General features: G+C 39.9%; 1 protein-coding gene across 2 annotated transcripts; it reads right to left on the minus strand.

Annotated features, from left to right (window-relative positions):
* Positions 1-24671: 24671 nt before the first annotated feature.
* Positions 24672-107029, minus strand: LOC149147202 (Ribosomal protein S5 domain 2-like superfamily protein). 2 transcript variants are annotated; one of them, XM_089440501.1, is made up of 10 exons: positions 106744-107029; positions 106479-106592; positions 30437-30518; positions 28217-28317; positions 26419-26439; positions 26149-26221; positions 25978-26045; positions 25468-25600; positions 25250-25338; positions 24672-25110 (listed from the first exon to the last, which is right to left on the minus strand). In XM_089440501.1, exons 2-10 carry the CDS (start codon positions 106536-106538, stop codon positions 25081-25083), a joined length of 657 nt encoding a protein of 218 aa, XP_089296627.1. In that variant the 5' UTR covers positions 106539-106592; positions 106744-107029; the 3' UTR covers positions 24672-25080. The 2 variants fall into 2 exon arrangements, with proteins under 2 accessions (XP_089296627.1, XP_089296626.1); XM_089440500.1 differs by lacking the exon at positions 30437-30518 and having other exon boundaries at positions 106744-107026.
* Positions 107030-144179: the final 37150 nt, after the last annotated feature.

The raw sequence follows: 144179 nt of genomic DNA on the forward strand, positions 1-144179 counted from the left end.
CAGGTGTGAAGCGAGAAGCCTAGATATGGGATGAATCAGATGGCTCTGATATAGCTTGACCATGTGAGTGAGTGATAGAGATGCCCTGCACAATGCACATTCAACCAAATCAATGAATTCTTGCAAACAAACTAAGTCCTAGCTAACTTAATCTAACTATCAATGAAATGAATAAACAGCAGCCTCGTTTGGAAAGAGAACCATGTACATCACGTGAGCAAGAGCATTCCGAAAGATCTAAATGCATGACAAACTCCTACCAATCGATTCCCAAACATAAAAAGCTACTTTAACCAACAAAAACAACCAAAATAACAACGCAAGATCTAAAGAGCAGATTTTATTTTAAGAACGCAGCAAACACACATAAAGATAAACAGGGGAGGTACTGGGCGCTTGAGATGGGCCCAACCCCAAGAGCTACAGCCTCCCAAGAGAGATTTAGAGCTGGTGCAAAGCTGGATTCATCTTTATTAATCAAGAATGAAGAGTTACATCAAAACTGTCCACAAGGAGAGCTTGAGAATGAGCTGAAAGCAAAGCTAATCTATTGCATACAAATCGAATTACAAAATGACTACAACAAGGCTATGAAATGACTAACTACTAGCTACTATCTACTGGCTAACTAGCTAACATCCACTGGCTAACAAAATGACTAACTGGCTAACCCAAAATGAGGCCCTAAGCCTTCTTATTTATACAAATTGAGGACCCAACAGTCCTCCTAAACTTTAGGGACTCGGCTGCCCAAAACTTGGAGTTAACAGCAGTCCTACTTGACTTGCTTGGCTACCCTTGTGCTGATTGATTCGGTGGCCCTTGAACTCCGAGCTGATGGTGGAGAATTCGAGGTAAGGACCCATAAATGAAGGGGACACCTTCCTACAAATCCTCTCCCTTGTCTTCCCACGAATTTGGCTGCCAAGTGCTCATTAAGACCTTCAATTTTGTCTCCAAATTGACCAAAAAGGCTACACAAAGCACCCATTAGACTTGTTGGCATAATGACTAACCAAATTCACTCTATTAACATAAATATAATCAAAAACATGCAATAAAATAATGAGAATGGTGGATTAAGTCAAATTAGGAGGTTGAATGAGCCCAAATAATTGTCCATTTTTGGGGCTCATCATCACCCCCCTACTGAAAGTGTTGCTCATCCTCTGAGCAACCAATCTCTCTCCTCATCTTTGATGGCCCTGGTGGCCTTCTTAGCTACAATCTCGGCCAATTTCTCCTTCTGCTACCCTTTCTCCAAACTTCCTGTAGAAACAGTTCTCTGTCTTCCTGTAGAAACAGTCATGTAGCTGAGTTCTGGCTTCCTGTAGAAACAGATAGCACCACTATATCCTGCTCGGCTATGGGTGATTTTCCTTTCAGATTGGTTGTGGCTATCCTAGACTCAAGCCTGTAATATCCCATCCCGGGGTAAAGCACAAACCATTTCGGGATAGAGCACATAGCCACAATCAAAACTACTCAAGAATCTGTTAAGTGGGGAACGATAAAACCTCATCTTGCTGCAATCAGCCCATACTGTAATTCCTTGGCCCTATTTGCAAGACTTGTCAGCTTCAGTGTTTTACTCTCTGTAGATATGTGAGGAACTGCTGTCATTAGCCATCCTTATTGCATCTGGAAGCAGTAGGTTCTGGTTATTGTATATCCTCCCCTCATCCATTCTATCAACGGCTTTGAGTCCTCAAAGAATCGCATATCGTCCACCTGCCTCTCCTTTGCGACTGCCAAAAGAACAAAGACGGCCCTAACCTCTTTCCAGTTATTCGTGTCAATTAGATGATGAACAAAGTTCAAATCCTTGCTTAAAACTTGAGCAATGGCAACAGTCCCTATTGTTGCTTCCACCTCAGAAATGACTCTCCACCAATTTTTGAGCCAACCCTTATAAGCATTCTCATTGTAGCTCCTATTTTCCTTTACCCTGGCACCAAAACTTGATGCTTGGGCTGAATAGCATGACTACAGACAACCGTATTAACTCTCAATCAGTAAGGCAGCTCTCTGATAATGTCCCCTTAGAATATGATAGACCAAGCCATCTGCCACCAAAGACAGGTACCAATCTTCATAACTTTTCGACTGACAGCTACACCTTGTTTGAGTCCATCTGTTCATTTTTCACTGCAACGCACAGGACCTTGCAATCATTTTCAACTGAGAAAAGATCTTACAGGCTCAGATATAAAATTGGCAGTCAATTGTTTCATTTATGGCTCTGCATGTGTTTCAAGGAAAATAAGAACTATAGACACTGCTGAATTCATTTCTGTTATCACCATTCTACTGCTCTGTTTTGAATTCATGATCATATTGCAGAGATGGCATCTTTCCTCAACAATTAATTCTCCCCATGTTCCATATTGGTCTAGGATAGATTCAAATTATTTTGAAGAAAATCTCATACAACTCCTAAGAGATGAAAGAACCTACCAAAGGTATTCTTACTCTTTGATTTCCATATCGTTCAATGAAGCAGGGGCTTTCTCCAAGAAGGATAAACTTTCATCAATATTCTTCAATGCAAGCCTATCTATAACTAATAACTTCACTGGTCATTTTTCCCTCTACTGTTTTGGATAACTTTGAATGGTATGTATCAACTGAATCACTTCAAAATATACAGCTCTGTCCCATAATCAATTCCCTGGTGAAGACTCACCAACGAAGAAGCAGAACATTTCAAGTCAGAAAATAATGTTCTATCTGCAAAAACTTCGTAATCTCGAGCTCTTTTCCTTGCTTTCATTCAAGTGCTTCTTGTGCTCAAGACTTCACGCTCTATCCCTGTTTAGTCTGTCCAAACTCTGCCGCGGAGAAGCAATCCATTTGTTCCTGGGCTGTAGTTGTTTTGCAACAACCTTGACTTCAACTAAACAAGAGGCTTTCTTCAAGCTTCAAACTGGATGAGCGGGAGAATTTTGACCAGGCCAAAAGAATCAGCGAAGGATGATAGGTTAACTGATTGTGGGAGAAGAGGATGCATCTTCAGTTGAACAGGTTGCAAGTGCAAGTTGAATAACAGTCCATGAATTTCAGCTGAGCGCTCATTAATTTCTGCGTGATTTTTGGTGGAGTGAGGCGGCAAAGACGTGTGTTGGCCCATGAACTGCAGTGGTATCATGAACTGCATGTTCTACTTATTAACTGTATGCTTTCTTCTTGATCCGCTGCACTGGAGTTCAAGCAGCTGACACTAACTGTTTTTTTTTTAATTTTCACGTGAGTCACCTGTCCACATGTACTGCGTGACTGTCGGCTGAGTTCTAGAGAAGACAATCAGCTTAACCTTGATAATTCGGGGCTTAATCCCACCATTCCATTAACTCATGCAGTTTTTAAATTAAATTTATGTAATAGAAGAATGAGTTTCAGTCACATACCTCGAAGTTGAATGGCTGCCGTGAGCTGCTGTGGCCTATCATTGCTGCATGCATTGGTTTTTCTGATTGCATGTGGCTTGGCTGCTAATCTTTGATTGTTTTCTCCTTGTGCAGGTGTCCTCTGGTCGGATCTAAGCTGCATGCATCTATTTCCACGTTCAGATCTGCACGTTCAAGTTGTTGCTGCTGCAATGTCACAGAACCAGAACTTGTTTTCACCATTTCTCCCAAACGGTAAAGCGGATCGATCTGAAACTTGCTAAGCATGTTTCTATCATCATGATGCATCTCCCATAGCAAAATCGTGATCAATGGATGCACGGATTTCGAGAAAAATGGAAAATGGCTGAAGATTTCAGAGATCGATTTCTCGGAAACCGTGCATCGGAATCAGCTGAAACTGCTTGGGTAGGTTACCATCACTCATATGCATATCCCCATGAAACAGGTTTTGAAACGGATGCACGGTTATGGAGAAAATGCAAAAATGGCTGATGGTGATGGAGGCTGATTTCTTGGAAACCGTGCACCGGAATTGGCTGAAACTGCTCAAGCATGTTGCCATCACCCTTGTACAATTCCCCATAAAACGGTTTGTCAAATGGATGCATGGTTTTCAAGTTATGGCAAAAACAAATTTTGTTCCATGTGTTTTTTCTTCAAGGCATTTTGCAAGTGTTTGCATGGAAGGGAAAACTGAGCTTGGGCTGTGATGCAGGTATGGAGATGATGGAGGAGGAGTTGGAAGATTGCATGAGGGCTTCTAAACCCTTGAGGAAGCTACCATGTTCACCAAACCATTTTTTGAAATCCATGTCTAGTTTCCCACAATTTCTACAGGAAGTGCCTGTAGAAGCACAATGAGAAGCATAATGAGGTGGAAAAAATGATGGAGAAAGGCAAGGGATGGACACACAAGTGCTTGTAGGCCTAATCAATAGATTCCCACCATCAGATTCCATTTTAGACTTGAATTTGGTTCGTCCAAAGGTTCTACAGGATGTTTCCTGTAGAAATACAGAGCTTCTTGTAGGAGGCACAAGAAAAATTCCTTTGACCTTGATTTGAGTGCTCCTCCTGTCATGAAACGTCCTTCTTGCAACCTTCAATTAGCCAATGGAATTAGTTTTACTTTTCTTTTTCTTTTTCTCTTCTTTTTTTTGAAAAACAACTAGGGCGCCTCATGGAGGTTTTCACCCTAATTGCCTGCCTTGGGCACCTCCAAGGGAGGTTTTCACCCAAAGATCTTATTCTCTTTTCTATTTTTTTTCAACCCATTGACCACCTCATGGAGGTTTTCAATCAATGAGCCAATCTAAGGCGCCTCCGAGGAGGTTTTCACCTTAGATTTTTATTTTTTCTTTTTTCATTTTTTCTTTTTCTTTTTTTTTCTCTTTTTTCTTTTTTTTTCTTTTTATTTTCTACCCTACCCTACTTGAAAAACAAACTCATTTTCAAGTATAAGAATACTTCCAATGGAGCCATGTGCACATCGAGATTAGAGAAAAAATGATGTGAAGGCTCGAAATGCATGCTTGGACAACTATCCGGACTTTAGAGACCAAATGATCTGACTTTGAAGGGATCAAACATAGCTGAGGAAGAGAGTACCGCTGCAACTTAGTGACCTTCTGAAACCATATCTCAATATAGCTTTGATATCCTTGGTCCTCTAGCTGATTTGGATCATTCTTCATGTCACCTTCTATCATGACCTTCTGATCTTCCTCTTTTTGTTGATCTTTCTCTTGAGTACACGGAAGATTTGATGGTAACCATGAGGGAGCTTTCTCGATCTCTGATTCTGATCTCTTCTCTTCATCAAGTGTAGCCAATGGTTCTTTGATCTCCTCTTTGGAACCTTGTTTTTCCTTTGGTCCTTCAATGTTGTCAATAGATTCTCTCTTTTGCAACACTCTTCCTGAGCTTTGGTGAACATCATTGAGCTCAAAAGGAGTCATTTGCATATGTTGTGCCTCAGATTTGCAATGGGGTTGAGCTGCTCCATTGTATGGCTTTGGAAATGGTACGGGTAGTTGAGTGGAGGTGTGAAATTGAGATGGAGATGGATGGCATTGTGGTTGGGTAGGCATTTGGGGTTGCCTTGGTGGAGGAGGAGGCGAGGGTTGTGGATGAGCAGGTGGTGGAGGAAAATGAGCGGGATGAGAGTTGTACTGGGGCCTCCACTCCTGATAAGGTGCATTCCACTGAGGTTGTGGCTGAGCATAAGAGTGAAATGAATGAGCAACTGGTTGGGCATAATATGGATCTGTGAAGGAACAAGGAGGAGGTGTGAACCAGGAAGGATGAGCAGGGGGACCCCAAGAAGGCATGAAAATGGCTTGATATGGGTCATAATAGGTCTCGGGTGTCCCTTGCAGTTCCTGCTGGTAAGATCTAGGTCCATGCGGCCAACTTTGGTTCATGTAATAGAGTGATTCAGTGGCTCCTTTGGCTCTCTGATATGCAGCTTTGAATCTGGGTAAGGAAGGGCACTGATCTGTAGGATGGTATGCTTCACAGACAAAACAAACTTCTATGGAGTACAATGGACATTCGTTCCTAGGATGCTTTCTAGTGCACCTAGGACAAAAAATGACCAAAGCCCTCTTGGCTTCCTCTTGCTTCTGTTGGATCCGCAAGGTATCCAGTTGCATGGCAAGAAACTACCTCATATCACTCTTGAAATCTTTGATCTGATTTTCAAATTCATCTTTGGACAAGATGTTGCTCCCAACATTTCTACTTGTAGCCATTTGCTCCAGAGGAATGTTTTCTTCTTCTTCTCCCCTAGAGGTTCTTTAAATATGCCTTGATGTCCACCCAGGGGTTCTTTAATCACAACCATCGAAGAAGAGAGAACGTTGGTTGTGTGAAGCAGTGGGGGTGTTGTGCAATCATTTTTCTAACTTATCTCTACTCCTACAAGACATGAAATGAAATCTTTTTGGTTGATTTTTTCTTTTTTCTACTTCTACATGCAAAACTGGAATAGATTGAACTGCAACTAACTATCTTGCTAAAATGAAAATGCGGAATTGAAATGAAAGCAGGAAATGACTAATCTATTTTTCTCAAATGAAATTGCAGGAATGAAATGCTAGGCTACGCTTGCAGAATTGAAATTGCGGAATTGAAATGCTAATCTATGAAAGCGGGAAATGCTAATCTACTTTTGCATAAACGAAATTGCATAATGGAAACGAAATAAACTACTTAGAAGAAGATTGTAGTGGAAAATAGAAGAAAAGAGACAATCACCAATACTCTGACGCTTCCCCGGCAACGGCGCCAAAAAGATGGTGGGCCCCAGTATTGTAGCAATAATGCTACAACTCCTGGAACTCCCTTCTTTAATTTTATCAACCCGGTAGTTCGTAACAAACTTGGAAGCGACGGCGCTGTATGCACAAGTACTAGCTCTTGCCGCAGCTGTCACTTGGTCAGCTGGCACAAGTCCGCTAGGGGCTCAAGCCAACTTCTATGAGCTCTTAGAAGAAGCTTTTTAACTGATGGACGAAAGCTAACTCAAAGGAAGCTAATCTACTTGCGGAAAGAAACTGAAAGCCAAAAAGAAACGCAAACCCTAGAAAACCCTAATTCTACCAACTAGTCCTACTGATGCAAAGGAAAGAATGCAAACTACGAAAAGAGATGCCATTACTTCTAGGAAGGTAAAATGCATGTGTCTAAGTTATCACTATCTGAAGAAAACATCTTTTTGTATTTTTTCTTAAGTTGTTGAAATTATCATGCATGTGCTTCTAACTAGTTTTCCACTGTGCAGGGGTGGATCAAGGGATGAAATGCTTTGGGAAAGGTTGGGATGGTACAGAGAGGGTCTAAGGGATCCCTAACATTCTTTCTAAGAGTTTCACAAAGTCTGGATGCCATGCAACCGTGTTTATGAACTTCTACAGGAAGTCTGCAGGGGTTTCTACAGGAAGTTCTGTAATTCTTCTACAGGATGTTTCGAAATGGGATTTTTGAGGATGGGTGATTGATGGAAGATGCATGGATGGTTATGGAGGTAGGATGGGGGTCTGAAGTGACCCAGGAACTGATGGATGGAGTGGTGAGATGATATGTGGAAGGCTGATTTGGCTTTAAGGTAGTTGAGACAACAATGGAGAAGAAGGTAGGGTTACGTGGGCAAGAGGATGGGTGTGAAGCGAGAAGCCTAGATATGGGATGAATCAGATGGCTCTGATGAAGCTTGACCATGTGAGTGAGTGATAGAGATGCCCTGCACAATGCACATTCAACCGAATCAATGAATTCTTGCAAACAAACTAAGTCCTAGCTAACTTAATCTAACTATCAATGAAATGAATAAACAGCAGCCTCGTTTGGAAAGAGAACCATGTACATCACGTGAGCAAGAACATTCCGAAAGATCTAAATGCATGACAAACTCCTACCAATCGATTCCCAAACATAAAAAGCTACTTTAACCAACAAAAACAACCAAAATAACAACGCAAGATCTAAAGAGCAGATTTTATTTTAAGAACGCAGCAAACACACATAAAGATAAACAGGGGAGGTACTGGGCGCTTGAGATGGGCCCAACCCCAAGAGCTACAGCCTCCCAAGAGAGATTTAGAGCTAGTGCAAAGCTGGATTCATCTTTATTAATCAAGAATGAAGAGTTACATCAAAACTGTCCACAAGGAGAGCTTGAGAATGAGCTGAAAGCAAAGTTAATCTATTGCATACAAATCGAATTACAAAATGACTACAACAAGGCTATGAAATGACTAACTACTAGCTACTATCTACTGGCTAACTAGCTAACATCCACTGGCTAACAAAATGACTAACTGGCTAACCCAAAATGAGGCCCTAAGCCTTCTTATTTATACAAATTGAGGACCCAACAGTCCTCCTAAACTTTAGGGACTCGGCTGCCCAAAACTTGGAGTTAACAGCAGTCCTACTTGACTTGCTTGACTGCCCTTGTGCTGATTGATTCGGTGGCCCCTGAACTCCGAGCTGATGGTGGAGAATTTGAGGTAAGGGCCCATAAATGAAGGGGACACCTTCCTACAAATCCTCTCCCTTGTCTTCCCACGAATTTGGCTGCCAAGTGCTCATTAAGACCTTCAATTTTGTCTCCAAATTGACCAAAAAGGCTACACAAAGCACCCATTAGACTTGTTGGCATAATGACTAACCAAATTCACTCTATTAACATAAATATAATCAAAAACATGCAATAAAATAATGAGAATGGTGGATTAAGTCAAATTAGGAGGTTGAATGAGCCCAAATAATTGTCCATTTTTGGGGCTCATCAACTACATTTTGGAAAGGGGTCTTCACCCTTTGTTCTTCATTGGCATCTTTGCTTCTTTGCAGAATCTGCAACTGCTCATTAGCTCTTCTATATGGATTTGGATTTCTAGGAGCAAAGGTATTAGGAACTCTTCCTTTCCCAGGGTGTTGATCAACCTTTAATTTGGAGATTTCAGAGGCTAATGACTCTATCATCTTGGTCATTTTATCTATCTTGGGATCTGAAGATGATGAATATTCGCCCCTCTGTCTCCTTCTATCAACATTCCCCTTGAGCTTCTTTGCAGCCATGATGTTTGATTCTACTTCCAAGGTTGCATCCTGCATATCAGCCAAGGTAGCACATTGTCTTTCCGTGAACAGTAAACAGAAGTCAAAATCAAAGGCACTGGCATAGGTGAGTTTAGCAGAGGTAGTGGTGGGTTTTACTTCAGCTGGTATCTTGTTGTACATGCGGTTAAACCTCTTATTGAAATCAGACAACAACTCACCATTTTCTCTCTTTAAGTTCCCAAACTCGGTGTGGTAGTAGAGTAAATACTTCTTATCCCCCCAATGCTTTAGGAATGCATTGTCTAAAGCTTCAATATCTGCTATAGACCTTCGAGTCAATATCTGCTATAGACCTTCGGGTCAGTTTTCTAAACCATTTTCTAGCCTCTCCATCTAGACTTTGGACAAAGACGCTCATCCATACATCATCTTCACTAATGTCCAGGTTATCAGCATAGTTATAGAATGATTCAAGATGTTCCTCAGTTATAACACCTTCAGTCCCAGTGAACTTAGGCATATAATTTTGATATTCTCCAGTAGGCATGGCATTCAAAGGAGTGGGCAGTACTAGAGATCCATACCTAGCAGGTATGCTTCTTTCCATTTTGGTAGGTGCTGCCATAGCTGTGGTGGCTATAAGCGTACTGGAAGTCTGAATGACAAAGTGTTGAGGAGTGACTGATATGACTAAAGGAGTATGATGGATAGGAGGAGAGGCTTCCTTTGGGCTTACAACGAAAGGAGAACCTAAAGAATAAGGAGCTCTATGAATCTTTGAGATTTTTTCTTCACTGCTAGTATTAGATGTTATACTCTCAACATGTATTTGTTCTATTAGAGGATTTTCTTGAAGAGATATAAAATATTGTTTAGAGCTACCTGAACCTGATTCTCCTTTCTGCAACGCCTTTCTTTCTTTGATGATTTTTTTCAGGGTCAGGTACTGGGTCAGCTCGTGGCTTCTAAGGATTTCTCCGAGTATGCCTCACAAACTGAGCCAAAACTATAGAGTGGAGTCGCCAAGAGGTTCGTCCTCCAGTAGAGTCACCAGATAGATGACTACAACCCAAATAGTGTCCAGACTTTGTATATCATCAAAGATGGATCTGTGTCTTCCCCCAGGGAAGCTGAGCTTCAGTCTCCTCTCCCCGGCAGCGGCGCCAATTATGTTAGCACTCCAGGAAACTCTTCTAGGTTGTAGCTCAAAGATGCCTAGTAACATATAAATCTTCAATATCGTTCTCTGAACTATTGGAATGGATTGGGGTTTGGTTCAAGTCAGGTGACTTAACTCTGTTTTCACTCAAGACATACATGAACACCCTCAGCTTGACAAGGCTTTCAACCACTAATGCTCAATAGTTTATAGATTCAATGAATAGATGGAGAATCCTTACTGTACCAGTAGATACATACATAAACACATATGAATGGCTAGCTACAGAAAGTAAATGAAGCTTGCAAATCTAATTTATCAACACAGAGATAAGATGATAGTTATCTGGCATTAGACAGAAGAAAACATGAATAACTTATTCAAGTGCAAGCTTAGAACAGAGGAGAAGATGGCGATTGAACATGTAACAGCAAAAGAAGCTTGTATTACTGGAATGAAGATGAGACGCTGGAAGGAACAGAGTATCCATAGTCTCCAAAAGTTGAACCCGTCTTACTTCGAACTTTCAGCCATTTATAGGCTTTTTACAATACTCTCAAACTCTCTGAGGCTCGAGATGTCTTAATCTATCCCCTCTGTCTTCTAACTACTTGATGTCGTAACTAGACAAACATGAGCTCAGAGAGCTAAGCAAATTCTAGTAATTTCGTTGTGCTGTCAGGTGGTTCACTCGCACCAGCGATGTTCCATGATCATTTCTGTTGGTTTGGTTGCATCATGCTGTTGTTTTTTCCCTTTTCGGCCATGCATTCTGTTATTTCAGTTCACTGTCCGACTGTCAAAAACACTAACAAGGCCAACGAATTTCCTCCCCAAGTGACTGGTGGGAAGTGGGGTACGGGGGCCGTTGGATGGTGTGGATCAACAGTCGGGATATTGTTCAGGCGGCGAAGATCGATCTAATCGGAGATCGGAGAATGGAGAGCGTAGCGGAAAGGAAATGAACCGAGAGTGGACCCGCCGATATTTATGAGCGCAGGTGTATAATTTTTTAAGTCCGGTTTATGGTTCGGCTGCGGGTTTTCCTGTGTTTTCCTTTGTATTGTGATAATTGTATGGTCCCAAGTTTTTAAAGGCTTATGGCCAAAGCAGAGCAAGAGACGTGGACCATCAGAGCTAAAACAGGGGACATTTCCATTAAAATAGCAACACTGCACCTCGGGGCTAACATGAAGCATATGATTTTATTAAGACATTGAATTCACTAATAAGCAGCAAGAACAAAGGCATCATAAAGTTGTGAGATCAAGTCATCTTCTTCTTGAGAAAGTGACATCAATCAGGTGCACCATTCAAAATTTTTGTCTTTAATGCAAGGTATTATAGAAAAATGTACACATGTATATATCTTGTGTATAAGCATGTAAACAAATAAATAGACAAAGCACTTTGACATCATTAGAATTTTTTCAAAAATCCTTCATTCTCTAATTGTTTATATGGAATACATTGTTGTGCATTATGATGATCCATGTATAAACTACAATTGATCTATGAAAACATGAGATCTATTAAAACATATATATACATACAACTAGAAGAAAAGAGACCACTATGGAAGTAAAGTGGCTCTCATATCCAAAGGAATTCAAGTAATTAAGGTGCAATAGTACATTCAAAGTTTGAGATATCTTCAAACATGTATGGTACCATCAATCCAAGAGAAGCAGATTGATTCTAGTTATCTTTGTGGCAAGTTTCCAAGAAGCCTTCATCATGTAGAAGAACCACACCATTTGCAATTTGCACATGAATAGATCTAGCTCGATAAAAGATCAAGAGTAAACTAGTGCAAAGAATTATTTCATGCATAGATACTTGTTATGGTTGCAAAGGATTGTTGCTAAATAAATAATGAACATGTTTCTACAACTAGAAAGGCAACATGTGACTAAACTACATTTCAACATCTTAGTACATTATTAGGATCCCTTTAAATTCTTCAGTGTTGCATAACCACAAATATTTGAATGATGTGAATCCTTTAAAAAGTAAAATGAATTTATCAACAAAAGACGAAATTTTTGAAGTACTTCAACAAAGCAATTGAGCAAAGTACAATCTTTTGTTCCAGTAAAAATCCACAATCTCATAGGAATCTGAGTACGGAATCAACTCATCAGGAACTCATCATTGTTCTAAAAAAATCTCATGTGCAAAATAAATTGCAGCCTGCCGAGAGATCATTCTCCATTACAAAAGAAAGAAATTAAAAAAAAAAAAGAGGGAAAATATTTTTTCTCATCAATGGCATCTCAAACAAACTATAGAATTTTGAAGAAAGTGACCCTTTACAATATCAAATACCCTAGGAGAAAATTCTTTCAAATAAACATATTGAAGAATTCAATGCAGAAATCCGCATTCAAATCTATTTTGTTGCAAAATAAAGTGAAAATTGTGAAAATGTCTCTACAATTTGAAGGTCATGGGTGACTGAAACATCATGCCTCACTCAATTGCAACACTTTAACTTTATTATTATGGCTATAAAGATTTACATTATCAAAGTGAAACTATGGAGGAAATTCTGCAAAGCATCATCATCTGAGTTGAGGAAGAACTAATTCCTACCTCTGAAAGAGTAAATAAATAGTCAGTAGCCCTACAAAAGAAGAAATGGAATTATATAAAGAAAGCATTCTCTATATCTATACAAGATTCAGGAAATAGACCTCATACATCTCAAAGAAAACAAATGAAGAGACATTTAAATCCATTGCACTGTCAAACTTATTCTCTACAGTGATTGAGATGCAATTTTTGGGCATTCAATTCTAAAAAAAGCCATAGAACAATAAATTGTTGAAAAAGAGGTTACCAGTGCATGCCATTGAAAAGGACATCACTAAGCATTGATCATTTTACTGCACTAAAATCTTCAAAGGAAAAAGGAGAAAAATACATAAAAGCTCAAAAAATCAGAGAAAGTATGCATAAAAGGAAAAAATAGCATCCATCAAAGAGAACCAAGGGTTCAAAATGATTTCTATATATCATGATAAGATATTAATAGAGACAAAGAAAGTAACACAAGGACAAAGAAGAGTAATGTTTAATTGCAATTATGAAGGTCAAAATTTGACTAGAGTGAAGATGTTAGGACAGAAAGACAGGACCATACATAGTGGATTGGAGCAATGTTAAAATTCTCTTAGATATCATGAAATCTCCTGAGGCAAAGGAATAATTGTGTGTAGAAGAATAACAATGTATAAAGGAATAATTTTATTAGAAGTTTTATTTGATTCCTTCAGCATTAATTGCCTTGGAGTAATATTAGTGGTTATTGTAGCATTAGTATCATTATCAAGAGGTATTCAATGTTGGAGATATATTGTTGCTTCATCATTATTATTTCTAAACAATAATATTATTGTTACATTCATTATTGAAGTATTATTGGAGATATATATCTATGCTTAATCATTATTATCACTGAACAATAATGTTATTGTTTCCTTCATTATTGAAGTATTAGTGGAGATATGGCTTCTTAATCGTTATTACATGAAAGAGTCGAATTAGGTTTTTGAGCCCTAGCCACTGAGTGTTCTTACAATGGCCTACATTTCAAATATGTTGTATAAAGGCGACTGCCTACAGCATTATCGACTGCATTATCTCCAGCATTTACTTTAAAGCATTATCAACTGCTCAACGCATTACCTCCAGCATTTACCTCAACGCATAACCTCAACGGATTACCTTGCAGCTCAACGAATACCCAAGCTCAATGCATTACCTTGCAGCTCAACGCATTACGCAGCTCAGCATTTCCATTACCACAACTCAAGGGTTCGATTATTATTAATTTTTCTTTACATGCCTAAAAAGGCAGCTTCAAGATGGCGTATGACAACTAGGTTATTGTTGTGGATATGAATCAGTGCATATGAATATAGCGAGAAGAACGTGCGTACGATGGTAATCCAGTGAGTAGTGAAACAGTGCATTCCTAATAGAGTGAGTTGAGTCAGTTCGTGCATAGATATATAATGAGCAGAATGAGCATGGATATGTAGAAAATCGAGCAATGGTGTGTGTATGGTGTGCAGAACAAGTATAGACAGTGAAATGATGAAACAATGAAACAATATAATGATGAAAAAATGTAACTCTGAGTCAATCACTGGCAATGAAATATGAATCTCTGGCTTCGATAAGGAGAAATGGATGCAACACATAAATTGACGTAGTGGATTGGTGTGTTTAGGTATGCGTGTAAACTTTCTAGTAAGATAGTTATGCATAGATTTAATTGTAAGAGGAGATCTGGTTGATAATGAACCCTAATTCATGTATTATTACACTTTGCATGAACGAGAGAATTGTGAAACGATGTTAATCTTTTAACATCAACATGGAATTATCCAAAGGCTTCGATTAAACACACTGAATGTAGAGGCTGCATTGACATGTGCAAAAATTTGAGTTGAAGGAATGAGTGATATTTGAGACAGAGTGTGTTATGAACCTAACTAGTCGTCATGGTGCAGGAGTATGTAATGTTACAATATTTGTCAATGATTCATTCCGAGACTTACCTCCGAAAGCAAGGAGTCGTTCTCAACCCTTTTTAAAATACTATAAGAAATATAATGTTAATTCATTGGGCATTGTCTTGAAGCCGCGTGGATAAATTGTGGACAACCATATGATATAACCTTTCTCTCCTACATTACTACTTCAAACACTACTATACATTGAAAATTGATGCATTGGCAGTGTTTTTAATACATTCTCAGGCATAGTTTTATGAATTAGGATTTTGTGTCCTAACATGCTTATTCCCTAAGAGTTCAATATAGAACACCATTCATCATGGAGACATAGTCATCTTGGATATTTGTAACAAGGATGTGTCCATCATGAGATGCAAATTATTGCCCTATTCTTATATTTTTTGCGCTTTAGCACGAGTACATTTCTTAATATAATAGAATTCTCATACATACCATGCTCTCCTTAGAAAGTGTTTCTCTCAACATTATTCTTGAAACTTTTTATAGTGTTCTCACAACAATATTTTGCAGTGTTCTTTCACAATGAGTTGAAAACCATATTTTTTTCGATACCTTAATAATAGAAAATGAATAAATGTGGCTACAAGGCATTTATAACCCCTTGCCATTGATGTTAAAGGGGGACATAAGAAGAGGTTATGGGAAGCAATGAGAAATATCTTTGAGGACAGAAGGGAGAGGAAGAATGAGTTGCCATCAATGCCAAAGGGGGAGATTGTTCGCATTGTTATCATTGATGGCAAAGGAGCAGCTATGTGAATCAGAATGTTGAGCTTGGGATGTTGAATCAAAATGTTGGCTTATGTTGTTGTATGCATATGATGAGCGAGAATGTTGCTCAAAGGTTGATTTATGTTGAATGCTAGATGGCTTGAACTAAAGAAGGTTGAAAGTGATGTGAAGTGCAAAGACTATGATTATCAATGTGAAGTTGAACATTGTCAAATGGAACACAAAATATTGATTCAAACACAAGCTGGAAAAATATGTTTTTATTAATAGAAAAATGTATGATACAAATTTGATTTGTCTCTTGTAATCATTATGAATTGTTTTATTTCAGCTCTATTTTATATTACAAAATTTCATTCAAAATTGAAAATGAAGATAATTGTATAAGCAGTTTTGGAAATCCAAGAGACAATGCTTCATTTCATATTCCTACAAAGAATACAAACAACCCATATGGATTTCTTATAAAACATACAATGTGGAATGGACAGCAGAACTTTTTGAAAAAAAACAATCTATATAAGAAAGTGGATGATCAGCAAGGAAAGAGATGCAAAATGAAAAGGAGAAGCAGTGCAGCAGTAGACTTGACAGCGTAAATGTAAATGAGGTAACCAACATTTATAACATGATGTTGTGATTGAGATATTTTTGTCCCCTTCTATGTTGTAGCTTGAAAAAGAACAGGTTGTAGTCTATTGAGGTAGGAGTCTCCTGTAGGTTGTAGCCTGTAGAAAACTTGTGGGAGTTGGAGCTTCCTTCGAGGTAGGACCCTTTTGTAATTTAAAGCCTACAAAAATCTGATGTAATAAGAAGTAGCAGCTTGCCTTCACATCATTTTCAACCTAAAATTCGTGGTTTTCACCTTTCTGTGTTGCCACTTATATCTGGTGTCTTCATGTGTTTATTCTTGTGTGTTGTGTGAATGTTTTGAATTCTTGATAAATAAATCTACAAACTTCTCTCCTTGAAAGCTGCAAAAGGAATTCAATAATAATTGAGCACAAACATGAATCATTAACTGCATAAGAAGAAGATTAAGTTGAGCAAAAATAAAGAATTTTGAATTACTAATTCACCCCCCTCTTAATAATTCCCAATCATAAATATCATTCATCTCGACCTCTTTTCATCTAAGAACTTATGACTAACAAACGTAGAGTTCTAGGACCTAGGGAAGTGACTTGAGTTGTTATGATTCAAATTGATTTGGCCATTAGGGTAACTTTGAGGTCTAAAACGGGCCTCCTAAGAAAAATGTACAACCAAAATAAACTTTATAAGAAACAATAGGATTGAAGATGATGATGTCAACCATGGGGGTTGATTCACCATTTTTTGAATAAAAAAACAAAAAGATTGAAAAAATAAGAAAGTTGTTTTTTCAACTCGTATTTTCAACTTATCTCTCTATGGTTTTACTCAAATTTCGAGCAGGAACACTTGTTGGATGCAAAATTTAATTCCTCATCCAAGGAGTACCCATGTTGCATACTCTTGATGGACCTACTACACGAAAAATGAGAAATACATGAAAAAACATTATTGCAATCACGTTTTTCATGTACTTCTCATTTTTATTGTAATAGGGTCCATCGAAAGTATGCAACATGGGTACTCCTTGGATGAGAAATCAAATTCTACATCCAACGAGTGTTGTTACTCGAAATTTGAGTAAACCCATAGGGAGATAAATTGAAAATACGAGTTGAAAAAATATTTTTTTTCTTTTTTCCCTCTAAAATTTGACGATGTAATCTAATCCTATTTTATTTTATCATTTCCACTATTATTTTATAATTTCCTTAGGAGGCCCACTTTAGACCTCAAAATTCCCTTAATGATTGTTTAGTTCTTTTAATACATGTCTTTTCTTGATCTTGTATTTCTAGAACAATCTAGAGATAAAACTCATAAATTCTCATGAATTTTTTAAGAACTGTAATAGGTATGTGACAATCCATCCATTGAGAGCTTGAATGTGTTCCTTATGTTTATCTTTGTGCTCTTCAACTCCTTGTGTACATATGGAAAGTTAGGAAGCTTTTTCCATGCTTTTGGGATAAGGCATATTATAAGCTTTTTCATTTAAGAAAAAAGATGATAAATAAAATATGCATATCTGAACATCCAAGGTGACCAAGAAACATTATGTCATGTGACAAGGTGGACGCTGAATGGGCGGATTAATATAAAAACTTTGTTGAGAATCCAATAGGGCAATGAATATGTTAATTCTCTTTAACTAGATCACTGTATATGTTAAAATTTTCCTTATTAGGTTTGTTCCTTATTATTATAATGTGAGATACATCAAACAACTACCAAAACAATAAGAACAGTGACATAGTATATAGGTTGCAAGCCAGGGCCAAAACCCCTCCTCTTGAGGGGAAAACCCTTAAATCTCTTCTCTTCTTATAGATCCTGTAATTGATGAATACCAAGACCTAGTGACTTAGACAAATACCCGCCAAGATCAAGATCAACCACTAACTCGGCCTCGTGCTTCAAGAACTTCAACCTCCTACTGCAAATCTGAAATCTTGTCTCCCTGGCAACTGCTGCAACTATTGCTGCCACACCAGAAAAGCTTCGATCTTCTTCTTGTAGCCTTCCACTTCCCTTCACTTGCCTTTCCTTGAGACTTAGGGCTCGTGAGATGTCCTAAATAACCTTCGCTTGACTTCTTTCCTCTCCTTCCAAGATTGAACCAGAGATGACCCTTACATAGAAACCCTAGCTTCGAATTGCACATGGGAGAGAGAATTAGCCCAAAACACTTCAATTTCCTTCGTCCTCTTCTTCGCATAGAGTGAGAAATGAGTGAGTGATCTTTTGGAAGAGGTTTCCTCTCTGTATATAGGCCTCTTCAAGGGGTAGATGTGGCTCTTTACTTAGGACGACTTAATAGTGCCTAGGCCAACTTGATCTTGGAGGGCATTTTGACACTTTAAAGACAAAACTAATTTTCCTCTACAAGATACAATGTGCCCATTGGGGTTTTTATTATATGACAATGACTCTTAGACCTAGGACAAACCCTTGAAGCACTCAATGGGTGCTTGACCTATAAAATAAAAGAACTTGAGTATGAAACCTATGCTCCAATAATAATAATTTCTTTGCATTTTATAATTTACAATAATACATTTCATACTTATGAAGACCGAACCTAATTACACATTTTTCAACACTCCCTCTTAACTAGGGAGGTATTCATGAGAGGTACATGGTTATTTTCATTCTGAAGAGATCTCATAAAAAGAGTCGGATTGGTAACCCATCTGTTTAGCACCATATTAACCAACATTGTCACATAGCAAGGCCTTAACTAATAGCTCTATCTCTCCACAAGATCAAAACACAATGCTGACGAGACCAATGATTTATAGACATCATCAGCATTGTCTCTCAAAGTACATTCTCCACCCGGGGTTTCACCGAGTATGACCTTCTTTGGACTATTCTTATCTTGGATAGCTAGTCCTCAAAGAATATCGATCCACGACTACTCTTGTCTTGAATTCCCTACCACATTCTCAAAGAGTATCGAATGCCAGATGGTAACCAATCCTCCATTCTTTCTTCCCGAGTGAAGACAAGAATGTAGTGTTTATCTCTCCCTCTCAATTAGGGAGGATACATCAACCAAACCAAGCTTGTGTACTTAAGAGATAAGCTTCTTGTTTGGAGGAGACTTTGTCAATATGTCAACTACCTTCTCATCAGTGGAGATATACTATAGTTGCAGCACACCATTTTGTACTAGCTCCTCAATATAGTGATACTTGTTGTTTATATGCTTTGTCTTTCCATCAAACACTGGATCTTCAGACAAACGTATACAACTGGTGTTATCACAAAGTATCACTATAGGGTTCATCAGTCCTTCAAACAGGTCGGATAGCAGCTTCCTCAGTCATACTACTTCTCTGCTTACTTCACAAGCTGCAACATATTTAGCCTCAGCATTACTCAAAGAAACTGTGTCTTGCTTTCTGCTCATTCATGAGACCATGGAAGATCCCAAACTAAAACATCCTCCTATAGTGCTTGTTCCATCTTGCTCATTGTCTTCCTAGTCAAAATCGGTACATCCAGTCAGTTGGACATCATTCCTTCTATCATACTTCAGAAAGTAGTGGATGGTTCCTCGCAAACTTCTTAGAATGTGTTTTGCTTCTATCCAATGATCATGCTTCAGCTCTACTTGGAACTTGCTGAGAACATTTACTGTAAAGCATATGTCTGATCAAGTATTCACCAAGTACATCAGTGAGCCAATAAGTTGTCTATACTTGGAAGGATCCACAGTGTTTGATTCAAAACTCCTCAGTCTCTTCAAGTCTGTGATCGTCGGAGTGGACATAGGTTTGCAGTCCATCATGCCAAACTTCTCCAGCATCTTGATCACATACTTTCCTTGACCCAAATAAATTTCAGCAGGTCCTTGCCAGACTTCTAGTCCCAAATAATAATGCATCAACCCAAGATCCTTCATGTCGAATTCTGCTACTAGTTAATTCTTACATTCTTCAATTCGACCTTCTACACCTGTCAAGAGAAGATCATCTACATACAAAATAATGATTACAGGTTCTCCATCTACAACCTTGATATAAAGGTTCGGATCAACAGAACTTCTTATGAAGCATATCCTTTGCAGGTATGCATCCATTTTAGCATACCATGCCCTTGGTGCTTGCTTGAGGCCATATAATGTTTTTTTCAATCTGCAAACATATTCCTTCTTATTTTTAACTTTGAATCCCAAGGGTTTCTCTATATAAACTTCTTCATTTATCGTGCCATTCAGGAAAGCAGTCTTGACATCCATTTGGTGGATGTTCCATTCCATCGATGTAGTCAGAGAGACTAATGATCGAATCATTGTATATCTTGTTGTTGGAGCAAATGTCTCTTTGTAGCCAATGCCTTCAAGTTAAGAGAAGCCCCTAGCCACAAATATTGCCTTATACTTATCTATACTTCCATCTGCTGCATGTTTGATCTTGTAGATCCACTTGGAAGTTACAACATATTTGTCTTCGGCCCTAGGTACGATCTCCTAGACTCCATTCTTCATTGTAAATTGATACTCTTCATTCATGGCATCTTTCCATTCCTAATGATTTATAGCCTCTTCAAAAGTGGATGGTCCTGCCTCTATTAGTTTTGTCATCTATGCAACATACCCAGAATATCTCTTGGGTTTCTTGCTTTCTCTAAATGATCCTTTTGCTACCCCATGACCTTCTGCATCAAGTAGTGTAGATTTCAACCAATTAGGTATTTTCCTTATTTGAGGGATAACCACAGGGTGAACAGGCTCGCTAGGACCTTCTTCTTCATGGTGTGATTCTTCTTCTCCCTTGTCAACTACTTCTTCAAATATTGAATGTTCTTCATCATCAGAGTCTATGGAAAGTTCCTTTGATTTCTTGAATGCTATGCTTTCATCAAATATGACATCACGACTTACTTCTATGTGATGTCCTTCTTTTATGTAGATCCTATAGGCTTTCGATGAGTTATTGTACCCAACAAATGTTCCCTTCATGCCTAATGGATCCAACTTCTTTATTTTGTCCTTTGGTATATGGATATATACAAGACACCCAAAGATCTGAAGATGATCTACATATGGCTTCTTTTTAGTGAACACTTCCTTCGAAGTTTTGTTGTCTAGGGATCTGTGGGTACATCGATTCTGAATGTAAACAGTTGTCTTCATGGCTTCTCCCCTCGGAAACTTAAGTAAATCCTAATCATGTAACATTGTTTTTACACTTTCTTCAATGGATCTATTCTTTTGTTCTGCAACTCCATTTTGCTCTATATGGGACTATCAGCTCCCTCTTAATCCCATACTCCTTACAGAATGCTATAATCTCTTTGGATGTATATTCTCCTCCATTATCAAATCTTAGTATCTTGATTCTTCTTTCTGTAAGGTTCTCTACTTCAGTGTTGAATTCTTGAAATTTTATAAATATTTTTTCCTTGGTTTCCATTAAGTAAATCCAAGTCTTTCTTGAATGATCATCTATAAATGTGGCATAATATAAATGACCTCCAAGTGATTTAGGAGTCATAGGACCACATACATCAAAGTGAATGAGATCAAAGATTTCTTTTGACCGTGAAGCACTGCGTCCAAATGGTCTCTTGGTATTCTTACCCAATGCACATCCCTTACATACTCCTTGATCTTCTTTCAGTTCAGGTATTCCATCTACTATGGAACTTAGAGTTGGAAGGATCTTGAAATGTAGATGACCAAATCTTCTATGCCAGAGTTCACATGGGCTAATCTCAATGTGGACGAGGGCTTGGGCCACAAGAGATTATTTTGTAGAGTCTTCCTTCTCGAATGCCAATGAATTTAGTTGGTTCTATACTGGAGACTTTACCCCATACAACAAACTTTCCATCAATGAAAGCTACTCTATCACCCTTATCTTCTAAGCTTGAAATGGAAAGTAAGTTCTTATGCAAACCTGGAACAAATAGAATGTTGTTGAGGTGGATGTTGCTTCCATTCTCCAGCTTTATAGATGTTGATCCAATACCCTTTACGGGATAGCTCTTGTTATCTCCAAGTTCCACTGAATACATGGATTTTCCTTTTGATAAGGTCTTCAATTGTTTGGAATGGCTAGTCATGTTTCTTGATGCACCACCATCAATTACCCAAACATCTTCATCTTGGAATGTGCTAGAAAAAGCCGAGAAGAGACCTTCATCCTTTTCCTTAATTGATACCTTCTTTGAAGAAAATAAGAGACTCCATGCTTTCTTGATACCTTCCTTGAGATGGCTTACTATCTTGAAACACTTCTTGATGAACTTCTTCAATGTAGAGGAGATCTTCATGGTGCCCTTTGTCAACCTTAGTTCTGATACCATATTGAGAATGCAATAGGGCAATGAATATGTTAATTCTCTTTAACTTGATAACTGCATGTGTTACCTTTATCCTTATTAGCTTTTGTTCTTTATTATTATAATGTGTGATACATCAAATAGCTACCAAAACAATAAAAACAGTGACACAGTATATAAGCTGCAAGCTAAGGCCAAAACCCCTCCTCTTGACGGGAAACCCTTAAATCTCCTCTTCTTATAGATCCTTCAAGTGATGAATACCAAAACCTAGTGACTCAAACAAATACCCTCCAAGATCAAGATCAACCACTAACTCGGCCTCCTCCTGTAAGAACTTCAACCTCCTATTGTAGATCTGAAATCTTGTCTCCCCAACAACTGTTGCTACCACACTATAAAAGCTTTGACCTTCTTTTAAGCCTTCCTCTTCCATTCGCTTTCCTTTCCTTGATACTTAGGGCTAGAGAGATACCCTAAGTAATCTTCGCTTGACTTCCTTCCTCTCCTGCTTCCAAGATCGAACCAAAGATGACCCTTGTGCAGAAACCCTAGCTTTGACTTGCACGTGGGAGAGAGAATTAGCCCAAACACTCTGATTTCCTTCGTCCTCTCCTTCAACCTCTTCTTCGTCCTCTTCTTCGCATAGAGTGAGAGATCCATGAGTGATCTTTTGGAGGAAAAGTTACTCTCTATATATAGGCCTCTTCAAGGGGTTGACGTGGCTCTTCACTTAGGCCGACTTGACAGCTCCTGGGCCGACTTGATCTTGGAGGACATTTTGACACTTTAAAAACAAAAATAATTTTCCCTTACAAGATACAATGTGCCCATTGGGGTCTTTATTATATGACAATGACTCTTAGACCTAGGACAAACCCTGGAAGCACTCAATGGGTGCTTGACCTATAAAATAAAATTACTTGCATGAAACTTGTGCTCCAATAATAATAATTTATTTTCATTTTATAATTTACAAAAATATATTTCATACTTATGAAGACCGAACCTAGTTACACATATTTCAACAAACATGACATCTAGAATTCGGCTATTTTCTCTAAAGGTGATCTGGATCTAGATTTCTTCTAGAGTCCAAACATAACTATACAAAATCAAACATAAACATGGATATTACATGAGAAAACCATTGCAAGCAACTTATCAATAATCAAACAAGGAATAAGGTAAGCCAAAATAAAACAAAAAATTAATAGGATCCCCATTTATTTTAGAAACCAATGGGGGATTGTTACATACACCACAAGAAGTACCCGACATAGGCCACACGTGAGGATGCTTTAATAAATACATGCAAACTATGGACTTACACTAACACGTGAAATTTCTAGTTTTATGATAGTTCATTTGGTTGGCATCAAAACACTTACCTCATGATACATTTCACATTGTGAAGATTTTAAAAAAATCATAAAAAATAACTAGATTATAACTTTATTTTAAATTATTTTATTATTATTAATTATTTTTAAAAAATGAGTAAACATATATACATTAAAAATAAATAAATAAAACATGTAAGAAAATTCTTAACCATAGAATTTCACACCCATTTTACCATGGGAATTCTTAACTTGTAAATATGCTTTGTTACAATACCATATGTGATACCATATACAAAAAAAAACTATAACTCATTTCATAACACTTTTTTAATTAATCAATTTAATTAAAAGAGCATAATTACTTTTGAGATTTTGTGAAGGTTAAATTCTTATGATTCGCCTCATAATTATTGATAATTAAATTAAAATTAAACACACCTATTAACATAACAATAATTTCGAAAGGTAGGAATATACCTCTTAACCTTTTCAAACAAACCTACAAACCTGCACCACTTTGGTGTAAATAAAGTCTCTAACTTTGCCAAAAAGTGCCATGAAATAACTTTGCCAAAATGTGCCATGAAAGAACCTCCAGTAACATAGCTAGTAATGACTTCAAAATGACCCATCCATTCATCTCTCCATGGTACAACTTAAAGATATTAATGGTGAAATACAGCGCCAACAGTCCATTTGGAGAATGCAACAATGCAGTTTTCTTTTTCACGATACCAAGAAAATAACAATTTAAACCCTCCATCAATATGAAACAAATGACTACCTTTTCCCTTACATTGAGGCAATGTGACTACATGCAATTACTAGGCTTGTTGGACAAGTTAAATACAAAATAAATGATGGGACGGACCTGCTAAATCATTCCTCCCAACAGACAAGAATCGCAAAATAAAGGCAAGGAATTGTGAATAATAGTAATTTCGTTTTGTATTTGCTCCAATATTTTATAATGTTCATTAATAGTACACTTTTACAATTCAATCTGCAACACCCTAAAGCCTAATCAAAAAGATTTGCAATTTTTTAGTGATCTGGAAATATAACATTTGTCTCTGCTCCAGCTTGTATTTCACTTGCTTTAACACATCCGAGGAGGAGTATTGTGTACAACGCAATACACATTCACCTAATTTGTCTCAACCAGGGACTTCAAACAACCCCCGAGTCCCGAGGATCCAACAAAAAATAAACATAAATACTCTTTCTTTCTGGACGATCATTTTTCCATCATTCCCAGTTTTTCTCGACTCGATGTCAAAATTCCATAAGAAAATATGATTGCTTGACCTCTTATTATTCCATCCTTTTGAATGGTATAATAGTATCAAACTTGCTATTATTTACAGCTTTATCACCCGAATATTTTGGACTTCTTCAGTGAGCAAACTACATGCTACAAATTGATACCTTTACGATGAACTTACTAAATCAATAGCTCGCTGCCAAAATATAATTGATGCCAATTAGTTAGCCGACTATATAAAACAGAGTCAAATTTAATGTACCACAGTTCTAAAATGTGGCTTGCCCAACAAAGCCATCAAATGTAGCTGTGATGAAGAAGGAATAGTAACTAACCTGGCCCTGTTCAATAGTTGATCTTACAAACTCTGAAATTTTTGAACAAGCAGCACGGCCACGCTCCAAACAATCAAGGTAATTATCAACTGCAAAACATGTTGAGTAAATATGAATTTTGGAGCCACCCAAACTCATCAGAGAACCCAGCATGAACCATAAGCAAATAACATTCAAGTTATCCAGGAAAATAATAGCCTAGAAATCTCTCAAAATACCCGACATTGCCCCACAAGTGATGGATGAGATTATTCCATGTTCCAGAGGCTCATTGTCAACAGTGGGAGGTCCCTCGGGAAGCACAGTAAGAGGACGGCTAGGAAAAACCAGATTTACGTGTGCCAGAACTTTCTGATATCAAAGCAAAGTGAAGATCAACCAACCTCTTGAAAAAAATTGAAAAAAAAAAAAAAAACTACATTCTAATGTTTGGGCATTGAAATATTTGAAATGTTAAAGTTATATGCTTGAGTATCATATCTAATCCTTCTCTCCTCAAAAGATACTAACAATAACCGAACTCATGTACCATTTATAAACCATCACCATTACTCTGGATCCTTGTCAGGTGTTACCACTACAAACAGTCACACAATGCAAAGCAGAAGAATGATACAAACCGAGTTCAATGGAACATAGTCATTCGATCAGATAAGCACGTAGTTAAAAGTTAAAACACCAAAAATTCCATTGATCTATAATCTTGAATAAAAGATATCAATTCTTACCTGCTCCTCCCCCTTTGTCGGATCAAGAATAACTTCTCCATTGTCTCTCACACCGCAACAAATTGCAGCTAATTAAAAACAACATAATTTTTCTAAGAGCATGGACATCAGAGGCAAAACAACAGCTTTAACCATAACTAAACTTAAGGTTTAGAAAATAATGAACAGTACCAATAATGTTTCTCAAAGGAATTCCAGCATCCACCAAAGCAGTGCATGCTGCATTGATAGCACATGCTAGCAGCTGAATTCACTTTGTCAAGGAATTCTTATTTTTCAAATATTTAGTTTGATTTGTGACTCAATGAAGAAATTAATCCCTGATGCAAATATAACACAGCCATAACTAAACTAAAAGCAATAACCTTCATCTTGCTGCATCAAATCATAATTGAAAAAACTTATAAAAAATGATAATGAAATAGTAGCAAATAAAGATACAGCTCCATCATCATTGACAACCTGCAAAATATAGAATCAAAAAGTGCATATTTGAGAATCAAGAGCAAGTGGTGAAATATAAATGTACTTGAGAGCAAAAGCACTAGCTGTATTACTCCATGCTTAGGCAGACAAAAAAGGCAAACAACAAAACAACTAGTAACAATTGCTTACAAAAAGCCTAAGCTTAGGTCACAGATCAATATTCTAGGCACAAAGTTGCAACTTGAAAATCCAATGCATGGCAGGTGATAGTGGTGACCACAAAGGAATGAACTCAAAATTCTAGTAATGTGTTTATGTCTTTGAATAGACATGTTGCATAGAGAATGTTAATGAATGCTGAAATAATAGGAAGACGACCCAGGGACGGCAGGTGTGGGAGGGGTTTTCTATAGCCATGGAGGAATTCTAGAATGCAGTTATGCATGGAACCTTGGAAGCAAGACTAACAATCAGGCAGAGGCTTATGCCTGTTTTCAAGGTCTGTCACTGGAAAAATCTCCAAATTAAATGTTAGTGGAGACTCCAGTTTAATAATCAAGCTTATGCACAAAGGGAACTCTCCAAAAGATAACAGGTTCAATGTCATCCTGGCTAAAATTAAATCCCTTGCAAAAAATTGAGTCCATTCGATGGATACATGTTCTTAGACAAAACAATGAACACGCTGATCACTTTGCAAATCAAGCTACATTGAAAATTTTTGGGATTTGGTGATTAATGACATTAAAATTTCAATCCATCCCATAGTCACGGATCAAGGAAGGCGTCAATAAGCAAACTTATAGTCTCCTTTTAGTGCTCGAGTACCAATCTGGATATGAAATTTGTATCTGTTTTTTTTAAAGGAATTATATGGGTTCTATGTCTACTCAGCCACTCTGTTTCAAGAACACTGGTGCAACCTATGGGTGACTTTTTGTATTATCTTCTGGACGCTTTAGCCTCATCCTTTTTATAAATAAAATTTACCACTTTTGTTTGAAAAAAAAAATTATATATATATATATATATAGGAATATGACAAAGGTTCATAATAGGCTAATAGCTTCTATCTCTCAAGACTGAGCAATGCACATTTTGAGAAGAAGCAAACACTGGTAACTTCTAGTTTACAGGAATGGAGCTAATACAGGGGTTAGCTTACTCCACTGATCAAAGACATCAAAACATTTGCAGAGGACACAAAGATGGGCCTCAGGCTTAATAAAGCAGTTAGCTTAGTTGAGGTAAGATGCCAACCTCTTGTTATGCACAATTTAGAGCTAGCTCTTAACTTGTTGCCTAGACGAGATATTAGCAGCAAGAAGGCTGCTCAATGTTCAGCGTGAGCAATAACTTTCTTTGACTATATAATGTAAAGAAAGTGACCAACTAACTTCCAAAAGGGTGAACAGGTCCCACAGCAAATCAGCATTTCCATGCTATTGTGCCAGAGGCCACTCTAAATGTAAAAGGAAAATATAATTTGCACATTCAGCATGAACTTGTAGTAAAAAACAAGCTTTGCACAAACCCGACCTTTTGAGATGAATGTAATTGGAAAAGGAACAACCAAGGATATGACAGAACACTTGTTTGTGCATGACAAGAATGTTGAGCATGAGCATAACACTTTGGTTGATTAGTTTAAAAACAAGTGGATGTTGGGTGACTGTTGATGCTTATTTCATAACTTGACTGTAAGATCAGCAACGGATATAACTTGTATAATGAAATTTCAGTAAAGTTTTTCTGTCAAATGGACAAACAAGAAACGGCTACCTTACAACCATTTTTCTCAACAATGGATTACCTGCAAAATAATAGATGTTGTAGTATTTGGATGAACTGCAGAGAGAAAAATATAATCCAAAGTTCTCTTCAAAATTAGCTCACATTCCTTCTCCTTCTTACCTGGAAAATAGCACAAAAAGCCCCAATAATCAACTGCTCCACAACTTCAATGATACGAACAAAGTTCATTATCACACAAAATATTCAAAATGTCTAGAATATAAAGAAATCCATGTGTATAATATATAAATAGTATATAAGTAATTGATAGTAGAAAACTGATGATGAGAGTACAATTGGGATCCCATAGATATACCTAAGCCATGTTGATTTTGAAGGCATCCTCTAGAGATAATTACTTCTTATGATTTCAGTAAGGTTAATTTTTTCTTGTATTCATTTTACATCATAAAGCAATTACACAGAGGAACTCAACATTAAAACAATATGCCAGTAGGATCATAAAAAGACAGCCACACAAGAACACGAGCATTTACCCTTGGAAAATCCACATGGGGGAAAACCCAGCAACCTTTTCTTTAGAGAAATTCTTCTTTTCAACAAGAGACACACCTAGACGTCCTAGTCACTTACAAGGTCAAACTGACCATGAAAGAAACTTGGTCAACCCTGGTCCTACTCCATCCTAGTCAAGTCATAAAGCTGCCCAACATAACTCAGCCTGGTCTACGTAGAGTTAGGCCCTCTGCCTGCCTTAGAACTCATCTTCTGTCTGCCTGTGCGGTCTTCTTGCTGCCTTTTACAGAGTATAGATTTAGTCCTTCCACAGAAATTCCTTCCTCATAATTTTGGCCTTTTCCACAGAGTGCTCACATAGATTCGCCCTTCAATTACAGAGTTTCGTCCTTCAATCACAGATAGATTTGACCTTATTTCTTGCCTTCATCTTCTGCCCTACATACTCCCTCAGATGATCCTAACTTCCTTCTTGGAGAGATCTTAATTGTGTGCAAAATGTGGGAGGACAAGTGTTCTTATATAATCATCTTTTATGCCTAATGCACGCCATCAATTTTGGGGCTGACTTCACTATGAGGAGGCCGACTCGGCTTCTTTGGAGCCAATAAATTCAAATTTAAAAATTCAATTTCTCTTCTTTTGACAAGGACATGAAGAACCTGCCTCTATCATTTTTCTTTTGACAAATAGCATTAAAAACATGCTCATAAAATATATCAAGACCAAAAATATAAATTATGAGGACCAACCATAGTTACAAAAATTCAACACTCCCTCTTAACTAGGGAGGTATTCATAATGACTATCTAGATGTTCTCATGCTGACAAATTTCTCTAAAAAAATGTTATAACAATTCCAATTAACATAATCTGGTCAACAGTTGTGACAAATGGTAAAACAAGTTACCATAATCTGGTCAACAACAGTGACACATGGTAAACCAATATCATGAATCAATTAACATAATCTGGTCAAACATCTTTGACACATGGTAAATCAACAGCATCAGCAAGCTACCGTAATTCCAGTCGGTAACTTTAGGCTTTGACACATGGTGCATTCTCACCATAGTTTTGGTCGATACTCCTGACACATGGTAGATCAACCATAATTTTGGTCGGTACCTCTAACACATGGTCTATCCTCACCATAATTATGGTCAGTACTCCTGACACAAGGTACATCATTAGCATCAACTAGTCACATAATTCTAGTCCAACTAACACATGGTATACAGACTAGTCTTGGTTAACCATCATTCTGGTCAGTACCTAACACATGCTGAATCCCCACAGCCCACACTCTATTTAAGTAATTTCGGGCCTCATGCTAAATGATCTTGATGCTGGAAGGCCACACTCTATCTTGAGTAATTTTGTGCCTCTAGGACCATTCTTCCTAATTCTGATCAATATATTTGACACAGGAAGAATGATTGTCCTTTGTTGGACCATTCTCCCTAATTCTGTTCATATATGACACAAGGAGAATGTCAGTCCGCGATACTATGTCATCAGTGCTCCCTCTCAATGAGAGAGGCATTCTCAACAAGTCCAAGCTTGTCCCTAAATTATACAAACTTCGCTTAGATAGAGGCTTTGTAAGAATATCAACAATTTGCTCGTAAGTAGAGACATACTAGAGCTTCACTACTCCCTTCTACACCATGTCACAGATGAAGTGTAAGGCCTGATCTAACAGTTTAACCAGTTAAGCAAAATTCATGTAAATTCTATCAATTTAAATACAAGTGCGTACATGTTTCTCTTGTCCAATGTCGATCCCTGGTTGTCTTGGCTCCAAGTCCTCTACATTCGTTTCTAAAACGACCAATTCCTCCCTGTGTCATGTCCCAAATAGATAATTTTGTAAGTAAAATCATCATTTTTGCAATTTTGGCGTTCAGAAATATTTTTGGCATATAAAACTTAGGAAATGTGGGTTATGGAGGCTCCACTTAATTTTTGGAAAAAAAGGAGGTTGCAAACATTGGAGAAAAGAAAAATTAAATTTGTAGTGGGATGTGGGGGCCACCCAAAAAGGGAAATTCGAACCCCTTAGAAAAATCGAACCAAGGGAGGAGGCAAAAAAGGGAGTTCGAACTAGTGGGGGGCACAAGGAAGAAAGGGAGCACCAATTATAAATAAAGGAGGAGAACCTCATTTGGACAGTTTTTAGCCATTTGATTTCAGAACTAGAGTTTGCTTGAGCTAAGTAGCCAAGTCAACCAATGTTGCTTAGCACAAGGAATTTCCAGGTCAACAGTTGTGACACATGGTAAAACAAGTTAGCATAATCTGGTCAACAACAATGACACATGGTAAACCAATATCATGAATCAATTAACATAATCTGGTCAAACATCTTTGACACATGGTAAATCAACAGCATCAGCAAGCTACCGTAATTCCAGTCAGCACCTTTGACACATGGTGCATTCTCACCATAGTTTTGGTCTATACTCCTAACACATGGTAGATCAACCATAATTTTGGTCAGTACCTCTGACACATGGTATATCCTCACCATAATTATGGTCAGTACTCCTGACACATGGTACATCATTAGCATCAACTAGTCACCATAATTCTAGTCCAACTAACACATGGTATACAGACTAGTCTTGGTTAACCATCATTCTAGTCAGTATCTGACACATGGTGAATCCCCACAGCCCACACTCTATTTGAGTAATTTCGAGCCACATGCTAAATGATCTTGATGCTGAAAGGCCACACTCTCTTGAGTAATTTTGGGCCTCTAGGACCATTCTTCCTAATTCTGGTCAATATATTTGACACAGGAAGAATGATTATCCTTTGTTGGACCATTCTCCCTAATTCTGGTCATATATGACACAAGGAGAATGTCAGTCCGTGATACTATCTCATCAGTGCTCCCTCTAAATGAGAGAGGCATTCTCAACAAGTCCAAGCTTGTCCTTGAAGTGTACAAACTTCGCTCTGGATAGAGGCTTTGTAAGAATTGTTGGATACCTATATTAATAGGTTTCATATTTCATGATTGGCCAAGGAAAGTCCAAATATGCTCTGCTTTGGTATAACAAAGATCCCATATTTCCTAGAGAACAAGAGGTGTGTAATCTGTTTCAAATATTGAGGACCTTGTTTCAATTTTGTGGATGATTCAACAGTTTAACCTGGATCATGCCATGTTTCAATTTTGAGTTATAGAATAGAGAAAGAAGTCTGTCCAAACTGTTTAATCTTGGCAGACAACTAGTTTAGGTAGAGAAGAAAAGGATCCCAACAGCTTAATCTGGGACCTTGGAAGAGATAAGGGTAGAAGTAGATAGAAAAGAATAAAGAAAAAGCCAAAGAAAATAAAAGGCAAGTAAGGGTCTGCAAGTCCAAATGCACCCTCCAAGAAGAAATAAAATGCTAGGCGAGTAGCTGGGTAGGTAGCAGGGGTTGCAGAAAGGTATCCCTATCATTGCAAGGTTGGTGATGGTGGGCAGCAAGGCAAAAGATTACAGCTGGAAGCATGACTAATTTCCCTCACTCCCCTCCAATTTCATTTCTAACATTCCCTCACTAGCCTGAGATTCATGGAAAAGACTAAGTTTTCATGGTGGTTCTTGATCTTTTAAAGCCACATTTCTTATCTAAAGCTCTTTTCATTTTGATCTACTCTTGAAACCAAGCTTGTTTCATATAAACTCAATGGTTTCCACATCCACTTACCCCCTCCTCCATAACTAACACTAACCCTATTGTATAAATCCCTTATATCACCCTTTACCCTAATATTACTAACACCAAGGTGTATAAATCCCAGCATTATCTACATATCCTCCTTTTGGCATTATAGCCAAGTAAATGGTCTAAGGAGACTTCAGTCCACCTGGGACTGTGGTCAACCTTGTCTTGGATGTGCTCTGACCTCTGGTTATGAGCAAAAATCCTGTCCCTCAAGCCCTTACCGTCTCTTTGCTGAAAACGCACAAAACCCCCTTTGCCTATATAAACCCCTGAAAAGGCCCAAAAAACCCAAAAACTGCGAAAAAACCCACTTGCCTATAGTCCTCCGCCCAAAAATTAAATTGAATATTTTATTGCGCTGGCGGGACCCCTCCCCAACATGCTCGACCAGTCGAAAGGCCCGCCAGCCGTCAGATTTCCGTCGCCCGGATCTAAAGGTGGGCGGTCATTTTCACTCCCCGACCTGCCGACCTTTAGCGTCCGGGGAAAGTGGTTTTGCCTATCCCGTACAGGGGACGCGTGGCAGGCGGTGGGGTTGTTCGGAGCCCCCCTCCCCGTTACCGCCTTTGCCCAAAGGTTGTGCGGGGAACCCGCTTACCGCCACCCCTAATACCACTCTCCCCCACGTCATCTGTACGTCACCCTGAAGTCACTTCGCCGGCGCCCGCCCCAGCGTCCCGTGGCCCTCCACGCGGACCCGCCACTGTACCCGCCCGCCACCGTGTCCTGCCACCCTGGCGAACACCTCGGCAGCCACGTCACCTCCGTACCTGGGCCCCGCCATGACGTCATGCTGACGTCATCGGCGGAAAAGCGCCAAATGCACACTTTTGCCAAATTTAACGATTTAAACGACTAAATGAGTCGTTTTCGCTCATTTGCATGCAAAAGAGAAACTAGCCGTTGCCAACAGCTGCCGCGAAACCTCTCACTCAGCCATCAAATTCGACAATCCGACCGTTCAAAAGTTCAGGATTCGACGGCACTAAGTCTCCACAACCCGGCCCGCGAGCTTCCAAGCCGATTTTCCAGGTATTTTGCCATTTCCTTCCACTTTGCCCGTGAATTCCAATTTTCTGTAGAATTCACCATTAAAGACTGGTAAAATCACTTAATTCAGCTCCACCTGAGCACCTAAACCAAACCCAAGCAACCTGCCCCATCCCTTAGCCACAATTTGACACTGGAGAAATCAGTTCGCGGGTTAAAACTGCAAAATTTGCCCCCGAGGTACCCGGCATTGTTCCCTTTTGCCAAGTACAGGTTACCTGCACTCTTCCTAAAGAATTATCACTACCTCTGCAAACATCCCCTTAGGCAATCCACATCCCTGAGAAATTACAGCACTTTACCAGCTTGCTTACAATTCTACTCTAGAAGAGGACATCACACTGAATACAGTTTACCTGCTGCTTAAGTCTTTAAAGACTTATCAAACTATTACCTCTTCCTGCCCACAGTCAGACTATATCATGGCAGCATCTGCATCCTCCTCCCTCAGTGTTACTCCACTAAATCAAACCAATAAGGAACTGGAGGCCTTGCCATTTATTGACAAGGATTGTCTCATCAATGACTTTGAGGGAAGCAGGGACTTCTTGAAGACCTTCACTACACTGAGGGAAGACCATAAGGCTGGACTTGGTACAGATGGAATATGGGAGTCAAACCTGCCCTATTACTGTCTCCCAGCTGTGAATGTTTTCCCTGAAATCATTCACTTATGTGCTCAAAACTATGATCTGGAGCACAGAGCTGTAAATACTCCATCAGGGAGGATCCTTTTTTATATAAATGCTGACTCCATCAACAAGATGTTACAGTTTGATCAAACGGAGTTGCTAGTCCCATTCTCCATGAGGTATTTACTGGAAGCTGGTGATAAGATGACCAGTGAGGAGCTGCAGAAGGTCACCAGGAACTACATGTGGACTGAGTGCCAGCCTACAGGGCCACCCCCTTATCTGCATGAACATTTCAATGACTCAGGCAGGCTGCTGCTGGACATGATAGCCTATGTGCTAGGTTACCAAAACAGTAAGCATGTGGATCAAGCCATGCTCGTATTGCTGTCTGCTTACAGCCCACGTAAACCCCCTGCCCGAAAGTATAACTTTGCTAAGTTCATAGCCAATAGGATTCATGATCAATTGAGCAAATTGGACAGACAGGGGGTCTTCAGGTACTCAGCTTACATCTACCAGTTCATGTTTTATCATTCTGAAGCTTTCCCATGCTACATCAGAAGGCTGGATAACAAAGGAGAGAGAAGATCTGTCATTTTCTGGACCTCAGTCTATCATGAAATCACAAATTCACCCTACACCTATTGTGAATTTGTTGACCAGTTTGTGTACCCAGTCTCCTGCATGCTTATGAAGTCCCCTCCACCTAGAGTATCTAATGAGATCAAGAAAGCTTTGCAGCTATCTAAGAAGTACAAAATAGGTGATTGGTACCTATATGAACACCATACTGTGTTCAGAGTATATGGGTGTGAGCTCTGTCCATATAGGCTACCCAAGTATGTTCCTATGAGATTATTTGCCTTGGAGTATTACAGGCAATTGATTCAGTCAGACCTTACCCATTTCCACAGCTCCAAGAAAAAGGCACACCTTAACTACAAAAATGAGTTGGGCCCTTTCATCATGAACAAGAAGGAAGGATGGGAATCTGCAGACCTGATCCTCAAGGACAAATACAAATTGTCATACAGTTTTCGATGGGTCCCTTATGACCCTCAAGGTTTCATCACTGCTAGGAGAACTAAGTACAGACTCCTAGGGATTAAACACTGCCACTACCCACACATAGAAAAGTATGCCAACTTACAAGAATGGCAGTTGGACACTTTAGTTGAGAGCTTAACTGAAGAAGAGAGAATGCTTAAAAATATGAAAGAACTTGAGAAGACTATTGACCTGGACTATGTGCTCCAGGTACCTTTCAGACTGCCTCAAACAGTGGGAGAAGGGACCTCAGTTACCAGGACAGCGCCACAAACAGCAGCACCAGGCTTAGATAAAGGAAAAGGAAAAATGGATGCAGAGGATGAAGCAAAAAAGGAACAGTCAAAGGAACAGTCAGAGCAACAGTCACAGCAGAAAGATCAACAAACAGAGCAGCAACAAGAACAAACTATTCTGCCACAAACTGGGCTGCCAGAAACCCCCCTATTGCAAACACCACCACCTCAAATTGAGCCACTAACTACCTCAGTTTTGCAGACCCCAGCACATGAAGAAAGGGGTACTAAAAGGCAAAGAGAAGAGTCCACTCCCCTCAGTGGATCCTCCCACCAGCCAGAAGCCAAAAGGCAAAGGGCAGATTCCCCAGAGGTGGAAGACATTACTGAAGATGTCTTGAACGATACAGCAAAGGACAGGGAAGGCAGCCAACATACAGGGACAAGCTCCTTTCAGCAGGAGCAGAATTTACAGCTTGGTTTGGAGGTGTCATCCTCTTCTCAGCAAAGCCAGAAGCTTAAAAGTGCTAAGGCTACCTTCAAAGAAATCAAGGCAGCAAATGAGTTATTGAGGGCTGAGGTTTACAAACAATTTATAGATGCCACTCCAGCCCAGCAAGAAAGGTTGATGTCAGTCTACGACTTCAAAGAGGAAAAAATGATATTCAGCCATTTCAAACCCAAGGGGCCGCACCCAATGACAACGGCAGATTTCATCAAAACAAGGGTGGAGGTCCTGGCCAAAGACATACATCCTATGGACCAAATTGAGCTCCACAAGCAGACTGGGGAGATGGTCTATGCCACCTTGGTAGACAAGGCCACATTAGCTCATGAGCTGAAAGAATCTTTGAAAAATACAAACACTCAACTAGATTTTGAGAGGTTGTCCTCTAAGGCCAAGGACAATAGGATAAAATCTCTTGAGGAGATTATTGTTGATCTAGGGCATGACCCTAGTGACCCAACCGGGGTAAAAGCCCTCATAAAGAAAAAGGATGATGATCTAAATGCCATGAAGAAGAGGTTGAAGCTGTTACCTACAGAACACCCTCAGACAGCTGAATTGCAAAAGGAAAAGCAAGTTAATGAACAACTTGACCTCTTATTACAGCAAGATCAAAGGATTCAAGAACTAGAGAAAGAGCTGGAGGGAGCATTGCAAGACAAACAGGGAGGACCTACACTCCAAGCTCCTCCAACAGATTCCACAACAGCAACAACTTTTGGGGCAGCAGTGGCCCCCACAACTGAAGCAGCAGGTACAGCAACAGCTCCAGATGCCCACCCCAGTGTAGAAGAACTGACCAAAGCTGTCAAGGCAATGGAGCTACAAGCGGATGAAATAAGGAAAGCAAAAGAAAAACTGGCAGAGATAGATGCCAAATATGATCAATCAAAGATAACGGTGGCAGAACAGAGCAGACAGATTAAGACTCAAAAAGATAAAATAAAGGCCCTAGAGAAGGAGCTCAATCTGGAAAATACTATGGCAGAAATCAAAAGAATCTTGTGGAATAAAATTACCCAAGCCGTTATCAAACAGTGGAAATCCATTAAAACAATGCATGAGCATATGGATTTAATTGTACAAGCCCAGACAGATGTCCAGAGGGCCAAGACAGTGTTAGGAAACAGACCTGAGCAAGCTAGCCAATTGATAGACTTTTTGAACAGGCAAGACAAAGATGAGCTGGCAGCTATTGGAATCACCAACAGAACAGAGGCCATCCTCATGGCTAAAAAGGTGCTAACTCTCAGAGGTTATGTACAGACGGCAGAAAGAAGAAGTTATGAGACACAGACTGAAGTTGAAGATTATAAACTCAGAATGGGAATGCTACAAGCAAGAGGACTGCCTAGCCTGTTGAGCAGCTCAGGAAAACTGATCAGCAGAGATCAATTTACAAACAGGGTGGCCGCTTACATTGAAAATCAAATCACTGCATCCAGCAGTACTTCTGAGGAAACAGTTCCTCCAACAGGACAGAGCTTGTACACTAAGCTCGAAAGCTCATTTTTTGTTGAAAATGAGGTAAATCATTTATTTGAAACTCCTCCTAGTTTTTTTAGATATACAGAGCTTGACGAGACTCTAATTAAAATTCGGAGGCACCAAATGCCTAAGGAGGACTGGTGGCAGGCCATGCTCCAAATTCTGCCACGGTAGTTGTAAAGACATTCGGCCACTGCCAGCTCAGATCACCAGAAGACAAGTGCAAAAGAGTTAATGTTTGAAAAGCATCCAAAAAATGATTCATCACTAATGATGACAGCTCACCACATTTTGAACAGCGCGTCCCCAACCGACTCAGCAGCTCTCAAAGGCCAAATATCTTCTGACAGAACATCAAGACGCCTTCATTTTGTATTCAATGTTGTAATAAATTTTGATAAAAATATCTCAAAAGTTGGTGAGAATATTAAAGTCTGAGATAACTTAGAACTCAGATATTTTTGTAAAATCGTATGTATATATTCGCCTCTCACTGAAGCTTAAGAGGTGGTTGTTGTTTTCATCTTGGGCATCTCATTTGCTGTAAAACTCTCAGAGAAATAATACAAAGGGTGAATGGAATTTCCAAAGCTTGGTGTACCTTGATGCATTGTGATGAATGGTGGATGTTGCAGGATTCCAGAGTGTTTCATAAAACAATAAGTCTTTCTTAAATCTCTGTGTTACATGTTTTCGAGTCTTTTGTTCTCTTTCATTGTTTAAATGTTTTACACTTAATAGCAAAGTAGAAGAATAGTTCCAGGATTTAATCACTGATTACCCTGAACTCAATCTGAGCTATTATCCATGTTTTCTTCAGATACAGTGAATGAAGTGTAATTCTTAATTGCTGCACTTTAAAACTATATCTTCTACAGTGATAGACATCCCCAGGGATTCAAGTTTTGCTCCTGAGGCATCTATCTGTTTCTCATACCTAGTTTGGTGGAAATACTTGAATACTTTAGTGAAAATTCTTAATTGCTTTCACTGGTTTTTTTCACCTGTTTTGTGTTATAAATCAAAATTTGTTCTATGAAGTATCCAAATGGCCCTGTAAGTTGCACTAATTCATCTCAAAGTTTCTAGACACCTACTGCTATAGACTCCATTGCCCAATGATAATTGACTCTTTGAATACTACATCATAAGACCTAAAAGAAACTCTTCAACCAAAACATAAACGAACCTGTGCATAATAGCTAGCCTAAAACCCTATCATAAACAGATACAAATCATAAAGAGAGAGCCCTCTCTGATCACAGTTTGGCTAGAAACAGTGATCCAAAGATTGGTTAGTGGTTACCCCGGCCGTATTCCCTTGGGAGTCATAGGGAACAACCTGGGTGTTAACATAATTGGCGACTCCACTGGGGACTTCATAAAGATTTTTCAATTACTATCTATCTTCCGAAGCTACCATCAAGCCCGAAACTAGCCAAGAGGCCTTAGGACTGTTTCTGTGCCACAGGAACAGCTTTAGGGAAGAGCTGATTAGGGAATCTTCATCCTAGCTTTGAAACATATATAGCCATTCCAAAATTTTCATCCAGTCCTTGCATATATATAAACTTCTTGTACAAATTCAAAAGAAATTAGAAGCTGGCTCCCAAAAGAAACCCAAGGCACACTAGGGCAAACCCTGACCCTAATCAACCTATCACTATTGATAATCCAAATATCATTCCAAAGAACATAAGGAGACAGCAAAAGCAGGAGAAGCCTGCTGATTCAGATACAAGTTCAGATCGACCTATCCTTATTCCTACTCCTTGCAAAGTTCTTTTCCGGTCCACCCCTAGTTCCCCTAGTTCATCATCAACACCTCAAAGCCCTCCTCTCCCATCTTCACCATCTGCACATACTCTTTCAACCAGTTCCCCACTTGTTACTCATACCATTAACCCTGTCACACCTGTAATCCCTGTTGTCCCATTTATTCCTGTCAACCCTGTAAATCCCATAAACATGGCTAACAGGTATGCACCTCTACAGATACCAGCTAATGCTCCAGCTCTACCCCAAGATTACCAAACCAAAATCTCATTTTTTGACTCCCATGGCCCTTTGACAGCTGTCCAGCATGCTAAGAAGATGCAAGACCACTTTGAGACCTATGAAATAGATGACAACAGTGTCAGGATGTGAATCTTTGTTCAAAGCTTAACTGGGGATGTTAGAACTTGGTTCAGATCCCTCAATGCAAACTCCATTGCAACACCTGATCAGCTTTACGAAGTTTTTGCTGAGAGATGGGAGAAGAAGAAAGATCCTCTACACATACTTGGTGAATACAACACTATTAAAAGAGGTCCCCAAGAAACAGTTTTGGAATATTGTGCTAGGTTTAACAATGTATATAATGCTATCCCCCAGAACTTAAGGCCCCCTCCTGATTTGGCCCTGTATAACTTCCCTGACGGTTTTGATTCTGATATGGCCTATCAGTTGAAAGAAAGAGATCCTCCAACCCTTGCAGAAGCTCAAAGGGTTGCAGTCACTGTAGAGGCTAACCTAATTGCCAAAAGAAACAGGGCAAAGTTGGAAAAGAAGACTGGCTTCAGAGAAGAGCCCTCGGGTTTTGATCAAAAGCTGGATGCAATACTAAACAGCATGAAGAGATTGGGTGAAAGAGTGGAATCAGTTGAAAGAAAATCATCATGGGAGGCATCACAAAGCAACCCTCCTAGAAACCCGAATTTTAAGAGAACTCAGAACCCAAACATAGGAAAGACAAGTGCTGACCAAGACATTAGACCTCCTTTTCAAGAAAACTATGCAGAAACTTCCACAGACAATCAGCTCAATGAAGATCCTGAAATCAACTTAATGGGTCTGGATGGTAAAAGCCATGTTTTCTTAACACAAGAAGACCATGAGGAGGATGAAAGCAAAACATTTCAAACTAAATCAGGAGAGTCCTTTGACTTTAAACAAGGGTATGACACTGCTGTCTATGAAGTCCATAAACAATACAAACTAAGGAGCAGGACTGTGAATGTAAATCAACCTGAAAAGATAAAGGAGAAACAGCAGCCTAAAGAAACCTCAGTCACAGAACCTAATGACAAAACAAACTTGCCTACAAAAGAAGTAGTGGTTGAGGAGGTTACTGAACTACTGTCCCCACTACAACAGCCCATGGCAACCTCGTCCTCTCACCCTAATCCAAACATTACCCCTCAAGACATGAGTATAAGGGGCAGGTTTCAAAATCAAGACGAAATCCGACCAGAAGATTTAGTGAACAAAGAAAAGACTGCCATCCGTGACTCTAAAACCCAAGTTGACAAACCTTTTGACCTAGGTACAGAGATTGGCAAGTTAAAGATAGCAATTCCCCTCTCAGAACTAGCCAAGCATGACATATACAAGCAACAGATCAAAAGATCCCTTCAACTCACTGATAGTAAAGATGATGTAAATGTGCTAGATGACACTCCAGAATTACTGTTTGGCCCAGAGGTAGATGGAAAAACAATAGTCACAGGGGTTTTACCTTTTTATGTCAGCCTGCATGTTCATGATAAAATACTGCACAATGCAATGTTTGACTCAGGTGCCTCTCATAACCTGATGCCAAAAGCAGTCATGGAAAGATTGAATTTGGATGTAACAAGACCATACAAAGACCTGTTTTCCTTTGATTCTAGCCAGGTCAAATGTTTGGGCCTAATAAAAGATTTATGTGTGTCCCTGGTTCAATATCCCAACAAGACCATTCTAATGGATGTTGTAGTTGCTGATATCCCACCCAAATATGGGATGCTGTTATCAAGATCATGGGGAGCCAAGCTCCAGGGCTCCCTGCAATTAGACATGTCATATGCAACTATTTCTGTCTTTGGGCAACCAAAAAGACTTTATAGGGAAACACTCATGAAGTATATGGTCAGCAGTGAAGAGAAGCCTCAAAATTTTCCAATATACGCTGTTCATTCGGACATAGACTCCTTCATCCTCTTCAATGACAGCGCAGACCTCTCAAACAATGACATTAGGACCGAAACACTCACACAAGAACAAAACATTGATCAGACAAGTAGCACCTGCCAAACATCAATCAGCCCAACAATACACAGTATCCCTCCTCTAGTTGTCAAAGATTGTCAAAAAAGTGATGAAATTGTCCTAGAAAACAAATGGGAAAAGAAACCCCAACTCATGCTCACATTGCCATCCCATGAACAGAATTTTAAATCTCCTGTTCAGCAAGACATCCTGTGGGTCCTAGAATTTGATGGCTCAGTTAACAAGCTAGGAGCAGGAGCTGGAGTGTGGATACATAACAAAGAGAAAGATTATGCAGAAGGCAGGGCTTATAGATTGAATTTTAGATGCACTAATAACATGGCAGAATATGAAGCTCTGTTGCTCGGTCTCAAACTAGCAAGGTCATTACAAGCTCCTAAACTCTCCATCATGGGAGACTCTGACCTAGTAATTCAACAAGTGAAAGGAAACTTTGTCACCAATGACAAAAGATTGAGGTCCTACAGATCTGCTGTAATTGAAATATTAGAGACCTTCTCTGAGTGTGTTATCACAAAAATTTCAAGAGGCCACAATCTCCATGCACACAGCTTGGCAACGTTTGCCAGCACCTTCGAATTCCCATTAGAACCCAATAACTGTTTCACAGCCGAGGTCAAGTACAGACCCTCTATTCCAAACAATGTTAAAGAATGGCAAGTATTTGAGGATGACATGCAAATAAACAATTTTTTAACCTTGCAACAAGAGTTCACAGGATTAAATATTGATATTGATGGAGCAAGTCAATCACAAATATTTGAGTCAGCAAGTCAATCACAAATACTGTTTCAACAGTCTGCTCACCCAATGTCACCTAGAACAGCAAAACAATTACTAAGTCCAACTATTTTCAACAATGAAAACATTCAGCAAATTCACCTAATTGACTGTGAAGAGATGAGCAGCGCTGAAGCTGAGATCATACAACTCAAGGACAATGTCCTTCCAGTAGGCCTTACCCCATTAGAAGACATTTTTGATTCAAATGATGTCCCCAGGAAACCAAAAATGCAGCCATTAGATGCAGCAATTGAAGAATGCAACATTGGTACCACTGACAAGCCTAAAATAATAAAACTATCTGCTGCTTTGCCCCCAGATCAAAAACCCAAATACATTGATCTCTTTAAAGAGTTTCAAGATGTTTTTGCTTGGGGTTATGAGGATCTAAAGTCCTATGATACTTCTGTCATCCAGCACACCATTCCCCTCAAGCCTAATCAAAAACCATTCAAACAGAAATTGAGAAGGATCAATCCTATGCTCCTTCCTTCCATTGAAAAAGAATTACATAAAATGTTCAAAGCTGGTATCATAGCACCAATCAGATTCTCTGAGTGGATTTCAAATTTGGTCCCTACAAGAAAGAAAACTGGTGAGATTAGACTTTGTGTAGACTTAAGGAATTTGAATCAAGTATCACTCAAAGATAACTACCCTTTACCCAAAATGGATCACATCCTTCAAAGAGTAGTAGGGGCTTCAAGGATATCATTGCTTGATGGATTCTCAGGCTTCAATCAAATCCTAGTACACCCTGATGATCAAGACAAAACTGCATTTACAACCCCATGGGGAACTTTCAAGTATGTGAAAATGCCATTTGGATTGAAAAATGCAGGGGCAACGTTTCAAAGAGCAATGGACATTGCTTTTGCAAAAGAGATTCATGACTTCTTGGTCATTTACCTAGATGATCTCACACCCTTTTCAAAATCTGACCAAGAACACTTGAAACATTTAAGACAGATTTTCATAACATGTAGGAAATATGGTATTTCCTTAAACCCCAAGAAGTCGTTATTTGGCTTGGAAGAAGGGAAACTCTTAGGACACATTATTTCAAAAGATGGGATAAGAATTGATCCAGATAGGATACAAGCTATCCTACAAATGCCTCACCCAAGGAATGTCAAGGAATTGCAAGGATTCTTAGGGAAAATCAACTTTTTAAGAAGGTTTATCCCAAATTTAGCAGAATTAATCAGATTACTAAACAATATGCTAAAGAAAGATTCAAAGGTCAAATGGACTGTTGAAGCAAAACAAGCCTTTGAAAGTATAAAGTTGGCCTTGACTCAAACCCCAGTGTTAACCAATCCACAGTTTGACAGAGACTTTATCATTTTCTCCTTTGCTTCCCAACATACTATTGCTGCTGTTTTATTACAGAAAGATGACCAAGGGAATGAGAAGCCTATTGCTTTTTTTAGCAGAGCTCTTAGAGATGCCCCTCTAAAGTATCAAATTATGGAAAAACAAGCCTATGCTTTGATCAAAGCTATTAAAGACTTTAGGATTTACATCCTTTACTCCCATGTTGTGGCTTATGTACCAAGTCCTATTGTCAAAGACATTCTCACCCAAGAAAATTTAGAAGGTAGGAGAGGAAAATGGATTGCCAATATACTAGAATTTGACATTGAAATAAAACCCACAAAGCTGATAAAAAGGCAAGGTTTGGCCAAATTAATGACAGAAGCAAATTTCCAAGCCTTAGATATCAACCAACTGGACAGTGAAACAGAGCTGGCGACTCCAAAGATCAATGTAGCCTTTGAACAATCTCCTTGGTACTCTGACATCTGTTATGTGTTACAAAACCTGTGTGCTCCCCCAGGACTGTCCAGAACTAAGTGTAGGTTCCTAAAAATGAAAACAGCCAGATTTTGTGTGATGGATGGAAATTTACTTTGGAAGAACCATGAAGGCATTTTGCTGCACTGTCTAATAGAGAATGAAACTAACAAAATCATGCAAGATTTCCATGCTGGAGACTGTGGTGGACATTTGTACTGGAAGTCCACTGTGGACAAGATATTGAGGGTTGGTTATTACTGGCCCACCATGTTCTCTGATGCTAAGAAATTCACAGCCTCATGCCACAAATGCCAACTGTTTGAAGGCAAAAGACAGTTGTTGCCACTTCCTTTGAAGCCCATTGCAACTGAGAGACCTTTCCAACAATGGGGTTTGGATTTCATTGGGGAAATTCATCCCTCATCTTCAGGGCAACACAGATGGATCCTAACAGCAACAGACTACTTCACCAAGTGGATTGAAGCTGCCCCATGCAGACAAGCAAATGATTCGGTGATTATTCAGTTTTTGGAAAACAATATACTGGCTAGATTTGGCTGTCCAGACAAGATAATAACAGACAATGCTGCTGCCTTTAGATCCAAGAGAATGGTGAACTTTTGCCATAAATTTCACATTACTTTGGGCCATTCTACTGCTTACTATCCTCAAGGAAATGGCCTTGCTGAATCATCAAACAAAAGTTTAATAAACATCATAAAGAAAGTGCTGGAAGAAAACAAAAAGAATTGGCACAAGAAACTGGTCAATGCTTTATGGGCAGACAGACTAACAACAAAAAGATCAATTGGGACCAGCCCATATGAGTTAGTCTATGGATTAGAAGCCAGATTTCCTTCATCACTTGGAGTACCGGTTATGAAGCTTCTGCAAGAAAGTCAAGCAGAGCCAAATGATATGCAAAGGAGGATCAATCAGATAATCTGTTTACAGCAAACTAGAGAACAAGTTTTCAGCAGAGTGCAGATATTACAAGAAAAATTGAAAAAGGCCTTTGATAGGAGAACCAAAGCAGAAGATTTCAATGTGGGGGACAAAGTCTTAAAGTGGGATGCAAGAAGAGAAGAGAAAGGAAAACATGGAAAGTTTGACTCTTTATGGAGAGGACCATTTGCTGTCCAAGCAGTACAAGGTAACAACACCTACTTCCTTGAAAGTCTGACTGAAACTGACTTGGATGAAGGTCCTGTCAATGGCAGGATGCTGAAGCACTACTTCGACTATTTCCCATGAATGGAAACTAAGGATTCATTGTATATATGCAGATGTACATATTGTTTTCTGTTTTAGATTGTAAAATACAGTTTTCCAAGTGATTCACCAACCAGCTAGAGGCAAGTAGAATCAGAGGTCTTCCAAGAAAAAAACACACAATTTTGACACATTTTTGCAGCAAATTTCAAAGACTGGGATGGGCAGTCAAAGAACAAGGCAATCTGACCTGTTGTTCTTGGTCTTTCAGAAGAAAAACCATCCCCATGTGGAGCCACTGTTGGATACCTATATTAATAGGTTTCATATTTCATGATTGGCCAAGGAAAGTCCAAATATGCTCTGCTTTGGTATAACAAAGATCCCATATTTCCTAGAGAACAAGAGGTGTGTAATCTGTTTCAAATATTGAGGACCTTGTTTCAATTTTGTGGATGATTCAACAGTTTAACCTGGATCATGCCATGTTTCAATTTTGAGTTATAGAATAGAGAAAGAAGTCTGTCCAAACTGTTTAATCTTGGCAGACAACTAGTTTAGGTAGAGAAGAAAAGGATCCCAACAGCTTAATCTGGGACCTTGGAAGAGATAAGGGTAGAAGTAGATAGAAAAGAATAAAGAAAAAGCCAAAGAAAATAAAAGGCAAGTAAGGGTCTGCAAGTCCAAATGCACCCTCCAAGAAGAAATAAAATGCTAGGCGAGTAGCTGGGTAGGTAGCAGGGGTTGCAGAAAGGTATCCCTATCATTGCAAGGTTGGTGATGGTGGGCAGCAAGGCAAAAGATTACAGCTGGAAGCATGACTAATTTCCCTCACTCCCCTCCAATTTCATTTCTAACATTCCCTCACTAGCCTGAGATTCATGGAAAAGACTAAGTTTTCATGGTGGTTCTTGATCTTTTAAAGCCACATTTCTTATCTAAAGCTCTTTTCATTTTGATCTACTCTTGAAACCAAGCTTGTTTCATATAAACTCAATGGTTTCCACATCCACTTACCCCCTCCTCCATAACTAACACTAACCCTATTGTATAAATCCCTTATATCACCCTTTACCCTAATATTACTAACACCAAGGTGTATAAATCCCAGCATTATCTACATATCCTCCTTTTGGCATTATAGCCAAGTAAATGGTCTAAGGAGACTTCAGTCCACCTGGGACTGTGGTCAACCTTGTCTTGGATGTGCTCTGACCTCTGGTTATGAGCAGAAATCCTGTCCCTCAAGCCCTTACCGTCTCTTTGCTGAAAACGCACAAAACCCCCTTTGCCTATATAAACCCCTGAAAAGGCCCAAAAAACCCAAAAACTGCGAAAAAACCCACTTGCCTATAGTCCTCCGCCCAAAAATTAAATTGAATATTTTATTGCGCTGGCGGGACCCCTCCCCAACATGCTCGACCAGTCGGAAGGCCCGCCAGCCGTCAGATTTCCGTCGCCCGGATCTAAAGGTGGGCGGTCATTTTCACTCCCCGACCTGCCGACCTTTAGCGTCCGGGGAAAGTGGTTTTGCCTATCCCGTACAGGGGACGCGTGGCAGGCGGTGGGGTTGTTCGGAGCCCCCCTCCCCGTTACCGCCTTTGCCCAAAGGTTGTGCGGGGAACCCGCTTACCGCCACCCCTAATACCACTCTCCCCCACGTCATCTGTACGTCACCCTGATGTCACTTCGCCGGCGCCCGCCCCAGCGTCCCGTAGCCCTCCACGCGGACCCGCCACTGTACCCGCCCGCCACTGTGTCCTGCCACCCTGGCGAACACCTCGGCAGCCACGTCTCCTCCGTACCTGGGCCCCGCCATGACGTCATGCTGACGTCATCGGCGGAAAAGCGCCAAATGCACACTTTTGCCAAATTTAACGATTTAAACGACTAAATGAGTCGTTTTCGCTCATTTGCATGCAAAAGAGAAACTAGCCGTTGCCAACAGCTGCCGCGAAACCTCTCACTCAGCCATCAAATTCGACAATCCGACCGTTCAAAAGTTCAGGATTCGACGGCACTAAGTCTCCACAACCCGGCCCGCGAGCTTCCAAGCCGATTTCCCAGGTATTTTGCCATTTCCTTCCACTTTGCCCGTGAATTCCAATTTTCTGTAGAATTCACCATTAAAGACTGGTAAAGTCACTTAATTCAGCTCCACCTGAGCACCTAAACCAAACCCAAGCAACCTGCCCCATCCCTTAGCCACAATTTGACACTGGAGAAATCAGTTCGCGGGTTAAAACTGCAAAATTTGCCCCCGAGGTACCCAGCATTGTTCCCTTTTGCCAAGTACAGGTTACCTGCACTCTTCCTAAAGAATTATCACTACCTCTGCAAACATCCCCTTAGGCAATCCACATCCCTGAGAAATTACAGCACTTTACCAGCTTGCTTACAATTCTACTCTAGAAGAGGACATCACACTGAATACAGTTTACCTGCTGCTTAAGTCTTTAAAGACTTATCAAACTATTACCTCTTCCTGCCCACAGTCAGACTATATCATGGCAGCATCTGCATCCTCCTCCCTCAGTGTTACTCCACTAAATCAAACCAATAAGGAACTGGAGGCCTTGCCATTTATTGACAAGGATTGTCTCATCAATGACTTTGAGGGAAGCAGGGACTTCTTGAAGACCTTCACTACACTAAGGGAAGACCATAAGGCTGGACTTGGTACAGATGGAATATGGGAGTCAAACCTGCCCTATTACTGTCTCCCAGCTGTGAATGTTTTCCCTGAAATCATTCACTTATGTGCTCAAAACTATGATCTGGAGCACAGAGCTGTAAATACTCCATCAGGGAGGATCCTTTTTTATATAAATGCTGACTCCATCAACAAGATGTTACAGTTTGATCAAACGGAGTTGCTAGTCCCATTCTCCATGAGGTATTTACTGGAAGCTGGTGATAAGATGACCAGTGAGGAGCTGCAGAAGGTCACCAGGAACTACATGTGGACTGAGTGCCAGCCTACAGGGCCACCCCCTTATCTGCATGAACATTTCAATGACTCAGGCAGGCTGCTGCTGGACATGATAGCCTATGTGCTAGGTTACCAAAACAGTAAGCATGTGGATCAAGCCATGCTCGTATTGCTGTCTGCTTACAGCCCACGTAAACCCCCTGCCCGAAAGTATAACTTTGCTAAGTTCATAGCCAATAGGATTCATGATCAATTGAGCAAATTGGACAGACAGGGGGTCTTCAGGTACTCAGCTTACATCTACCACCTGTTCATGTTTTATCATTCTGAAGCTTTCCCATGCTACATCAGAAGGCTGGATAACAAAGGAGAGAGAAGATCTGTCATTTTCTGGACCTCAGTCTATCATGAAATCACAAATTCACCCTACACCTATTGTGAATTTGTTGACCAGTTTGTGTACCCAGTCTCCTGCATGCTTATGAAGTCCCCTCCACCTAGAGTATCTAATGAGATCAAGAAAGCTTTGCAGCTATCTAAGAAGTACAAAATAGGTGATTGGTACCTATATGAACACCATACTGTGTTCAGAGTATATGGGTGTGAGCTCTGTCCATATAGGCTACCCAAGTATGTTCCTATGAGATTATTTGCCTTGGAGTATTACAGGCAATTGATTCAGTCAGACCTTACCCATTTCCACAGCTCCAAGAAAAAGGCACACCTTAACTACAAAAATGAGTTGGGCCCTTTCATCATGAACAAGAAGGAAGGATGGGAATCTGCAGACCTGATCCTCAAGGACAAATACAAATTGTCATACAGTTTTCGATGGGTCCCTTATGACCCTCAAGGTTTCATCACTGCTAGGAGAACTAAGTACAGACTCCTAGGGATTAAACACTGCCACTACCCACACATAGAAAAGTATGCCAACTTACAAGAATGGCAGCTGGACACTTTAGTTGAGAGCTTAACTGAAGAAGAGAGAATGCTTAAAAATATGAAAGAACTTGAGAAGACTATTGACCTGGACTATGTGCTCCAGGTACCTTTCAGACTGCCTCAAACAGTGGGAGAAGGGACCTCAGTTACCAGGACAGCGCCACAAACAGCAGCACCAGGCTTAGATAAAGGAAAAGGAAAAATGGATGCAGAGGATGAAGCAAAAAAGGAACAGTCAAAGGAACAGTCAGAGCAACAGTCACAGCAGAAAGATCAACAAACAGAGCAGCAACAAGAACAAACTATTCTGCCACAAACTGGGCTGCCAGAAACCCCCTATTGCAAACACCACCACCTCAAATTGAGCCACTAACTACCTCAGTTTTGCAGACCCCAGCACATGAAGAAAGGGGTACTAAAAGGCAAAGAGAAGAGTCCACTCCCCTCAGTGGATCCTCCCACCAGCCAGAAGCCAAAGGGCAAAGGTCAGATTCCCCAGAGGTGGAAGACATTACTGAAGATGTCTTGAACGATACAGCAAAGGACAGGGAAGGCAGCCAACATACAGGGACAAGCTCCTTTCAGCAGGAGCAGAATTTACAGCTTGGTTTGGAGGTGTCATCCTCTTCTCAGCAAAGCCAGAAGCTTAAAAGTGCTAAGGCTACCTTCAAAGAAATCAAGGCAGCAAATGAGTTATTGAGGGCTGAGGTTTACAAACAATTTATAGATGCCACTCCAGCCCAGCAAGAAAGGTTGATGTCAGTCTACGACTTCAAAGAGGAAAAAATGATATTCAGCCATTTCAAACCCAAGGGGCCGCACCCAATGACAACGGCAGATTTCATCAAAACAAGGGTGGAGGTCCTGGCCAAAGACATACATCCTATGGACCAAATTGAGCTCCACAAGCAGACTGGGGAGATGGTCTATGCCACCTTGGTAGACAAGGCCACATTAGCTCATGAGCTGAAAGAATCTTTGAAAAATACAAACACTCAACTAGATTTTGAGAGGTTGTCCTCTAAGGCCAAGGACAATAGGATAAAATCTCTTGAGGAGATTATTGTTGATCTAGGGCATGACCCTAGTGACCCAACCGGGGTAAAAGCCCTCATAAAGAAAAAGGATGATGATCTAAATGCCATGAAGAAGAGGTTGAAGCTGTTACCTACAGAACACCCTCAGACAGCTGAATTGCAAAAGGAAAAGCAAGTTAATGAACAACTTGACCTCTTATTACAGCAAGATCAAAGGATTCAAGAACTAGAGAAAGAGCTGGAGGGAGCATTGCAAGACAAACAGGGAGGACCTACACTCCAAGCTCCTCCAACAGATTCCACAACAGCAACAACTTTTGGGGCAGCAGTGGCCCCCACAACTGAAGCAGCAGGTACAGCAACAGCTCCAGATGCCCACCCCAGTGTAGAAGAACTGACCAAAGCTGTCAAGGCAATGGAGCTACAAGCGGATGAAATAAGGAAAGCAAAAGAAAAACTGGCAGAGATAGATGCCAAATATGATCAATCAAAGATAACGGTGGCAGAACAGGGCAGACAGATTAAGACTCAAAAAGATAAAATAAAGGCCCTAGAGAAGGAGCTCAATCTGGAAAATACTATGGCAGAAATCAAAAGAATCTTGTGGAATAAAATTACCCAAGCCGTTATCAAACAGTGGAAATCCATTAAAACAATGCATGAGCATATGGATTTAATTGTACAAGCCCAGACAGATGTCCAGAGGGCCAAGACAGTGTTAGGAAACAGACCTGAGCAAGCTAGCCAATTGATAGACTTTTTGAACAGGCAAGACAAAGATGAGCTGGCAGCTATTGGAATCACCAACAGAACAGAGGCCATCCTCATGGCTAAAAAGGTGCTAACTCTCAGAGGTTATGTACAGACGGCAGAAAGAAGAAGTTATGAGATACAGACTGAAGTTGAAGATTATAAACTCAGAATGGGAATGCTATAAGCAAGAGGACTGCCTAGCCTGTTGAGCAGCTCAGGAAAACTGATCAGCAGAGATCAATTTACAAACAGGGTGGCCGCTTACATTGAAAATCAAATCACTGCATCCAGCAGTACTTCTGAGGAAACAGTTCCTCCAACAGGACAGAGCTTGTACACTAAGCTCGAAAGCTCATTTTTTGTTGAAAATGAGGTAAATCATTTATTTGAAACTCCTCCTAGTTTTTTTAGATATACAGAGCTTGACGAGACTCTAATTAAAATTCGGAGGCACCAAATGCCTAAGGAGGACTGGTGGCAGGCCATGCTCCAAATTCTGCCACGGTAGTTGTAAAGACATTCGGCCACTGCCAGCTCAGATCACCAGAAGACAAGTGCAAAAGAGTTAATGTTTGAAAAGCATCCAAAAAATGATTCATCACTAATGATGACAGCTCACCACATTTTGAACAGCGCGTCCCCAACTGACTCAGCAGCTCTCAAAGGCCAAATATCTTCTGACAGAACATCAAGACGCCTTCATTTTGTATTCAATGCTGTAATAAATTTTGATAAAAATATCTCAAAAGTTGGTGAGAATATTAAAGTCTGAGATAACTTAGAACTCAGATATTTTTGTAAAATCGTATGTATATATTCGCCTCTCACTGAAGCTTAAGAGGTGGTTGTTGTTTTCATCTTGGGCATCTCATTTGCTGTAAAACTCTCAGAGAAATAATACAAAGGGTGAATGGAATTTCCGAAGCTTGGTGTACCTTGATGCATTGTGATGAATGGTGGATGTTGCAGGATTCCAGAGTGTTTCATAAAACAATAAGTCTTTCTTAAATCTCTGTGTTACATGTTTTCGAGTCTTTTGTTCTCTTTCATTGTTTAAATGTTTTACACTTAATAGCAAAGTAGAAGAATAGTTCCAGGATTTAATCACTGATTACCCTGAACTCAATCTAAGCTATTATCCATGTTTTCTTCAGATACAGTGAATGAAGTGTAATTCTTAATTGCTGCACTTTAAAACTATATCTTCTACAGTGATAGACATCCCCAGGGATTCAAGTTTTGCTCCTGAGGCATCTATCTGTTTCTCATACCTAGTTTGGTGGAAATACTTAAATACTTTAGTGAAAATTCTTAATTGCTTTCACTGGTTTTTTTTTTCACCTGTTTTGTGTTATAAATCAAAATTTGTTCTATGAAGTATCCAAATGGCCCTGTAAGTTGCACTAATTCATCTCAAAGTTTCTAGACACCTACTGCTATAGACTCCATTGCCCAATGATAATTGACTCTTTGAATACTACATCATAAGACCTAAAAGAAACTCTTCAACCAAAACATAAACGAACCTGTGCATAATAGCTAGCCTAAAACCCTATCATAAACAGATACAAATCATAAAGAGAGAGCCCTCTCTGATCACAGTTTGGCTAGAAACAGTGATCCAAAGATTGGTTAGTGGTTACCCCGGCCGTATTCCCTTGGGAGTCATAGGGAACAACCTGGGTGTTAACAAGAATATCAACAATTTGCTCGTAGGTAAAGACATACTAGAGCTTCACTACTCCCTTCTACACCATGTCATAAATGAAGTGTAAGGACTAGTCTAACAGTTTAACCAGTTAAGCAAAATTCATGTAAATTCTATCAATTTAAATACAAGTCTGTACATGTTTCTCTTGTCCAATGTCAATCCCTGGTTGTCTTGGCTCCAAGTCCTCTACATTCGTTTCTAAAACGACCAATTCCTCCCTGTGTCATGTCCCAAATAGATATTTTCTAAGTAAAATCATCATTTTTGCAATTTTGGCGTTCAGAAATATTTTTGGCATATAACTTAGGAAATGTGGGTTATGGAGGCTCCACTTATTTTTTGGAGAAAAAGGAGGTTGCAAACATTAGAGGAAAGAAAAATTAAATTTGTAGTGGGATGTGGGGGCCACCCAAAAAGGTGAAGCGAACAAAGTTCCTTCTACAAATTAATTACTCCAAAATACTTGGAATATGGAATTATCCATTGAGAATATAAATATTATATTAAATATGAATAAGAATAAGAATTATTGAATTACAAATGAGAACGAGAGGCTTGATTATATACCAAGCAAGTGTCTCTTCATGAAGAGTCATGTCTCATTTAGACATACCTCTTCAACCTAATTACTACTTAACTAATAATTAATTAGTGATTATTATCATTTACATTATATTTATATTATTTATATATTTTATTCGTTACATTGCCTTCTTCCTCAAAAAGCTTTGTCCTCAAAGCTTGTTGACGACAAAAGGCTTGATCTCTTTTTCGGCTTCGAACGTGTTTCTGTCTTGGAACAGTCATCTTCGTCGATACAAGCCGATATGATCTTCTTAGTGACAAACAGAATTGTCGCACTGAGAAGGGATCAGACCATCCCAGATTAATCTTTTGTATAGTACTCTGATCACTGGAATTTTGTAACAACTTGTTAGCATAACACTGAATTGATTTTACGTCATTATTCTCTGAAACATTAATCTGTTGTTTACGGTTTGAATGGTCCTGACACACAGCTTGGTTGATTTGTCTATTCTCATGATTCAGAATGAAGCGAACAAAGTTCCTTCTACAAATTAATTACTCCAAAATACTTGGAATATGGAATTATCCATTGAGGATATAAATATTATATTAAATATGAATAAGAATAAGAATAATTGAATTACAAATGAGAATGAGGCTTGCTTATATACCAAGCAAGTGTCTCTTCATGAAGAGTCATGTCTCATTTAGACATGCCTCTTCAACCTAATTACTACTTAACTAATAATTAATTATGATTATTATCATTTACATTATATTTATATTATTTATATATTTTATTCGTTACAAAAGGAAAATTTGAACCCTTTACAAAAATCAAACCAAGGTAGGAGGCAAAAAAGGGAGTTCGAACTAGTGGGGGGCACAAGGAAGAAAGGGAGCACCAATTATAAATAGAGGAGGAGAACCTCATTTGGACAGTTTTTAGACATTTGATTTCAGAACTAGAGTTTGCTTGAGCTAAGTAGCCAAGTCAACCAATGTTGCTTAGCACAAGGAATTTCCAGGCTGGAATTCCACCTCTTCTTAGGTGAATTTCGAGTGTCACCCTAGGAGAGAATTTGAGAGCTGATTCCAAGTAGTTTGGGGAGCCATTTGCAGTGATTCTTCAGTTGGTGCAAGTTTCCTCAAGGATGCAAGAGAAATTTCGTGGTGTTAAGGAGAGCCAGCGAATAGCGGGATTTTTACAAGAAAAAATGTAGAGATTCTCCCTCAAGAAGGATGAGAATTTCCTTGGAGATTTGCAGGATGGAAGTATTGTTATTTGGGAGGCTGGATTTTTCTTCTCCAGGGCCTGCACAGGGTTTGTGGATTCTTTATGCGCAGTCTTGTGAGCAGCAGTTTTCGAGAGTTAGGTAAGGAGAAATGAGGATTAAAGCAGCTTTTTGTAGTTGATTTGAAGGGGTGAATTTTCCAGCAGTGTTTTGGTGGCATATTTCATCAATTCTTCTTCCAACTTCTTCAGCCAACCAGTTAGAGCCATACGCACTTCTTGGAGTCACCAGGGCACTTAGGATTCAGCCCAAACCTTTTCTGGGTTTTTGTGGATTCATTGAGAGGAGGCTCCAGTTAATTTGGCAGAATTTTCTGAGTACTTTTGAGGGAAGAATTCGTAGTCCCGTCCAGCAGCAGTAAATTACTGGAGGAGGATGCAATTCACTCTATGACCATTTCCACCACTTGGGTTCATGAGATATTTCTGGGTTTTCCTAGATTTTTGGCAAGGAGGCCGCTCCCCTAGTTTCATCCCATTTCAAGCACTTTTTAAAGCAGTTTCTCTTGTTCCATTCCATCAACAGCTAGCAAGAATTCGAGGTAGAGCACAGATCTCTTGGGAGAGTTATTCCTTGGGCCATTACATTCTCACCTGGGTTATGCATAGCTCGCAGTAGCAAGCCCAGGTTCCATGCTTCTGTAGAACATAATTTTCTACATTTGATAGCAGATGAAAGAATTGAAAGAGCATAGTAAAGAAAGAGGACGTTCCTAAATATAGGAAGAACAAGCAATTTGCAATATGCATATATTGAGAGGTCAAGATATAAGCATGCACTAGATGGCAGCATGAAAGCAAAATGGTTCTCCTAGTAAGAGGGAGGGGATCATGATAAGACGTCTGAAGATTTACCCATGGATTTTGAGAGCAACTCATGATTGAAGAAAGCCCTCGTATCTAGAGAGCAAGAATAATCTTAATAATTTGTTTTATGTCGATAGGACTCTTAAATCAGAGGAAAAGATGTTACCTTCAGAGAGAGCTGGGAACAGAACTCGATATAAAGAATCTTGGATTGATACACTACTGCTTGAGACTTGAAGAAGCATGCGATCAAGATCCTCCTGGAATTCAAATGATGGAAGTTGATTGGAACTTTGGTATATTTGATTCAATTACTAGGATGGTAATGATGATAATTAAAGAAGTATTACTGATAGTTAAGATCAGGAAAGAACATGAAGCAGGATTCCATTACACTAAGCACTGCAGAGGAGGAAGAAACGATAGCTTGTGCATTTAACTGTGAAGCAATTAGGCTTAGAAAAATGTTTGATGGACTGTTTGAAGACGTGCTGGATTTGACCATGATACTCTATAAAGATTGTCAGAGAACCTGGTTTTTCATGGGAGGTTGAAGCGCTTTATGATGCGACAGTATGGTGGAGATAGGAGTCGAGAAGCTACAACAGATCTCCATGGATGAGATAAGGGAAGTATGAGTACTTCCGAGACAAGCTTGGGCTTGCGGATTACTCCTCCGAGGTTGAAATGGAGTGAGGATGGACACCTTGTTCTCCATGTGTCATGTATTGTGGCCAGGAATAACAACCGTAAGTCAAGTACATGAACAGAGATAGGAGAATGGCAGATTGGATAAGCATCATGGACCGACATTCTTAAGTCATGTAATGTGGCTAGAACTAACAGCCATGAGTCAAGTACATTGACCCAGTATAAGAATGGTCCGGAGGACCGACATTTCCTTCTGTCAAGTATTGTGACACTGGAATAGGAAATGGTCCTATGTGGTGCAGGAAAATGAGGGTTATACCAAGAACGTATATACCTTTCAATGTCATGTAAATTTATTCCCTTCACATTTAAGCTACAGGAATGATTACTGTGTCTTTAAAGAAAACAAGGCCTTCAGATTTCCAAACAATTTGTGGACTGAAATACATACAGCTCATAAATCAAATTCAATTCCATACAGACACACGCTGCAAGTCTAGACTCGAAAAATAATTGTTCACGCACTACTGCAAAACACAGTTCAAAAAACCCTACGAATCTCTCTAACCAAGCCTTTTCTCAGGAAACCGGTTGCAAGTCACAAAATAGACCTCATTCTGCACAAAACCCAGATCGAAAAATCTTTAGATTCATTGTCAGTTGTCCAGAAACTGAGCAGCAAGTTCAGTGACAGTTTTCTCACAGTTATTAATCCAGATAAGCAGAAATTTATAAGCGGAGGATTAAAAGAACCCAGCACATATTCCTCAATCCAATCCTCAACAATTTTCAGATTCCACTTTGTGAGAATTGAAGAACAAAAAAACACAGATTTCATAAAATACTTCTTTTATTTCATCACTGTGTAAAACCTCTCCAAGTCTCCCTCTATAGGCTCGAATTGAAGGTCTTTATTACAAATTTTCAGATCCAAGTTAATAGGATCCATTAAGCTAAAACAGTAAAATATCTAATCGATCCTTATCTCCTAAACTAAAATCCTAAAATACAATCGTTGTTACATATTGGATAGCTCTCATTCCTCTGAATGATCTCAAGCTAATTTTGGCAGCAAAGCCATTTATTACACACACAACTCACCACTCAACCAAACAAACTAGACTTTCTAGAAGTCAACCAAGTAAATTAACGATGTCCCTGCATCATAGTTCCAGGCAGGAAATTGTTCATGAACTCCTGTCCATGAGATTTCCACTGAACTACTACTTTTCTGTAGTATTGCAGCAGTTTCCAAGTAACTTCTACTGATTGGTACTCCATGCATTTTTCAAATAACTTGTTCCTCCATTTCAGTAGCTCACATATTGTTTCAATCCAGCATAATTCCATTTGTTGCAACTGGTCTTTCCAATTCATAGTGTGACATGTATTTGCAAGCTTTTCCACTGGACCTTCTTGTAGGAGTTGTTCCCTTTCAACTGCACAGATCCTTCTAATTGTCACAAAAACAAATAATAAACATAAACTTGTTAAGATTGTTTGGAACCACAAACTCTTTGTGGAAATCTTTTGGTCCTACCTCCTCTTGCTTTCTTTTTGTTCATAATTTTCAATCACTTCACCATCTTCAGTATCTTCTTCAAGTTCCCCAACTTCACTATCCTTCAAAACAATATTTTGTTGTTCATTAATCAGCATTTCCTCCATCATAACCATCTCTGCTACAGAAAGTATTGGCTGATTTGTACATTCCAATGACATCCAATCACTAACCATTTTATCAGCTATCTCATTCTCAAAATCAATTACATTTTGATTTGTTGAAGGTGAATCAGTTACCTTCAGGTCTACTGCTGCAACCTTTGTTTTGTCTCTTTGTCCCTGCTTCACATTCTATGTATCAGTGGTCAGCATTTGCTTTCCACTCATCAACAATACATTTGGATCAGATTTCTCCTCTCATAGGCAATAGCACATGTTTCTTACCATCCTTATCAAGGGTATAAGTGTTCTTCATGCCATCATAGTTCACTTTCCTATCATATTACCACGGTCTTCCTAGTGAAACATGACAAGCATCCATTTGTATAATATCACAAAGTATTTGTTCTTTATACTCTCCAATCTGAAACTCAACTTGGCACTGTTCATTCACCAACATTTGATGACCTTTTTGCAACCACGAAACCTTGTATGGTGCAGGATGTGGCATCCTTTCCAGCTTTAGCTTTTCTACCATTTCTGTAGAAACTAAGCTGTCAGTACCGCCATTATCAATAATTAACTTACAGCATTTACCTTTTGCCTTACATATTGTTTTGAACAAATTCCTCCTTTGAAATGGTTCACATGCATCCTTGTTTGTCTTTAGCAACACTCTCTTCATCATTAAGGCTTCTCCTTCTTCTGGAACATTAACACATTCCTCCTCTATCTTTGGAGGTTCAGTTTCAGTTTGTACTATTTGTGTCTCTTTCTATCTTGCAGCATTCTCTGGATAGTCTCATGACATATGGCCTAATTGACCACATGTGTAACACCTCATTTATTGATCTCTGCCTCTGCCTCTCCCTCTTGGAGAAGACCACCTTCCTCTGAAATCATTAGCTCTGTCTGGTTGTGGTTGTTGGCTTGAACTGCTAGCTTCTCCCTTCTGCTGTTGTTCTTTTCCTCCAGAACTTCTTGCTCTCATTCCTTGATTATGCTTTCTCATCAACTTTTCTTCAGCCTTCAGTGCAACCGGGTATGCTTCCTCAACAAATCATAATGACATTAGACTCAATTCATCCTGGATATCATATCTCAAACCATTTATATATCTGGCAACTCTCTCATGTGTAGCCTCTATGTGTCCTGATCTAATGTTCACTTTGTAAAATTCCTCCATATACTCCCTAACAGTCATTGTCTTTTGCTTAAGATTTTGCATCTTCTTAAACAAAATTAACTAATAATCTTTAGGAAGGAATTTGCCTTTCAATTTAGTAGTCATCCTGCTCCAGCTCTTGATCTTTGCTTTGTTCTTCAAGAGCCTTTCTTCCTGCACTCCATCCCACCATAAAGCTGCATGTCCTCTCAGCTTTGTCACAGCAAACTTGATTTGATTTTCTTCTGTTATCTCTGCATATTCAAAATGCTTGTTCAAAGCATTTATCCAGTCCAACAATTCTTTTGGATCCAAACTTCCACTGCATGTAGGTACTTCTGCCTTTGACCCTGAACCTGGAACAAAAACTGACTTTAGAAACCTGACCTCTGGGGCTTCTGCAATTGTCTCCTCTTCCTCCTCACTTGTATCACCTGTATGATCATGATGCCTGGTAGCCTCCATGGCTTCCAGACTTTGCTGAAAAGTTCTCACCTCTTCCCTCAACCCTGCATTCGCAACTGGTTGACCTCTACCTCTTCCAACTCTAAATGCCATCCTTGATAGAATAAGTCAATTAAGGAATAACTTACAGTCAACTAATTCAAGTTTTAATTTCCTCTTCCAGAGAGCTTACCGCTCTGATACCACTTTGGTGCAGGAAAATGAGGGTTATCCCAAGAAAGTATATACCTTTAAATGTCATGCAAATTTATTCCCTTCACATTTAAGCTACAGGAATGATAAATGTGTATTTAAAGAAAACAACACTTTCAGATTTCCAAACAATTTGTGGACTGAAATACATACAGCTCATATATCAAATTCAATTCCACGCAGACACATGCTGCAAGTCTAGACTCAAAAAATAATTGTTCACGCTCTATTGCAAAACACAGTTCAGAAAACCCTGTGAATCTCTCTAGCCTAGACTTTTCTCGGGAAACCACTCGCAAGTCACAAAATAGACCTCATTCTGCACAAAACCCAGACCGAAAAATCTTAAGATTCATTCTCATTTGTTCAGAAACTTAACAGCAAGTTCAGTGACAGTTTTCTCACAATTATTAATCCAGACAAGCAAAACTTTATAAGCGGAGGATTAAAAGAACCCAGCACATATTCCTCAGTCCAATCTCAACAATTTTCAGATTTCACTTCGGGAGAATTGAAGAACAAAAAAAAACACAGATATCATAATATACTTCTTTTATTTCATCACTGTGTAAAACCTCTCCAAGTCGCCCTCTATAGGCTCGAATTGAAGGTCTTTATCACAAATTCTCAAATCCAAGTTAAGAGGATCCATTAAGCTAAAATAGTAAAAGATCTAATCAATCCTTATTTACTAAACTAGAATCCTAAAATACAATTGTTGTTACATATTGGATAGCTCTCAATCCTCTGGATGATCTCAAGCTAATTTTGGCAGCAAAGCCATTTATTACACACACAAGTCACCACTCAATCAAACAAACTATACTTTCTAGAAGTCAACCAAGTAAATTAACAATGCCCCTACATCACTGTGGAGGACATACTTTGGTGAACCTAGGTGGCATATATGGCTCAGAGAGGTAGTTGTGTGGTGTTCGATTGAATGCCTCCATGCATTGTGCTCTGATCTAGTGGAGAAATAAAGCTTACTTGTCAAGGCCTTGGTAGTTTGGCAATGTTGATCATGATGATGTTTATAATGATGCTTATCAATCTAGATCCTTTCTTATAGAAATCTTCAACTTGAGAATATCTCGATGAGTCATTATGAATATACCTCCCTAGTTAAGAGGGAGTGTTGAAATTGTAACTAGGTTTGGTCTTCATAATTATGCTTTTGTAAAAGAAGTCAAAATGAATTTATTCAAGACAAAAAAAAATGATTTTATCATTTGGACATCTTTAAAAGAAAGAAAAAATGATTTTTGTATGTATCTTCTAGTCAAACCTCATCTGCCAAGTCGGCTTGCTCAAAAGAGGCACCCTTTCGCATGAACAAGGAAGCTATTTATACACCTATTCGTTCTCCTCCAAACAACAAACTTTTATGGCAGCTCGTGCATCACATCTGTAGCATAACAGAGGCACTTCGCATGGCATAACAAAAGGCATATCTGAAGTATAACAAAGGCACTTTGCATGGCATAACAAAAGGCATATCTGAAGCATAACAGAGGCACTTTGCATGGCATAACAAAAGGCATATCTGAAGTATAACAGAAGCACTTCACACGGCATAACAAAAGGCATATATGAAGCATGACAGAGGCACTCCGCATGGCATAACAAAAGGCATATCCAAGGCATAACATGTTGAGAAATCTAAGGAGGTGGCAGTTAATTGATTTCTCTTATTATGACATTATCTTGTGATGTTTTCGTTATTATTATTAGCTTTTTCGATTTATCTTTTCTTATCATCAAGACTAATGCCAAACAACAAATAGAAGAGGACACAAGATGTAGGCACGCTGCCAGGGCAAAACCCCACTCTTTGGGGAAAACCAGGTCAAAATTCTCCCTTCAATAGATTCAAGATGAGACGACCAAAACCCTTACAATCTAGACTAGAGACTCCTTCCATCAAGTCATCCTTGTTTGTTCTTCCTTTCACTGTGTTTGTATACCAAGATCCATGTCACTGTGTTAGCACCGAGACATTATCACCACCGAGATCTCATCACTGTCATGACACCAAGATCTCCTCACTGTATCATCACCGAGACCTCATCGTTGTCATATCACTGAAAACTCATTTATGTGGTGGCACTGAGTCCTCCTTAATGTGATGACAGTAAAACCTTACTGTGGAGACAACGATCTCTTCTTATTGTGGTGGCACTGAAACAAAGATAGTACCAAAACTGTTGTAGCACTATTAGCATTGAGACTGTGGTATGTTGACACCGACACTGTGGGAGCATGTTAGTACCGAACTTGTGGTGGCATTGAACCTCAATCCGTAATTACCAAACTGATCCAAAATCATCTTCCTGTGATTGCACCAAGAGCACACCTGTGATGTCCGAATTTCAGAGATGATCCGAATTGCTTGACTGTGATTTATGTGAAGTGCTCACACTTGTATTTATAGTAGTTTCCCACAATAAATAAGCCGACATGTCTTTGTGAAGGTGTGTCTCTGTTTTAGGTCGACATGAGTATATTGAGGAAACCAACTTGAAGATAAGTTATTTGAGGCCAATTTGAGGAGGCTGACTTGATGAAGACTTGATGAAGAGGCCGAGTTAATGACTTTGCTGAAGAAGATGACTTGATGGAGGAGTCTTTGACCAATAAATGACTTTGACAACAACCTAAAGCCTACAATGGAGGCTTGACCTATAATTGACCCAAGCATGAAACCCACGCTTTAACAAGCCAATTTAATAATAATAAAAATTCATTTTACTTACAAATATATCATATTTGACTCAAGTACAATAATGAAGACCAAACCTAGTTCCATTCTACTAAACTACCTCTTAACTACGGAGGTATTCATATTTACATATAATCAAAGAGGTACATGGAAGATCTCAAAACACATCATACGAAGAAGTTTAGGCACCGCAATGCCATGGACTAGATTCCTAACCAGGGCAATCTATACATTGGTCTCTCAACAATTTAGGCACCGCAATGCCATGGACTAGATTCCTAACCAAGGCAATCTACCCGTGTGGGATTAAGATGGACTCAAGATCTTAGCTTCTCTAGGTACCATCAGGCTTGCTTGTTAACCATCAACCCAGGGACCTAGGTGTGTATCCATGGTCAGAGCTCTACGACCCATGCCACCCTCCCTACTTTGGGGCCTAGACATCAACACAAAGAGTCGGCTAGATGTCCACCCAAGCAACGCTTCACTCACAAAGCCTCTCCTTGATCCAGTAGATCAAGGACAACAAATCTCTCTCGATCAAACTGATCGATAACCAGCATGCTATCAAAACCTTCGAGAGATAAACACAACCCCAATCAATAATATACTTTCACATATTCATAAATAAACACAAACCTTTGGGGTTTTCCTAATGTTGCTTCTCAACACGGTAGGCCTATCAACCGAATCTTTCCTTTTCAACTTCACATACAGCAACATATCCTTCAAAATTCATTCTCCAATCTAAACTATGCTCTCCCTCTCAACCAGGGAGATTTTCTCTATCCAGGCTCCCTCTTAACCCAGGGAGATTAGCTTCTTCTTTTCGACAACGGAGAATCTTTCGTGGCTTCCATTCATCTCATCAAAGTTATCATTACCATCACCATTCATATCATGCTTATCACATCAACTTTTCTTTCAATCATCTTCACCACCTTGAAGATTGTGTACCTGCACAACTTAGATAGCAAGTACAACCAAAACTATAGAAGCATGAAGTTAGCCATATCAAAATCTTATAATAATGGAAGCATTTTATAAACATAATCAACAAGAGACTATACTTCAATACTTCAACTTCTTGCCCAAGCCTTGTTACAAACCCTAAATCATATTCATAGCTCATCAAGATATCAAACTCATTATAATTAGGGTTTCAATATTCTTTCAATGATATGACACGTTCTGTCATATAGAAAACCCTAGAAACAAATCAGATCAATGAATCTAACAACTTTCAAAGATCATATGTTAGACTCCTCACTAGGCTTTCATATATATCCTAGCTTTTATACATGAGCTTCAACAATCACAGCTAGCATCTACTAAGGTTTGATGTAAACCCTAGATTTCCAACTACAAATTCTCAATAATCACTATATAGATTAATAGATTCCAGATTGCCATATCACACATACAAGAGAATTTTTAGTTACTACTAGGGTTTAGTTGTAAAACCCTAGATTTCCCAAACAACATTATCCTATAAAATCAAACTTTGACTAGGGTTTGATTCCAAACCCTAGGACTCATGACCATCAATAATTAGGTCAACGCACACATCTAGGAATTCATCATCATTCATAAGCATAACATGTGTCAAGCAACATTAATACGTTAGACATAGACTAACCTAGACCAAGCTAGGGTTTTGATCACATCGACACATATACATCTAGGGTTTCATTCTTAGGGCTTTAAATACATATCAAGGGTTTTCCTTATAGACCCAACCAAACCCTAAAGATCTAGGGTTTCATAGCAAAGCAAACCCTGTTGGAAAATGTAACTATGTTCGGTCTTCAATAATATACTTGAGTCATTATGTAATGTACTTGTCAAAAGAATAAAAGAAAGGAATTTTTATTATTATTATTATTATTGTGACTTATTAAAGCATGGGTTTCATGCTTGGGTCACCATGTTTTAGGTCAAAGTCCCCATTGAGGACTTCTAGGATTTATTCCGAGTCTATAGAGTTATTGTACATTTAAAGAAACCCTTATTGGGCTTTTGAATCATGTAAAAAGGTTAAGTATTGAATCAAATATGAATTATGTAACCTCCACACCATGTCAGCGTAAGGGAAGATCAAGTCGGCCTAAGACCCTATTCGATCCCACAAGAAGCCTATAAAAGGAAGGACATTGAATTCATTTGGAGCATCACTCTCTCATCCTAAGTCACCACCTTCGTATTTGTGTTCGAGTTCGGCGACCTTGAAATTCGAATAAAGTTCCGCACCTAAAATTTTGCCCATAAAGTTCGACATAGAATTCGACATATAGAAATTTGAAAAAAAAATGTATATATATAATAAAAAAAATCAATTGAAAGTCAAATTTCAAAGTCCATAATGCACATTGCAAACATAAGATTATTGCTCAAACATTTAAATCATTTCCACATAATTTTATAAACCATGAAAGCAAGTGCCAATAAAGAACCAACTTCCATACATAGTAAACAAGGTGAGAAATTCATCATAGACATTGGCACCCATATCAAATTCAACAAAACCATGGGCCATATCAGATTTCATATATTGAAAAACAATCTGATAAAAAAGTATTCAAAATATATAAACTCGAAAGTTTAAAGTAGCTTGGCAGTTTTAGAAAATTGTTCATGCAAAAAGTAAACTAGAAGTCTAAAATAGGAACACAAGTTTTATTCTTGATGTTCCTGTGGCCCACTTGTTATATCAAAAAGTTCTATATCATCAAGAGTAGTAGGAGCTATGAATCCGCTAGATGCTTCAGCATCAGATTCATCACTCAATTCCCTGTCAATGTCACTATCAATGTAAAAATCAGCTTCATCCCTTGATGCATTTGGAACAGGATCGATCCATGGAGTAGAGGAATTGGATGACTCTTTAGCCACATTTTTCAAAGCCAACTGCAAGTTACTACGAACATAAACAAGATCTTCTAATCTTCCAGATAACAATCTATTTCTTTTCTTGGAATGAATGTGGTCAAAGGAACTCCAATTCCTTTCACATGCTGATGCAGTTGATCCCTAGCTTAAGATATGAATTGCAAAATTTTACAATTCTAGTGCCCCTGAACCATAAAATTCCCACCATACTGCTGGATCACTTATGCTCCTATCATACTTTGCTGATTGTGTTCCAAATAACCCTTCTTCTAACCTGTATGCCCTCAACTGACATCTGACCAAACCTGCAATTACTGGATCTGGATTTAGCTTCTCAATAGCCTGGATAAGTCCATTCATGACTTCTTCATCCCTATGTCTTGATAACCCAAACAATCTAGGGTCCAAATAGCATGTTGTTACATGTAATGGACTATGCATCATCTTCCATCTTTGGTCAATTAAATTCCATATCTCCTGGTCAATTAAATTCCATATTAAATTCCATCTTTGGTCAATTAAATTCCATATTAAATTCCATATCTCCACATTATTAAAAGCACTTGCAATGGCCTCTTTGCAACGATCAATGCTTTCATAAACAAAACCCATACAAGGTTTGTCACCATCAACCATGCGGAGCACATTAACAATTGGGCCACATATTTTTAAAACCTTGTTTGCATTTTCCCAAAAGCCATTATTGAGCACTATTTGTTCAACATTTTCCCCCTTAGTTTCTTTTGAAAGGGGAGATCTCTCCCACTCAATATTGCAGAAAACAGCTCGTAGGCTTGCTTTTTCCTCAACAACTCTTTTCAGAGTAATATAAAAAGTGGCAAACCTTGTATCACAAGGCCTCAACAACTCTTTTGATGCATTCTTCCTATATATGCTAAAAGTGGGACGATGGTTGATGATGAAGTTTGCAATTGTTTTGGCTCTTCGGATTGTCTCATTGACCCAAGGAAATTTGGCTAAATCATGCAACATTAAATCCAAGCAGTGAGCTGCACAAGGAGTCCAATAAATGTGATTATACCTTTCCATAATCATCTTCCCTGCACCACCACAATTTGATGCATTATCTGTAATAACATGGACCACATTTTTCTCCCCAACCTCTTGAATTGCTTCATCCAAAATTCCATTGCATTCATTGCCTTCAAGAGAAGTACCCCTTGAGGACTATAAACAAGCACATTGATCAATGGGCAATGACACAAATCTAACCAACCATCACTCAAAATTGTGCATCCTATGTGCTTCCAAGACTCTTTAATTTGAACCAACTTTTCTGTCACTCTATCTCTTGTTTTCTTTAGCAAAGTGGTCCTTAAAGCTTCAAATCCGGGAGGAACATAGCCCTTCCCAAAATCAATGGCCTTTTTCATTACATTTTTTAAATATGGACTTCTCGCCACATTAAAGGGAATTGCACATGCATAAAAGAATTCTGCAACAGCATCATCAACTTCTTGTCTCTCCACAGGTTTCCAAAATTGATTTAATGTTTTGGTTCCACCTATTTTTACTTGAGTAGAACTTGATCCACCAATGGTTGAGATTGAATTAATGGTGTTGGAGGAAGACATGGCAATCTCCCTCTCAATTCGCTGCCTCTTATTTTCCCTTTTCTCCTTTTCCATCTTTGAAGTGAAATAGTCTTTCTCCACTGTGGTTTTTTGTTCATCAGAGATCTTAGTGCAGCCTTCAACACCACCTCCACTTCCATTGCTAATACTGAGAAGGTGATCCACTGCTCTAGTTAAAGAGCCAGTGAATTGATGTCCACACAGCTGACACAAAAGATTTTTCCCCTCTTTTTTGACAAAATTCCATGCTACAGCAATTGATTTTAGGGGTGCCATTGAAATTTGAAGGTTCTGATTGTTGAAGACTGCGGTGAAGGCTTGAAGCCTAAAATATCTGCAATTTTTTTTTAAATATATTTTAATTAGTTTTATATTTTTTTTTACAGAATGAAATTATGAAACTACAATTTATAAAATAAATTTAAAGAGCCTAGATCTCTCAGAAGCCTGAAAGTCCAGACACTATATTAAAAAAACTGTATATATTAACTTATTAATTTTTAAATGATTAAAAAAAATGTGCATTTTAAATTTTGACTTACCTGGAGTCTGGACAGTGTGGCTTGTTGAAGCCTAAGCCTGTGATGCCGAGAACCTTCAAACGAGCAAGAGAGTGATTGTGCAATCACGTTGCACGCTGTGTGAGGCTAGAGCGACGATCGACCAGTCAAGCGGGAGTCTGCACAGTGGAGTCAACATCGGCAACCACAGGAGTCTGGATAGTGGACACTAGAGTTGGGAGTCAGACATCGCGGGAGACTAGAGTCTGGAGACAGCGTAGGCATGGCGTGCACAGTGTTGTGTAGATTGTAGTGGCAGTGTTGTCATCGGCCGATATGTTGCAGTCTACTGTGCAGTTGTGCTCACTGTTGTGTATGTGATTTGTGAATGAAAACAAAAAGCAAGCCACTGCCTGCGGCATACATAAATCGAGTGATTTTTTTTATTTTATTTTTTTAAACAGTGGCCAAAGAAACCCTAAGTAACTTAATCGGGCCCGCATAAACTTCGATTTTTTTAACTGAATAAAATCGAATTTAAACTAATTTCAAGGCGAATTTTTTTTTTCGACGAAGTTCGGGTTCGGCATTTTATTCGACGAACATGATCGAACAAATTCAATTTTGCTTGAGGTTTGGCAAATTTCGAATCCCTAGGATTAAATTCACCGAACCTGGTGACTTTCTCATTAAGTTCGAATTCTCTTGTTGCTGGGCAAAAGTGCGAAGTTCTCTTATAGCTGGGAAAAGGTGCGGAGTCTTTCGCCAAGAAGCCGAAGTGAATGCGAGTTTGGGTGAGTCTAAGGAGACAAGGAAAATCAAAATTTTGGTGGTGCTCTCTCTCTAGTTGGTGCTCTGAATTGGAAGATCGAAGTCTTCCAAGTTGGACCACTGTCGGAAGCTGCCAGTTGCTATAAGTCGCTGCATATTCTAAGTTGTTGGGAAGAGGTCGAAATTCTGGGAGGCTGACTTGGTGTGGAGGGAAGGTCTAGTCTTGGTCTAGGGTGAAGATTCTCAAAGAATACTATTGAAAGGAAGTATTATCTTGTTTGGGTTTTCCCCTCAAGGGGGGTTTTGCCCGGGCATGTGCCTACATCTAGTGTCTCTTATTTTTATGTGTTGCTGCTTTTGGTAATTGCTTGATGAACTAAAGAAAGAAGATATAAAGAATCGTAATAATAAGAAACATCACAAGTAATTATCAAGAACAAGAAAATCTTTACTGCCTTTCTGATTTTCTAACATGGTATCAGAGCTTTGGTGAAGAAGGAAGAAAAAGGCAGTCTCAAGCACTTGATCCATTCATAGGTACTATCTCAGGGAAGGAGTCTATTATATTCAAGGAAGATGTCTAACTCAATCAAGGGTGAGAACAAACTTGAAGGAGCATCTAACTTCAGATCTTGGAAGAAGAGGATTGACCTAATCCTCGAGAAGAACAAGGTGTTGGATTTGGTAAAAGGAAATGTAAAGAAGCCTACAGAAGAAGCCAATGATGCCGACAAAGTGAAATTCAGGGATTTAGAATTAGTGGCTATGACTCTGGTGGTAGAAGGGATAAAAGACAATCTTGTCCCATGCATAGCTAACATTGATCATGCTCAAGAGATGTATGAAGCCTTGTCAAAGTCTTTCACTATTAAGAACATTAGTCAAGTAGCAAAATTAAAGAATGAGCTGAGGACAACAAAGCAATGTTTTGAAACTCCGACTCCGACTCCGACTCGGCCGAGGGTCGACTCTGACTCCGACTCAGTATCGATTCGGCCGGCTCGATTTCAATGACTCGGTCGTTGTAAAAAATACATTAAATATTTATTTTTTATAGAAACACATAATTTTAAAGATTTTCATTCATGTTTCCAAACACAAAGCGTTAAAATATAGATAGAAGACAACATATGATCAAAGTAGGCTCATGAATATATCCATTATATCAAAACGGCACCCAATGCACTATCCAATACATACACAATGATGATATAGAGATCAAAACAAAAACACATAACCAAGGAGGCTATAAATGGCCTCTACAACAAAAGTCTGTGACCAGTACTACTGGCTACTGCTAGAGTTGCCAACATCATCTGGCTCAGTGTTACTTGGGAGCAGGAGCGAAAGTGGGGAGCAAGAGCGAAAACGGGAGCGGGAGCGACATTTATAGAAGCTCCCGGTTTGGGAGCGAATCCCGGAGGAGTTCGACAACCAATGTCACTAACATCAAGGTACATAGAGGGATTGGTGCTCTTGATTAAATATGAGTTTCATACCCTAATACATGACAAAATTCAATGGAAACATTGCAATCCCCCAATCCTGAAATCCTGAAAAACTGATAAGTTTGCTGGATTTTGAATGAAATCTAAAATTCTACTTTCTCCATATGAAATCCATGAGGTCGAAACCACTCTCAAACATCCTGAATCATTTCATGGTAATGTTAAAAATTTAAGTAAAAGGATGAAAATGAAGATTAAGGAGAATGTCAATTTTACTTTAAGAATTTAACATTACCATGAAATTTGAATAGCATATCAATACTAGGAGAGGGGATTGGACCCCAAAGACCAAAAAACCAATTAATAAAACCATTTGGAGTCCCCCACACTTAGAAAAAAAAATGAAAAAATAAAAATAAAAAATTGCGTTTTTGGGGTTTACTGGCCGCATGAAGTGACCCGGCCGAGTTGATACGGACTCGACCGAGTTAACACTGACCTGGCCGAGTTGATACGGACTCGGCCGAGTTAACACTGACCCGGCCGAGTCATGCCATGACTCTGCCGAGTCAGTCTTAACTCAGCCGACTGAACCAGTTTGACAGCTGAGTCGCAAATTTTTTTACCGGCTCGAACCAACTCGGCCGAGTCGGTTCCAAGCCGACCAGCTTTTAAAACACTGCTACGAAGATGACTAAAGAAGATACTATGGAAACCTTCTTTGTGAAGATTGCTAGACTCAGGGATGATCTCTTGGCCATCGATGAGATTGTTCCAGACAAAGAACTTGTGATCACTGCTCTATAAGATTTCCACCCTCTTGGGGTGCATTTGCTGCAGGTATCAACAGTTGGAAGGTAGCGCCCACCTTTGAAGAATTATGGACCGCCTGTAGTCAAGAAGAATTAAGGATCTCAATGTTTGCAAATCCTGAAGGAGCATCAAATGCTTATGTTGCTCATTATCAAGGAAAGAGATCGAAGGGACCTAATCCTCAAGAAGAACAAGGTGTTGGATTTGGTAAAAGGAAATGTAAAGAAGCCTATAGAAGAAGCCAGTGATGCCGACAAAGCGAAATTCAGGGATTTAGAATTAGTGGCTATGACTCTGATGGTAGAAGGGGTAAAAGACAATCTTGTCCCATTCATAGCTAACATCGATCATGCTCAAGGGATGTATGAAGCCTTGTCTAAGCCGTTCACTATTAAGAACACTGGTCAAGTAGCAAGTTTGAAGAATGAGTTGAGGACTACAAAGATGACTAAAGAAGATACTATGGAAACCTTCTTTGTGAAGATAGCTAGACGCAAGGATGATCTCTTGGCCATCGATGAGATTGTTCCAGACAAAGAACTTGTGATCACTGCTCTAGTAGGATTGCCACCCTCTTGGGGTGCATTTGCTGCAAGTCTCAACAATTGGAAGGTAGCTCCCACCTTTGAAGAAATATGGACTGCCTGTAGTCAATAAGAATTAAGGATCTCAATGGTTGCAAATCCTGAAGGAGCATCAAATGCTTATGTTGCTTATCATAAAGGAAAGAGATCGAAGGGACCGAGGAAGAAAGTTGACATGTCCAAGAAGGGTCACTACAAAAGTGATTGTCCCGAGAATCCAAAGAATAAGAAGAGAGGAAGAGATCAAGCCAACCTTGCTATAAAAGGAGACTCAAAGAAAGTCAAGCCCGAAGAACCCAACATTAGGGGATTACATTATTAAGTCTTTTGCCTGTAGCTTTACATATCTTGTTTTATATGTTTTAGAATTTATAGGTTTTCAATATATTTTGGAAAAGACATTTTTGTATTATTTCTGTAAGTTTGTAGGTATCCCTCAAGCTTTAGAGGGAGCTCCCAACAACTACCTAAGATAAGTATCTCATGTCTTTTCAGTTTGTTCATGTACTCATTCAATTTTTATTATATTACAATACGAATCACCTTTCTCCCTTTGTTGTCTTGATTAGGAAAACATCCAAAAGGAGGATCTCTCAAAACAAGGTTAGTCAAAAATCAAAGGTATGTTTTGAATACATTGATTGAAAGGATTATTCATTTGATGATCTATTACTAACTTTGTTATGACTAGTTGTATTGAATCTTAGTGATTCTTTTTTGTGTGATTCATCTTTTGATAAATCTACCCACCCCATTCTTAACTGATTTTGTAGAACCTTAGACAGGTTCTGGAAAACCCTAACTGAAGGGTATGCTATTATGAATGTTTGAAACCCTAAACTGCCTAGGGATGTTGTGAAATGCTAGTTGAAGTTTTATGGATGATGTCATATTTGGGATTTTGGTATGATCAAGAAATCCTAACTTGTTAGGGTTGAATGATACGGTCTAAGGTCTCGGAACCCTTGAAGTTTTGGTAGTATTGGTTTTGCTATGTTTCTGCATTGGAACCCTAGCTCATTGGGGTTTAGTGGAATGTGTGACCAAGACCCTTATATTGTCTTAGAAATGTTTTCCTTGGTATGGGTGTGTTTGTCTGATCAAACCCAAGTGTAATCAAGATTGTTGTGTGTCTAACTCTTATTGATGTTTGTGAAGTTTGGGTTTGACTAACACATGATATGAAATGTATTTACATGATGATGAAATCTAGGCATATATAGATATGTCCTTTTGGTTGAAATCCTAGTTTGGTCTAGATCAAATGTATTAATGTTGTTGGACATATGATATGCTTGTGTATGGTTATGAATTCCTAGACATGTGTGTTGACCTAGTCTTTGATGGTCATGAGTTTTAGGATTGTCTGAGATTCTAGGATGATGGTATCTAGAAATATAGGGTGTTATAACTAAACCCTAGTGAAGTTAAAATTGTATAGTATGTGTGTCATAACAATCTGAAATCTATTAGATGATTGTTGAAAATGAAAATTTAGGGTTTTGCAGTTAAATCCTAATAGTGACATTATCTAATGTATGAAATGTAACAATCTGAGATCCATGTTTTTAATGATTGTTGAGATTGTGGAATTCTAAGGTTTTGGAGTTAAACTTGGTCAAAGTAAAATCTCAGAAATATGATGATTTAAGATCTATATGAGATTATTGAATTTATGAAAATAAAATTCTAGGGTTTTGGAGTTAAATCCTAGTTGAAGTAGAAATCTCTAATGAGTGTTGACTATATGATAATTTGAGATTTGTGAAGAGATTGTTGAAATTTGAACTTTTGGTTGACTCTGATGATTGCTCGGAAATCTAGGGTTCGCAAAACTAACCTTAGTGGTAGCAGGTTATGTTACTGATTGTTTAATGGTTGATTGAAAATCTAGGGGTTAGAACTAACCCTGGTGAAAGCTAGTCAAATTAATGACTAAGCTGTGATTGACTTTGATTGATTTGGTTGTGTGAAATCTAGGATTTGTATGAATCCCTAGTGAGAAGTCTAACATATGTATTCTGAAAGGTTGTTAGATACTTTGTAGATTTATATTTGTGTGAATTGTTTCTAGGGTTTGTTACATGTTGTAGTAAGGTATGTCATACATTTGGAAGACACACTGAAACCCTACATGGAATGAATGTTATTAAGCTAAGTCACCTGACACGAGGATTCGGGACACGTAGGATTCGGGATTCGTGGTGTCGGATTCGGACACGCTGACCCCCCGGAACAAGACACGTTAGGACACGTTATATATTATTTTATTAAAATATATATATATATATATATATATATATATATATATATATTAAAAATTAGATATTATCATATTTCTTACAGGTCACATAAATGATAAATCTATTAAAAATTTAAATCATGATTCATAATTCATAACTGAAAGACAACTTACAACTACAAGATAGTAAGATAAACACACTGACAACTGTAGTTTTCTCATTAAGTCATCAAATCAAAATGTGTTACGTAGGTAGTGTTGGTGCAATGCCAATGGCAAATAGAAATAGAAAATATAAAACAACTACAGGTATACAAGCCTCAAGGCATCAATCAGCAATAGCATCAGAATCAGCATCATTGTCCCCATCATCATGGTCCCCACTGCTCTCCTGTGCATCCTCCTCCTCCCCTGTATCCATAGTCGCCTCTGCATCTACTGGTATGGAGGTTGACCCCTCTAAGTCATCAAAACTAACAGGGTCTACCGTTGGATCACTGAGATCCATGTTGGCCAATGCCAACTCAATAGTGGTGTCCAGACCCATATCATCAGGAAAGACATCCCACATTTTGTCTTTCCCCTCAACCACTCTTCCCTCTGCCTGTAAATAAGACGAAGGTTGGTGTGCACATACACCATTGTCTCTGCCCTGGACTGCTCAAGCCTACTCTTCTTCACATTATGCAAATTCCCATATGTGCTCCAATTCCTCTCGCAACAAGAGGATGAAGTCACCTGAGAGAGGAGCATCATGGCTAACTGCTGAAGAGGAGGGATTGTTGCCCCATGATTTGCCCACCAAGAATAGGGCTTCTTAAGCCCCCTGTCTCTAATCACGTCATAACCTCCAAATCGACCACTGCCAGTGGAAAACTCTGCAAAGGCATCCTCCACCTCAGCAAGCAATGCACTATCCTAATAAATCTGCCTGAATGCCTCTTTCCTCCCCTGTGAGATTTCAACATCCATGTGAGGAGGGAATCTGCGGGAAGGTCCACCATTCAACCACTCATGGTTGTAGTATTTCGGGTTCAATGAGTGAGCCAAACAATGTAAAGGTGTACAATTCTTGTCCCATCTGCTGACAAGAATATCCTGTATCGTATCACAGAAGGCAAAGGTTGATGTCTCATACTCGGGGCACTCACTCTGTAGAATAATGCTCCTCATTGGGTACCTAAAGGGGTTGAAAGCTTGAGTCCATCTTAGTCCCACCTAGATAGATTGCCTTGGTCAGTAACCTAGTCCATGGCATTGTGATGCCTAAGCTGTTGAGTGACTATTTGGATAGATTGCCCTGGTCAGGCATCTAGTCCATGGCATTGCGGTGCCTAAAGTTCTTCATGGTTCAGATAGTTTGATATCATCCATTGTAATTGTACATTATGAATACCTCCCTAGTTAAGAGGGAGTGTTGGAAAATATAACTATGTTTGGTCTTCAATAATGTACTTGAGTCGCCAGGAAGAAACCGAATGCTTCGAAGTTTGTTAAAAAGCTGGAAAATATACTGGAGGTCTCCCTTCCTCCAGAGGGGCCAATCAAGGTAGCTTTGTCACTGGCAGAGAGGGCTCTGGTAGGACAGTTCACTAGCCTTTGGCCTTATCTCAAAGCCACGGAAGCCTGGGTCTGCAGGAATTGGAGACTGTTAATCAAGCAAAGTGTCACCTAGTATTTCCTAGGGCGAGGCTATTTCCTGTTCAAGTTTATTTCAAAAGAAGACAAGGATCTAATCTTCAGGAATGGGCCCTATTTTATGGGCCCTCAAGGTCTCTATTTGAACAGATGGACTCCCGATTTTGATCCAGCTGAAGATGTTCCGTTGGCAGTTCCAGTGTGGGTAAGGCTTCTGAATCTTCCTGTACATTGCTGGAACTGGGATTCCCTCCAACATATAGGCAACGCGCTGGGCAAATTCATAGATCGCGCAAGCACCAAGGATCAATATGACTGCACTAGGATCTGTGTCGAAGTGGATCTAGAAGTGGGGCTGCCGGAGGCTATAAAGATAAATGTAGGAAGTTGGACCCATGTGCAAAAACTTGACTACGAGCAGCTTCCTTTCAAGTGCCGCAAGTGCCAGGAATACGGACATTTTGCCAAGAACTGTACTAAAAATGAAGAGGCGGCGCAAGGAAAGGAAGAAGGATGGAAGCAGGTCAAAAGATCAAGGGCTAACCCTAAACCCTCAAACTCTCTTGGAGCTTCAAAAGGAAAAGGGTTGCAGCCTTCTTCTAGTGGCCAAGGACAGCAACCAAAGGCACAAGAGAACGCATTCGCCCCCCTTTCCTCAGCCTCAATTGAAGTGCAAGAAATAGAACAGCAATAGAAGGAGGCAAATGAGAAAGAGATTCTCGAAAACTCCAGGCAAGGCGAGAGTGCAGCAGTAAGCCCTAAGGGAAAGGCCACAGATATGGAAGAGGAAGACCAAGATTCGGAAGAATCTGAGGAGGAAGGAGAAATAGGTGACTCCCAAACATTGTCCTGCAGATCGACAAGAGGAAGGAAGTCTGACCGGGAAAAAAGAGAGCGAGAAACATATAAAGACAAACTCCAAGGCAGTCAGCCAACATTGGAAAAGTTGCTAGCAAAAACACCAAAGATTACAAGAAGTCATGGACAGGGGCCCAAAGGGGCCACCCAATCTCAGAAAGGTAAATAATGAATATTGTCTCCTGGAATTGCAGGGGGTTGGGAGCAAGCAAAAAGAGGAAGCAATGCGAAGTTTGTTTAGGATAGAAACCCCAGATATCCTACTAATCCAGGAGACTAGGTTGGAGGAGAAGAGCTTCCTCCAAGTAAGCAGGAATCTTTGGAGAAAAAGTGGAGGGCAAGCTGTCTCAGCCCGAGGTGCATCGGGAGGGCTGGGAGCTCTCTGGAATGAAGCCAAGTTGGAATTGGTCAATGGAAAGTAGAATACTCACTAGCAGCTTATGCAATTCATAAGCCGGGAAACAAGGGAGGCCTTTAGTCTCTTCAATGTTTATGTGCCGGTAAACGCAGGGGAAAAGAAGCAGTGTTGGGACTCAATCAAACTCATGGCTGAGGAAGAAACCTTAGAAATATTATTATCGCAGGGGATCTGAATATAACCTTAAGCTCTTCCAAGAAGAGAGGTGGCCGCAGAGTAAGGGATCCAGTGAGGGAATGGATGAAGGACATCATGCAAGATTGGGATCTGCTCGACATCAAGCCCTTGAAAGGTAAGTATACTTGGTAAAATAAAAGAATGGGTCCTGGCCATATTGCTACGCGATTAGATAGATTTCTTATTCAAAGTTCCTATCTTCTCCTTGGTTTAGAAGCTAGGATGCTCATTCTGCCATGCAGCATTTCGGATCATAAACCCATAAGGCTGGAGCTCTCAGCACACAAAAATTTTGGGCCCATTCCTTTTCGATTCAGTGCTTTATGGATTAGGCATCCAAACTTTATGGATAAGGTTAAAGAGAGCTGGAATCGGCCTGTCACAGGGTCTCCTTTCTTTGTATGGGAAGAAAAATTAAGAAGAGTAAAGGTTGTTCTGAAGAGCTGGGCTAAAACTCTTCCGAATCCGGCTGATGAAAGGAGGATGGCCCATGCCTCCCTTGAGAAACACCAACTGCAGATGGAAGAAGAGGACCCCACGGAGGAATCTATAGTCATAGAAGGAAATCTGCAGCAAAAATTCCACAAAGCATGTTTGCAAGAGGAAGAATATTGGAGGCAGAAATCCCGTAGCCTGTGGTTGAAAGCGGGAGACAGGAATACCTCCTTCTTCCACAAGCAAGCCCAAGCTAGAAGGTCCTTCAACACAATTTCTAAAATAAAAGAAGATCTTGTTACCCACAAGGACTTCACAAGTATCAAAGGGGCTGCCTTCTCCCACTTTGAGAAATTATATAGTGAAGTCGAGGTAATGAGCCAGGACACTATGTTCTTGGATGTTATCCCCCCCAAGATCTCTTCAAATATGAATCAACAGCTGGAAGCTAAAGTTACCAGAAAAGAAATAAAGGTTGCGCTCTATGAAATGGAGCCAGACAAAGCCCCGGGTCCGGATGGCTTCACAGCCAGATTCATCCAAGTCTGTTGGCAAATAGTGAAGAAGGACCTGCACAGAATGGTTTCAAAATCTCAATACTGCCAGAAAATTGGAGGAAGCATGAATTCTGCCTTTCTCACCCTCATCCCAAAGGAGAAGGGAGCCAACACTTTTAACAGGTTTCGTCCGATTTCGTTATGCAACATTGGCTACAAACTCATAACAAAGGTGATCGCCAACAGATTGAAGGTCCTCTTGCCCTCCATCATTCCTGAAAACCAAGGGGGGTTCATTCACGGTAGGCAAATCGTGGACAACATAATCCTCGTGCAAGAGGCTATTCATTCTAGCTTGCAACAAAAAGAAAAAGGCATGGTGGTCAAGCTAGACCTAGCTAATGCATTTGACAGAGTTCGCCACAAGTTCCTCTTTGATGTGATGCACAAGTTTGGGTTTGGTCAGGAGTTTATTAGATGGGTCCGGGCTTGCATCTCTGAGCCCTGGATTGCCCCTCTAGTGAATGGAAGAGCAACGGAGTTCTTTAAAGCCTCTAGAGGGTTGTGCCAACGCTACCCTCTTTCTCCTCTTCTTTTTGTTTTGCAAGCATCAGTTCTGAGCTTTTATTTAGAAAAGTGCCAGGTGGACCAAGAGATTATGGGTCTTAGGATTGCTCGAGGGGTCAAGGATATTAATCACGCATTATTCGTTGATGATTCTCTTTTGTTGGGTGCTGCCTCTGTATACTCTGCCTCCAGATTCAGGAAAGTGTTGGACGATTTCTGTGGTACTTCGAGAAGCAAACTAAATGAAGGGAAATGCCATTTTTATGGCTGGAATATCTCCAACAGCGAGCTTTCCTCAATTTCCAGATGTTTGGGCTTCGCTGGCTCTACTTCTTGGAATTCTTTCATCTATTTGGGCCTTCCTATCTTCCAAAGGAGGCACTCCAGTAAAGATTGGCTCCCAATGGTTGAGAAATTCAAAAAAAAAAATCAGTCTTGGGGCTTCTCATGGCTGAATCTTGCTGGGAAGACAGTGCTAATTAAGTCTGTTCTAACCAGCCTGCCCATCTTCCAATTCTCGGCCATGTTGGCTCCCTCCAGCATCCTCAAGAAGATGGAGGAGTGGATTAGAAGGTTCTTTTGGAAAGGCGGCAAGTAAAATGACAGGAAGATCCCCCTTGTCAGTTGGGGCAAAGTTGCTAAACCTCTGCTAGAAGGAGGTCTGAACTTCAAGGACCTGAGGACTCAAAATATAGCTATGGGGGCTAAGATTCTGTGGAGACAAATAGCCCCAAAACCGAGATGGGCTCAAAAGGCGCTATGGAAGAAATATTTCAAGGGTTAGAGGTTACGAAGCTTGGATGACCTCACCCACACCATTAAAGGATCTCATATTCATAGGCTTTGCATGCAAGCCTTACCACTGATACAAAAGCATTCCCTTTGGATCCCGGGTAATGGAAAGATCATTAATAGCTGGACCGATAAAATCATGAACGAAAAACCTTTAGGTGAATACCAAGAGCTCTCTGAGCTTCAAAGCTGGACATTGAACAGCGGCATCAAAACTTTGTGGGATATCTCTAGCTAGAAGGATAATGCATGGGCAAGCTAGAAGAAACCTCAAATGTCGAATCGGTCATGCATCCCATAGAAGGAAGTTAGTATAGAAACTATGCTACTGTCTACCATAGCATGTCAAGTCAAGATCATTCTAGAGCTCTTGATTAAATATGAGTTCCATGAGGAAACATTGCAAGAGAAAAACTGATAAGTCTGCCTAAGAAATCGGTATGAGCCCAATTAGCATCAGAAAACAAGATAAGAGAGGTTGGGGCTCTCAAATTGGTTCTTATACTATTTCTCAAGGCTATGCACAGCTCAAAAAAATTCCTCACGTTCCTTGCTGCCCTGCGACTTGGAGAGACTTTGGAGGCAGAAATGTGTGCCAAAAATCATTTTCTTCAGCTGGTTGTTATGCCACAACAGCATTTTAACTAAGGACAGGCTTAAAAAGAAAGGCTTCCTGGGCCCTTCCAGATGTAACCTTTGCCTGGAAACTGAAGAAAATGCCACTCATTTATTAATTGAATGCAGGTTCGCCAAGAGCATTTGGGTTGACACGTTTTCCTCATGGGGATCCACTGTTCGTTTGCCCAACTCGATTGCTGGTTTCTTTGTTGATTGGGCTCACCTCTATCCCGGAAAGTTCCCCAAAAACAATTGTTTCAAGGCAGCCTGGCTAGTTTATCCGAAATTCATTTTCTTGCAAAGATGGATTGAGTGCAATCACAGAATTTTTCAAGAGAATACGAAGAAGGGTAACCTTGTTTTGTCAAAAGCCCACGGCCGGCTCAAGGAATTTCTCGGTGAGAAATTTGAGAAGCTAGAAAATAAAAATTTAAGTCCTCAAGAACTGGCGTGGGGGAGCAAGCTTGGCCTCCAGTTTTCTGAGGACGAGAGACAGCTCAAAACTACGAAAAACTGGCAGATTAGGCTCGTTGACGGCGATTTCCACATGTGGCTACATAAGCGTGATGGTTCCTCCTTGTTTTTTGATGGGGCCACCAAAGGCAATCCGGGAATTGTTGGGGCTGGAGGTGTCATCAGGAATGCGGATGGCTGCATAGAGAACAGGTATGCCTGGGGGCTGGGTCATAGTACCAACATGCAAGCAGAGGCCATGGCTCTATTGCAGGGTCTTAAGCATTTACAGGATCTTGGTATTGAGAAAGCCATTATTCTTGGTGACTCCCAAACCTTGATTCGAATTCTAGTGGATAACACGTCCCCGAGGGACTTTCGGCTAGCAAGAGTTGTTGCCAGAATAAGGAAGCTAGTTGGCTTCTTTCTTCAAGTGAATTTTTTCCACATTCTTCTACAGAATAATAAGGAAGCGGATGCGGAAGCCAACAAAGCTGTCCTCCTTCCTGCGGGCATTCGGATAAGAGACGAGATTCAAGATTGGGATCCAATCCCTTAATTTTGTTTCTCATGTGTTACTGTCTTTTACTTCAATAGTTTGTCTGTATTCACAAGCATGGGGAAATTCGGGAAATCAACTCAACTAACGGAGTTAAGAAGATTCAGAACATTAAGGTTACGGTGTTAGTTTATCTATATGTTGAGGATAGTCGGTTCTTGGGCTTCCTAAATGTAACCAGCCAGCAGGCTTTGGATTTCTTTTTAATATAAACTATAACCGTTTTCGTTAAAAAAAAAATGTACTTGAGTCATTATGTAATGTACTTGTCAAAATCCCGGATGCGGGTGTCTCGAAGGTTAACGGCATGGTGCCACATGACAAGCACTCGCTGCCACGTGAAGAGGACTGGGCTATTAATGACCCAAGCCGTCGGAATCCTGGTTTAAGCGAGCCGCTCCAGAGCATCCTTAATGGAGCAGCTGAAGATGATGGCAGGCCTGCGTAAGGCATTCAATTCGGATCACTTCTCAAGAATTGGGCATGAGAATAAATGTAAGTGTTGGCCGGCAAAGGCAGCGCATTGTGGTTCAGGGAATGTTCATAGTTTATGTTTTATTGGGGTGGTGGAGAGCAGGGGTGAGAACAGTTCCCCCCCTGAGCATCTTTGCCTGTGTTTACGCTCTCTGGAGCTCTGTCTGGCTGTATCGAGGAGGTGGCAAGAGGCGGAAGGTGCTTGCATACTGTTTCGGGGAGCCGGAGTCACGATGGTGCGGGAGAGAATGCCGTGCAGGAGGGGAACTGGGAATGGACAATTCCCCCGCCCACCTGCAGCAGACTTACACCATCATTGCTGTTGTGTTTATTGCCATCGCAGAGGGGGAGCCAACCCAATTCCTGCAAGGCAAATCCTGGAAGTTGGCAATTCCGTTGAGATGGCGCCCAGTCTTCCAGCTTTCGGTTCGGTTGTTTTTTCACTGGGCAGCTCTGAGGGCAATGAAGGGATCAACGCACACATCTCTGTGCTCTTCACTAAAACTCCTGAGGTGGATGATGATGGGTCTTCGCTGGTTCTGGTGGAGGAAGGCACAGGGCAGGGGAAGGGGAAACTCCCTCTGGGGGAGCCGTCAACTCTGGTGGCCCGCTCCGAGAAAGGCAAAGGAAAGGCTCTGTTGGGGGAGTCGTCCACTGCTGTGGGCACTTCTGGAGGTGCAAGTCTGCCGCCTCACCCCCAAACTCTATACCATATTCAGTCATCCCCTTCGCAAAGTCCACCAGCCACGGGAGATAGCGAGGCTGAAGGTGAAGGCGGAAGCAGAAGCATGGAGGAAGAGACCGAGGACTAGCTCACACCAACGCTCTCTTGCTTTTGTCTTCTTTTCTCAGGTCGGGTCCTTTCATGCTGGGTTCGGGGGTCTGGTTAATTTTCAATTCCATGTTTTTGTTATGTTGGTCAAGTGTCTCGGAACCAAGTCCTGCGTGCGGTCTTCACGAACGCAGCAGGCGCGAGGTAGTGTGTCTGGTCTTTGTCAATTTCTGTCTTTTGTAAATGCCTGGCTAGGCCCTCAGGCCATGCAGATCTGGCTCTTGTCACAGTGTGTCTCGGGTTATATATATGTTTTAAGATGCCCCTGCGCAGGCCATCAAAGTGTTTTTAGAATAGCTCTCAGGGTCAAGTATTTTGTTCCTTTTGCTAACATTGCCCTGCGCGGCAATTTCATGAAACGGTCAATGTCACCCATGGTTACTCCTGTGGCCATGGGCAGCCAGCTTATCGGGATGTAAAATATTTGCTGTACATATTAATATATAAGTAGTTAGTATTACCGATAAAAAAAAAAAAAAAAAAATGTACTTGTCAAAAGAATAAAAGAAAGGAATTATTATTATTATTATTATTATTATTATTATTATTGTGACTTATTAAAGCAAGAGTTTCATGCTTGGGTCACCATGTTTTAGGTCAAAGTCCCCATTGAGGACTTCTAGGATTTATTCTAAGTCTATAGAGTTAATGTACATTTAAAGAGACCCTTCTTGGGCTTTTGAATCATGTAAAAAGGTTAAGTATTGAGTCAAATATGAATTATGTAACCTCCACACCATGTCGACCTAAGGGAAGATCAAGTTGGTCTAGGACCCTATTCGACCCCACAAGAAGTTTATAAAAGGAAGGACATCGAATTCATTTGGAGCATCACCCTCTCATCAAGTTCGAATTCTCTTGTTGCTGGGCAGAAGTGCGAAGTTCTCTTGTACCTGGGAAAAGGTGCAAAGTCTACTGCTGGGAAGCCGAAGTGAATGCAAGTTTGGGTGAGTCTAAGAAGACAAGGAAAATCGAAATTTTGGTGGTGGTCTCTCTCTGTTTTGCGCTCTGAATTGGAAGATCAAAGTCTTCTAAGTTGGACTACTGCCAGAAGCTGCCAGTTGTCGTAAGTTGCTGCATAGTCGAAGTTGCTGGGAAGAGGTCAAAATTCTGGGAGGCTGACTTGGTGTGGAGGGAAGGTCTAGTCTTGGTCTAGGGTGAAGAGTCTCAAAGAATACTATTGAAAGGAAGAATTATCTTGACTGGGTTTTCCCCTCGAGGGGGGATTTGCCCTGCCATGTGCCTACATCTGGTGTCTCTTATTTTTATGTGCTACTACTTTTGGTAATTGCTTGATGAACTAAAGTATGAAGATATAAAGAATCGTAATAATAAGAAACATCACAAGTAATTATCAAGAACAAGAAAACATTTACTACCTTTCTGATTTTCTAACAAGCCATACTATACCAAAACTTCAATGGTTCGGGATTTCAGACAACACCATTTCAACCCTAACAAGTTAGGGTTTTCATGATCATACCAAAACCCCAAACATGACATCATCAATAATAGCAATTTCCCAATAACCCTAAGCAGGCTAGGGTTTCACACATTAACATTAGCATACCCTTAAGTTAGGGCTTTCCAGAGAACCTGTCTAGGGTTCTTTTATACAAACAATAAAAAATATGAGGGTAGATTTATCAGATGATGAATCATCCCAGATAAGAATCTTTAAGATTCAAGAGAGCTAGTGTTAAGTTTAGGTATGTTCCATGCTAGAGCAATTTATTTCAATTTTCATAGCTAGCTTAATATCTTTCTCAGATTAGCAATCACATCAGCATTAAAGTAAACTGCAGATAGAACATAAATATAAATCGCAGAAGACAAGCCAAGACTAGAGGACACAAGATGTGGCGCTAGCCAGGGACAAACCCCAATGTGGGGAACCCTTCGTCAATTCTTCTTATATGATCTTCAATAGTTCAGTAGAGAGAGAGAGAGAGAGAGAGAGTACATTTACAACAGAAGTCAACACTTTGACTTATCTAGATAAGAGCATAGATCATCTCTTAGGATGATGGTACATGAGATCAGTTGAAGACATGTTGCTTCAACTGATTCTCCAAGGTGACTGCTTCACCTATCATAGTGCTACATCTCGTCATCATGCTGCACCTCACCGTGTTGCACCACGCTGCACCCATCATCACAATGCTGGACCTCATGTTGTTGCTGCCCCAGTGTTTAGCGTTGTTGTACATAGTGCCACTATTGCACCATGCTCATTACTTACTGTTGTCCCAATGTACTTACTGCACTATACTTGTTGTTGTCCATGCTTTACCATGCTGCTGTTGTCCATGATTCTTCATGCTTGCAGTTGTCCCTATGTGTCACCAAGCTTGCAATTGTCCCACTTGCAGCTGTCCTTCATGTTGCACCTTCACTGAGTCTCACAGAATTGTTGTACTATGCATCACAACGTTCATCCTAAGATACCAAAGTTGCTTGCTATGGTGCTATGGCATGCGGCCTAGCACTTAGCAATGCCAATGTAATTGGTTTGAGTTAAGATTGTTGCAATGGTCCTAACGGATTGACCCACTGCCTACCACAATTCAGCTGTCATCTACAGCTCACCCAAAAACAGATTTCCTTACCTTGATTGTTGTCCAAACAACCTTGATTGGGCTCCTGTAGATACTTGCCCTAACAGCCCTACACACAACTCCTACGCAACCACCTTTCCCACGCAGTAGTAACCTCTCTCTGCAACTCAAATAGAAGTGCCCTAATTGTCTTTACTCCAGGTCTCGGTGCTCTTGAATTGCCTTCAAGATAGGTCTGTGAGGAGCCTCCTTAATCAACCTAATCTCCAGCTCCTTGTTCCTTTGAGACAGCCTTGTTCGTGGGTTGTTTGCACCCTCGACAGCCCTCAAACCAACCCGCATCCCCACAGCAACTCGGCCTCTAATTAGGTCCTCCACGATGTCCTCACGCTATCTCTTTTGTTGCAGCTAGGGCATAATATGTTTGCCCAATCCTTGTTGTGACCATGACCGCATTTTAGGGCAGTGTTAGAGCTATGTTCTAGGACTGCGGTTAGGGCTTTTGTGGATCTCCATTTAGCTGTGTTCATGACTGCGTTTAAGTGTCTCTTCTTGTTGCGTATTAGACAACGTATTAGGGCATCAAGTGGCTTCTCCATACCAGCTTTAAGGTTGGCTTTATGGGTTGTAGTTTAGGGCAACATAGGTCTCCTTAGAAAACCTTTACAGCTCCACGTCTAGGGCTTCTCCTAGACAGCGTATGAGAAACTGTGTCTCCTCCATGAAAGCGTTAGGGTCTAGGGCTTCTTCTAGGGCAGCGTATCATCTTGAGATCTCTCCTCCCACCAAAACCCAAAGACAAGTGGAGACGAAGAGATCACAAGAGGTGTGTGAAATGACTTGAGAGTCACCTTTATTTATAGTACTACATTGAGGATGAGAGGGGGCAATTTGGTTGCTGGCCAACCTTGACAAATTGTCCCACAACACAAATAAATTCATATCTCCATGAATACCTATCAGAATCGGATGATCTTTAGATCAATCCTACACCTCTCGACGAGAGGGATCCAAGGAAAATATCAGTTGCCATAAATAAAAATGACCCACATAGAGTTTGGCCCTAGTTGCCAATTTTAACAACCAGACACAGCAATGTTAGTAATGTATAATGGATTTGTCAAAGAGAATAACAAAGCTTAAGACATACCTTTGTTTCTTGACAAACCTTTTTAACTCCAATGCTTTTTCTTGTGAGATCTTCTTTCATAATCCTTGAGCATCCAGTGAGTCAATTCCTAAAAGTGTAAGTCGTGGTCTTATATATACCTGTAATACATACTTTCAAGTGATACCAAGAACATGATTTAATTTCTCAAGTTAGATCTCCTACATAACCATGGAGGATGGAATCCTATATAAGGTTATTCCTTCTTTCAATCAAGGACTTTTGCTTGAAATCCTAGATTACTTGTAAACTATAGAAGATAAGGATGCATGTTATCTAGGGATTACAATCTTTACCCTAGACTAGCTATAAGCAAGAATCATTTAATATTAGATATATTGCAAATCTAAAAACTCATGAACATACGTACCTTGTGATTACATACCTCTAATTTGATAACTTATTAGACTTGTTGTAACAATACTTACTTGGTTCCTTGTACTCAGATCCTCAAAGAGTCCTTTCTTCAAGCTGGTTCCTTGGACTATCAATTTCATTTTCCATAGGATAGACTTCGGATTCTTTATGTGATGACACAGTTCATTAAGGTGCCTTATACTTTGGTTCTGTATGGGTGATAGACACATAGAAATAGTGTCCATAAACTTGTAGTATCATCCTAATCTTTGTTATTGTAGGAGTGACACAATTCTTTAATGATGACACTGTAGAATGGTATTGTGGATATAGCCCAAACAATGATTATCCATACTCACAAACCTTCGGTCCTGTGATGACTGAGTTTTCTTCACTGTAATAAACCAAAATTTCTCACTGTTTCGATCTTATATATATCATAGCAATGCTTCAGCCCTTGTACCAGTGCTTTAACCATGCATCACTGGGTCCGAAATCTCTTTTATAACATGACTGTGATTTATACCGAAAAACTCATTTTTGGGTTTAATCTGAACTTATCATTACTGAATTGTTTGTTATACTTGTTTTATCAATGCCTTTTCCATGAACTAAGATGATCTGAACTCCTACACAATGATTGACCTTTCTTGTTTTCTGAACTTGTACCGAGCTTGATTACCCATTTTCTGAAAAGACCGAACTTTCTCACCATGCCTTTAAGACGCCTTTGAATCCTTTTGACTTGCTCTTCAATATAAACGCAAACAAAACCTTTCACTGAGAATACTTCAAAGAAGTATAAGTGATCTCTAAACTGCCTTTGGTCATGACCTTCGCTCTAATACCATGTTGAGAAATCCAAAGAGGTGGCAGTAAATTGATTTCTCTTATTATGACATTATCTTGTGATGTTTTCGTTATTATTATTAGATCTTTCGATTTATCTTTTCTTATCATCAAGACTAATGCCAAACAACGAATAGAAGAGGACACAAGATGTAGGCACGCTGCCAAGGAAAAACCCCACTCTTTAGGGAAAACCCGATCAAAATTCTTCCTTCAGTAGATTCAAGATAAGACGAGCAAGACCCTTACAATCTAAACTAGAGACTCCTTCCATCAAGTCATCCTTGTTTGTTCTTCCTTTCACTGTGTTTGTATACCAAGATCCATGTCACTGTGTTAGCACTGAGACATTATCACTGCCGAGATCTCATAACTGTCATGACACCAAGATCTCCTCACTGTATCATCACCGAGACCTCATCGTTGTCATATCACCAAGACCTCATTTTTGTGGTGGCACCGAGTCCTTACTATGATGACAGTAAAACTTTACTGTGGAGACAACGATCTCTTCTTACTGTGGTGGCACTAAAACAAAGATTGCACTGAGACTATGGTAGTGTTAAAATTGGCAACTAGGGCCAAACTCCACATGGGTCATCTTATTTATGACAACTATTTTTCTTAGATTCCTCTCTCCGAAAGGTGTAGGATTGATCTAAAGATCATCTGATTCCGACATGTACAAATAAAGATATGATTTTATTTATATTATGGACAAATTGTCAAGGTCGGCTAGCAAGCAAAACAGGGATTCAAACCCCCAACTCATCCTCAACATTGCATATAAAAGGAGGAGACCTCAAGTCATTTTCACCATCATCTCATCTCACATCTCACTCTCTTCTCTTGTGAGTGGGTACGCATATCTAGGCAGTTGTCTCTCACACGTGCGAAGGAAGAAGGACAAATTTATGTTTGACTGCGTTGACCAGCGTTGACCGAACTGCAAGATTGTTGTTTGACTGCGTTGACCTGTTTTGACTACAGTTTGGGTGAGGCATCTCTATCCTAGCAAGCCGCAGATCTGGGCACTAAAATCGAGGCAATCTGACCTCTCCTTTGACCAACATTGACTGCCCTAGGGCTGGCCACAAGTTGACTTTCGTTGACCAATTTTTTACTGGACTTTTTTCGGACTGTTTTGGGCTGATTAGGCTTGTTGTTGGAGGCCGAAGTTGACTGGGTTTGACCGAGCTGATTAGAGGAAGAATTCTGCCATGTTTGACCAGCGTTGACTTTTTTGGTTAGGGCTTTTTGCTGCTGTCATAAATTATCAGATTTGTAAATTGTACTATCTCTCTCTCTACTGAACTATTGAAGAATATAAGAAGAATTGATCAAGGGTTTCCCCACATTGGGGTGTCCCTAGCTAGTGCCACATCTTGTGTCCTCTTGTCTTGGCTTGTCTTCTACTATTTATGTTTATGTTCTATCTGTGTTTTACTATCATGTTGATGTGATTGCTAAACTGGATATTGATATTGAGCTAATAAATAAATTGAAGTAAAATTGCTCTTAAACATAGAACATACCATTGTTACCTAAAATTAACAGGTAGCACTGTTAGCATCGACACTATGGTATGTTGGAACCGAAACTGTGGTAGCATGTCAATACCGAACTTGTGGTGGCACTGAACCTCAATCCGCAATTACCAAATTGATCCGAAGTCATCTTCCTGTGATTGCACTGAGAGCACACCAGTGATGTCCGAATTTCAAAGATGATCCGAACTGCTTGACTGTGATTTATGTGAAGTCCTCACACTTATATTTATAGCTGTTTCCCACAATAAATAAGTCGACTTTGTGAAGAGGTGTGTCTTTGTTTTAGGCCGACATGAATATATTGAGGAAACCAACTTGATGATAATTTATTTGAGGCTAACTTGAGGAGGTTGACTTGATGAAGACTTGATGAAGAGGTCGAGTTAGTGACTTTACTGAAGAGAATGACTTAATGGAGGAGTCTTTGACCAATAAATGACTTTGACAACAACCTAAAGCCTATAATGGAGGCTTGACCTATAATTGACCGAAGCATTGAAACCCATGCTTTAACAAGTCAATTTAATAATAATAATTGCTTTACAAATATATCATATTTGACTCAAGTACAATAATGAAGACCAAACCTAGTTACATTCTTCAACATAACAAAGGCACTTCACATGGCATAACAAAGGCACTTCACATGGCATAACAGAGGCATTTCGCATGGTGTATCTGAGGCAAAATCAAGCACATTTCTAAGACAGTTCGTACACCCTTTCTAAGGCACTTATCTTTTGTGGTATGCAAATTATTCAAGGCACAATCTCCTGAAGCATCCAAGTTATTTATAGCACTATGTTCCTGAAGCATTCGAGTTATCTGTGGCACTATGTATGTTCCTGTGGTATGTTAGCTATCTTTGGCAGTTTGTATGAAATTTTCTACGGCAAGCCATAACAAATTTTTGAGGTTGTATTAAGGACAAATAAGAAGCATATCTTGGACAGACTTGTGTCAACATTCTTATGGACCAGTGTTTTCATGGAAGGTTGACTTGGCATTTGAGGGATTAGCTATTACTATGACTTGGATTTCTCTTGTTGACAAAGATTCTATAAGGAAAGGTTTGTTGGGGTTTGCCCTGGCCACTGGCCTAGTCTCTGTTGTCTCTTGTTTCTTGTGCATTATGATATCTGCTTTTCTTTATGTTTTGAATGTGTAATTGATTGATGACATAACTAAATGAAGTAAATGCACTAAGGAAACATATATATCAATCACAAGTAATTATCATGATAAGATATTCTAGCTTGCAGACGAATTTCAACAATCCCCAAGTTGAGGAAGAATAGGACAACACCTAGGGCAAGAGATTTTATGGAGGAAACTTAAGTGGATGCCCACCAAACTTGGAGTTCAAGTAGCCAAGACCCTTAACTCGATGTTTAGGCTCTCGAGTTCTCACAAATCCTCTCCCAAGGCAATTCGCTCTAAGCCCTAGTTAGGCGTCCTTCCTTAAGAGGACCAAAATTTCAAGGAGATTTATGGATGAAAAGAGAGGATGATCACCTAGGACTTGGATTAGTGCTTTGTCCTTTGAGCATATGGAGTCTACGAGGCTCAAGATAAGCTAAGTCGTTTCTAAGGAGGCCAAAAATTGATGTGTTGAAATTCTGATGTTCTATGCTGTAACAATCACTTATTACAAAACTTATTTATGTTGCAATATTAGATAAGCAATTGTAGATAGAACATAAATCAAATGCACAATAGAAGACAACCAAGAATACAATGAGACACAGAGAATTTAGGTCCAATGACCAGGGCAAAACCCACAAGGGGAAAACCCAACCAGATTCTTCTTCTATTAGAAATCAATTGTTCAACAGAGATACAGAGTACAATGAGAGATCAAGAGAATGAGTAAGTTCACCCAAATCTAAACAAATTGTAGCATAAAGATCACTCGTAGCAGCAGCAAATACACACACTAAATCAACCATCCCTTCAACTGAATCAACTCTGGAACACTAGAGCACTGAATCAATCTTAGCTCGCCAAGTTCTGCTCTTACTCTCCAAGTCTTTGTGTCACAATCTTCTTCAACTCTCTCCAACTCTTTCTCAAGTTCAAATTCTTCTTTCACAATGCACAAGTAGTGAGGGGAGAAAGAATGAGGCACATATATATATAGGAGGAGCAACGAATCCATTGCATAAAAGAGGAGTAACTTGCATGTAACTCGTGCCCTTTAGGAAATGTAACTCATGCCATTAAGGAGGTATGCATGCCTTTGTAACTTATGCTCTGAAGAGAAACTGTAACATATGCATTAAAGAGTGTGTAAGAGGAATCTTTTATGACATGCTTTTATTGAATGCAAGAGAGTGTAAGAGAATCTTTTATGACAAGCTTTAATTGAATGTAAGAGAATGTAAGAGCATTAATGAGAGTGTAAGAGGAATATGCCATGCCAATAATGAGAGTGTACGAGAACATTATTGAGAGCCATGATTGAGTGACTCGAATTTCTTTTTAATAATAATATAATAGTATCATAAGGATAATAATAATAATAATATTCATGATTAAGTCGAATTGAACTATTAGGATTGATTGACGATCATAAGGGATTTTTCATCAACAATACTTGATTATACGAATTGACGCAAGGTGATTTACTATTTTTGGAAAGTCATACTTGAGACTTTCTATTTTTAGACTTTCTATTTTTAAAAATTTATCCATGGGCTGCCAAATTTTAAACATGATGCCCTAGGTATCGACTTTTAGCATTTACTTGCTTCTAAGGAGAATGGAGTTTGATGGAGAGTTTAAAGGATTCCTCCATTAGGAACATTCATTACATGTCATACAATGAATAACATGTGTAATTCTCAACTAGATAGCCTTTTCAAAAATTATTTTTCAACAATTAAGGCACAAATTAGCATAATCTAAAAGAAGCAATTCCATATATTAAAGAATTTCAAGATAAAATTAATCAAAAATAAGCACTTACAAGACAATATGTAGTATATCCATCCATTATCCAAAGAAATAGCTCCAAAGACAATCCAAAATAGCTTCCAAACATCGAAATGCATCCAAAGATCTCCAATATCCAAGAATGTGTTGAAAAATGTGTAACTAGGTTTGGTCTTCGTGAGTATGAAATGTATTCTTGTATATATATAAAATGAAAAAGAAATTATTAATATTATTGGAGCATGGGTTTCATGCTCAAGTTCTTTTATTTTATAGGTCAAGCACCCATTAAGTGCTTCTAGGGTTTGTCCTAGGTATAAGAGTCATTGTCATATATGGAAGACCCTATGGGCACATTGTAAATTGTAAAAGAAAATTTATTTTGTCTTGAAAATGTCAAAATACCTCCAAGATCAAGTCGGCCTACATGAGCTGTCAAGTCAGCCTAGGTGAAGAGACATGTCCACCCTTGAAAGAAGCCTTATATATAAGAACTCGTCCTCCACTTGGATCATTCACTCACTCATCTCTCATACGAAGAAGGAAGCAACAAAAGGACGAAGAAGAAGTCGAAGTGTTTTTGGGTCTCTCTACTTTCTTTTGGGAATGCGAAGTTAGGGTTTCTGCACTGGGGAAGTCTAGAAGTTTGATTTTGGAAGCAGGAAGAGCAAGAAGGCAAGCGAAGGTCTCTTAGGGTTTCCTATTAGCCCTAAGACTCAAATCAAGGAAAACGAGGTCAAGGGAAGAGCAACAAGAGGGAGATCGAAGTCTCCTAGTGAAGCAGCAACAGTTGCTAGGAGAGAATTTCAGATTTACTAGGGAGGTTGAAGATATTGCAGCAGGAGGTCGAGGAAGACTTGATCTTGGAGGGTACTTGTTTGAGTTTAGATCATGGTATTCATCAATTGAAATATCTAAAAGATAAGAAGAGATTTTATGGGTTTTCCCCTGAAGAATAGGGGTTTTGGCCCTAGCTTGGAGCCTACATACTGTGCCATTGTTCTTATTGTTTTGGTAGTTGTTTGATGTATTGCATATTGAACTAAGAAAGGTCAAAGCTAATAAGTAAAAAGCTAACACAAGCAGTTATCAAGTTAAGAGAATTAACATATACATTGCCATACTGAATTCTCAAGAGAAGGAACAAGTGTGAAATTCTCTAAAGAGGTTGAAATCTCCAAGTGATGATGATGAGAGAATGAAAAGGTCTCTCTCCAATTTATACATGTCTAATGATGTCTAAATTAGCCTAAAATCCCCTTCAAGTTGTAAAATGATAAGAAAAACTAGGTGAGGTTACAAGCCAACCTCATAGCCAATGTAAAACATAAGAAATAACCCACAAAAGAGGCTGAAATGCTAACGTTACGCATGCGTAGGCCCCTATAGGGCATGCATTGAGCTCCTCCAGTGCCAAGTCGAGTGTAGAAGGCTCCAAAGATCTAGATCTAGGCGTTGGCCCCTAAATCACCATGCAAATCATCCTATGGACCCCAATTTTGTGTTTAAGGCACAAAATGGGTTGCATGGGTCTCCTGGTGATAGAATAGGTTGGTTCTGCTCCAATATTGAGGGCTCAGAGGATGGTGCTATCCCTCCTATGCCTTAAGGGGTGAGACAAACCTCATATGAGCCTTAGACCAGCTGCCAAAACCCGTATATATTGCTACGTCAGTTGGGGGCATGTCGATCCAAGTGCATCATCTCATGAATAACATGGGGCAAAGCACAGATTGTTGGGGTGTTGTAGGTGCCCATGGAATGGAGTGATGCTCTTCAAGTGATAGGGGTCCCATAGTTCTCAACGCTTCACATGTGGCGTGTCATAATGCTCCTCTAGTGGACCTGGACCAGAGTTAAGTTGCCCAGCCCATGATGAAAACCACCTGCCAATCACACACAATGTCCAGTGTTGCATCTTCACCATAAGGTACAATTAATCATTAGTGCATCTAAGTGAACCAAGCTTGTTAATAAAGGACAAATTGAGACTTCATACGGGGCTTCTCTTCCAAATTTAGGGCTTTGATCTCGTACTAGTGTTACCTCCCTAAGTAGTAGTGGCTAATAGACGACCCTATTAGGTGTTCACAACCCCTAAGGGGAAAGACATGTCTCTGGTACATCCTTCAATCAATAGGTGGCATGTGAATAATGATGGAATGGAATGGAGATAAGAGGGCTCAAGGCCAAATGTCATGGGAAAAGGGGTAGCAATAAAGAGGAAGTCCACATATTGGGTGTACATATGTGAGGAGGGAACAATCGTGGATGCATGAGTTACCCCAACCTTTGTTTTTTCACCCTTTTTTTTGTCTTTTGCTTTTTCTTGATTTTTCTTTGTATTAATGTTCAATGCTCTAGGAAATGAGAGCATGTTGTGAATGATGTATAGCAATTATTACCCCCTTAAAGGTGGGGCAGTTCATCACCCACCAGGGGTTGGGACGTGCATGGGTTCCTTTTATGATGTGATGGGGCAATCATTGGCCCTAAGAACCATGGTGATGGCCATAGTGATGAGGGGTAAAGCTCATGCTTGGCTTTTGCCCAAGTGCCTTATTTAATGTCCTAGCCATCTTTTGCATTTTATGATTTTCTTTTTCTTTCGTTTCTTGCTTATGGCCATGATATGCTTTTAACTTTCTTTTAGTTGCATCAACCTCTGGGGCAACATTTCCAGACCCAACCCAGATATGAGGACAAGGGGAGGAGATGTGTCAGTGCCCTATGGACCCAACGATCATGTGAACCCGGAGAAGAAAAATAGTGATCAGGCCTTGTAATGTGCAAAGGGAAGTGATAAATATGGAATGGGAAAACGAGACCACGCTACCAAAGGTTTCCCAAGTAGTTCCCTTCCTAAAGCCATAGGCAAATAAGGGAGATCCCACAGGACTAAGATTGAAGATTAACACCCCCATTTGAGATGAGAGAACAAAACCACAGTCAAAACCCTTCCTTCCAGGTTACCCAATAATCCCTGCCCAAAATGCCCAAATGAAAAACAAGCATAAGCACCTGATTGCACAATGAAAACCATACCTTTTGGGCCAAATTTCCCACCTTCTAACATAAGCTCTTGACAAATGGGCGAGGAAACATACAACTAATGCAGGTGGCAGAGATAAAGTGGCACAACACATTGGCTACAAGGTGGTTGTCAGGGGATGTTAGCTGCTGGGTGGAAGAAGATGATTAGGAGAAATGCTCTCCTAGGGGTACCCACTTTTGGTGGGTAACAGGCTCCACAAAGTAAAGTGGAAGAGGAAGTTATTAGAGGAAAGAGTGGAGAAGTTGGAAAATTAAGAACTGAGATGGGATAACTTCTCAATAAACTCAGCGAATTGCAACAACTCATGGATACCATCTAAGAATAAGTAGTTAGCCAGAAACAAAGAGTGGAAACAGGGTTAAAGGTTTGGACAACTAGAAAGAGGAGGCAATGGCATAGATTTTGTAACTCGCACAATAATCCCACATTATTAGAGATTTCTTACAATTACACCCAATAGTGCATAAGATATCTTGGAAAATTTGTATTTGATAGTAGCTTATCACACAAAAGAATTTTTCTCTGAGATTTTATTATTGTATTATCATTGTTCTAAATCACAGGTCTCTCAGTGACACCAAGGTTTTTGATGCAAAGTATGACAGTCACAAATCTTAAGGCAAAGCATGACAGCCATAGATCTTGTAAACCCAGCAATTATGTTGGGGTTAGGTAAATTTTGTTTTAAAAATACCTTTTTGTTCCTATGAAAAATAAAAATAAAAAGCATTCTAAAAGTTATAAGACTATGATCCTCATCTCCAAAAAATGGAAGTGAAACAGCCTCTTTAATCACAAATTACACAGTAATATTTCCCTTTCATCTCCTAATAAATCAACGACTTGAAATAAAGGTCTCTTTGCCTCCCCCTCCAACAAGCAAAGTTTACATAGTCACTAATCTTCACAAGCGAGGTATTTTGCCTCTAGAGACTACTCTAAGTTGGTAAGAACAAACTATGGCCTGTCCTAACCGAAACCTTAAAATGTGAGAACAATTGTGTATAATATATCCAGAAGGAATATTAACATTCAAAATTTTAAGAAAAGATATATAGAACGCATGTCTCAAGCTATATGGCTTAGGCGATGAGATCGAAATTACTTGGATATGGTCCCAATAGATATCACCACAGTTGGCTTCATAAGCCTCTTTTTAGTCTCTTGCAGGTTGGGAAGAAGAAAAGTATAAATTGCAGGATAACTAAGTATTATTGTGAAGCAACTCACTTATGAAGAAAAAGGGGGTTTTACTCTAGTCTAGTCAATTCTCATATATGGGAAATGTAGAAAATCTTGTAGATTCACAAGTTAATGCAATTTGCTAAAGCAAGAGACAATAATCTACTTCTACTCTTTACAGCGGAAGCCCATAAACATCAAGCAAACAATAATCAATAGAGGAAGAGAATCAAAGGCACATAACACAATAAATATCCGGGGAAAGCCACAGCTCAAAACCGCACTATCTATATTGCATTAATCAGAAATCCAAGATGGTAATACAATGCTTGTTCTCACAAGAACAATATCAGCACTCAGTGTAATCAATCCTCCACTCACAAGCAAGCTCTTGGCCAACACTTAGCTAATTTTGTTGCTCTCCAAGTCCCTATTTGCTTGCGCCCTTGGTCAAAGAATTTGGATGAATACAATATGCTCTGCTCAATCTTAAGCTTAACCTGCACAAGTATTTCCTATCCTCCGCCTGATGACTTCCTTTGGCCAATACTTAGCCAACTTTCCAAGCCTCCAAGCTTCTAATTCTTTGGACAATTCCTAAGAGAATTAGCCCGTACTTAATGGGAAATTCCTCAATTCCTGAATGCATGCACTATCAGTGCAACTCAAAAAATTCTAAAACAAATAGTACACTGTGCCTACACTCCAGTCTCAACTAGATCTTTCTCAGAATCGACATGCATGAGTTTCTGATGAGGGAATATTCAGTTAACTAGAGTAACACTGGTTGAGTGCACTAATGCATCAACTGACTGTTAACTCACTATTAGTTCCTCAAACAGTTTGGAACTAATTTAACTGGCTTAACTCAATAAACTAAGTTCTAATTACCACTCATACTTAACTCATCCTAGACCCCTATAGTATAGGGAGAACATATACATGACTTCATAAAGAATTCCAACTCGAAATTCCTAAGTTAATTAAACTTAATTAGCTATTTACAAGTTGCTATGAGAAAAGAATTATAATTTAATTCACAATTTAATTCAAGGACATTAAAATGGAATTTCTGGATTCTATTTTTAACATTTCTTCTTGTTATTTTCAACACTCTCTTTCAACAAGAAAGGAATTCAACTCGATCTCAATCCTGAACCTTTGGAATGTTCTGCATGCAACACTTCTCTTGAGTGTTGTAGCTCCAGCAACTCCAGAAACAAAAAACATCTAACCTGAATCAGAATGATGCCTCTGTCATAAAAGTCTCTGACTATTATTGCCTCTGTCGACTAAAAACTCTGCGCCTTTGTTGACTTAGACTTTCTACACTTGTTTTCAACCCTCTCTACGCTCTTCGGTATCTGACTGCTCTAGCCTTTGTCACTTTGATCTCTGACTGCATCAATCCCACTGATTCCTCCCGCTACTATGTACTTTGGGCTCTCATAGCAAGGTACTATCCATGAGATAAAACCACTCAATGGACCCTGCCCCATTTTCAGCCCTCTTGGGACTATCACTTCACATAGCACCACCTCACACCTGGAGGTATTGTTGCATGTGATTTCCCACTTGGCTCGAAATTTCTCCCTACTGGAGGTCTTTGCATGACTGGATGCCTCCACTTGGTCTCCTCTTCACTTCTCTAGTTGTGGCTGCTCCACAACTTCCTAAAGATGCTTCTAAGACTGCTTCTTCTCTACTTGAGTGGATATCTCCACTCGGTCTCCTCTCAGCTTCTCTAGTTGTGGCTGCTCCACAACTTCTTGAAGTTGCTTCAGAGGATTCTTCTGGGGTTGCATGTTGAGAGGTAATTTACTCTCCCTCTCAACCACCAAGTCTCTAACCTTTGCCTTGCTCCTCAAGGCTTTGTATGTATCTTGTACCTCAAGTGCATACAGGTTCTTGGCTAGCACACCAATCTATTTCATTTGTCTCGTCGTCACGAAATTTTTTGGAAAAATGGTTGATTTTAAATCAGCAATATCTCCCTCATTCAAACTTCGATTCGGTCGATTGCTTTTTTGAATTTAGGTATATTTTCGCAAAGAATCCAGATCTGCAAATTTTTTTTAAATTTTGTACAAAATTTTCAGATCTGCCCTGCAAACTCGCAGCCCAAAACTCAAAACTTTGAAATCTCATCTAGTATATTTCTCAGATCCGATACCATGTAGAAAATTTCCACAAATCTAGCTCCGATACCAAGTAGAAAAGCCAGTAGATTCACAAGTTAATGCAATTTTCTAAAGCAAGAGCCAAGAATCTACTTCTACTTTTTACAGCGGAAGCCCATAAACATCAAGCAAACAATAATCAATAGAGGAAGAAAATCAAAGCCACATAACACAATAAATATCCGAGGAAAGCCACGGCTCAAAACCCCACTATCCGTATTGCATTAATCAAAAATGCAAGATGATAATACAATGTTTGTTCTCACAAGAACAATCTCAGCACTCAGTATAATCAATCCTTAGCTCATAAGCAAGCTCTTGGCCAACACTTAGCCAATTTTGCTACTTTCCAAGTCCCTATTTCCAAGTTCTCTTGGTCAAAGAATTTGGATGAATACAATATGCTCTGCTCAATCTTAGCCAATTTTGCTACTTTCCAAGTCCCTATTTCCAAGCGCTCTTGGTCAAAGAATTTAGATGAATACAATATGCTCTACTCAATCTTGAGCTTAACCTGCACAAGTATTTCCTATCCTCCGCCTGATGACTTCCTTTGGCCAATACTTAGCCAAAATATCCAAGCCTCCAAGCTTCTAATGCATGCACTATCACTGCAACTCAAAAAAATCTAAAATAAATAGTACACTATCCCTACACTCTAGTCTCAACTGGATCTTTCTCAGAATCGACATGCATGAGTTCTGATGAGGGAATATTCAGTTAACTATAATAGCATTGGTTGAGTGCACTAATGCATCAACTAACTGTTAACTCACTATTAGTTCCTCAAACAGTTTGAAACTAATTTACTGGACTTAACTCAATAAACTGAGTTAACTAATTACCACTCATACTTAACTCATCCTAGAACCCTATAATATAGGGAGAACATATACATGACTTCATAAAGACTTCCAACTTGAAATTCCTAAGTTAATTAAACTTAATTAACTATTTACAAGTTGCTATGAGAAAAGAATTACAATTTAATTCAAGGACATTAAAATGGAATTTCTGGATCATATTTTTAACATTTCTTGTTGTTATTTTCAACACTCCCTTTCAACAAGAAAGGAATTCAACTCGATCTTGATCCTGAACCTTTGGAATGTTCAGCATGCAACACTTCTCTTGAGTGTTGTAGCTCCAGCAACTCCAAAAACAAAAAACATCCAACCCGTATTAGAATGATGCCTCTGTCATCAAAGTCTCTGACTATTATTGCCTTTGTCGACTGAAAACTCCGCGCTTTTGTTGACTCAGACTTTCTGCACTTGTTTTCAACCCTCTCTACGCTCTTCAGTATCTGACTGCTCTAGCCTTTGTCACTTTGATCTCTGACTGCATCAATCCCACTGATTCCTCCTGCTACTATGTACTTTGGGCTCTCGTAGCAAGGTACAATCCATGAGATAAAACCACTCAATGGACCCTGCCCCATTTTCAGCCCTCTTGGGACTATCACTTCACATCACCCCACCTCACACCTAGAGGTATCGCCGATGTGATTTCCCACTTGGCTCGAAATTTCTCCCTACTGGAGGTCTTTGCATGACTGGATGCCTCCACTTGGTCTCTTGACTTCTCTAGTTGTGGCTGCTCCACAACTTCCTAAAGATGCTTCTGAGACTGCTTCTTCTCTGCTTGGGTGGATCTCTCCACTCGGTCTGCTCTCAGCTTCTCTAGTTGTGGCTGCTCCACAACTTCCTAAAGTTGCTTCAGAGGCTTCTTTTAGGGTTGCATGTTCAGAGGTAATTTACTCTCCCTTTCAACCACCAAGTCTCTAACCTTTGCCTTGCTCCTCAAGGCTTCGCATGCATCTTGTACCCAGGTGCATACAGGTTCTCGGCTAGCACACCAATCTATTTCATCTGTCCCGCCGTCACGAAATTTTTTGGAAAAATAGTTGATTTTAAATTAGCGATACCTCCCTCATCCGAACTCCGAATCGGCCAAATTTTTTTTGAATTTGGGTATTTTTTCACAAGGAATCCATATCTGCAATTTTTTTTAATTTTGCACAAAAATTTTCAGATCTACTCTGCAAAATCGTGGCCCAAAACTCAAAACTTTGAAATCTCCTCTAGTATATTGTTCTCAGCTCTGATACCATGTAGAAAATTTCCACAAATCTAGCTCTGATACCATGTCGAAAATCTCGTAGATTCACAAGTTAATGCAATTTGCTAAAGAAAAAGACAAGAATCTACTTCTACTCTTTACAGTGGAATCCCATAAACATCTAGCAAACAATAATCAATAGAGAAAGAGAATAAGGCACATAACACAATAAATATCCGGGGAAAGCCACAGCTCAAAACCGCACTATCTATATTGCATTAATCAGAATTCCAAGATGGTAATACAATGCTTTTTCTCACAAGAACAATCTCAGCACTTAGTATAATCAATCCTCAGCTCACAAGCAAGCTCTTAGCCAACACTCAGCTAATTTTGTTGCTCTCCAAGTCCCTATTTCTTTGCGCCCTTGGTCAAAGAATTTGGATGAATACAATATGCTCTGCTCAATCTTGAGCTTAACCTACACAAGTATTTCCTATCCTCCGCCTGATGACTTCCTTTGGCCAATACTTAGCCAAATTTCCAAACCTCCAAGCTTCTAATTCTTGGCACAATTCCTGAGAGAATTAGCCCGTACTTAATGGGAAATTCCTCAATTCCTGAATGCATGCACTATCAGTGCAACTTAGAAAAATCTAAAACAAATAGTACACTATCCCTGCACTCTAGTCTCAACTAGATCTTTCTTAGAATCGACATGCATGAGTTTCTGATGAGGGAATATTCAATTAACTAGAGTAGCACTGGTTAAGTGCACTAATGCATCAACTGACTGTTAACTCACTATTAGTTCCTCAAACAGTTTGGAACCAATTTAACTGGACTTAACTCGATAAACTAAGTACTAATTACCACTCATACTTAACTCATCCTAGACCCCTATAGTATAGGGAGAACATATACATGACTTCATAAAGACTTCCAACTCAAAATTCCTAAGTTAATTAAGTTAATTAAACTTAATTAACTATTTACAAGTTGCTATGAAAAAAGAATTACAATTTAATTCAAGGACAAATTAAAATGGAATTTCTGGATTCTATTTTTAACATTTCTTGTTGCTATTTTCAACATTGTCTCTCAACAAGAAAAGAATTCAACTCAATCCCGATCCTGAACCTTTGGAATGTTCTGCATGCAACAATTCTCTCGAGTGTTGTAGCTCCAGCAACTCCAGAAACAAAAAACATCCAACCTGAATCAGAATGATGCCTCTGTCATCAAAGTCTCTGACTATTATTGCCTTTGTCGACTAAAAATTATGCGCTTTTGTTGACTCTGTCTTTCTACACTTGTTGCCAAACCTCTCTATGCTCTTCAATGTCTGACTGCTCTAGCCTCTGTCACTTTGATCTCTGGCTGCATCAATCCCACTGATTCCTCCCGCTACTATGTACTTTGGGCTCCCATAGCAAGGTACGATCCATAAGATAAAACCACTCAATGGACCCTGCCCAATTTCAGCCCTCTTGGGACTATCACTTCAAATCGCCCCACCTCACACCTAGAGGTATGGTTGCATGTGATCCCTCTGCCCACTTGGCTCAAAATTTCCCCCTACTGAAGGTCTCTGCATGAGTGGATGCCTCCACTCGGTCTCCTATTGACTTCTCTAGTTGTGGCTGCTCAAAGACTTCTTGAAGCTACTTCTGAGACTGCTTCTTCTCTGCTTGAGTGGATCTCTCCACTCGGTCTCCTCTCAGCTTCTCTAGTTGTGGTTGCTCCACAACTTCCTCAAGTTGCTTCAAAGGCTTCTTCTGGGGCTGCATGTTGAGAGGTAATTTACTCTCCCTCTCAACCACCAAGTCTCTAACCTTTGTCTTGCTCTTCAAGGCTTTGCATGCATCTTGTACCTCAGGTGCATACAAGTTCTTGGCTAGCACACCAATCTATTTTATCTGTCCCGCCGTCACGAATTTTTTTGGAAAAAGAGTTGATTTTAAATCAGCGATATCTCCCTCATCTAAACTCCAATTTGGTCAATTTTTTTTGAATTTGGGTATTTTTCGCAAGGAATCCAGATCTGCAATTTTTCTTAAATTTTGCACAAAATTTTCAGATCTGCCCTACAAACTCGCGGCCCAAAACTCAAAACTTCGAAATCTCCTCTAGTATACTGGTCTTAGATCTGATACCATGTAAAAAATTTCCAAAAATCTAGCTGCGATACCATGTAGAAAATCCTATAGATTCAAAAGCTAATGATATCTACTAAAGCAAGAGACAAGAATCTACTTCTACTCTTTACAGCGAAAGCCCATAAACATCGAGCAAACAATAATCAATAGAGGAAGAGAGTCAAAGGCATATAACACAATAAATATGCAGGGAAAACCACAACTCAAAACCCCACTATCTGTATTGCATTAATCAGAAATCCAAGATGATAATACAATGCTTGTTCACATAAAAACAATCCCAGCACTCAGTATAATCAATCCTCAGCTCACAAGCAAGCTCTTGGCCAACACTTAACCAATTTTGTTGCTCTCCAAGTCCCTATTTCCTTGTGCCCTTAGTCAAAAAATTTGGATGAATACAATATGCTTTGCTCAATCTTGAGTTGAACCTGCACAAGTATTTCCTATCCTCCGCCTGATGACTTCCGTTGGCCAATACTTAGCCAAATTTCCAAGCCTCCAAGCTTCTAATTCTTTCCACAATTCCTGAGAGAACTAGCCCATACTTAAAGGAAAATTCCTCAGTCCTGAATGCATGCATTATCAGTGCAACTTGGAAAAATCTAAAACAAATAGTACATTGTCCCTACACTCTAGTCTCAACTGGATCTTTCTCATAATCGAGATGTATGAGTTTCTGATGAGGGAATATTCAGTTAACTGGAGTAGCACTGGTTGAGTGCACTAATGCATCAACTAACTGTTAGCTCACTATTAGTTCCTCAAACAGTTTAAAACTAATTTAATTGGACTTAACTCAATAAACTGAGTTAACTAATTACCACTCATACTTAACTCATCCTAGACCCCTATAATATAGGGAGAACATATACATGACTTCATAAAGATTTCCAACTCGAAATTCCTAAGTTAATTAAGTTGATTAAGCTTAATTAACTATTTACAAGTTGCTACGAGAAAAGAATTATAATTTAATTCAAGAGCAAATTAAATTGGAATTTATGGATTATATTTTTAACATTTCTTGTTGCTATTTTCAACACTCTCTCTCAACAAGAAAGGAATTCAACTCGATCCCGGTCCTGAACCTTTGGAATGTTCTGCATGCAACACTTCTCTCAAGTGTTGTAGCTCCAGCAACTCTAGAAACAAAAAACATCCAACCTTAATCAAAATGATGCCTCTGTCATCAAAGTCTCTAACTATTATTGCCTCTGTCGACTGAAAACTTTGCGCTTTTATTGACTCTGCCTTTTTGCACTTGTTGTCAACCCTCTATACACTCTTCAGTATCTGACTGCTCTAGCCTTTGTCACTTTGATCTCTGACTGCATCATTCCAATTGATTCCTCCCGCTATTATGTACTTTGGGCTCTCGTAGCAAGGTACGATCCATGAGATAAAACCACTCAGTGGACCCTACCCAATTTCAGCCCTCTTGGGACTATCACTTCACATCACCCCACCTCACACCTAGAGGTATGGTTGCATGTGATCCCTCTACCCACTTGGCTCAAAATTCACCCCTACTGGAAGTCCCTACATGACTGAATGCCTCCACTCGGTCTCCTCTCGACTTCTCTAGTTGTGGTTGCTCCACAACTCCCTAAAGTCGGTTCTGAGCCTGCTTCTTCTCTGCTTGAGTGAATCTCTCCACTCAGTCTCCTCTCAGCTTCTCTAGTTGCGGCTACTTCACAACTTCCTGACGCTGCTTCAGAAGCTTCTTCTGGGGCTGCATGTTGAGAGGTAATTTACTCTCCCTCTCAACCACCAAGTCTATAACATTTTCCTTGCTCCTCAAGGCTTTGCATGCACCTTGTATCTCAGGTGCATACAGGTTCTTGGCTAGCACACCAATCTGTTTCATCTGTCCCGCCGTCACGAAATTTTTTGGAAAAAGGTTGATTTTAACTCGGCAATATCTCCCTCATCCGAACTCTGATTCAGCCGATTCTTTTTTTGAATTTGGATATTTTTTGCAAGGAATCTAGATCTGCAATTTTTTTGCACAAAAAATTTCAAACCTGTTCTGCAAACCCGCGGCCCAAAACTCAAAACTTCGAAATCCTAAGTTGCATGAAACAGGGAAATGGGTACGAGTTTCCAAAACGGGCACGGGTATGAAACGTGACCCCCCCAAATTTTGGAAATGGGGAAACGCAATATATATATATATATATATATATATATATATATATATATAGGACATTTAAAAAATATGTGCAATCATAAAGCATATATGATACATTCTAATTTATAACATTATGATTAAATTGTTAATTGTCAATGTATAAACTATAAGTCTCTAAATTTACATCACATTTACTCGTGAATGATCACATAATGAAAATAGCAATATCCAAAATCAACCACGAGAAATTTATAATTTCTTGTCTTGTGCTTGATTGGGAGTCTCCTTCTACATAGTCGAACAAACTTAGTGCTCTTGATTAAATACAAGTTCCATACCCTAATATCCTACGTGCTCTTGATTATTGGGAGTCTCCCTTGCATAGAGAGCTTGGTTCTCTTGCTTAAATACAAGTTCCATACCCTAGTACATGATAAAATCCAATGGAAACATTGCAATCCCCCCAATCTTGAAATCCTAAAAAACAGATAAGTCTGTTGGATTTTGAGTGAGATCTAAAATTCTACTTTCTCCATATGAAATCCAATGAGGGCGAAACCACTCTCAAACATCCTGAGTCATTTCATGGTAATGTTAAAAATTTAAGTAAAATGATGAAAATGAAAAATAAAGGAGAATGTCACTTTTACTTTAAGAATTTAACATTACCATGAACTGCATATCAACACTAGGGCCATAGGCTTGAACATTAGGCTGCCACACTCAAAAAAATCCTCCTTTTTATAGCTTGAGAGGCATCTAGAAGATATTTTAGTCGCCCAATAAAAAATTAAAAGCGAAAAAATAAAAAATACAAAAAAAAAATCAAGTTAGAAGAGGAAACTCTGTTGTATGGCCTGGAAACGCGTTTCCGGCCGTACTGGCCATGTTTCCTCCTCGAAAAACAGGCCAGTACGGCCGGAAACACGTTTCCAGGCCGTACAGTACGAGTTTCCTCATTTTCGTTTCATTTCCGACCGGAAACAGACCCTTCTCCAACGTTTCCTGCAACTTAGTCGAAATCTTTTCTAGTATACTATTCTTAGCTCTGATACCATGTAGAAAATTTACACAAATCTAGCTCCGATACCATGTAGAAAATATTGAAGATTCACAAGCTAATGCAATTTTCTAAAGCAAGAGACAAAATCTACTTCTACTCTTTACAACAGAAACCCATAAACATCGAGCAAACAATAACCAATAGAGGAAGAGAATCAAAGGCACATAACACAATAAATATCCGGGGAAAGCCACAACTCGAAACTCCACTATCTGTATTGCATTAATCAAAAATGCAAGATGATAATACAATGTTTGTTCTCACAAGAACAATCTCAGCACTCAGTATAATCAATCCTCAGCTCATAAGCAAGCTCTTGGCCAACTCTTAGCCAATTTTGCTGCTCTCCAAATCCCTATTTCCTTGCGCTCTTGGTCAAAGAATTTGGATGAATACAATATGCTCTGTTAAATCTTGAGCTTAACCTGCACAAGTATTTCCTATCCTCCACCTGATGGCTTCCTTTGGCCAATACTTAGCAAAATTTCAAGCTTCTAATTCTTTGCACAATTCCTGAGAGAATTAGCCCGTACTTAAAGGGAAATTCCTCAGTTCCTGAATGCATGCACTATCAGTGCAGCTCAGAAATATCTAAAACAAATAGTACATTGTCCCTGCACTCTAGTCTCAATTGGATCTTTCTCAAAATCGACATGCCTTTGTTTCTGATGAAGAAATATTCCGTGAACTGGAGTAGCACTGGTTGAGTGCACTAATGCATCAATTGACTATTAACTCACTGTTAGTTCCTCAAGCAGTGTGGGACTGAACTAATTTAACTGGACTTAACTCAATAAACTGAGTTAACTAATTACCACTCATACATAAAGACTTCCAACTCGAAATTCCTAGGTTAATTAAGTTAATCAAACTTAATTAACTATTTACAAGTTGCTATGAGAAAAGATTCACAATTTAATTCAAGGACAAATTAAATTGGAATTTCAAGATTCTATTTTTAACATTTCTTGTTTCTATTTTCAAGAGGAAAAATGTAGGCATCATTTCAGTTGTACCTAATGACTGATTTGTTGTTTGATGCAACTAGGCAAAATTGAGTTCGAAATCATTTTGAATGTTGATCAACACGAAGTTAATAGTTAAAAAGGCATTGCCATGCCTTCTTACAAGAAGTGTTGTCTATTGCAAACAAGAAAACATGAGATAAGAATCATTTGGGATAATTAAAATATATTGATGGATGTGCATTGTGTAGTCGCTAGTAAATTTTGCATTGTTTCTTCCTTTGTGACTGCATACAGCAATTTTTTTCCAAAAAATTCAAAATTTGCAAAATGTAAAAAAATCCAGTTAAATTTGCCAGATGCTTTCTAAAAGTAAAGAAGGTAATCTATGTGAAACGTTGGAGCTTCTAGTTTCATAGAATTGATTGACCAAAAAAATCAGATGTTTGTATTCATCTACAGTAGGCTTTGGTGGTTTGCTATCTACTTAAAGGGTAACGTACAAGTATCAAGTCCGTAACACCTCAGAAATTCACTTAATTAAATGCACCATGCTCAAGATAAATCATAATTGACAAGTTGTTGATTTGCGCAGGGTGGCAGTTTCAAGCTATCAATTCACTTAATTAAATGCACCATGCTCAAGATAAATCATAATTGACAAGTTGTTGATTTGCGCAGGGTGGCATTTTCAAGCTATCACTACATCATGACTCAAGATATAATATATGTGACAAATTTGCATGCAATGCTAAATTGAGGATTTTGAAAAGCCAATTCGGGACTGCAAATCTTTTAAGCAGGAGCTCAACTAAAATTGAGCAAGTTTTATAAATGGTCATGTCCCTTCCATGAGTTGTTTCAAATCTAGCCACTCAATTTTTGTTTGTTATGATCTATTCTAAAAAAATTTACTTTACCCCGATTAATTGATGATATTTGCCAGTACGGAGAATAGAGGGTTTAAGGTTTATGTTAAACGTAGACACGCACAGAGTGATGAAAAAGCAAACAACGTGCAGCTGGAATTATAGTGAGAATTACATACCAGATAGACCCGTCTTTGGCTTCCAACTAACTTCAAGGATGGCTTTCTCCGGGTTCTCATTCTTGCCTGATGATGCCTTTGGGCCGTAAACACCGGCGAGCACGATGGTGTTGTCTGCGTGGAATGGCAACATTATTTTCCCAATGTGTTATTCGTCTCAAGCAAAGGAATCGCAGGCACAATATTGGATTTAATAACATCCCTGAAACTCTAACCATGAGTTTAACATTTTTTTGCAGAAAAAATAATTGACATTTGTTATTACCTTGAGACCACCTAGCAGATCCGTGGGCTCTGTGCAGTAGGCCTCTTGAACAAGCTAAAGATCTCAGTTGGTTGGGAGAACGTCCGTCTGGCCTTGAAGTTTCTGTGCCCGTTACCATGGCCATGTCTTCTCTGCAACGGGGGTTCTTTCCAGGGATTTTAGACAAGGGTTTAACAAACGGTTGGGTTTAACGATGGTTTAATGAATGCTACGCTTTAACGTTATAGTAACTGAAAAAATGTGACCATGTTGTTAGGTTTTCCTTGGGAGGCAAACCTCGAGCAAGTCCGGAAAGTACTCTTTTTTAAAGATCCACGTTGAATTTAGATTAGGGTTAGGCTTTGAAATATTAACACCTATTACCAAGTATGTGCAAAAGATGGTGGAGCCTAAAATGTTTTTGGAATAATTAGTTTTTATTTTCACAATTGGTTTTTACTCTAAATTCCTTTTCATGAAGTTTTAAGTCGAGATTTAATGGAGATTAAACCTTACACAAACTAATTAATATGTAATTTTTATTATATCATTGTGAAATGATATCCTTGTAATGCAAATGCCTTAAATATGCTTGTTTTTTAAATACTTTTATCATTTTGAACAATGTGAAAAGACTTGCTTATTGAATAAGAAATTTGGAATTAAGACTTTCTAGTAGTGATCAAAATTGAACCCTTCTTAGCCTTTCCAAGGGGTTCAAACTTGTCCTAGAAGGGTAGTTGAAAAAACAACTTGACGAAAAAATTTAAAGTTTTGAAATCACTTGTCATTTTTGAAGGACAATAGATATCATAAAACGTCAAAAGAAGGGTCACATTTTCAATAACCTATCAATGTCCTCGCTTCCAATGCTTGATTGGTCAATAAGCATTGATTCATCACACAATACTTGCCTTCAACATCCTAAGGCTAAAATCATATCTATTCTAGTTGGTTCTTATGTATTCCTTAACATTGTGTATCCTTCCACGATATACCCTTCCATATTGTTAAATCCATCACATAGTCCACAACTGGATTCCTACCACCGTATCAATGTATGCACTACTTTATATGTGACTCAATGAAAGAACCTAAGAAGCCTGGACACTTAGTATTTGTGAATCCCCACTTGAATTCATGTGTTATGATCATTGTTGTTTAGACTTGTTAATATTGTAATTGGCGTCACATTTAGTTTACACACTTCATCATTTTGAATCTCACACTCACCATAATACTATATGCTTTGTTATATTTTCCTTTGTTATCTTTGGTTTCACTCTTGGATTTGTAAAAATCCAAAACAAATAATCATAGGCTATAAATGTAATTTTCTAATGACATTAAAAGCTTATTAGTAAGATTAATTAATTAAAATGAGTTGTTGAATATCAATTTTGAGGAGTGAACAATAGAAATTGAGCAAACATAGAGAAATTGTGTCATCTCTCTTTATTATGCTCACTATTTCATTTCACTAATAGTATCAAACATGTTAATTCATGATTGTTTTTTACATTCATAACACTATGTGTTTGCTTATTAAAATCATGACATTTTAAAGCTAAATGGTATGTAATATGATTATTATTTCAACACATTAGTAGGTCTCTTGATTTGGATTTATGCAGGAACACAACAAAATACAGATATAAACATAAACACAAAGATGCAACAAAAATAAATCTTCATTTCACTAATATCAAAGAACTGAAATATGCTTACAAGCAGAATGGACATAAACTAGCTTGGGCGATGGTAGCTTATCTCTGAGAAGAGATGTGGACGGTACATGCCTCTGAATTGTGTTACAATGAGGCTCAAGGGCCTTTTTATTATTGAACAACAAAGGGAAACCCTAAGTAACTAAAATTCTAACCCCAGGAAATGGAATGCCAAGAGTTTGTGGGCCCTGTTAGGGTTAGTTGGGCAACCAACTTCTCAGGGGTGTAACTTTGACATATGATCTTAGTTTGGTGCATATGATACCTCGTTGGAAAGATATCTCTGAGTACTACAGGATTTGATTCATTTTGTTGTGGGCTTGTTTCCCTAAAAAACGTCATTTAGGGGGTCAAAATAGCTCTAGAAGTTCAAGACTCGAAAAAACTGCTAAAAATAGTAAATGATACTATAATCAAGGAAACTGATGGAACCAACTAGAGGTTTAGGTGGAATAGGTGAGTGGCCACCAATATCCACTTGGATCAGTCTTCCCCCCTTAGGAAGCAATAGTCCCCATTGTGTGCAAAGCCTCCATGAGGTGAGGAATTTTTTGTTGAACTTGGTCCTTGGTGAACTACCTGCCCTGGTCAAGGAGTTGGCCTGCTTTGAGAACTCGAGATAGTTGGATCCTCTGTTGGCGAGTGTTCTTGATCTGTGTGTCTATGATCCTTATAGTTATGGAATGTTCAATGCAGATTAGGTTCAGCTCCATTGGTGTCAGTTACTCAACAACATCGGATGTGTCCAACAATGGGGGAAAGTATGGTCGCAGCCATAACAGTGGAATGTTGAGCTCGAAGGAATTGTCCCCTATAGCCTTGGTGATGGTGTAAGACTCATATCAGAGCAGGCGAAGCTTGCAGTGGAGCCCAGCAAGGTGCTCCTTCTACAAATGTAACCAAATTTTGTTGCCCACCTGGAACTTGTGTGGCACCCAATGTTGATCATGATGTCGCTTGTACTTAGCATTGGCTTTGTCCAATATGTTATGGACTTGATGGTGAATGTGTTGAATGCACTTAATGAAGTTGTTAGCCCCCTCATCTTCAAATTGGACATCAGTCGAATCTACTTGGGTAGCTGCAAATGGTATCACCACATCAATGGTACGTAGTGGTTAAAATCCCAGCCCCACCTGAAAGGGGTTGTGTCCAGTTAAGTTATGGAGAGCTCTGTTGTAGTTGTGTTGGACATAAGGGAGGATTTCATCCCATGTGTGTAAATGCTTCGAATTGTACATGTGCAAAATGTTGGCTTGTTGGGTCCTGACCCAGGTTCGGAGTTAATTAGCTAAACAAATCCCTGTACTACTGGCCCTTTCGGCAACAGTCCGCGAAGCACGGACTGAGGTCTCACCCGAAGTAGTATGGAGGGGGGGGGTGTTGGAACCAGATTTTCGCACCCTTAAGATGTTTGAGGGGTTTATTTGGTCCAACAGGTAGTACCTGTGCACAGGTTACTTCGCGCACTTCCCTAGCCTTCGCGCCCTGATATATTCGCCTTCGCGCAGCCCTAACCAGGGGCTGTGGGGCTTCCGCGCTGCTGGAGCAGCGCTCTGCACTATTCCCCTAAGTCACACCCAAGATCTTACTTATCTTCTTACACCAGTTAGTTATCTTCGTGTAAATGGATGCCTTATGTTATATTTATTTATACAACACATTCATATGAGTTCACGCAACAAATAAATAGTAAACTTGCAATTCATGCCCAATAATACATAAAACAGAGAAAGATACACGAAATATGGTAAAACTTCTCTTTATTAGTACTTCCCATGGTTACAGACTCGACCTGCCCTGTGCACTCAGCTGCAAGGGTCTGCGCACTCAGTTGTGGACTACTAAGCCTTTGCGCACTCAGCTGCAAGGGTCCGCGCACTTAGTTGCGGACTACTAGGCCTCTGCGCACTCAGGTGCAGAGCCTTCTCCTACTCTATGACCCAAAGACATAACTTACTCTTCAACTCAATCACTTCCTTAGACTCCTCATCCTTCCATATGATTAACTTAACTGATTTCTACACTTAGAGCCTCACTCTATTTACACAATCTCATGGTCCGTGGACCATGGGTAGACCCTTTATGCCGATATTACATTACAAAAACAAGGGTAGACAACCTTGTGACTCTATTATGACTTTGTGCTCCGCGCCCACAAATCGCGGAGTCTTTACAATGGACTTGGTCAAAACTTGGGCTTTAAACCCCAAAACATGCATTGGGGGGGATTCCACGCCCAACAAGCCCCCAACACAAACATCGTGACTCGCCCTTGAGTCACTCTTTCAGTGCGGAGATCTTTGCACAGAATCCCTCCAACTCTGCTCGAACCGCTGCAAGGTCGGCAGCGCACTGAGCAGCTACCTGCTGAATCTCCTGTACCTGTTGTTCCGAGACCACAATGTTGAAACTACTTCCCTGGATTTGTTCCTGCGTCCCCTGCCTTTGTTTATAGCCCTATGCCTTCGTCTGGCTACTTGGAGCGCGAAGACTGTGTGTCTGCCAACTAGTCAGATAGCCGAGCCACCCGTGTAGGGCTTCAATCGACTGCCATTCACTTTGTTTGGGAAAGGTTCTCCATTTAGCTATACCAGCTGCACCTTGCCTCCGTCTGTGACCTCCTTAACAACATATGGTCCCAGCTAATGCATTCTAAACTTTCCTGGGAATTTATCAAACTTACTGTCATACAGTAACACTAAATCATTTACCATGAAGGTACGCAACTTAATATGGCGATCGTGTCAAGCCTTCTCGCGTTGCTTTTGTACCTGCTGATGGAAGCCAGCCAGGAACCGTTCCTCTTCAAGTTCTTCCAACTATGCGAGCCTCTCTTCTAGGGCTTCACGGTCCATCATACCTATGAGCGCTGCTATGTGCAGACTAGGCACAATATACTTCATTGGCATGACAACTTCCACGCCATAAACCAACCGGAAAGGTGTTTGTCCCATCAGTTTCTTACACATTGTCCTATAAGCCCATAGTACTGTAGGAACGTGCAGGTCCCAATCACTTCACTGCGTGTTGCAAACTTTGGTCAGCACAGTCTCCAGTATTTTGTTGAATGCTTCTATTGTCCCATTGGCTTGTGGGTGATACGGTGTGCTTTTCTGATGATACACCTGAAACTCTTATGTTAGCGTGTTGATTGTTTCATTCAGGAAATGTGTACCGCTATCATTCATCAAGATCTTCAGACAGCCACATCGAGTCAATACGTGTTCGAACAGAAACTTTGCAGTCGTGGCGGCCGTGCAATCTTTTACCGGCTGTTCTTCTGCCCAACGAGTTAGGTACTCTGTCGCGGTGATAATGTATATCGCACCCATCTTTCCTTGAGGTTTGATAGGGCCTACAAAGTCGATCGCCCACTTTTCAAAGGGTTGCAGCATCATTTTCAGATTCAAAGGTATCTCGTCCCTCCGCGATGGTTTACCCATTCTTTGACATACATCACAGGCATTGCAATGTGCTTTTTAATCTTGATGAAGGGTTGGCCACCACAACCCTGCACGGAGGATTTTCTGCACGGTTGCTCTTCCTGCACAATGTCCTCCTGCAGCGCCCCCATGCGCTTCGGCGAGGATCTGACTTTGTTCGAATTTAGGTACATACCTTCGCAGTATCTTGTCATTGCCCATCTTATATAGGTGCCCCGCGATGATGGAAAAATCAGCCACGCGCACCACCAGTTCCTTCTTCTGCTGGATGGAGTATTATTTCGGCGCAATTCCCGTTTTCAAGAAGTGGATTATATCTTTTGTTATCACTGAGAAGTCTTCCCTAGAAGTTATAAAAAGAAGGAATAATCTAAGGTAACCACAAACCTAATCTTTTAGACTCGGGTTCTAGCCAACCTAAGTCCAGAGAGGGCTCTCTCTTTATAATTTAACTTTGTTTTGGTGGGATTTTAGGCTAGTTCTTAGTGCTCATAAGGTTTTGATTTTGGTTGGGTGGTGGAATTCTAGGAACAGATGGACAAAGCAAGGCTTTCAAGCCATTGGGCTATGAAGTCAGTCAAAGGATGGCTTAACTGGATCATATCAATCACTAAAGGAAGAGTTAACAGGGCAGGCTAGCAAAGCAAAAGGCAAATCTTTAGGTTCCAATGGATGAGGTAGTCCTAACCAAGGTGAAAGGGCAATGAAGAATCCTTAAACCAGGATCAAGATGAAGAGCAAGAAGTGATCATGAGCAAAGGGCAACTAAGAATCCTTTACTATAGACCTAGGGGGGAAACTACGGAAGTAAGGGAGCAATTAAGAATTCCCAGACTAAGATAGTTTAGCAGAAAACATTAAGAATGTAAACAGTCAAGACAGAGAGCATTTAAGCCAATTCTGAAATATCATTCCTAGTTTAACATTCAGATTTCATAGAGACACATATGATTATTTATAAACATGAAGAGAAACAATAATACACATGAGATAAAGAATACTTATTTGATTTCCGTTTTACACAAGAATCCTGTGAAATGTCTTTACTTTATTCCTTGATCCAGCAAGCCAATCCAGTCTTGATTACAATAGCTCCTTAACTTGAGAAGAAAATGTCTATAGAAATGTCTTTGAATCCACCCTCAATACTTCGAAAGGTGAAGTATTTATACAAAAAGTATTTACAAAATATCTTAAAACAATATGAGAATTAATCTAGGAAATCAAAATATCTTCAAGCATGAAGATAGAGACAGATGGAAAACTGCATCATGTTGTCCCTTTTATTGTGGTTGTGCTGGTTGTTGCAGTTGAACTTGAGCCCTTTTTAGCTGGCCGATATGTGTACGTTGAAATCATCTTTGCTTTTAACCTTTGACTGATACTCTTTACCTATTACTCTTTGACCCTGTTTACCTGTTTTCATCTGGCTGCCATTTAGATTTATTGTGGTAACTTATAGTAAATTTGTCAAATTTTTCCACCATTCATCTTCAGGTAACTTTATCTTGAGCATCCTTCTATATATCTCGTCTGCCTCAGTGTATTGGGAAAAATTTGGCTTGGTGACAAATAGATGCTTCACTTCATGCTCTAGGAAGAATAAATTTTCTAAAGTATCATATAATACTTTCCCTGTTGGCAATGCTTTGACTCCTGAAGTGCTTGTCTGTTCTCTGGACAATTTCTCTAGTCTGTCAACATAGTCCGATTGGATCATAAGTTTTTCATTGATTACCATGGGATTGGGAAGGCCTTTATCCCTCAAAATTTGAAGCTTTGCCATGAATCTGTCAATACCAATCTGCATGTTATGGCATTTTTTCTCTAGATTGAGCATGAGGTTCCTTTTAGTCAGAACCTTTTTGACTTGGATGATGTTTTTAGTTCTGTCCTCTACACCAAGTTCACTTAGTTCCTCCCTGTTCTTGCTGTTCAAGAATTGGATAAGTTGATTAGCCTCTTCAGGCTGGTCTCCCAGGTCTTCCTTGATATTTTGTATTGCTTCGGTGGCGACTTTCACCAGTTCTGTTTGCTCAAATATTACTTGACTTGATGGCCAAACATCATTGACAGAGTCAATGATATTGGCCCAGAGCATTTCCTTAGTTTGTCCTAGAGGCTTTTGCAATGTTAGATCCTTTTAAAGGAACTTTATCCTCTCACCCATCCTTAGGGCTTTCTGTGCTTCTTCCTTCTGCTGTATTTGGGAAAGTTTACAGCCAATTTCTAGGCTTTCTATTTTCTCCTTAAGCTACTTTAGCTTTGTAGCCTAGATGGACATTTCCTCCATGGCTTTTACTAACTCTGTTGTCTTTTCTGTTGATGTACTTGCAGTTGTAGACTCAATTGTAATTGGCAGTGATGTAGCAGGTGGAGTTGTTGGTGTTAAAGAGGCTGCCAATGTTGAGGGAACTGTCGTAGAGACTGTGGGAATAACAGTCTGTGGAGTGGTGGCCAACTCACTCTGTTTAGACTGAATCAATTTATCCAACTCTTTATAGTTTCCTTCAGCTGATCATTTAGCTCAAGGACCAAGTCCATAAACTCTTCTTGTTCCTTCTAAGTCTCTAAGACTTCTGTTGTTTGTGGATTATGGAGATGTGGAATTTTGAGCTGCTTATTCAAAGTAGCTATGTCATCTTTCTTCTTTTTAATAACCTTTTTGTAGCCTTAACATCTTTGGGATCATTTCCCAACTCCATGATTAAGTCCTCTAAGGACATGATCCTGGTATCCTTGGCCTATGAGGAGGCCTTTTCTAGTTGAAACTGTGTTGATATATTATTCAGCGAATTCTGTAACTAGTGGGCTGCAATGGCTTTGCTTGTCAATGTGGAGTATACCATCTCTCCTCTCTGTTTATGCAATTCAATTTGGTCAATAGGATGTATGTCCTTTGCCAGCACTTCAAAATTTGTGTTCTGGTAGTCAGCTACTAATCTAGGTTGTTGAGTGGTGGGCTTCAGGAAAGTCATTTGCATTTTTCCTTCTTTCACATCAAAGGCTGACATAAGCCTTGTTTGGTTGGTGGGAGCCATTTTAAGGTACTGTGCATAGCTTTGGGCTTTTAACCTGTCATTCTTGGTCTTTATTTCCTTGTACTTTTCTTTGATATCCTGGTCTTGGTTAGCAGGAATATTTAATGAGGACACTTCCACACTTTTTTGTCTTTCCAACATCTAAGCATGTGATGTGGAAGGTTCTTGTGTTCCTCCAGAGGGAGTAGCATGCATGCTCCCTTCTCTTTTTGTGCTTGTGGCTCCAACTATTTCCTCTGTGAATTCTTGCTCAGAGAAAGGCTTTAACCTTTGCCTCTTGACATAAGTCTGTGAAATTGCTCTGCCTAAAGGAGTGGCCTCCTCCCTATCTCTTTTGGGGTTTTTATCCTCATTTAGAGGAGTTTGCACGGTAGGGGGAGTACTCATAATGTGCTCTGGCAGTCTTGTTTGAGTCAGTTCTTCTGATAGATCTGGTTTTTCTAACTCTTCTTGAACCTGAGGTCCTTCTTCTACTTGTTGTTCACTGTGTGCCTGTGATTCCCTTTGGGCTTGGGGTTCTTCTGGTACATGTATGAAATAATCTTCATCAAGTCTTCTCTCTAGATCAATTAATGCATTTTCAACAACAACTTCAGTGCTATCTCTGTCTACTAGAGTATTCTCCACCCATTCCAACTGAATTCCATATTTTTCTATCTCAAGGATTCTATGGTGGATATAGGGAGACAACTTGTTTTTCTGTCTTCTATTGCAGATGAAATCAAAGGGGTCATATCTCCATATGAAGCTTTGTTTTAGTTTGAGCCTTTGAAGGATTTCTTCTGCTTCTTTTCCAGCTTCTCGACTATTGCACACAAAGGGCCCTAGTTGATCTTTGATTCTACGTTGAGCCTTCTTTTTGGCTTTCACAAAATGTACTTCATCTGAATTGATTATCTGCCTGTAGTACTCCAGAGAAAATAAGCAAATAAACTCATTGGGAGGTATCTGGGTAACTTGTATGGTGCTAACTCATAGCCATAGATCCTAATTTCGGTGTGATTTTGGTACAAGTACCAATCTCCCACTTTGTGTTGTTTTGAAAGTTGTAGGATCCTCTTGATATCTGAACTGATCCTTGGAGGAGGACTTCCTAACAGCATGGTCACTACAAGATGAACAAAAAGGTCTATGAAGTCTGTGTATGGATATGGTGATTCATATCCAGAAGACTATTGACCTAGGGTTGCCTCTGGTATCAAGTTTTTGAAAAGTAAATGAGAAGTTATCAGCTTGATAATATAAGAAAAGGTGGTACAGAACTGAGGAATACTTGAATACTCTTTCATTGTTCATTCTTAAGAATTGATCATGCATTTTATCTGCTATGAATTTGGCATAATCATATATGATGGCAGGGGGCTGTCTTGTGGTGAAAATGGACATGAAAGCTAGAATGATTTCATCAACATACTCACTTGTAGTATAACCTAAGACACTAGATATCATTGACACAATGTCCTGGACAATTTTAGAAAATATGGTAGCTACATATGGAGGGGGTTCTGTTGGGACATGCTTTCCCTCCCTAATGAAGGTCTGAAGCATTTCAGCAAGTTTGGCAGGGGTAATCTTGGGAAATTTGTCTAGCAGGTCTCCAATGGAAATGGGGATTAGATTTTATCCTGGTTGCAACTGCAGCATTTCATTGATGGATTCAGTGGTGATAGTAAAAAGTACAGTATGGTCAAGGGACATCACTGCTCTTTGTCTAGGACTGTAGTTTGTATGGCAATAGTGGACAATTTCAGGAAAGATATACACTAAAGGGAATTGGTACTTGGGCAAATTAGACTCCCAAAGACTTATTTTGTCTGTACAGTTTAAGTATTGGCCTCTGTACTGGCAACATAATTTCAATGGGGATTCATGGACAGAGGTGTCCTTGATTTGTAAGTCTTTGTCCGCCAAAGGGAGATGGTCTAAATCCAGATGGGGAGTTGAAACTTGTTGGACATCCATAGCAATTGGAGCAGCCATTCTTAGTTCTTGTGGATTTAAGAATGGGGAAAAGGGTTTTTAGTCAAATTGGGGGAATTTGGTTCAATTACAGAGCAGTTGTGGGTTTGCAAGGCAATTCTTTCACTTAATTACTTAATAATTCTAAGCAATTAGGTAATTGGTTCAGAAATGAGATAGGGTTTGCGGTGAATTTGGATAAATACCTGGAATTTTTGGCTCTGATGGGTCGACAGGCGACTGTGCACAGTTGCAGGAGGTCTATTTGAGCTGGAGGGTCGACTAGAAGTTCAGTGGCTTCTGCAAGTTGGCAGTTGGACGTAGGTTGGTAGTTGAACGTAGTCTTTCGCTTACATGCAGGTCTGAGCATCTTTTTCATGATAAAACCAAAAAATAATGATTTTTTTAGTTATATTTGCAAAGTCGATTATTTGGCGGGCGCATGGGGAAAAAGGTACATTTGGCTTTTAGTGGGAGATGGGATGTTTTGTCATCTAGCAGGAGGCGGTAAGTGGGTTTGATCGCACCGCTTTTGGGGCTAGAGTGGTTTCGGGGGGAGGCCGCCCGATGCCATTCATCGGGCGCCACGTAGCATTAGGGCCCAAAAGAAAACTGCCCATATCGGGCAGGTAAAGGTCGGGCTTCGGAGGCCACCCGATATGATCGTCCATTGTTGGATTAATGGGGGGACGATCATACGGTGATCGGGGTGGGATTATGGTATGAATTTAATGGAGGGGCCTGACGAAGGTTTAAGAGCACTGGGTCTTATTTAAACAATGGATTAAAGCAGGGTTAGGGTGTCGGGGGTAATTTCATTGGCGAGGTCGATTATTAATTAACCGCAAATCGGTTAATTAATTCGTTTATTGGGTTAGGGTCTATTATAAAGTTTATATTTCAAACTTCTTTGGGGCGGGGTATTAATATAAGGGTTTTGTTTTATAACTATATGGGAAGGGTTATTTCTTTAGGGAATTAATATATATAAAGTTAAAAGTTAATATGAAACAAAAGCGCTAAGTGTAATGTTGTTCATTTATTTGTTATTTTCATAACACATTATACTTAGGCTTGAAGTGTTTTTGGGTTTTTTGAGGAAAGGGGTCCTTTTCATGGGGAATGATCACTTTTCCTAAGATAATAAGGTTTTATCTTTAGAAAAAGGGGTTTATTAGGGGAAAGTGACTTTTCCTTAGGAAAATGATGTTTTTTCTTAGGAAAATGGATTTGTTTGGGAATATGAGTGAATTGAAGGGGGTGAATGTTCATGAGGGGACATTTACTACTTAGGACCTATAAGTCATTGGGCCAAGGGTTCGGTCCCTCCAGAAGTCAGAGAAATGCTCTGAGCCCCTTTGACTTAAGATTGTGGGTACTTAAAACTTTCTATTGGAAATTAGTTAAGTGGAAGGTGTAATGAGTGAGGGAAGTTAATCAATTTGACTTTGTGAACTTGATACATGCCCAATTTTCATCCATACTTAGAACTTTGATGATTAAGGTGATCAATATGCTTTTATCTAACAATCATCACAATTCTGCAACCTTTCTTCTACTTACCCACCTACTCATCCTACCATTTTTACTTCTCTTTATTAGGGTGCACTTAAGCTGACAAACCCTTATGAAAACATTTTCTTTTATTTTACAATAGTAATCTAACTAAGTCTAACCTTATTACATCCAAGGGCTCAGATTAAACAGTTGAGCTCCTTTTATTTACTATACCTAATCTAATTATCTGCCAAGATTGAACAGTTTGGTCAGATTTTATTCTCTATCTATAAGCATAAAATTGAAAGCATGAAATAGTCAAGTTTAAACATTTTGACTATCATGGATTGTGGCAAAGGTAACAAGCTGCACACAATCATTTATTCTGCATAAAAAATAACTAGGAGTGGCATTTTTTTTTTCTCGGTAAAGACTATTCTATTAAAAAAGTGAAAAAGATATGTACAAAGTTCAGAGCCTCAAAGGAGGCCGAGGCCATTCCTCGAACACAAACTCAGGGATTTTACAGTTGATCCTGTTCACTGGATTTACAATGCAGACCTTGAGAAGTTGATTACTATCCCTGACATTCTGACAAAAAATATCTAGATTGTGATACTCCGACCCTTCAGTAATTTCAAAAATACATTGATTTCTATCAAGGCTGACTTTATAACAGAAGAAGAAGTCTGAATTGTCTAAGACTACCACTACCATCTGAAGTCTAAGACTAAAACAGACACAAGACTTAAACTGTAAGACCATAGACACAGAGTCAAAAAACATATCGTGCACCCGGAGGAGAATCAATCTGCTTGGCTTGGAGAGGCGTGCTTTTCCTCCTTCACTGGGCTTGGAGAGGCTACCCAGGTGACATATCCCTCTTCATCCAGCAGCGGCTCTCCAGCTGAATCCGTGACCAAGTGTAAATTTCCAGAATGGAAATGAGCTGGTTCGCTGTCTTTGTCGTCTTCCTTGGCAGGAGTTGGTTGCTGAGGAACATTCGGAGCAGGGGCTCCCTCGTTGATGCAGTCCGGGTGATAAACCAGCCCCGTCATATCTCCGAGCAGAACGCCTTCATCCTGGGAACTGGAGGAAACCAGAGGTGTCGAGCTGGGATGGTGGGTTTCCTCCTCAGAGACAAACACAGAAAAATTCACTGTAACCGTCGGTCTATTGAGCCGACTCTGGAAAACAAATCTGGAAGACTGGTAGGAGCTGTTTGGATTGGCTCTCTCCTGGTCAGATTGCGGAGAAGAGGGCTGGACCAAGGCAATTGGGGTTATTTGCTGGGCCTCTGAAGGCGAGGGGCTTACTCTGATGCCAGATCGACCCCCCCTTCGCGGAATGCCTCGACTGCGAGGCATTGAAGCAGCGCCGGAGAAACTGAGATAACTGCTAAAACAGAGGAGACCCGACGAGACAAGGATGTTATTGAAGCCCGAACTATTGCAGAGCCAATCCACTGAGGCAACAGGAGATACAGGATGAACTAACTGAGACCACATGATAATATAAAGAGCAAATGCAAAAACCGCAGCGGGAGAATGGAGGCGCGCCATGCTGATGAGCTTGAACCAGGACGGAGGAGCCATGCGCGCATTGAATTGCAGCGCAATTCGAGACTGAGCCAGCATTAAATCACTTGCCTTGAACCTTAAAATGGCATCGATCATGCGTACCGGATGATCGCCCTCCTGCTTGCTGTCAAGCCAGATGTCTGGACGGAAGGCCATATCATTAATTGCCAAGGTTAACACCCGCATCCGGGTACTAGGAGTGGCATTTTGACTTGCACACTTTCATGGTCTTTTCTTTTATTGGGGTTCATTTTTTCATCTTTTTGACCTTTTTTATTCTTTTTGTCCTTTGATTTTTCTTTTAGGACAAACCCTCTTTACATTTTTTTTATTTTTTGAATATGGAAAACATTTGCAGAAAGGCAAAGGTATGTACATATTACAGGTTTAATGTCAGCCATTCAAAAATTATGACTCCTATTGGTATAGGAACCTAACATTTTCAAAGTTTCCATCCGCTACGTGCACAACAAAGAGTTGCGCGTCAGGTAATCCTTCTTCCAAACTAGTAGGTTCCTCTCCCGTCTCAATGCGCGACAAGTGATCTGGTCCCGCGTTCAGGCGTCCAAGCTTCACAACGACCTCAAAATCATATTCTTGGAACAATAAGAGCCACCTACATATGCGTCCCCCCCAACACAGGCTTATTGACCAAGTATTTTAGCGTGGAGTGGTCTATATACATCTTGAAGTGTCCCCCTAGCAAATAGTGACGATATTTTTGGAGCGCGTACACCATAGCCAATCCCTCGCGTTCAGTTGTGGAATGGTTCTTTTTTACTTTAGACAACCTGTGAATCGCGAACGCGATAGGGTGATCCAAGCCCTCTCCACCCTCTTGTGTTAGTACTGCTCCTAGCACTATACACGATGTGTCAACATGGACATGAAACTCCATATCCCATTTTGGGAAGACCATGATCAATGTAGAGGCCAATTTCTCTTTTAGTACATCCAGGCTCTTCATGCAATCATCATTCCAGCAGAATGTGACATCCTTTTTCAACAGCTTCTCCATCGGCGCGGTGATCTAGGCATAGCTTTTGATGAACTTCCTGTAATACCCTGTATGTCCGAGGGTAGCACACAATTATTTGACACTTCGCGACGCTTCCAAATTTAGGATTACCACAATCTTCACGGGGTCTACCATCAATCCCTGTTTGCACACCACATGTCCCAATAGGTTCCCAAAGGGAATGAGGAACGTACATTTCTTAAGGTTCAGCGCAATCTAGTGTCATCAACAGGTATCCAACATCAAGCGTAAGCTTGCTACATGGTGCTTAACCAATCCAAATATAGTCCAATCATCCAAATAAACCTCCAAGAACTTGTGGATATATTCCTTGAATGCTGCAACAATTATGCGTGAAAAGATGGTCGACGCGTTCTTCAACCCAAACGGCATAACGGTGTATTGGAAGCAGCCCCATTCAATCACGAAGGTTGTCTTACTCCTATCTTCCGGCGCGATTTTGATCTAATTGTACCCTCAGAATCCGTCAGTGAAAGAATAGGCTTCCTACACCCCGACATTTTCTAGTACTTCATTTGTGAACGGAGTTGGGAATGGGTCATGCACACATGCGTCATTCAAATTTTCGAGGTCCACGCATATTCTTATCTCGCCCTTCTGCTTCTTTTCCTACACTACCCTAGGGCTTACCCAATCAGATTCTTCCATCGGCTCAATGAGTCCAGCCGTGAGCATCTTATCTAGTTCTATGCAAACCTTCTCCTTGTACTTTGGATTCAAGCGGTAATGCCTCTACTTAACTGGCTTCGTGTCGGGCTTTAATGTGATCCGCATCATTCCTAAATCTCTCTGATGATTCCTTTTAAGTCCGTGATCTTGGTGGGGAACAGGTCCTGGTACTCGTGGACTCAGCGACTTTATCTATCGTCGCGTCATCCCAGTAATTGCCGAGTGTTGTGTACTTAGGTTCGGCTTCCGTACCAATGTTCACATGCTTTGTCTTTACCGGTGCGGTTATGTCAGGGTCTTCAATCCATGGCCCTTGAACCTCGTGATAGCCATTAGTTTCTAGAATGTGAACTTTCCGCGGATCCTCGTTGTCTTCTTCAGTATTTATGTTGTAACACTTGAGCGCGCAGCTCAGCTGGGTCGCCCATTCAGGCGGAATCACTTCTATTGGCTCCCAGGGTATTTTAAATATAGTTGTTTTTAATGCTTGGAGCACATCATCAACAGTATCCCACCAATGATCCTCAAACGCGGAGGTTAACAGGAACCCTTCACGCAAGATATCTCATTCACTTGTCCCATGGCAGAGCTCCGTGTCTATATACCAGTTCATGGGTATAACATCTAGGATATGACAGAACAAGTGCACGCACTCAGGTTGCAGATCTTCCCCATAGTCCACTTGGTGAGGTGCGCTCGCGGGTCATCCCGTTCGTCATACTTGTCTTTTAATCACATATGAGGCTTCCCAAACTATATGCACATCATTCTCCTGCATTTGCGCCAGCCTTCAAAGCTTCCTTGGTGCGTACCCCACCACCTCGCGAGCGTAGCGCGTAGTACCCATTTCAAAGCCTCGAAGCGTCGCTATTCTAACACTTCTCTTTCAAATCTGTTCAGGAAGTCATCTACCTTTCTTAACCCATCACACATAGGCAGAGCCCTTACCTTCGTTGATACGCAATGTAACGATCTCGTCATCATGTTAAAATTCAGCGTGGTTACCTCGTGTAACTGGTTCTGCCATCGTTCTATCTCTTCGTTAAAATCTGATGTGCAGGAGCTTTTGCGCTCCCATGAGATTCGTCCATTCGCAATTGGATTTACCCAATCTTGCTTTCACGTGGTTATCTTGTAGATGCAATCCAAGTCATCGTCGCTTTCATAGTCACGAACTGGCTCCATGTAGCATGGTCCTTCTACAAGGTCCAAAGGTACAACTATGCGTAGAGACTTTTTCTCAAAAATCATCTTGCGCTTCTTCAGATTTATCACTTTGTTCATGTTAGTGGCCTAATCTATTCCTAATAGCGCAGGGTAGGGATTGTTGTCATCAACAATCTCTATCACTTCGAAATCTGCTAGCGCGCTTGCTCCTTCGATATCCATTGTGATTCCCTGCAATCTTCCCATAGGTAGGATATTTTCGCCATTCATAGTTGGATAGGAGACCATTGCAGCGTAGGCCTACCCATACGCTCCCATGTCTGCTTCGACAGAGCATTCGCGTCTGATCCTAGGTCCATAATCACTTAGTCCATCTCATATTTTCCAATCTGCACGGTCAATCTTATCTCCCTTCCTATCCTCGTCGCTGTGGAGTACTAAAGAAGGTATGTTTTTGGTAATTATTTCAGCATCTTTTCATTAGAACTTACAAACCTTTTGCATCATGAACTAGGTAAATGATAAAGAATTGCAATAAAACCTGTGAGATTAATATGCAGATCAAAAACGCTGACAATTGTCATTTTCTTATGCAGGAAGAAGGGAAAACGAAAAACTGCCATTCCAAAGGAAAGGACAAGGACAGGTTAACCACTGTCCCTTTGATGGGGAACCATATGCAAACAAGGCAAAACAAATCAAAGCGAATCAACCCTGGAAAGGAAGTGGAGATATCGGCTCGGCGCAAGAAAGAAAAGAGATAACTGAGGACTAACGGTTCGGCGAATCCCTCAGGATCCTTTGATCCTGAGGGATCGCTGCTTTAACTATTTTTGCACCTAGACATCTCCACCTTCACCATTATAAAAGGGGCAGCACTGTTAGCCCGAAGGGTCGGTCGAGTCTGTTATGATGTTTTATGTAATTTCTCCTAAAGATTGAAACTTTGATCATCGAGTCTCGTTGAGAACTGATCTACTGTAATTCTGTCTTATGCATTAATACAAACTCGGTTGCTATTTCATCTCTGAGTCTGGAATAACTTCAAGCGGTGTACCCCTGGAGGCTAAGGGCCCGACCCTGGAGGACACTTGCTCCTGTACTATTACTTTTGGTTTTGCGTGGTCAGCATTATTCGGTAATCTGATATGTTTTGTTAGTTTACATCACACACTCTGTTATGTTCGATTTACTGAAGTTTCTAAAGACAGAACCATTGTATTAACTTTGCAACGTATTATTGTCCCTTTAAATGTTAATATGATATTGCCGGTCTTTATAGAATACTGATGTTGTTCAATTACAAAGTATCTGTGCTGTACATTTATTTCATTGGTATCACTGAACTCATCTTAGGAATTATGTTCTTTGCGATTGTTGAATCTATAGACATTGCTGTTCCATTCTGAAATATAGTCGTAATCTTTATAACTGAGATTGATAACTGGTTTACCAAGATCAAGTTACTATTAAGGTGTGCCGTGTGCATATATGTATGGTTTCCAAGCACTATTCTATAATCTATCATTAATCAGTGTTGTTCCATTTTTGCGTGTTGTTCAATTCGTCCTTAAAAGTGAAGGATTGCCATTTGATTCCTGTAGGACACGATTATCGCATTTGATCTTGTAGACTAAGGCGTTGTTGTTTATTAGAATCAATTGCTGTTACAGTTTCCTATTTGCTGTTCCATTTCAGGTTTGCTGTTCTATTTCTTAATTGTTGTTCTATTTCTTATCTGTCGTTCCATTTCTTGTCATTTGCATTATTGTTATTTTGGGTGTGAAGAACGATCTAAGACTGTAGTGGGCATCGACATTTACTGTCTGGTCCCCAGATCCACGATCTGTTCTCTGATTTCCTTTGATCCCATCAGTTTACAAAGGGACGAGTTACTGCTACTGAACCCTTGACTGATAAATTGCTTAGTTTTCTGAATGTGTGGTTTAGTCTTTCAAAGTAGTTTGTTGTAAGCTAGCATCCATTTACTCTTGTATTTTTTTAGCACTATACTACTAGCATTACTCTGGCAAATGATAACCTCAGACTGAGACACTCTTTGAAATAACAAAACATTCATGGATTGACAAATTAATGTGAGGTAATTAGAGGTGAAAGAGACCCTTTTTATAGCTCGACATTCGCATGCTTTCCAATCTTCCAGACTACGTGTGGTTCTCCTGGGGCGGTCCCAACACATCTATTTATAAGTTCTTGCAGTTCCTTTACAGCCTTGTTGTCGCGCAACAGCTTCATGCATGTTTCCAGGAACGTTGTCAGCATCAATGGGTCCATTTCCGGCTCTGGTCTGGCTTTGCTTCTTGAAGTGGAGGCATCAACAAAGCTCTCCCTAGCTTCCATGAAGGTTTCCTTAGCTTGCTCCAAATCACACTCTGGTTCTTTCATCGGAGCCTTGCGAACCCAAGTACTATCTTCAGGCTGCTTGCCTTTGTCATTCCCTGTCGTAATTCCACTTCAGAGTACAATATTCACATTAGGGTCTTCATCGCGTGGCTCATACCTCATCATTTGTAGGCTCTGAGTCAAGGGAGGTTGGAGCACTCCCTTGTCGCGCAGACTTGCTATCAGTGTGGGACAATCCTCAGTCTCATGATCAAATAATGTACAATACAGGCATGGTGGATGTGTCAGATTTGTACAATCGTGGGCATAATGTCCTAGCCCTCTCCAATTGTAACATATCAGCTGTCTGCGACCTCTTTCAGGTCCTCCTCCACCTCGGCCTTGTCCGTGCCCCTGAAATCCGGTTCGCGCCATCCCTGCGTTCTGGTCAAGGGGCCGTGTTTCGGCCTGAACTCTGTAGGTAGGAGTCCTATCCATCATCAACTCATAACTTCTATAGGTGTCCTCATCATGTCCCATTGACCCACAGAAATTACAGATCACTATTGTGAATTTTGTGTGTACTTCTACAACAGATGGCAGTTGTTTGTAGCATGCTTTCCCCCTATTTGACAAATCACGCACCATAATGCAGGTGTCACGCTAGGTCCTACTTGTGCCTCTGGTCTCAACGGCATTGGTCCTCCTTCCGCGAGGTAATTTGTGAACACCGGGCAATGGTCCTTGTCATGTCCCTGACCCTTGCACTTTATGCACCATACCTCGTCGCGCACTTCTGGGTGAGATGTCCTGTCTTGTTTCAAACTATGCATCTCGAGGCACAAGTTTTTCAACTGTGAGTGAATTTGCTGAACCCCTAGGTTGGGATCGCGTATCAGGGTTTCGTGTAGTCTCATCACGATCTCCAAGGCTTCGGCCTGAGTTGTTAGTCTTTGTTGTGACAACGCGTTCCTTAGATGTGGCGTTAATGATGCTATGAACCATTCGCAGTGTTGTCCATCCATCAACGTCATGTTAGCTTCGCGAATTGTGCATTTCAGTCTTTGATCCAACTCCCAAGGGGTCTCGCCTTGTAGCATTGTGATTTCCTTAAACCCATTGATCGACTGCGCCTCTGACTTCGGCCTGCTAAATTCTTTGTTTTGCACAGTTTGGATATTTGCAATCCCCGCCTTCAGATTGTCATTGGAATGCTTAGTGTACCAGGTTAGCACACGATTCTGCAAAGTGCTGACCAATGTTGCTTTCTTTATATTGTCATCTGTAACTCCCTGCGCTTCCCATACAGCTTTTATCACGAACCAAAACTAGTCCGGATCTTCATTTCCTACTCCCTTGAACATTGACAACTTTATCGCGCTTGCCATATTGACTTGCGGTGATGGCGAAGGTGGTATGGGCGAAGATGGGGGTGAAGATGGTGACACTGGCGGTGCTGTGGGTGGCGGTGGTATGTGCGGAATCCTCTGCCTAATCAAATTGGTCTCACTTCTTGGTGAGACCTTTGTGAGCTCTTCCTCGTTCCCTCGCCGAGGTGAAATCAAGGGGCTAGTTTCTAGTTCTGCACTACCTTTGTTTCTGTAAATTCTCCCACTTTGCGTAGCCCCAAACATCAATTTATTCACATAACCCGCTTTTCACATAGTAGCATTTTAATCCAAGTGTTCAAATACTTAACGTACTTACCTCGCGGTCCTTTGAGGAAGCATCACTTTGCCTCGCTATAGTTGACTGAAGTATCTACTGCGAATTTAGTAATGAATCCTCCAATAATTCGATCGAGCCAGTGATCAACAGCACGCACGATCTTATCCTTCGATGCTTCCAATATGTGCACTAATTCTAGAGTCCACATAATAGGTATGTCGAGCTTGCACCTTCCTTGGCTATCTGCTAGCTTCGCGATCCACTCATATAGCTCAGTAGGGAAAGATGCGAAGAAAATTTCGTGGATCTCTGTGTACAGGTAGCAGTCTAACCACTCTTCTTTTGATAGTCACGGATTCCTATTCTCCTGCGTCGCGAACTTGTGAATCTTCCTATCCAACCAATCTTCACTTCCTTTCTTAGTTGGATTCCAGTGATACGACATCAGACATCTCTATGCAGATCCCGATCCCTGCAATGTAACCATTTGTTGGCTTGTTGAGGCTTGACCCAGGTTCAGAGTTAATTAGCTAAACAAATCCCTGTACTACTGGCCCTTTCGGCAACAGTCCACAGAGCGTGGACTGAGGTCTCACTCAAAGTAGTATGGGGGGGTGCTGGAACCAAGTTTCCGCACCCTTGAGATGTTTGAGGGGTTGATTTGGTCCAACAGGTAGTCCCTACGTGCAGGTTAGCTCACGCACTTCACTAACCTTCGCGCAGCCCTAACCAGGGGTTGTGGGGCTTTCACACTGCTGGAGCAGTGCTCTGCACTATTCCCCTAAGTCACACCCGAGATCTTACTTATCTTCTTACATCGGTTAGTTATCTTTGCGTAAATGGATGCCTTATGTTATATTTATTGATACAACACATTCATATGAGTTTGCGCAGCAAATAAATAGTAAACTTGTAATTCATGCCCAATAATACATAAAACGGAGAAAGATACATAGAAATATGGTAAAACTTCTCTTTATTAATACTTCCCATGGTTAAAGACTCGACCTGCCCTGCGCACTGAGCTATAGGGGTCCGCGCACTCAGCTGCGGACTACTAGGCCTCTTCACATTCAGCTGCAGAGCCTTCTCCTACTCTACGACCCAAAGACACAACTTACTCTTCGAATCAATCACTTCCTTAGACTCCACATCCTTCCATCTAATTAACTTAACTATTTTATACACTTAGAGCCTCGCTCTATTTATACAATCCCATGGTCCGCGGACCATGGGTAGATCTTTCAAGCCGACATTACATTACAAAAACAAGGACGGACAACCATGTGACTCTATTATGACTTCGCGCTCTGCGCACACAAATCACAGAGTCTTTACAATGGACTTCGTCAAAACTTGGGATTTAAGCCCCAAAACATGCCTTGGGGGGGATTCCACACCCAACACAAAATGTGCATGATCATCTTGTTGACGGCCTCTGTTTAGCCATCAGTTTGGGGGTGGAAGGTCATGGACTTAGTGAGCTTGGTATCTAACATCGACAAGAGGCTTGACCAAAATATACTACGGAACCTGTTGTCTTGATCTGAGAAAATGGACTGTGGGATCCCAAAGTGTACCCACACTCGTTCAAAGAAGAGCTCAGCAATGGCTTCTGCTATGATACTCTTCTTGCAGGCCACTAGAATGGTAATCTTAGATAATTTTTCGATGACCATGAAAACGCATTTGTTGCCATGCTTCGTAGAAGGAAGGCCCGACATGTAATCCATTGAGATGGATTCCCAAGGCTGATTAGGAGTAGGCAAAGGACTATATAGGCCTTGGTTCTTGATTGTCAGTTTGGCAATGGCGTAGGCAGTGCGGGATCTAATGTACTTCCCAACATCTTGTCGATGGTTCGACCAATAAAAAAACTTTTGTAGCACTGCCATTGTTTTCTCTACTTTGAAATGTCCAGTGACTCGCCTGAAGTGCGCCTCCCAAATCATCCTGGCATCCTCACTTGAAGTAAAATATAGGTGTCCCATGTGGTATAACAGTGCGCCCTAGAGGTGAAAATCTTGAGCTTTCTTGCCTTCTAGGAGCATCTGGTATGTGTTGTTGAATTCTGTATCACTCTTGTAAATATGTCATCATTTTGAAGTCTCGTGTCCACAAGAGTCGAGCACAGTGGTCAGTGCTATGGTTGGCAGTCGGTTGAGGTAGTCTGCAACATTATTAGTGTTGCCCTTCTTGTACTCGATGTTTAAATGGAATTGTTGTAGGTATGTGGACCATTTCAAATGGCAATCGTTCTGCAACTTTCCTTATGTCTGTATGAATTGGAGGGGTTGGTGGTCTGTGTGGATGGCCGTTTCCTTCCCCATAATGTAATGCTCCCATTGTCGGCAGGCCTTCACAATGGAATACATCTCTTTGTCATAAGTGGGATACTTTCGGACTGTGTCTAAAAGTGTCTCATTGTGATATGCCATCGGATGTCCCTATTGAGTAAGAACTTCCCCGATAGTATAGCCGAAGGCATCTGTCTCAATCTCAAATTATTGTTGCAGGTCTGGTAATGTGAACACTGGTGCAAAGCAGAGGTGATGCTTCAAATTTGCAAACATCTTGTATTGGGATTCGGTCTAGAAGAACTTTTCTATCACTCCAACCTTGGTGACTTGACTCAAAGGCCAAGTGACATGAGGGAAACCCAACACTAACCTGCGGTAGAAATTGGCAAGACCCAGAAAGTCGCGTAGCTCTATTAGAGTGGTTGGGGCTGGTCAATCTCTAATAACTTTTATTTTGGTTGGGTCCACAAACACACACCACACTCATCAATGATGTACCTCATATATTGAACCTGGGGCATACTGAAAGTGCATTTCTCCAAATTGGCACACAACTTGTGTTGTCGCAGGGTTTGGAGGACCTATCGAATATGGTGTAGGTTCTCTTCCCAACTATGGTTGAAGATCAAGATGTCGTCCAAATACACTACTACGAATAAGAACTACCTCAATAGTATAGTCGAAGGCATCTATCTCAATCTCAAATTATTGTTGCAGGTCTGGTAATGTGAACACTGGTGCAGAGCAGAGGTGATGCTTCAACTTTGCAAACACCTTGTATTGGGATTCAATCCAGAAGAACTTTTCTTTCACTCCAACCTTGGTGACTGGACTCAAAGGCCAAGTGATATGAGAGAAACCCAACACTAACCTGCGGTAGAAATTGGCAAGACCCAGAAAGTCACGTAGCTCTATTAGAGTGGTTGGGGCTGGTCAATCTTGAATAACTTGTATTTTGTTTGGGTCCACATGCACACCCCACTCAACAATGATGTACCCTATATATTGAACCTGGGGCATACTAAAAGTGCATTTCTCCAAATTGGCACACAACTTATGTTGTCGCAGGGTTTGGAGGACCTATCGAATATGGTGTAGGTTCTCTTCCCAACTATGGTTGAAGATCAAGATGTCGTCCAAATACACTACTATGAATGAGTTGGTGAAGGGCTACAAGATGTCGTCCATCAACCTCATGAAGGTTGTGGGGGCATTCGTCAACCTGAAAGGCACAACCAGCCATTCGAAAAGGGCCTCCTTGGATTTGAAGGCAGTCTTCCACACATCATAGGGTTTGCTTGGAACCTAGTGATATCCGAACTTCAAATCAATCTTGCTAAAATATTTAACCTCCTTAAGTTAGTCTAGAAGGTCATTAATTTGTGGGATTGGATACCTATTCTAAACAATGATCTTATTCAGCACTCGATAGTCAATACAGAGTCTCCAGGTGTCGTCTTTCTTCTATACCAACACGATAGGGCTCCCACAAGGTGATGAACTTGACTTGATGTCCCCTTTCTGCAGCAACTCCTTAATCTCCCTCTTAATTTCATCGTTCTTTAGAAAAAGGCATTGGTAGATAGGTCCGTTAGGTAACGACGTGCCCAGGGTCATATCGATGGAGTGCTTGACCTGAAAGTGCAGGGGTACCCTTGTGGATGAGGTGAAGATGTCCTTGTACTCCTCCATGATCTTGTCCATCTGTTGTTGCTGCGCGGAGGAGCCCTGTCTGGAGGTTGTGGATGTGGCCACAGTTTTCTTCTTGCCCTAAGGGTGAATCATAAGGAAGAAAAATTTCCTAGTATATGAAATGAACTTATTGCATTGCTTCGCAAAGATAAAAGAGATGGAAGTAGGTGGTGCTACTTCTAGTATCCTATATAACTTATTTCCCAATGAAATAATAAAATTGCAAGGCCCAGACTAATACACAACATGAAGCTTCCACAAGTATGGTTGGCCTAATAATACATCACAAACTTCAAGAGGAGAGACATCACACGATACCTCATATGTGAAGGGCTTGATCTTGTAGGGAAAGTGGCACTGCTGAAGAACGCATAAATATTGTCCTTGGTGAAGCCACCCAATGGTGTACGACTGCGGGTGTGGTGTGGTGTGTAGGCCCAACCACTTCACTACCTCTACTGAAATGGGGTTCTTTTGGCTTTTGTTGTCAATAATGAACTGCAATGAAGAACCCTTCACCCACATCTGTGAGTGGAAGAATCGCTCTCCCTCCTGGATCTTCAGGCTAAATCTTTTGGATCATTGTGGTGGTAATGGTGGCACTAGGCTCTGTGAAAATTTAGAAACTATGAATCCTACTACAAAAACTAATTAAGTTTCTTCTATTTGTTAAATAAACTTGAAAAAATTATTTACTTCATCCTACGGTAAATATCGAAACTAATACACTACAACCTTCACAAATATAATATTGCGGAAGAAAAATAATGTTGGAAGAATAGATGCACACACACACAAGTACATAATTATTTTTGAACCAATGTCCTCGGAAAAACCCAACTTGGAAAAACCAGTGCAACAACTGAGGGTTTTATTATTATGCAGTAGTAAAGCTAAGTACAAATTTATGGATGCTCAAATCTAGAAATCCATATAGAGAAATTACTGACAGAAGTCTAGTGAGAAAAATCTCACTCTCACCAGTGATCCGATATTGACCTTGGCTCAAGATGAGTTGCTCTTTATTGCCTATGTGCGATCCCTGTGTCAGCCTACGTAGTTCTGCGTCACACAACTCGGATCAACATCTCTCTCGCTAAGTGATCAATTATTGTCTGGGAAATGGACTCTCCTGGCCTCTGAGCTCCCACTCCAGCTTCTGGCTCCGAATCAATGCTTCTCCCCAACAAAATATGACTTCCCCTCTAAAGCACTGCCCTAACTCTATACTCTGCGCTACCTCTCTGTGTTGCTCTTTGTCTCTCTACTATGCACTCATCAGACTGGAAAATCTTCCTCACGGTCTTACTATCCCTACCCCTCTCTCACTGCTTTGATCTTACTGAATTACCTTCGGCAACACACAACTACTACTATGAAACTCGATTTCCCAGCAAAATCGAATTCTTTTATGTCTCAAGTGTGTTCTCCAACCCCCATTGAATTTATTTTTATAATCTTTCGGTGAGACATCAACGACCAAGATTAAAACATAATCGATGGCAATGATTAACTAGAACTCGATCCATGTCTTCTTCTAGAATATTCTCACTGTGACTTAATTAATACCCTTTAATGAATCATTTTTCCTAAGTTTAGACTTAGGCACCATTAAAAAAAGATTAATTATTTTAATTAAGTTGTCTCTAGGTGGAATTTCCAGAAACGGTTTCTAGGTTTTGGAGAATACATGTATTCTAGCCTCTCCACCAAATTTTGTGGCTAGAACACAACCGATGCTACAAAAACTAACACTCCCTCTTAGTGAGCAAAGTGTTCTAGTGTTGCAACCCACTAAAGAAACACCCTGTCTTTGCAACACCTCCTGTCACACTGCTGATGTCTGGCTGCTCTGCCCATCACTACTGCGCAACTATGATGTGAGTTGCATTTGCTTGCTGGCCCTGCTGAACTACTACTAACACTACATCTTCATTGCAACTTCCTCTCCATCTACTGTTGTTGCAACTATAATGGAAAAGCATCCAAAATACTGAATCAACTGTGATCAGTATGATGCTTATGTCACCTGAGCCTTGACTGCTGCTAGACTCTGCGTTACCACTGAAGCCTCTACGCTGATGCTAACTCTACTCTATACCATCTGCACTACTGTCGACTCTGCACTGCGCTGCCCAATATCTGACCTGCTATTAGCTATTGCATATGTCACTCTGACACATAAATGCACCAGCTGCCACTAATCCATCCTGCTACTGCATGTTTTGGGCTCCTGTAGCAAGGTATTGATTCATGAGGTGGACCTCCTCAAGAATCCTACCCATCTTGTAGCTCTCTGGGGCTACAAAACCAAATCACCCCACCTCACTCCTGGAGGTATCTTAGTGATCATATCAATCTCTTCTTCCAATCTAGAGGAGAACTTGTCGATCTCCGCAGATGCAGCCTGCTGATCCTACTTCTCCTCCTTGTCCTTCTTCCTAAGAGGACATCGAGTGTTGTAGTGGCCAAGATCACCACATCTGAAGCCTTTCACATTCGAAATGTCCTTGTTCCTCCTGTGATGCTCCTACTGCCCCTTTGTTGTGAGGGACACGTTCTCTTCTTCCTTTACTTGCTTCGTCCAACTGTTGCTACTACTGCTAGTGATGGTGGTCTTCACTGAATCTCGCCTCATCTCCTCTTGTTGCAGATCAGCCCACATATGATCCCAATATGGCAACTTTTCTCTGCCCAGTATACTCTGGATGAAGACTTGCCATTGTTCAGAAACATTGTTTAGAGCAAACTATACCAATTTTGTAGGCTGAGGCGCTGACACTACTGCAGACAATTGGTCTCAGATATCCTGAAGCCTAGTGAGGAAGGGGTCTATGCGCTCCCCTTTCTGCATCCTTGTGCATCTTAGCTTCTCCTCAAGATACATCTTTTGCTGCATAGAAGATCCCTCATATAGTGTTGCAAGTGTCTTCCACATCTGTCAGGCAGTATCTTTGCCAGCTATGTGAGACACCACGTGATCTCGAACCCCATTGAGAATCAACATTTTTGCTTTTTGTATCTCCTTCTTGTAGGCCTTCAGCAGATCTGCATCTGCGGGTACAACTAACACACTATCAATGTAAGCTTTGAGATCATACTCGTCTAGAAGACAGGAAATTATTGCCTTCCAGATCACATAGTTGGAGGCTCCCTCCAATCGATCCTGATCTCTCAACCCTGCTGAGGCCATCTTCACAAAAATGTCAAATTCCTCCTCTTCTCCTCTGTGCAGCTTCTAACTAGACTTTCGCACTCCCTATTGGAGTGGTCAAATATGCTCACTGTTGCTCTGCTAGGAAAAAATCGAACTTTTGGGCTAGAAGTTCCTTGAGGAAAGAATTCCCTTAGTGTGTGCTCTTCCTTCCTCTTGACACTATTTTGCAATAGCAAGCTGTTGCAAAATAACCATGTCCCAAATGAAGATATTCTCTGCAAGGAAAATTTTGTTGCTCCCTCTGCCTTTGGTAACCTCTAATCTAGAAAATATATTCTCTGTCGACTCTCTCAGAGAAATAATTTTTCCCCATAAACTGACCCTCCTGGCCCAAGGGACTGCGCTGCCTCTGGGGGTTTTGAACTGCTACCTCTGCAGAGATTCAAAATTCCTCCTCCCTTCTGCTATTGAACTCTTTGGCTTACTATCTATGCTCTAATACCATGTGAAAATTCGGAAACCCTGAATCCTATTGCAACAACTAATTAAGTTTCTTTTATTTGTTAAATAAACTTGAACAAATTATTCACTGCATCCTACGGTAAATATCGAAACTAATACAATGCAACCTTCACAAATATAATATTGTGGAAGAAAAATAATGCTGGAAGAATAGATGCACACACACACAAGTACAGAGTTATTTTTGGACCAATGTCCCAGAAAAACCCAACTTGGGAAAAGCAGTGCAACAACTAAGGGTTTTATTATTATGCAATAGTAAATCTGAGTACAAATCTATAGATGCTCAAATATAGCAATCCATATAGAAAAATGACTCACAGACGTCTAGTGAGAATAATCTCACACTCACTAGTGATTTGACACTAACCTTGGCTCAAGATGAGCTACTCTTTGTTGCCTATGCACAGTCCCTGCGTCAGCCTATGTAGTTTTGCATCACACAACTTGGACTAGCGTATCTCTCACTAACTGATCAACTGTTGTCTAGGAAATGGACTCTCATGGACTCCGGGCTCCCACTCCGACTTCTAGCTCTGAATCATTGCTTCTCCCCAGCAAAATACGGCTTCCCCTTTGAAGCACTGCGTTGTCTCTCTGTGTAACTCTCTATCTCTCTACTATGTACTCACTAAACTGGAAAATCTTCCTCTGGCCTTACTATCCCTGCGCCTCTCTCACTTATTTGATCTTACTGACTCACCTCCGGTAATACATAGTTGTTACTCTAAATATCAATTTCCCAACAAAATCAAATTCCTTAGTGTCTCAAGTGTGTTCTCTAACCCCTGTCGAATTTCTTCTTATAATCTCTCGTTGAGACATCAACAAACAAGATTAAAACATAATCGATGGCTAAGATTAACTAAAACTCGATCCATGTCTTCTTCTAGAATATTCTCACCATGACTTAATTAATACCCTTTAATTAATCAATTTTCCTAAGTTTAGACTTGGGCGCCATTAAAAAGGATTAATTGTTTTAATCAAGTTATCTCTAGGTGGAATTTCCATAAATGATTTCTGTGCTTTGGAGAATACATGCATTCTATCCTTTCCACCAAATTTCGTGGCTAGAACACAACTAATGCCACAAAAACTAACAAGATATGCATTAATAATTTGCTTACCTTTGTCATTCCCCTTTTCGAGTTCTGACTTAGAGTCGGAAAATGCATCTAATTCGGAAGCCTTTAGCTTGACCACCAGAGACTACTTGGCTCGAAACTCACTTGTGTTATGAGTGGAGCTTTTATGGAACTCACACCATTTCCTTGTGTCCTTCTTTGTCTTCATGGTGTTATTCTTTGCTTGCGGCTTAGGTGAGTTGTCTTGGGTCACCCCGCCTTGGCTTTGTCCTTTGTTCTATGGTTTAGGGGCGCCTTTACCTTGCTTCGGATTCGCAGATCCAAAGTCTCGCTTCTTCTTTTTAAATTTTTGCTCGATCTTAACATTGTATTGATAAGAGACGCCGAGCGAGTAGATGTCTAGGAACTCCATCTCGTCCTGGATGTACTTGTGTAGATAGTTGCGGTACTTGAGTACCAAATGCCGCTCAGAATCCTTGATACCCAACTTCGTGCGAAGAGTATGAAAAATATTTGTGAACTATGGCATGTCTTGGTCCCTTCCCTGCTGCAACATGGTCCACTTTATGTATTTATCTGCGTAGCTCCCGATAGGGTAATATTGTTCCTTGATGGCATCTCGGAAAGAATTCCAAGTTGGTGTAGATGAAAACAATGAGCGTTCCCTCTTGTCCTTTTATTCATAGTAGGTTTCCCAGCAATCCTTGACATGGGGGGCGGCTTTGAGGAGTGAAAAATAAATCTTTTCGTGATTGGAAAAGTCATGAACAGAAAAATATCCTTGCAACAAATTTAACCATCTATCTACGACGTCTGCATCTATCCGCCTTCAAATATGGAAATGTCAAAGTTGACTTGTATGTTAAAGGGAGTGGAGCCTCCAAAGTGGTTGCTAGATGAATATGCCTTGCGTGTGGGTAGTTGTCGAAGGATATGGGCAAAGTTATCCATCATCACATTCCTCTATCGCTCGAGGGCTTGCTCGAGCAATATTTTGAAAGTATCTCTTGCTCCCTCATCTTTCTTTTCTTCCGCCATGGGAAGTTGTATAGGTTTGCGAGGTTGGTCTTGTAAAGGTTCAACCAATTTGAGCCCTAACTTTATTGGGGATATGGAAAGAAAGATAGAGAAAGAGTAGACCGCTCTGATACCACTGATCCAGACTTATGTAGGAACGCATCAAAATACATATATAAACATAAACACAAAGATGCAATAGAAATAAATCTTCATTTCATTAATAGCAAAGAACTGAAAGATGCTTACAAGAAGAATGGAAATAGCCCTATCTTCGATGCTCGAGCAAGTAGAGAACCCCAGTGTATGATCAATCTCAACAATCAACACTTCTTTATTGATGTATTTTCATGGCAACTAGATGGCTTGCTAAAATTTTTGGTGATTAACTAGTGCAAAACCCAAGCTACTACCATAACATTTAGAGTAGATTAGTATACGTAAAAATTATATTGAATCAATCAATGGATCTTGGTAGATATAAGTGTCCACCCACCTATTCCACTAGCTCACAACATAGTTTTCTATTTTGGTAGTTTTTCTACAATTTTTCGGTCTTGAACTTCCAAAGTCGTTTTGGGGCACTAAATGGCATTTTTTGGTGAAATAGGCACTCAGAAATTGTAGACACCAAGTAATCAAAAAAATTGCTTCTTAGTTAGACCTTTCCAACTGGATACTGAGGGCCTCAAACAAAGATTGTATGCCAAAGTTACATCCTTGAGAAGTTGGCAATCCAACTTACCCCATTGGGGTCCACAAGCCTTTTGGTGCTTCATCTCCTAGGGTTAGGATTTTGGATGTTAGGGTTTGCTCATTGCTTCTTTATGATAAAAGGGCCTTGGAGCCTGACTGTAAGATAGTCTAGTGATCCGAACTTAAACAGGAATGCAACAACTTACAATTATAATCATAAACATAGAGTTGCAGCAGCAAAACACTTCATTTCATTAATAGAGAAATATTGAACTATGCTTACAGACAAAATGGAAATAAGATAGCTCAAGTGATGGTAGATTATCTTTGAGAAGAGATGTGGCAGCTACATGCCTCTGAAATGTGTTACAATGAGGCTCAAGGGGCGTATTTATTATTGGAAAACATGAGAAAACCCTAAACAACCAAAACCCTAACCCTGGGAGATGTAACACCGAGAGTTTGAGGGCCCTGTTGGGGTTAGTTGGGTAACCAACTTCTCGGGGTCGTAACTTGGTCATATTATCTCCTTTTGACACGTACAATACGTTGTTAGAAATGTCTCGCCGAGTACTACAGGTTTTAATGCAGGTGTGTGCCTGTGGCTACGGGCTGCCATGGACCCCAAAAAAATGTCATTTAGGGAGTCAAAACTGCTCCGGAAGTTTAGGACCCGAAAAACTGCTAAAAATAGTAAATGTTGAAATGAACAAGGAAACATATGAAACTGACTGGGGGGTCTAGGTGGAATAGGCGAGTGGCCACCAATATCCACTTGGATCATTCCTCCCCCCTTAGGAAGCAATGGTCCCCATTGCGTGCAGAGCCTCCATGAGGTGAGGAAATTTCTGTTGAACCTGGTCCTTGGTGAACCACTTGCCTTGGTGAAGGAGTTGGCCTGCTTTGACAACTCGATATAATTGTATCCTCTATTGGCGAGTGTTCTTGATCTGATCAGTTGTGGCATGTTCCATGGAGTCCGGATTAAGCTCTATTGATGTGAGTTGTTCTGCAATGTTAGACGTGTCCAACATTGGTGGAAAGTATGACCAAAGGCGATCTACATTTAACACTAGGTGCAAACCAAGGAATGGTGGGATGCTGAGCTCAAAGGAATTGTCACTAACGACCTTGGTGATGGTGTATGACCCATATCAGAGTGGGAGAAGCTTACGGTGGGGTCCAACAAGGCACTTCTTCTGCAAATGTAGCCAAACTTTGTCGCCCACTTGGAACTTGTGTGGCACTCGATGTTGATCATGGCATTGCTTGTACTTAGCATTGACTCTGTCCAATATATCATGGACCTGTTAGCGGATGTGTTGAATGTGATTAATGAAGTTGTTAGCCTTTTCAGCTTCAGACTGAACGTGAGTCAAATCTACTTGAGTGGCTACAAATGGTATGGCCACACCAATGGGGCATAATGGTTAAAATCCAAGCCCTACCTGAAAGGGTTTGTGGTCTATTGAGCTGTGGAGAGCTCTGTTGTAGCTCTGTTGGACATAGGGGATACTTTCATCCCACGTGCGTGGATGCTTCGAGTTGTACATGCGCAGAATGTGTATGATCGTCCTGTTGACAACCATTGTTTGACCATAAGTTTGGGGATGGAAAGTCATGGACTTAGTAAGTTTTGTATCCAAAATCAACCAGAGACTTGACCACAATGCACTCAGGAATATGCTGTCCCAATCTGAGACAATGGATTGTGGGATCCCAAAGTGTACCCACACTTGCTCAAAGAAGAGCTTAGCAGTGGCCTCTGTTGTGATACTCTTCTTGCAGGGTGCCATGATGGCCATCTTAGAGAATCTGTCGATGACCATGAAAACGTAATCGACGTCATGCTTAGTAGAAGGAAGGTCGGTTAGAGTAGGTAGAGGAGTATACATGCCTTGCTTGTTGATGGTTGGTTTGGTAATGGAGCAGGCGATGGAGGATCTAATGTACTTCCCAACATCCTGACGAAGTTTCAGCCAATAAAAATACTTCTGCAATACTGCCACTATTTTCTCTACTCTGAAATGTCTAGTGACCCTACTGTAGTGCGTCTCCCAAATCATTTTGGCATGCTCACTTGAAAGAACACAGATGTGTTTGAGGTGGCATAACATGCATCCTGAAGGTGAAAATTTGGAACTCGCTTCCCTTCTAGGAGTGTCTGGTATATGTTGTCGAATTCTGGATCACTCTTATAAAGATGAGGCCACCTCGATGTCTCGTGCCCATAGAAGTGTTGTGTGTGGAGCATGATTTTTCAGAGGTCTTTGTTTCAACCGGATGTATACCCCAGGAAGTTTGTACACCCCTCCATGCGGGGGGGACTTGTCCCCCCCGTAGGGGTCCGGGGGGGCTGATCCCCCCCGGCTGGGGGGTCCGGGGGCCAGCGGTCCCCCGGGGGCAGCGCCCCTGAAGCTAAAAACAAATGTAAAATTGCCTTGTAAAAGTATAGTAATTTCTAGTCAATCTGGGCCGTTCATTAGGCGGATGATCTGACGGTAGAACTTATGTTTAGTTTAGGGTTTTTTGCCCTAGAAGGCAACCCCTCTCTTTGTATGAGGGCATTGTATTTGAGGCTGTGAAATAGATGTGTATTCGGTGAGCGAGAAACAGAGAGGTGAGTCTGTGAGAATAAACAGAGGATATTACAGTGGATTTGCTGTAGGTTGTGTCTCTTCATTTTGCTGGATAATAGAAAGGAAGGACTGGCTGTTCGGGGTGGACGTAGCCCAAACTGGGTGAACCACATATATCTGTGTGTCTCTTGTTTTGTGTGTTTTCTTTGTTTATATTTCTGCAATATTTTATGTGTTCCATTGCTTCGTAATATATAATTTTCTAACAAGAAGTTGAGCACAGTGATCAACGTCATGACTGGTGGTCGGCTGAGGCAATCAACGACGTTATTGGTGCTGCCCTTCTTATACTTAATGTTCAAATGGAACTGTTACAGATAGGTGGATCATTTATCATGGCGATCATTTTGCAACTTCCCTTGTGTTGTATGAACTGTAGAGGTCGATGGTTTGTGTGGATGACTATTTCCTTGCACATAATGTAATGCTTCCATTGACGACAAGCCTGCACAATGGAATACATTTCTTTTTCGTAAGTGGGTTACTTTCGGACTGTGTCTGAAAGTGTCTCACTATGGTAAGCCACTGGACGCCCATGCTGAGTAAGAATCACACCAATAGCATAGCCAGAGGCATTTGTCTCAATCTCAAATGGTTGTTGCAGGTTTGGTAACGTGAGCACTGGTGCAGAATAGAGACTATTCTTCAACTCGGAGAACAAATTTTGTTGGGTTTCCGACCAATTTTTTTTTTGCTTCCACTCTGCCCTTGGTGACTTGACTTAAAGTCCAAGTGATATGAGAGAACCCCAACATGAACCTACGGTAGAAATTGACAAGACCCAAAAAGCCATGGAGCTCTGTTAGATTGGTTGGGGCTAGCTAATTTTAAATGACTTGTATGTTGGACGGGTCCACATGTACACCCTGTTCATCAATGATGTATCCCAGATATTGAACCTGAGTCAGGCCAAAGGTGCATTTCTCCAAGTTAACACACAACTTGTGTTGTCACAGGGTTTGAAGGACCTATCGAATATGGTGGAGGTGCTCTTCCCAACTCTAGCTGAAGATCAAGATTTCATCTAAATACACCACCATGAATGCATTGGTGAAGGGTCGCAAGATGTCGTCCATCAGTCTCATGGAGGTTGCAGAGGCGTTTCTCAATCCGAACAACATGACCAACCATTCAAAAAGGCCCTCCTTGGATTTGAAGGCAGTCTCCCACACATCGAAGGGTTCGATAGGCACTTGGTGATTACTTGACTTCAAGTCATTCTTGCTTGAATATTTGGCCCTTTTGAGCTAGTCCAGAAGGTCATCAATCCACAGGATTGGGTACCTATTCTGAATAGTTATCTTGTTCAGTGCCCTGTTGTAGGGAAAACCCAACACTCCCCCATTACTTCAAGTAATGTGAATGCTTTCCATTAATTTTTGGTTAAACTTCTTTTATGCTTTTCATTTAAGTTAACTGTCTTACAATTTTTTCATTTTTTAGTTTTCTTTGGATTTATGTTTTGATCATTTCATTTAGTCCAACTTTTCACTAGATTTCCATCGATACTTGTTTCGATTCATTTGGTCAATCGGTTTGTAAATGGCACCCCTTTGAAGTTTGATCATTTTCTCGCCCAGACTAAAAATGTAAATAAATCTATAAAATTTCAATTTTTCGTAGCTAATTAAGTTCAATAGTCATTCATTGTAAATATTAACTCTTAGTTAGTTTTTACTAATAATTTTAATTTTCACTTACGGTTCTACAAAATGACCCAACTAAATTGTATAACAAATGAAAATATGTTTCGAGATCTTGGTAATTTACTCCAATTTGTTATTTTAAAGCAAATTGTCAAACCCAAAACCCAAAAATTGCAAAGTTCTTATAGTCCAATTTGTAAGATTGTTAATTCACATGGGACCCACTTCACAACCCTTCTCTTACATCTAAAAACTGCGATTTTTTAAAAAATAAAATAAAAATTGTTTTTGCGATGCGATATTACGATATCACATATCACAATTTCATATTGTCACTTCTTTTAAAAACATTTGACTTGTGATCGCCGATTTAAAAAAAATATATGACGGAGTCTTTTTATTTTTACATATAGTTTGTTTGTCCTCCTTTTATCTCCAGACTCTGCTGACCTCACCTCACTCCTTATTCCTCCACCTCACATCATCCTCCACTCACTTGACCTCACTCACCCTCCTTATCCCTCCATTAATACTCTCACCATACCCTCCACTCCTTGTCACTCCATACTCTCTAAAGTCACATTAATACACTGTCCACCCGCACTTATAAAATTTTTGCATTTTAAATTTGTTTTTATATAATATTATACTATTATTATAATATTTATATATTAATATATATATATATATATATATATATATATATATACAATTATAATATTTATTTAATAGTATTTTAATGAATCATTAAATTATATATTAATTAATTTCTGTAAATAATTAGTAATTAATTAAGTTTAATAATTTAAATACAATTAATTAACATTAATCAACTAATAACTGTAGTTTAATTTAGGGTTAGAAATTAATTAGAAATTTCTGATTTTAACAGAAATTCCAGAATTCTCACAATTTTAATACACCAATTTTGGGAGCTCATAAATGAAGTTCTACTTAGCCAAATGAGGCCCATGACAATTCATTGGAAAGATAAAATCATGGTGAACATTTATGAAGTAGTTTCATTTCCAAATTTGATCATTTATTGGGTTTAAAATCCAACAAAAGATCAGGCTCCAAATTTTTAACAAAATCAATTTTCTGAGTTTTATTTTCTGCATTCTTATTTTCCCATGACTTCTTTTGAGTGCAGACTCATTTGTCAATAATCTCTTTGGCTAATTAAATTATCATAAACATCAATATAAAGCTCATATTTCCTTTTAAATTATTTATTTAATTGAATTTGATTGGATTTATTTTAATTCCAAATTTAACATTTTTGATTTTATTTTTGTTTTGATTTGTTTTGCACGAAAACAGTTGAAGAGATGAAGAGAAAAGAATATCAATCAACGAGGAGGCCCCAACAATAGAAGAATGAAAATTTTGAGCCAATGAAAATTGATTAAACAGATTTCTTCTTCAACAAACTTTCTTGTTAAGAATTCTTTTGAAACTATTATAAATAACACATTGTAGAATGTAATAAAGGGTTTATTTCCTTTGCAATTTTGGAATTCTAAAAGCATTTATGTAATAGGAATTTAGAGTTGTAGGTGGGAGGAGTGAAAATCTCAGATTTGGGGATTATTGAAGATTTTTCTTTTGCATTCTAAATTATGTATGATGGACAGAGTTTGCACTTTTGCAGCGCTTGTTGTAACAACAAAAGTTCAAGCAATGTAAAAGCATTGTTGGAGACCAAAGCCACAGAAATGGATTCAATAAATTGGTATTTCTAACACTATTTTTTTAAATACTAGTTTCATTTTATGATGGCAAGAATGCGTCATTTTATTCATATTTGTGCACTATTGTCAGTATGAGTAATTTGTCTCAATCATATGTTATTATTTATCTCTGCTCTTATGGGTTGAATTCTGATTTCTAAGTAACTATTTACTCAGAAATCTGTATTTTAATATTGGTTTAACAAATAGTGTTATGTTGAAAACTAATTCCTCGTATTATTGTTTAATATTCGAATTACTGATTAAACAATCAATATCATTTTGTGAACTTCTTCCTAAATGTTGTTGGTTTATTATTTCAGTTAAAAGGTCTTTGAATAGAATATGGTTTGATATACATAATGTCAATTAATTGAACTACTTCATTAGTTTGATATTCATTATAAGCCAGACATATTTAAATGCCAATCATTTAAATATCTTGCTCTCAGTTGGGTTAGACTTATATCTGCTTAATTGAGATAGGATTAGGATTTAGTTCCTTTTTTTTTTGCATTATAGAATAAGTTTGCATTTATATTTAATTTTACATCCTTATAAGTCCTCTTCCCAGGCAAACTTTAGTTGTGGCTTGTATGAGCCCCAGATCAACTTAAGGATCACTTTCTTGCTTGATCAACAAAAATGTTGATTTGATGTCTCTTCTCCATTGGTGGATGAAAGTTATATTGTAAGCCACTTTCGATATTGAGAGAAGGTAATTGGACCTAGTTAAACCAATCGGAACCACCATTCCAAAAGGAAAAGGAGTTGCTTTAAGGTCCGGACTGAGTGGTCATCCCTCAATGTTGTTGCAACTAATTTCGAGGC

Source organism: Pinus tabuliformis, chromosome 9 (genome assembly GCF_031772625.1).
Source record: "Pinus tabuliformis cultivar Carrire ecotype Pingquan chromosome 9, CPIR1, whole genome shotgun sequence".
Classification (NCBI taxonomy): Eukaryota; Viridiplantae; Streptophyta; class Pinopsida; order Pinales; family Pinaceae; genus Pinus; species Pinus tabuliformis.

Excerpts from the sequence above, each read along its gene's own strand:
- LOC149147202 (XM_089440500.1), bottom strand. The coding sequence starts at position 106,867 with ATGGCCATGGTAACGGGCACAGAAACTTCAAGGCCAGACGGACGTTCT. Across the intron at positions 106,593-106,743 it reads ATCTGCTAGGTGGTCTCAAG|ACAACACCATCGTGCTCGCC; the intron begins GTAATAACAAAT and ends CATTCCACGCAG. Across the intron at positions 28,318-106,478 it reads GCCAAAGACGGGTCTATCTG|GTAAGAAGGAGAAGGAATGT; the intron begins GTATGTAATTCT and ends GCTATTTTCCAG.